General features: G+C 40.3%; 3 protein-coding genes across 9 annotated transcripts; 2 read left to right on the top strand and 1 right to left on the bottom strand.

The window, feature by feature from the left end:
* The first annotated feature begins 48,638 nt into the window (after positions 1 to 48,638).
* On the top strand, positions 48,639 to 63,129 carry COX5A (Cytochrome c oxidase subunit 5A). The gene is made up of 4 exons (XM_080276877.1): positions 48,639 to 48,790; positions 54,016 to 54,128; positions 56,559 to 56,729; positions 62,571 to 63,129. Exons 1-4 carry the CDS (start codon positions 48,712 to 48,714, stop codon positions 62,664 to 62,666), a joined length of 459 nt encoding a protein of 152 aa, XP_080133003.1. The 5' UTR covers positions 48,639 to 48,711; the 3' UTR covers positions 62,667 to 63,129.
* A 7,160-nt stretch (positions 63,130 to 70,289) lies between these two features.
* Positions 70,290 to 96,682, bottom strand: cN-IIIB (cytosolic 5'-nucleotidase IIIB). Its single transcript, XM_080276957.1, has 8 exons — positions 96,605 to 96,682; positions 91,271 to 91,608; positions 90,365 to 90,463; positions 83,628 to 83,697; positions 74,509 to 74,731; positions 72,156 to 72,318; positions 71,376 to 71,576; positions 70,290 to 70,879 (listed from the first exon to the last, which is right to left on the bottom strand). Exons 2-8 carry the CDS (start codon positions 91,538 to 91,540, stop codon positions 70,778 to 70,780), a joined length of 1,128 nt encoding a protein of 375 aa, XP_080133083.1. The 5' UTR covers positions 91,541 to 91,608; positions 96,605 to 96,682; the 3' UTR covers positions 70,290 to 70,777.
* Positions 96,683 to 99,271: 2,589 nt separating this feature from the next.
* LOC145405464 (uncharacterized) lies at positions 99,272 to 113,583 on the top strand. 7 transcript variants are annotated; one of them, XM_080276810.1, is made up of 7 exons: positions 99,272 to 99,404; positions 101,221 to 101,355; positions 103,945 to 103,995; positions 104,519 to 104,782; positions 107,242 to 107,316; positions 109,879 to 109,988; positions 111,667 to 113,583. In XM_080276810.1, the coding sequence occupies exons 2-7, from the start codon at positions 101,225 to 101,227 to the stop codon at positions 111,768 to 111,770; spliced, it is 735 nt and encodes a 244-aa protein (XP_080132936.1). In that variant the 5' UTR covers positions 99,272 to 99,404; positions 101,221 to 101,224; the 3' UTR covers positions 111,771 to 113,583. The 7 variants fall into 7 exon arrangements, with proteins under 7 accessions (XP_080132936.1, XP_080132939.1, XP_080132935.1 ...); XM_080276809.1 differs by having other exon boundaries at positions 99,370 to 99,501; XM_080276815.1 differs by having other exon boundaries at positions 99,370 to 99,501; positions 109,879 to 110,001; positions 111,667 to 111,800.
* Positions 113,584 to 116,080: the final 2,497 nt, after the last annotated feature.

Below are 116,080 nucleotides of genomic sequence, written 5' to 3'. Positions count from 1 at the left end.
ATGGTCATTTATGGAGTCCTAATGGTTTCTGAATTTAATTAGCATGCATCCCACATTACAGCATACAGGGAGGTATGATTTAGAGAAACTAGTCAGTTTTATCTTTGTCAGGAAATCCGTTGATGTTTTGGTTAGCACATCCACCTCACTGTTGGAAGAACCATTTTTTTTTTAAATAATAATAATAATAATTATTATTATTATCTTTGTTTTTATACACCTAGCAGCATAATTAGGGACTTGCATGATCATTAACTATGTAATGTTGTCTTCTAGGGGATGATTGGGGCTTAGGAAATATGGATAGCCAGCCAACGTGACTGTCATGAAGTTTATAGACATCAATCTAAGCCTTCTAAATCATGTACTGTACTTCAGGTAGTGTCATAAAAAATTGGGAGCATGCATTCACTTGCATGATGTCAGTTTTGAAAATATGGCCATATTGATCTTATGATGGGGCTCCTGTATAGGTTCAGAGACAGAAATTTTAGCCTGTTGGTAAAAGTTAAGCTGCCATGTATAACTTAAGGATATGCCTATTATTGTATTTGCTTTTCTTCATTATCTTGCCTCAGTAATAGCACTGGATGTTTATATTATGTCTTCATGAGATTATTTTGTATCTTGTTTTTTTAACCACCATGTTTAAGTGATATTTTCTGTATTTTTATTGCAACTGTATTTTATTCAGTCCAGGTGAGATTTTTCACACTGGGGTAGATGTAGCCTTAATTAACCCTTTCACAAGAAGAAATCTGCCAGTGCAATAAAAGGGGGATGGTGGGTTGCATACCTCAGCCTGCAGTCCACAGAGATCATGTCCAGATGAGACTGGGATTTGACTACAACTAGCACTGCTGCTAACACAGTCTGATAATGTGAATGAAATAATCTGATTGCAATAGGAGTAAAAGAAAAATAGTGTCTGTGAACTGAGGGGGTTGATGTATATATGATGGTATTGTGATTTAGAAAATTAAAACCAGTGCAGACATGAAGGATCAAAATACAGTACTCATCATCATCATCATCATCATCATCCAGACCTCCTTTCCCACCCAAGGGCGGTAATATAACAGTATTTGCTTCCGTGACCTTACCTAAAGTAAGAGAAAGACATCCCAAGATTATATGTATTCAATGATGTAATTTACTAAGTTTCCATTCTCTTTGATGGTAAATAACAGAAAGACATTTCTAGATAATGTACGTATATTCATTGATATAATACAGTAAGGGTTCTTTCTCTTTTTGCAATTGTTACCTGTGAAATACATTAATGGATCCCACTGAAGTGATTAATGTGAGATTTATTCATTTTATTTATTTTATGTTGCTTCAAAATGCTGTGGATAATGTTATTGTAATTACAGATACATAATGTTTACCTCAGTGAAGTTAATAGCACATTTCATAACTAAATGTTTAGGATTATTTATCACCCAAATGCTGTACTGTGTTAAGAAGCTAAGGTTGAGATGAAGAAAGTTTGTTGTAATATCTTTTTGGCACAAGCCTGTGTAATTTAGCTTTTACAAGACATTTTATTACTTTCCCAGGGACAAATCCAGCATGTGCTGCCCCTTCATTCTGGATGACATCCTCTTTAGCTTAATTTTGATGCTACCAGACACTTCTGTTCATCATAGGAAATACCTTTTGTATTGAAGGGATTTGTTAGTGCTACTGTATACTTCAACCCTCCAGTTCAGTTATCAGGAGATGGCAAGAAAACACTAAAAAAAAGATGTCCCCAGGCTCAGCCAGTTGAAAAAAAAAAAAAGGGCCCCCCCCTCCCTCTCTCTCTCTCTCCCTTTGATATATATATATATATATATATATATATATATATATATATATATATATATATATATATATATATTTACCATTGCAGACTTAAAATAATAGGGCTAACCTTTTATTAGTGAAAGGGTTAATGAAGGCCACACCTAACCCCTCCAGTTTGAAAAATCTCTCCTAAACAGACTAAACAGAATGGAATAATCCAGTAGCAACAGAAGTAAACTAAAAGGGACATAACTGTACTTGGATTTCATGGTTTATGGTAATGTTACTCTGATTTTTGAGTCTCATTGCTGTCTCATTTGTACTTCTTTTCTTATTACTGGGTATTTTTGGTCATTCTTCACACAGCAGAATTTCTTTTAACATTCCTCCAACTTGTTGTCAGGATGCTGTAGACCCTGGTAAGGTTGTGATTGTAGAAGCATTTAGCCTACCCCGTATATACCCTAGACTGTCCGATTAACAACTTATCCCACCCAACTGATTACCAGACTTCAACTACCGGGTAATCTGTTCTACCCAACACTTGTTTTGCTTAATTAGTCCTGAGTAGTATGATGTAACCTGCTTCAGACTACCCATTTATCACATATTCATAGCATACTTTTAGTCTGCAGTAGAGCATACAATGGTATTACAAAATGTAGTTGAGTAACTTGTCTAAGTCAGTTTTTTACCAACAAGCACAACCTTCACTTAGGTCTCTTGAGTTGGTAACAACAATCACTGTGCACTTCTCATGTGCTTGGGAGATCAGCCTTCTCTTCTTTACATTTTATGCAGTATCATACAGGCTGGATGTTAATTTGAGCTCAGGTCACTGACTATCTCAGTCCCCCATCTTGGTTGTGAATTGTTTGAATATTGATAAGTAATTGTAACAGGAGGGAAGGTACATCTATACAGAGTGTAACTGCTGCCAAGAGTAATGCAGTACACTATTTAAATATGTTGTACTTTGTATATGCTCTTGAATATAGTAATACTGATGATACTTTATAAATTCTGTAAAATGTATTGTAGTTAAATATGTAAAGATGTGATTTTGGACATTTCATCAAAGTACTTATCTATACAGGGACTGAGATTCACCCTGATAAATGGATTAGGGGTTAGTTAAAATGTGTCTAGTTATACTTTGTGGACAAAATAATATATATGAAAAAGTAAGTTTCATTATCATTGTCATATCTCTCTTAAGATTGGCATCTAACTTTAAGCTTTCTTAGTAGCTACACTGCTGTTTTAATTTACGAACATATTATTAATTGCAGTTGTGTATTTTGTGACCTCACCTCATCCATAGTTGGGAAAATAGGTCTACAAGATGATGATGGTGTGCTTCATGATCAAAAATAATAATGCCTGTATAATAATACCTTGGCAGAACTTGATCTCATAGAAGTGTATTATGGAGCTGGCCACTGTAAATAAAGTAACTATGAATCACTCAGGAGCTTATGGTGTGAGAGGATGTTGTACCGGCATCTGTCCACTTGTTTCTTTACCTATGTTTTCAGTTTACCTAACCTATGGAGTTCGGGGATGTTGTTCATTTTATTTTAGTCTTGCTGTTTAATGATATTATTCAGCTTGGGAGAGATGTTTTGAACCTGGAGGATCGAATAAAGCCTAAGTAAACCCATTAAAGTGCAACTTATCATTAATTGAATTGTCTAGAAGTGCCATATGAATAGCTAAATAATATCACTAGATTAAAGAGGCTAATGTTTTGAGCAGGAGACATCCTTTTCATTTTTTTCTTATCCTAATGATTTTATTCAGTTTATGATATACATTTTGAACTGGAGAGGTTAGATATTGCATTAATAAACCCCATCACTACGAGAGCCCTTTCCTGAGTTGAATTTTATTGAGAAAAGACTTTTTGAACAAGAGGGGTTAGATATAGCATTAATAAAACCTGTCAATAGGAGCAGTCTTTCCTAAATATAATAAGATGTCTGGTTAGTAGCAAAAATGAACTAAAAAAGAACTTTACCCAGATTCATAGGTTTAATATACAGTACATTATAGCCTGTTTTAATGCCATAAATGACATTCTTTGCCATAATGTGTTCGATGTCACATTTTAGGTTTTTCATTACTATGTTTGTGTACAGAAGACAATGACTTAATTCCTCAATGCACAAACAGTAGACAGTCTTTTTGTCAGAGCTAAAATAAGCTTGTCAACACTACTGGTCTTCAATGTTTTGCATACTGTGTTGCTCATAAGACAAAGCTTCAGTATATGTTGTCTGTGAATAGGAAATAAAATGAGAAAAACTACTGTAATTATTAGTTTCATTGAATTGTCATAACCTAAAATTAAATTTCCCTAGAATCTTCCTTTTGTCTGTGGGTGATTATAGACTGAGTATGAGCCAAATGGTTTCCTGTACACCAGGGAAACATTTACAATGCTGGGTGGTAACCATATAACCAAATTATGGCACCTGGTGGTTTAATGGGTAATTAAGGGGCTCTAGTCAGATTGAGCCTGTGCAGGTTTATATCCAAGGGATGGTTGAGGCTTATTGGTCACATAATGCCACTCAAGGATGTGTGAGGCTGGTCACTTTCATCTTAAATGCCAGGACCAATTTGCCTAGCCCAGGGCTTGTACACTTCTTATGGGGCAGGACAGGATTAGATGATGATGATAATGGAATGAGTGCTCAGTAAAAAGTATCAAAGGAGACTTCAGTATATATAAAACCTTGCAAGGGACATTCAGCAAAGGAGTTCACAGGAAACCTTCATTTGTTATAATGCCTTCCAAGTGAAATGGTGATCTTCATTTGCGTCACAGTGACTTCATCCAAAGTGAAATGGGGACCTCTTAGCCACAGAATGCCTCTTCTTGGATATGAGACCTTTATTTGACAGAATGTCTCCCATTGGACATGATGGTATTCATTTGTCAGACCATTTCCTGCATGATATGAGGCCTTCACTTGTCTCAGTAGAGTGTCTGGTAACTCTTAGAGGAAAGAAGGTAACTTCAGTACACCTTTTGGATCACTTTAGATACAGTATACAGTTTCTCTAAGTAGATGAGTACTAGGAGAATAAGACATGCAAGACAATGGTGTAGAGAGTGCTTTAGTTAATTGGGCATATTAATTTGTGATAAAAAGCCTCATAAAATAAATGAGAGTGGGTGGAATGTTCCAGTTCTGCCATAGAGTGCCCTTTTACATGATGGGAGGCATTAATTTGTGTTCCAATTCCTCTCAAGTGAAATGGAAGGCGTTCATTTGTGTTAGGAGTGGTTCATACCAAAAGGGGGTGGGCATGGTGGCTCAGTAGTAGAGCACCTGACTCAAGACCAAAAGGTCAAGAGTTCACGCCCCGCCAGGGTAGCTGCCCTGCTGGGAGAGGCAGTGCTCTCCCATCACCTTGCGGGGCTATATGATCTATCAAGGTCTAGCTCGGGGAATTCATTTCCCCTCAAAAAAAAAAAAAAAAAAAAGTCAAAGCATAAGGTTGCTACAGAGTATCTCCCAGCTGTTACAGCAGATCTTAGGTTTCTGGTAAAGGGTGAAATCATTGAGGAGGAAGTTAGGGATAGAGTAGGATATGTAGTAGGTAGAGACAGTGAAATAGAAGGAAGTGGTGGGGGACAGTGGTATGGTACAATGGTGTAAGGGGAATAGAGCCAAAGAAGTGGCAGGGGGAGGGTAGGCTAATAGGTGCCCTTCCACCCCTCCATTTATTTGTCATAATGAACCCCGCAGATATAATCACAGATCTCAAAGCCTTCAGGGGGAAGTTCCCCCTGTAGTGTCAAACCCTCTCTCTTTAGCCCATTACAGAATTATTATTATTATTTTTCCTTACTCACATCCTACCTCACCCAATCCTTGGATGAAGAAAGTGGTAGGGATGACGATTATGACGATGATGATTCTAATTGTTATTATGTACTGAAAGAGTCTATTAGGTAATGGGAACGCATCTCTCGCTTCCTCTGGCTAATTTCGCGCGCTTTCTCTACTGTTTGTTTACATCAGGGCTGATGCTGGGCGGGAGGACAGAATGATAAGGGAGCCATGGATTTAGTAACCTCATAATTTGTCCACTCCTTGTAAGTATTAAATTATAATGCCCTAGCATTAGAGGATTTATACTGCAGTATCTGTTAGGCTTAATAATACGGATAGTATAGCTTTGAAACTTTAAAAATGGAACGTAGCACCTGCATGAGTGAACTTCAAAGAAAGATATATAGTTCTGGCATATTTAAGGATTGAGAACAAAGAACACTCTAAGAATGATGGCATAAATCTTGAGAGTAATAATTGTTGTATGTTTCTTCCGGCATCTTTATCGATGGCATTTGTTGCCTGGCCAACAATTGCCACTGACAACTGTAGCAAGTTATACATGAGTTACCCCTTCCCAAGCAATTTAAAGGTAAAATGATTCCCACACGCCACACCCTAAATAAAACCGTTTGGTGGCATCCAGAATCGTTTTTTATTTAAATTAATTGAATTTTACAGTAGCCTGTATAGGGATACCCCCATGTACTGGAAGGTTAGATTGTCTTGATTAACCCTGTGTGTGTGGTTCAAAATTTCAGTACTGTAAATTTATTCTGGCTAATGACAACTTTGTTCAACTAATGGAAGTCACCAGCATGTACCAGGAGAGAGCCACAGGTAAGATGGGTATGGTTCCTTAAGCCATTTAAATTTGTTTTGTAGTTACTGAAACTTATTCTTCATTGTTCTAGCTGTCATCTCATATGAAGATATAAAGACAGTAGTGATCCTTTCAGTTCAAAAATGTAACTTTATTTTTTTATTGTCATTTTCAAATGATTTTATTCAGCTTGAGAGCAGTGGTGTAGCGATAGGGGAGCTTGGGGGGCCACGGCCCCCCTCAGTCGGACATCTGCTCCCTTTCTTTCCCCCTCCAGTGGCCCATCACATTATAAATGTCAGATTATTAAATGTGTCCACACACTTTAGTAGTGGGCCCCTCTTAGAATATGGCATGGCCTCACCTTGTTCCCCCCATTTATGGAGGCCTGGTTGCAATTCTGCTTGGGAGAGACTTTCAACTGGATTGATTAGCTGGAGGCTTCATTAATCCATTTAGTATAAGCAATTCTTTGTTAGTTGAATATAATTATATATCTGGGAATAATGGGAATGGTAACAAATAGATCCAGCCCTCAAACCCATACTGGTATGCCCGCAGGCTGTTCTGGTTAGGGTACAGTACATTTAATTAATCCATTAGTTCTCAAGGTTCCTGTTCTCCTTTTATTTTGTATTTATTTATTTATTTTTTTAGAAGGGAATGTAGCATACTTTTATCATAGTGAATGGGTCATTTTATAGATTCATAGGGTTAAAGTAGCAAAGTTATGAGTCGCCAGATACATAACCCTTTTATATTCAGTATTTGCAGGCTTCTCTTTAAGTGATATTTTCATCATCTTATTTTATTCTCCTTCATGGGTTCTTTTGATGTAGGTAGGTAGAGATGTGTTTTTGAAGATTAAATTGACCCACTCAAAAGAGATTATAATGAACCATTTATGGTACAGATTGCATGACTTCACCTTATATGAAAATTTTGCCAACATACATCCCTGATTGAAGCACTTTATCCCCTTCACAGTGGTGGTATACTCCAACCCCATCATCCCACCATACGATCTCCCATTATGCAGCCATTTGCTTATGAGTTCTCAACATTTTAGTTCCCTCTTTTAATACATGTCACCATCTTCACTTATATGGTCATTGCCATCCCCTACAAAACACCCTTTTTTTTATATACGATCCCCATTTTCTCCTATATGTTTGCTGTGATCACCAGAATTGTTATATGATTTTCCATGAACATAGCCCGATTGTATAGTGGAGGTTGACTGCATCGTAAGTGAGGATAGACAAGGTTAATTTGATTTCTAAAACATAGGTTCCCAACCACCTACTGTACAATATGATTACACCAGAAGTGCTTGTAGAGTTAATGTTGTCCAGTGGGTCTCTCCTAAGGAGACTAACATTCAACTAAATAATGCTTCACTTAACTGAAGGGGTTTATCACTTTAATACAGAGACTTGCATTTTATTTTCCACCTGCTACCATATTCAGATTCTGAGAACCCAGATAATGAAGGAGTTAATGGAGACTGTAGGCTGTAGCTATGCTTGTTGACTTTCTTACCCCACTTCCCTAGTAATTTAATGGTATTTACTGTACATCTTACTGCAGTATTTTCATGTAAATTATATCTTTTTAATACCGACAAAGTTTGCATTAGTAACATGTAATACTGTATAATGCTAACATGACTTAGGAAGAGATAAACTGATAAGAAAATGGTGTTAGGGAGCCTTTTTAACCAACAAGAATCAGTAGGGTAGCCATATCTTTCCAAATGGGGGGGCCGAGGTGTCCCCGTGCCCTGTTGTGGTATGGCCCACTTCTAAACTGTATGCACACGTTAATATAGGTAATTCAAACTTTTGAATTGGGGACCAGGAGTCTGACTGAGCATTAGCCATGCCACTGTTGAAAATACAATCCTATGTGACTGGAAAGTCTCTCATTAGGTGTCTATCTCCATATAACTCCACTAGCTGCTTTTCAGTACAGTAATTCATTTCCTTTCTTTCACTCCAGTTAACAAAAAAATAAATAAATAAAATAAATAATGAGATACAGACTCAGGAAATATGACCATGGATGATCTGGAGAATCTGGGCTGCAACTCTGCGTCTGACCATGACTCAGACGACAGCGACCTCTATGCAAACCTGGGTCTATTGTCTGAGAACCCTGAAGACCACAGTACCATAACGGTGAACTCAGATGTTGACGATGCTGACATTTTCTTGGAGCTGGGCATGTCACTGAATAATGATCAGGCTGGGTTCGGTGCTGACTTGAAACTGACAGGAGGGAATGGGCCTGAAATAAGTCAGAATAATGGTGATGTAGGTGGTAATGATGATAATAGAGATGACAGTGATACTAATTGTGATGTAGATGACAGTGATAAGAAAGTTGGCAGTAAAGAAATTCATAATGAGACAGAGAAGTTCACGGAAGGTATAGAGAGTGACAGAAATACAGATATTCCCAGAGAACATACAGGTAGTCATAATCTTCCCATTAAAGACCTTAAAACTAATGGTTCAAAGGCAGTAAGCAAGGTCAGTAAGAAAAATACATCAGAGGACACTGGAAAGAAAACAGAGCACACAGAAAATGGGGGGGAAAAGGCAGAGATAACAGAAAATGTGGAGATAGTGATGGGCACAAGTGAAAGTTTGGCAGACATTAGGAGATGTGTAAGTAATCTTTCATGCTCCAATAATGTCGATGTGCAGTTTGTCCTGTCATATCTCACAAAACACCTTGAAAAAGGTTATGTAAAAGATAATATTAAAGATACTGAGAAATGTGAGGAGCTGATAGTACAAAGAACTTCACCAAGAAAGAAAAAGTTGAATCCCACCAGACTGGATGTTTCTGTAATTGATAGCGAGTTGGTCAGGAAAGTTAAGTGTCCTGTTCAGTGTGATGGGGAAGTGAGTGATTCCAGCTTGGTAATGGGAAGTGTAAAAAGCAGTAAAATAGACAAGTCCAAAGAAAAGGTAGAGAGTAATAAAAAAGGCTCTCCATCCAAGGAAGAAGTCAAGATAAATAAAGACTCTCCATCTAGAGAAAAGTCCAAAGCAGCTGAATGTGATGATGATGATAGTAAACTTGGTGATGATACAGATAGTGATTCGGTGGGAAAACAAAAGAAAAATGATGAGAAAAAGAAAAAAGTTGAGAAAAAGCTCCTCTGTAAAAATGTAAAGAATGATGGACCGCCCAAAAAAGCTGCTGTATTATCTAGAGATAATGATGACCAACCAGAAAATAATAACAGCGATATGGATGGAGATTCAAAAGTAACAGATGGGGATTCAAACGTAAAGCTGAAATCGGTCAAAAACAGTGACTTGAGAACTCAGTGTAAGAGTAGTGAAAGAAAACTTTCAAAAGAAAAGGCTAAATCAGCAATAAAGAAAGATGTTGAACAGTGCAAGAGCAGTGAAAAAGATGATAGTTCAAAGGAAAAATCCAGGCCAGTAAACATTAGAGGTACCAGCCAATTAAACTGCAGTGAAAAAGATGAAAATACAAGTGAAAATTTTGAACTGATAAAAAACAGACACACAGAACAGTCTAACAGCAGTGAAAAAGATGATGATATGAAAGAAAAGACTCACTCAGTTAGCAATAAAGTGACAGACTACTGTAAGAGTAGTGAAATAAATGAACATTTGAAGAAAAAATCACAGTTGGAAAAAAATGATAAAGGTCATTGGAAGAGCAGTGGAAAAGATGATCATTCAAAAGAAGAATTCAAAATAAGTGAAAAGAAAGATACTATAGCCCAAGATAAGAGCAGTGAAAGAGATGGGCATACAACAGAAGAACGTAAATCATTGAGAAAGAAAGAAAGTAGAACTATGTCTGTGAACAGTGAAAGAAGGGAAAATGCAGTCAAAACACTGATATCCAGTTTAAGCAAACAGGACGATACACCCAGACGTAAAAGGATTAGTATTAGTTCAAGAGATATATTAAAATCAGCGAAAAAGAGTGAAGACAGCACCAAAAGTAAGAAAAGTGAAGTGAATGGGTACTCAGATGAAATCTCTGAAACATTGAAGCATAGTAGCAAAACAGTCCTGTGTGGGAATGGTGAAACAAACGAGATCTCCGAAGAAACACTGGACTTACCCCTTAAAACACTGAAATTACCTGAAACTAGTCAGGTATCCAGTCAGATTGTCAGTGAACCTGCCATACCAGTTCATCAGTCAGCTGTACCAATCTGCCAGGAAACTATACCAGTCAGCCAGGAAGCCATACCAGTTAGGAAGTCAACCTCACTAGCCAGACAGCCAACTGTGCCAGTTGGCCAGCAAGGTGTATCAGTCAGCCAGCAAGCCATACCATTGAGCAAGGCAGCCATGTCTAGTAATCAGTCAGTAACACCAGTCCCCCAGCCAGCCATATCCAGTAACCAGTCAACTATTCCCATCAGCCAGCAAACCATACCTGTCACCCAGCCAGCCATACCTGATAACCAGTTAACTACACCAGTCATCCAACATGTTGTACCAGTCAGTCAGCCAAATATATGTAAGTCAGCTGCATCGGTCAACCAGTCAGCTTTAACTCAAACCCCTAAACCAAGTAGTGCAGTTGAAAGAATAATGGAGCTCATTGCCCTGCCGAAACGTCCATCGGCTATGGACTTCATGAGTGTCAGTGTTGGAGAAGAGCCGAGGTCGAGTGCAAAGGAGGAGAAGAGGCAGCAGAAGGGGAAGAGCAGCCACGAGAACAATGATTCTGAACTGGATCTCTTTGAAGAATTCTTGGTTGGCCAAGATAGAGATGAGGTATGTTGCTTATTAGTATGTGTTATGCGTAATGAGTGTGTGAAAAGTGAGGTATGGAGGTTGATGAGACACGAGAACTGACAGGCGATTAAGCTGGTCAGAAGTTTGTACAGAGGAGTGTATGACAGGGGTTTTACTTTCCTGTTTTTACCTAATGACATGATAGTTGCCCAAGGTACTGTAGTTGATAAGTAGTGTGATGTGTTAGTGTGGATGGTTATGCTTTTGGAATGGGGGCCAGGATTCTGCAGACTTGAATGGTGATTGAATTAGTGTGTGGCTCATTTGGCATTCTGTAATTAGTTGTCCCACTGTCTTGTTTTCTTTCTGTGCTTTCCGGAGCCAACCTCATATCCTTAGGTGAGCAAAAGAGGTCAAGATGATGATGATGAATGTGGCGTAATTGAATTACAGTAGCTACAGGCAGTCCTTGTCATGTTTCATTTGGTAATCTCATATTTGCTGTTAAATTTTCCATCAGTTGCAGAAAAATTGTCTATTAAATTTCCATACTGTTTATGAATCTGAATTACCAGTTAGCTCAGTGAACAGCAGCAAATGGGTAGGGAAAGTTATGATATTTTGGTTCATATCCCTGACAATGAGGACTCACCATACCTTGAGATGCTGTACTCTGTTTAATGAAATTCTTATTAATTGTGAACAATGTATGTTGTGGTAATTTATAAAGTGCAGTTTGTTAATTCACAATGTACTGAATAATATTTTGGATTATTTAAACCATCATCTATTGCAACAGTCTTTTCCAGTGTTTATTGTAGTTATACCTCACCCTGTCCTTAGAAGGGGAAAAGGATCAGGGTGAAAATGATGATGATGATGATGGTATTTTGCCTATACTATATTTATAACCTCAACACAAAATTCCAGCAGACCCAAGAGATCACCAAACTGAAATCCAAACTCAGTCAGATGTCACAGGAACTGAAAGAGTCAAGGGAGCGTTGTGTAGGGCTGGAAGCTGACAATGTAACTCTTCTCCGCAACATGTCATCGTTGTGGATCACTGCCATGGCTCAACTGCGGCAGAAAATGAGCGAAATTGCTGACTTGAGGAGGGAGTGAGTATCATGGCGGAATAACAAACTTTTATGTACCTTAATTGCCATATTCAATTGTGAGTTCAGAATTTGGCCAGAGTTTACTGTATGGTTATTGTTGTTTTGGCCCCAGTATCATCTAAATGTGAACCCATTGGATTGTAAGCTGAAGTTTTCCCACCATTCTCCTTTCATGGGATAGAGATGGAGTTGAGGGATGTTTGTATAACTACTGTAGACAGCAGAGCTGCCAAGTTATATCAGTTCCACACAGTAAGGCATCCAGCAATAGAACACAATGTTGATATAGCATAACTCAGTAACTGATGATGGATGTTTTTTCAGGAAGGAGGCCATCATTTTCCGGCGTGGACTGCGACAGATCTCCAAGGATGATTTGGATGCAACCGTGTCTCGCATTGCAGCATACAGTAAGGAGGAGTTTGCTGCTTTTGTCAATGTAAGTAACCTTTTTTTATGTTATAATACAGTAGATTTGCTATATGTTACTTGTTTTCATTTATCTTTTTATTTTTATTTTTTTAATCTGTGTCAATACTTTATGCCTCTGGGGAAATAATTTCTGAAGCTGAAAGAAAAAAAAAAATATGAAACTGCTTATTCATAATGAAGAGTAACAGAAAGGAAAGCACAAGTTTCACAAATTAAAAAAAATAAAGGTAAAGCTGAGTAGTTCTATGAGTGTATGTCAAGGCAGGAGTTGAAGTTCTTGTGGAAGTCTCCCAGCGTTCTTGGTTCAGCTATACATTTTGAATTAAGGGATGTTTAGGCAGATGAGTTGGAGATAGTTATGTGGTGTTTCTATGTTGTTTGGTTGTACTGGAGCCACATCAACATACAGGAAATATGTATAGCCAAGGTAAAGTGGGTCAGATGCCATGAAGTGCATAGCTATGGTGCTCATCTCTAATGCGTAGGCCCTGGAGTCGATGGTGTGTTATTCATCTACTGATCTCGGATACAAAGCCACTGCATCATCTAGGCCAGTTACCTCCCCTAGGGGCTGCTCTTGGTACATGTGAGTCACAGGACATCACCTGCCTGCACCAGGATTCAAACCTGGTGCTGATGGGCCAGCAGCTTCATAACTAGTAGCACTAACCATGCAGCCACCAGGCGGCAGTGTGTGAATAGTGATATGGTATTCATCAGTTATGGCTTTGTTGAATAGCTTGTTTTTATTCTGAAGGTCAGATTCTACACCAATTATTTAATTAACTTCAAATTATTGTGTATTATAATGTCCTTGCATTTTATTATCTGAATTATTTTATTCTCTGCAATAAGATATACACATTGTCCCAGGTGATGCTCATCAGTAGTGATGAGACTGTTAATTTGACAGTTTTGGCCAATATAATGTTCTTCCTTTGTAACCATATCCAGTTATGTTTTATCAGATTCTCTGCTTTGTTTTTCTTCATATTTGTAAGATATTTAGCTACCCATTCTGTGCCTTTAACTGTTTACTTGAGTGCAACTTGTACCTTGTGATTTGCGTCCCAGAGATTAACGCCTTCAGCCTTACTACCTCAGTGTTGTTTTTTTATTGCGCTCTTCTCTTGCTTTTATTCATATGAGGAGAGAGATTTCACACTGGAGAGTTGACATAAAGTTTCATCAACCCATCTACCATGGGACTACCCTAAGCTTGTCTGGTAGTGCAAAAATACAGTAGAAAATATATCATCAGACTGAAGGTGGTAACACTAAATTTGAGTCTCAGAAGTACAGTACCAGAAATCCAGAATGCCTATCCGTCCTGTTTTTAGTATTCCCAATTACAGTTAATAATTTTTTGTCACTTTAAACATATCTGTGTATGTAAGTAATAGCTACAAGGTTTTTAGTGCTGTGTGCTTGAGGCTTAAGGATTTTATTTATAAGCTGTGGCAGTTATGACACAGTAACCTCGATGTTACAGACGTTAAAGGAGGACGAGTCGAAATGTTACTGTGGGGGAATTGGTACCACATCCCCCGCACACAAACCCCCACTAGGGAGAAGGATCCAGCAGAGTGTGAGAGGGACACGTGTTGAATCCAGTGATGGTGAGGTTCAGGCACTTCAGGCGATGCTGGGAAAGAGAGGTGAAAGCATTACATTTGCCAAAGAGAAGCCACAGACAAAGAAAACAGTAAAAGGAAAAGCCAGTTTGGATATCAAGACCCCAGAGAACGGTTGGAGCATGAGGGAGCGCTTACGTAATCGTAACACTAAGGATGATTTTCCTTCAGTAATCCCTTCCACTTCTGATAGAGGTGAGAGAGGGAGCGTGTTTTCAAGACTGGGCATAAGGAGGTCTCAGAGGAAATTAGTGATGGACAGTGGACGAGAACAGCAGCTGTCTGGAAAGGAAAATGATTCACCATTGAAAACACTAAGAAAGGAACAAAGTTCTATTTCCAGTCATCCCGCTGATGACTATGGTGAAAAATTAGCTATGGAGAGTGAACCAGAACCAGGAGAGGTGCTGCCCGGTAGGGAAGATGATTCACCATGCAAAACATCAAGGAAGAAAAATTCACTACCTAAAACACAAAGGAAGAAGGCTAGTTATAGTCCTATTTCATGGGATTCAGTAGGCACAGAGAATACTGATAAAGCAAAAGATATTGTTAAGCATTCTGTGAAAATTGGGGATGACAGTATTCATAAATTAAAAGTTACAACCAAGCATTCCATAAGAGTTGGGGATAATGCTAAACTCAGTGATATTACAGACTTTGGACAGGGATCCTGTGTGGAAAAAAAGACAAAAGACTCTGCTAGTACCTCATCAGATACTGCAACCAAACACACAGCCATACTTGAAGATCCCAGTGAAAAAGGTGCAGTTCAACAAAGAGGTTCTGTCGAAAACCCTCAGTTGATGATGAAGCATGAGGAAGAAATGCTAAGCAAATCCTTGTATGGGCAGAGGATGCTGGCAAAGGCAAAGAAACAGAAGTTAGGACCAGTGGCTCGTCAATCACTTACTACCTCTGACTCAAGCCAGATTTCTCCTCAGACCAGTGTTTTAGCAAAGACTGGGGCTGTAGAGGAGTCATTACAGGTACCAGATATTGGAGGTGATAATGCAGCCCAAGGTAAAAAGAAAGTCAGTGAGAAATCTAGGCTGGTTAACGATATCAGTGATACACAGGTAAATGAACTGCAGTATACTGATTCTTATGCACGGGCAGAAGATACCGAAGTTCTGAAAAAGGGAAGAAACCAAAGAAAAGGTCATCAGGCTGGCAGTGAGAGGATTAAAATACAAATGGACAGTGACAGTACTCCAAAAATTGAGACAAGGAACCAAAAAGAGGCAGCTGCAAGGACATTATCTTTGTCTAAGATTGCATTAATTCCTAGGCAGAACACACAGACAGAAGATGAGTCACAGAAGGAATCCAACCAGTGTATTGGGGGAACAGTGGATAAGAGTAGTAGGGATGCATTACAAATAGAGAGCAAAGTGATGGAGGGAGGAGAAAAGACTGATGGTAGTGAGTCTGTTGATTATGAAGGGGACAGTGAGAGTGATGATTATGTAAGGTCAGTACAGAGAAGGAAGAAAACTGGAGTTGCAAAAGAAGTTGGTAGTTCAGAAGCTGAGAAGAACAGAGAGCAAAAGAAGAGATTTAAATGGGCCAACAGACCAACAGTTATTTGTTCTGACGATGACCTTGAAGAATGTAGTGTTAGTCAAATAGAAAAGTCACAGAACAGAAGCACAAGAAGAAAACAGTTGGCAAGAAAAACACAGAAGCGTATGATAAAAGATCAAGATGACAGCACAGCTGATGAAGAAGCTGAAGAGAAAAGAGAAAGGTTGAGAAGAAACGTTCGGGAGGGTAACAAGGAGAAGACAATGGAAGGAAAAAGGTTTGGAGTTGCAAGATCACCCTGTAAGAGAAAGGAAGATAAATCAGAAGGAAAAGAAGATGATTTATCAGATGATGGTTGTAAAACAATAAAAGGGACTGAATTAACGAAGAAAAGGGCATCTCGTATAGTGCAAGAAGATGGTGATTCAGAGGATATTGATAGTGTACAAGAAATGGCATGTAAAGAAATTGATAAAGAGGTAACACAAATATTGACAGTAGAAGAAACTAAAGAAAGCAAAGAGAAAGTACCATTAACAGCTAAAGGAGAAATGGATGCACTGACAGACTCCAGCATGCAAAATTCAGAGGAGAGTGGAGGTGAAAAAGAAGGTGAGAGAGTTGCCGACATGAAAGAAAGCGAGAGGGTTGTGGACAAAAAAGAGCTCAAAAGAGCAGGAGAGAAAGAAAGAGAGAGAGTTGCAAAGGAGAGAGTAGCAGGCGAGAAAGAAAGCAAGAGAGTAGGAGGCAAGAAAGAAACCAAGGGAGTAACAGTCGAGACAGAGAACGAGAGAAATACAGGTGAGAAAGAAAGTGAGAGAGTTGTGGGTGAGAAAGAAAGTGAGAGAGTTGTGGGTGAGAAAGAAAGTGAGAGAGTTGCAGGTGAGAAAGAAATAGAGAGAGCTGTTGTATCCGAACCTGATGATGATGTTACCTACAGAGAAAGTCCCCTCCTCTTTGAATATGATAGCTCGTCAACGGATTATTCCTTAGTTGATGTTGAGAGCCGACCAACAAAAAGTATTGACACTCATTGGGAGAGGAGTTGGAAAGGTGGTACAAAAAGTGATACAAACTCGGACAGCGAACAAGAAGATAGGAAGGAGAAGGATGATGCTAGTGAGGAAGATGATAATTGTAGGAAAGAGAAAGGTGTTGATAATGAGGAAGAAGATTACTGTAGGACTGAGAAAGCTATTGATATTGATGAAGATAATGGTTGTGATGCTGACACTCCCCAAAAGAAAAGACAAAATGTGAAAGATGGTCATATTGTTGTTGTGGCAAAAGACAGTGGAAGGCTTGATGATCCCGATGATAATGCATGCAACTTGGCAGAAGGTGATGATGACGAGGAAACTGATGTACTTAAATGCATTCTTGGTGATGGTGAAATATCAGGCCTAACTACTGCAAGCTATGAGATGGATTCCCATGAGAATGAGATGCAGGAGAAAGTCATAAGAAAGCCAGATAAGATGGACAGTAAATCTATCCCAGCTTCTAATATTAAGGACACAGATAAAGATTCACAAGACAGACAGTTAGATAAAGCTTCTAATAGTACGACAAAGGAAGGGAAAATGGATGATGAAGAGAGTGGAAACATACTTGATGCTCTGCTTGGGGATCATTATGGTGAGGACAGCTTTTTCACCCAAGAGGAGGAGCTTCTGTACGATGAAGGGAGCGAGGGTAGTGATGCTGAATCTCAGTATTCTGATGAGAGAGAGCCCTTTGGTGATGACAGGAAGCAAGAAGAAAAGTACCTGACACCTAAGAAAAAGGCGGAAGAACCTGGTGACACATTCAAAGAAAATACTAAGTTGAGTAAAAAATATGAAGAAAGTGGAAAAGATTCTGTTATAAGTATTGGCAGAGATTCTAATGTATGTAGTGGCAAAGATTCTGATATAAGTAGTGGCAGAGACACTAAGAAATGTAATGCCAGTGATAAAATGAATTCTCTAACTGACAATAATCAGCCCACAAAGTTAGTCACAGATACCACTAAGGAACCATCAAGTCAGCAGCCAGCAATGGAGACAAGATCTAAGGTTCTGAGTCAGATGAGGAGGATCCCTAAGCTGAAGGACAGTGCTGACGTAAGGAAAGAGGATGAGACTGTAAGCCCACTCATGTACTCGGTCCTAAATCAGAGGAATTCATCATCCCATAACAGAGAAGACAGTTCAGATAGATCTAGAGTTAGCAAACATCAGTCAAAGAAAAATGAGAATAAGAGGAAAGAGAATGAGTCAAAAAAAAGTAGGACTAAAGGAAAGAAGGATGAGTCTGCACTTAAGGGAAAATCAGATGTGCATTCTCGGAAACAGGACAAAGAAAGAGAGACTTCAAAAACAAAATTGAGAAGGGATGATTTGAGAGAGAAACTAAATAGGAGAGAAGCAGATGTTGAGAGAAAAGAATCAGTGAGGAAAAGGAGGGAGGGAGATGATGATAAGGATGTAAGCAAGAGAAGGGAAATTGAGGATAACCACAGTGAGAAGAGCAAGAGGAGAGAAAGGGAAGATGACCACAAAGAACGGTCAGGCAAGAGAAAAGAGAGAGACGATGATTTTGAAGAGCATCCGAGCAAGAGAAGGAGAGCATCAGTTAAAAGCAGATTAAGTAGGTCACCATTAGGCATCAAGGATCCAGATTCACCAGGAAGACACTACTCTAGCTCCCCAGATCACTTAGAACGTCAGCGGGTAAGTACGAGGTTGTGGAGCCAGCAAGGGTTCGAGAGAGAAACAAAGGCTGATCTTGTTGGTAGAAGAGAGGCCCAAGGGCGGAAGATCTCATGTCGGAGCAGTGAGGGAGAAGATGCAAGAAGAGATAAAGAGACGCCTAGCAAGATCCCCGTCGACAGTAACCTGTTGAAGACGCTTTTGAGTCAGTCCCCCTCGAAGTGTGTGGTTGAGGAGGATGAACTGGAAGAAGGGGAGGTGGATGATGATGAGGAGGAGGAAGAACACGAGAAGGTGAGAACATTGAAGAACAAAGAAACTAGTAAGGGTAAAGAGCAAGAGAGAAATAGAACAGTTAAGAATAAAGAAGGTTGTAAAAATATGGAGAATGAACAGCAAGAGAGGGGTAGAACAATCAAGAGCACAGAGACTAGAAAGGCTGAAGAGAATGAACAGCAGGAGAAGGGAAGAACAGTTAGAAGCAAAGATGCTAGTAAGAATAAGAAAGGTGAATGGCAAGAGGGAGAAAGAATAGTCAAGATCAAAAAACTGGTTGAGGAGGAGGAAGAGCAAGAGAGGATTAGAACAATCAAGAAGGATGAAGCTAGTGAGGTGCCAAAGAATGATGATACAAGGGGCACCAGCAAGATAAAAGGAAAAAGAAGTAGAGAGGATGAATATGAAGAGAGGGGAAGGGCAGTCAGTAACAAAGAAACTAGTAAAACAGCAAAGAATGGTGGTATAAAGAGTAGCAGCAATGTTATGAGAAAAGAAGATAAACAAGAGGAATTGAATGATGTGGAGGATGAAGAGCAGGGGATGGAAAGAATAGCCAAGAGCAAAGAAGCCTGTAAGACACCAAAGAATGAACCAGCAAAGAGAAGCAGCAAGGTAAAAGGAAAAGGAAATATCAATAACCAAACTGAAAATATGGCCTCCAGCCATGAAAGACCAGGAATCCACGAAAAGCCACAACCAACAAAAGAAGAAATCAGAGAACTTAAGTCATCCCTAACTGATGAAGAAAAGCAGAAAGACTCAGCCCCAAGTGAGTCTAAGTCAACCCTAACTGTCAAAGAAAAGCAAAAAAACACTACACCTGTAAAGCGAGAAGTAAAAAAATATATATTGGCAGATGAAGAATGTAGCAAGGAAAAATCAGCAATAATAGAGATGGATGATAACGGTGAGACAGAAATACAAGAGACAAAAACATCAAAAACACTTAGAAGAAGTAGCAGGAGGAACAGCAGATCTAGAACCATGTATAATCTCTTTGGAAGCCCCATCAAGAACAGTCTGGATTCTGAGGAGAGTCGGGAATCCATAATTGAAAGTAAGAAATTGAAATCAACCAGGAATTCTACCCAAAAAGAAGTTAAATCAAGCCAAGTTACTATTCAGAAGGACCTTAATGTTGGTAGGCATGACTCTGAGGCAGATAAGTTGGACAAAGCAATAAATGAAGATGTGCTTAAATCACCAAAGAAACAGAAAGACAGACATAGTAAAGCGGAGAAGGGAAATCTGTTGAATAAGCTGGAAAAAACAGATGATGAGGATGTTATTAAATCACCACAGAATAATCAGAAAGAAGGTCAGAGTACAATTGATAAGGGAAAGCTGTTAAATTCACATGTAGAAGAAAGTGTGGAAGTTGAAACAGCAAAAGTGACCCGATCCAGACAGGAAAAGTTGAGATTATCTTGCCAAATCTCCCCCAGACAGACGAGAAAACAAGCCCAACAACTACAGATGATAAATAAGGAAGATAACAGCAAAACTATACTAGATATCTTATTACCCTCTCCTAGTAAAGATAGCAGCAGATTGACAAGAAGTGCAGCAAGGCAGGCAGCGAGTGAATCATCAAGACAGGCAAGGCATGAACTCAGAAGACGATTGAATAAAGATCAAAACCTTGACGAAACCACAACTGCCTTCCCAGCTGATCTATTCCGTGTCGTTCCTCGGGCAAGCCAGCTAGTAGTGCCTGAGGAAAAGGAGAATTCCGTCACATCGGGAAGTGATGACACAATTGATCTCATGGTCAAGCAGCACAATGAAAACTTCTCCGACTCGGGGGAAGGGGAGGACTCGGAGACATCACTCCTCCAGTTTATTATAGAGGATGAGAGTGAAGTGGAGAGGGAGATAAGTGATGAAGAGAGGAGGGAGAGTGATAATGAGAGTGGAGTGGAGAGGGAGATAAATGATGAAGAGAGGAGGGAGAGTGATAATGAGAGTCGAATGGAGAGGGAGATAAGTGATGAAGAGAGGAGGGAGAGTGATAATGAGAGTCGAATGGAGAGGGAGATAAGTGATGAAGAGAGGAGGGAGAGTGGTAGTGAGAGTGATGGAGATGCAAATGTTAGTGCTAAGGACAAGAGTAAAAAAGATGGAGAGGCGAGAGATGGTAAGGGGAATGAACAAAAAAGTCAGGGTGTTGATGCTGCTGCTGATGATAATGGATTAGATGTGGTGAATCAAGATCTTAGTGAAAAAAGTGACCAAGGATTATTATTAGAAACTTCAGACCACATTGAGGAAGAGGATAAGGGTAGAAGTGACACTGATGGGGAAAGAAGTAGGAGAGAGGATGTTGAAAGTGAAGAGGAAGGAGAAGAGAAAGGTAAAAGAGAATATGTAATGGAAAAATGTGGAAAGAGGCTGGAAGAGAGTGAGGAAAGTGTCATGACTGATGAAGAAATAAGTGTGGTAGGCAGTGATCAAAGTGAGGAGGAGAATGAGGAAGGAAAAAGGAATGTTGAGGACAGAGAGGAAATGGAAGATGACAAGAGAGAGAAGGAAGATGAAAGAACAGTAACTCCATATAGTGTGGAAGGAAGTGTTGAAAGTGAAGAGGAAGAAAATGATGTTGAAAATGAAGAAAGGAGTGAAAGAAGTGAAGATGAAGAAAAAGAAATTGTAAGAAGTGAAGATGAAGAAGAAAATGATAAATATGTGGAAAGGAATGAAGATGAAAATAATGCCAAAAATGTGGAAAGGAGTAAGGGAAATGAAGATGAAGAAAAAAGTGAGGGAAGTGAAGATGAAGAAAATATAGTAAGAAATGATGGAAGTGAAGACAAAGAAGAAAATATTGAAAGAAGTGAGAGAAGTGAATGTGAAGAAGAAATGATTATTGAAAAAGAGATCCACACCCCTACTATAAATGAGACCGAACTAAACAGAAGAATAAATGAAGTAACAGGGTCCATAAAGCCAAAAGTATCTCCCATTCATTCTTCTGAAAAAGGCAGAAATCGTAGAACCACATCCAACTTGACAAATATGCAAACATCTCCCATTAGTTCTCATGCAAAAGGCAGGAATTATAGAACCAGATCTAGCTCGACGGTTATACAAACACCTTATGGAAGTAGAGTAAAGGAAGTAACTGAGTCTTTACTGCCAAAAATATCACCCTTAAGTTCTACTGAAAAAGAAAAAATCTATAAGACACGATCTAACTCAACAGATAGACAGAATCATAGAAGCAGATTAAACTCAGCAGAAATGCAGACACCTTGTGGAAGTAGACTAAATTCTGATTTAAACTTGGCCAGTGGTAATAGAGCAGTTCCTCAGACTAAACGTCGGTTCTCTATCCTTGACACTCCGGAATCTCCCTCAGACAGCGAAAAAGAAGTTGGTGATGGTCATTGTGGCAGTGCAGTAGATGATGATAGTGAGAGTGAAAGTGGAGGTGAAATTGATGTTGAAAGTGAAGGTGGAGAAAAAATTGATGTAGAATATGAAAGTGAAGGTGATAATATTGATGTAGAGGATGGGAACAAGAGTGAAAATGAAGATAGGAATGACAGTGTGAGAAATAGAGAGGAGAAAGATAATTATGTAGAAGCTGAAAGTGAGGATGATGAAGACAAGAATGATGGTGGGAGAAATAAAAAGGATGCTTTAGTTAGCCTTGGACTCGAATGTACTAGTAGTGAGGACGAGGATAACATGAGCAATCGGGGGAGTTATAGTGACTCGAAGATGAAGATGACTTGCTATAGACCTGATAACCCTTTGAGTCCAAGTGAAGGGGAGGAGGAAAATAGAGAAGAGAGAGAAGGGGAGGAGGAAAAGAGAGGGGAAAGTGAAGGGAAGGAGAGAAATAAAGCACTATCTATTCATTCAGAAGTGGAGAGTGAAAGAGAAGAGGACAATATGGCTACATCATTTCAGTCTGAAATAGGAAGTGAAAGAGAGGGAAGTAATGTACCTAAACCAAGCCAGTCTACTAACGAACCAACAGAAGAAATTAACGAGTCACAGGATGGCAGTGAAAGTGAATCTTCAAGCAGCTCCAGTGATTCTGACTCCGAAAGTGAGTGTGATTGTGGGCATAGCAGCTGTTGTAGCAGTAGCAGCAGCAGTACTGACAGTAGCAGCGATCACTCGGTCACTCTGGGCTCGGATACAGAACCAGACGAGGTCCCTATCAAGTCCCCTCCACAGGTTGACAAAGTACGGGGAATGACCCTCAGCCAGTTGTTGGATTCCCCGCAGACCACATCCTCTTGTGGAACCTTAACCGTGTGGCAGGAATCTGAGCTGAGGAGGAAGCCTGGTCACAAAACTCCAAGAAAATCACCATGCAAGTATGATAATGAAACACCCAGGAAGTCAAGGAAAAGTCCAGAGAAGACCTCATGTAAAAGAAGCCCTTGTAACACACCATGTAAGAAGTCACCCAATAAAACACCATGTAAAAAGACGCCCCATAAAACACCATGTAAAAAGACGCCCCATAAAGCACCATGTAAAAAGACATCCCATAAAACACCATGTAAAAAGACGCCCCATAAAACACCATGCAAAAAGACACCACATAAAACACCGTGTAAAAAATCACCTCGTAAAACACCTTGTATAAAGTCACCACATAAAACACCCAGTAACAAGGAGCCACGTAAAGCATCAAGTAAACAGACACCTCGTAAGACTCCCTGTAAAAAAACACCCAGGAAAACTGATGGAATGGCCCCATGTATGCCAAATATAACCAGTTTAATGGAGACTGATGTTGGGGAGGTTCAGAAAGATTGTAAAAGTGCAGAAAATTATCTAGTCTATGAAAAGAAAGTGTCAGATCTCAGAAATAAAACTAAGACAGACAGTTTGAATGAAGTTTTACTGATTGGAAAAGTAGTAGGAAATTGTAAGATGAATGACACTTTAGGTACCAATGAGGAGGGCTTGAAAAGAATGCCAATTGATGTAAGTAGCACAAGATTGGAGGAAAGAGATGAAAGTGGAAGAGTGGAGGAGAAAGGTGATGGTAGGAGAGTGGAGGTAAAAGGTGAAGTGAGGAGACTGGAGGAAAAAGAAGGTAGAAGAGTAGAGGTAAAAGGTGAAGGGAGGAGACTGGAGGGAAAGGATAAAGGTAAGAGATTGGAGGAACAAGGAGACAGACTAGTCGAGGAAAAAGGCAGTGGAGAAAATGAGATAGTCAGGGTCATAGAGGCCAAAGACAAAGTAATATACATGAAGCATAAGGTGTCACCCATCTCATCAGCATCCAGTCCAATAATAGAGACCATAATTAAGCGCAGCAAGAGACCCACACGTTTTGGCTTAGGTTCTGCATCTTCCAGTCAGTTCTCATGTTCCAGTGCCTCTACCGTCATATCAGTCGTACACGAGCCCAAGAGAAGGACCAAGTATGTAATGTCAGGAAAAGCACAGCAGAGAACAATGCCAAAATCTCCCAGTAAACAGCAGGATATATCTGTAGTCTCAGAAAAAGCAAGTCGGAAAATACCATCAGAATCTCATAATGAACAGCAGGGTAGTCATGTACTGGCTGTATCTCAAAGGACAAAGTCTGTAAACTCAGGAAAAGCACGGCAGAGAAACACGTCAAAATCCCCAGCTAAGCGGAAAATTACATCAGAATCACTTGATAAACAGCAGGGTAATGTTGCGTCAGGTGTACCTAGAAGAACCCCCTCAAAGATAAAACCCACAGGGGGCCAGAAGCGTCAGTTATCACCAAACAGCTACATTTCTGACACGGAGAATGCCGCCGGGAAGAAAATGAGGATGCTGTCCCCAAACATGTTTGATAAAGTGTCTCACAGGATCCTCTTCCCCATATGTGAGCAAGGGAATAGGAACTTGGAAACTGGCAAAGCTGAAAGTCAGAGGATTCGCTCCCCTGTAAATGAGCAAAGAAATAAAAATACTGAAGAAAACATCAGGGCAGAAACTCACAGGATCCCCTCCCATATAAGTGAGCAAGGAAATAAAAGCTTCAAAGATATGGCGAAGACTGAAACTTCAAAGCCCAAAGTCAAGACATCTGATAGCAGTAGTATGGTTACCCCTGTGAAAATCCGCCGGGCAAGGAGGCAGCTTAATCTGGAGTGCTCAGATACAGCCTCACAATTCTCAACACACATAATAAGCAAGCAGGACTCAGCTGGCAGTGCTCGGTGTTCACAAGTCAACGTGAATGAGAAACTCGGCATGAGTAGAGATACGAGTGTGGTGTCACAGAATCCAGGTCTTCGGAGAAGTCCAAGAAAGAAATTAAAGGAGACCCCCTAACTATTCCAGTCTGGGTGATGTCTTTTTAGTTTTATCTTTGCTGGTAACAGGTGATTTTGTTCAGCAAAGGAAAGGCCTGTTATATTGAAGGGATTTCTTTTGAATAGCCTGATGTTGTTGTGCCTGCAAGCTCATCTGCTAACTGAAAGAACCATCTTCTTGTAGTCAACCATCTGTCTGGGGGGACAGGGAGAGTGTTTAGGACCATTTATGTAACTGTCAAGTGGAGCCACCCAGCTATATCAGTTATACCACATGAAGGCCTACCTCCAGCACCCCTCTCAAATTGAAGGAGTTCAATAAGGCTATCTGACTCCTTTGGTTCAAAAGATCTATCTTAAGCTCAGTAAAATGATCTGGCCATGACATGAATAAACTGAAAAAAGGCATTCCAGGGTTGGACAGGGTAAGGGAAATCACAGGTGTGCCTTATTGTTATGCAGCTTTATGTGTAGTGTTTAATGTGCTACCCCATCCTTGGGTGGACGATGGTGATAATGGTGATAAACATACTGGGGAGAGATTCACAGGCATGTTTATGATCAGTTCCTGTCATAACTCAGATTTGCTTTACAGGAAGAAGTTGAAATGTGGGAAGATTTAGTTCAATTTTTCCCAGTTCTTCCTCCAGAAAATAGATATAACTGATAATAATTTCCCTGTCATTAAGTAATATTTCTTTTCGTAGGAGAAACAGGAGTCATAAAGACCCTGCACTCCTCTGTACTTATCCTTCCTGCAAAAACAGATCATAGTTATGACTGGGAATTCAATGTTAGTGTCTTGATAAATACTGTACTACCCCTGATTACTCAAGTGTGAGTTTATAATAATACCTGATTAATTAGCATTATAGTATTGAGCACTTTTATCCTTCAACCACTTCATTATGGTGATGCACTTTTCCCTTAAGTCCAGAGACATTTTGCATCTTATTCCCGTACTCCCCACACAGTTTTATTTACCCAGTAGTAGGCTTAGAGTAGGAGGGATTAGGTGTGACATTTATTAACCCATTTGCAATTTGCAGCCATTTCAGAATTATTTAAAATCATTTGAAGACAACAGGAATAAACTTCTTAAAATAATCACCAGGTTGAAGGAGTCGGTTTTATTTTTGCTACTAAGACTCCCCCCCCCCCCATTAGAAGCAACATTTTGAAGTGAAAGGATTAACAGGGGCCACATCTAACTCCTGCAGTCCCAGAAGTCTTACTAAAAGCTGAAACAAAATATGTGGTAGCAAAATAAATGGTAAAATACACTGCCAAATTCATGGAGGTTATTTTCTTACTGCTTAATCACAGCTGCCATGTACTGGATATATAGTTTTATACCACTATTGTATATTTAATTTGAATAAGTAGCAGATATAATTTGTTGTGATTTTTTGTTTCAAGTTTTAATTAATGCTCATCATTATTATCAGTGACCAGAAGAGTTTGGGTTTATCAGTAATTTCAGTTTTTGCATCAGTTGATTAACAACCTTTTCAAGTGTACCCTTGAGGAAAGTTCTGCATTATTTACTCATTTGTTTGTCCGAGCCTCTCTTTGTGAGACTAGTCCTATACTTTTTTTTTTTTTTTTCTTGTAAGTCAATACGGTACTGTGTAGAAAAAAGACAGTACTGTGGCTCTGCTCAATAGCACTTCCGCATGACTAGCATCATATTCTGTAAGTCAGTATTCAGGATGGAGATACTGCAGTTTTAGGCCAAGTTAGAGTAAGAAGAGTACTGTATTTCAGATCTATGAGTGCCTGGTTACTGCTTTGCTAACACCCCTCTGTCATTCAGTGGTGCAGTGTTGTGGTGGCGTATAATGTGAAACTTTCCTCAAGTGTGCGTGATATAGACAGTGCCCATTTACACTTGCCATACTGTAAGTACAGATCTTTTGCTGAACCGTACAAGTAATGATAGTGTTTTAAGCACAAATTATTTTTAATATGATGCTGTCTTGTATATATTGTATATATCATTGTCTTACAAGTTTGAACATTTATTTATTAAATCCTGTATTTGGTGGATTTTATAATTAGTGTACTTTACCTCTTGGAATGACTGTAACTGCCAGTCTAGGCTACAGTAGTCCATTACATCTAAGGGTAGGTGTCCAGCCTGCTAGCAAAAGTCATTTAATCGGGCGGACTTTTGCTAGTTTACAATACCACATAGTGGTTGAACCTTTTCACATGGCTAGAAGATCAATCCAGCTGGGGCACTCAAACCACACAACTGCCAGGAAGATGTAGAGTATGACTCCAGTTGACTGTAGCATTACACAGGGTATATAGTCCATAAATAGAACTAGAATGAAAGCCCACCTGGTGGTATCTTATCTGTTGTAGGGACAGATGAACCTGCTGCTGTGGACATGGGTGTGGCAGTGGGAGTAAGAAATTGATTAATGATGCAGGATAGACATTGATAATGTTAACTGAGCCATCCCCCCCGACACACAAGAAATCATTACAATTCATAACTGTATAGCTTATACAGGTGTGTGTATATATATATATATATATATATATATATATATATATATATATATATATATATATATCTACAGTAAAACCTCAATATAACTGACTTCAATAGACTGGAATTCGCTTTTATCGGAATTTAGGAGCTACCGAACTTAATTCCTATATATCAGAAGAAGTCCAATAAAGCCAGAAGCAGTCTGGATTGCCTGACCACTTCAGCTATGTTCACCACAATAAGGTAAATAAAAGACATGTTTATCAGTGCATGGTACAGTATTATTTTTGATATTATACCATTCGATTATTGTAGTGAAGGTATAGGACAGTAGAGTACTGCAGTGGTAGTGAGAACAGTTTAAAAACTGTTGGTGTGATCCGGGCTAATGTCTGATAAATTGGAAAAAGTTTGGGATAGCAGTGGGAAGTCTGGATGTCGCTTTTATTGGAATTTTGCTTTTTTCAAAATGGTTTGGGCCCCAATTAGTCTGTTATAGTGAGGTCTTACTGTACAGTATATATATGTATTTATATAAGGAGATGTAAGTCAGAAGTTGCTCAAAAACTTTATTATGCATTAAATAAGTCTGCCATATTAGGTAACAAGCTTAATGCCCGAGTAATATAATGTACTCAGTAAATAATAACAATATAACCACTTCAGTTCAGTGATGTATTATATCAGCTTATTCTCACTCTCTCCAATTTATTCAGCTTTGGGGAGTCTTTTTGAAGTGGAGGGGTTAGACAAAACCTTCCCTAACCCTGGCATTACAAGAGATCTTCCTAGTGTTGACAAAAATGATCTGGAGATACCAAAAAGTGAATGAATATAACACATCACCAGACTGAAGCAGTTAATAACAAGTAAAATCTTATCTCCTAAATATAAATAATTTTGAAGAAGAGAAAGGAATAAATTATATAAATTAGACAAATTAAAATGTATAAGGCTGAAATATAAATAGGTATAATGAATAAGTTATTGAAGTTAAAATGTAAATAGATAAATAACTAGCTTTGATAAATATGAACAGGAAGCGAACTCATTTAGCCCATCATTTTTATAATATTCTTGCTGCCCCCAGATGTTTTACTTCAGTTTTGGAGAGACTTTTCAGACTGGAAGGGTTAGATTCAGCCTTCTTTAATGCCTTCACTGCTATGGTGCTGTCCTGAGCTGAATAAAATTGTCTGATAGGAGCAAAAATGAAATAAAAGGAATATGACAACCATTGAACTTAATCCAGTCTCCCTAAACTCCTTCAGTCGTTTATTTTAAGCTGGCCATCATCAGTCAATGATATTCAGCTCAGAGGGAAATTTTGTGGTTGATGAAGGCTGTATCTAAGCTTGTCAGTTCCCATAATGTCTCTCTTAACCTTAACATTGGTGGTATCAAAAATGAAATTCAGTGTGAAAGATGGCAGCTATTGAAGAAGCCAACCAAAATGCATCCTTGGCTGTGTAAATGTTTAGTTACATAGTCTTGGAGAGGATCAGCATGCCTGTGGTCAAATAGGTTAGTCAGGACATTGGTTTGGGAGTGTGGACTGGTATGGTTTCTTGATTAAAGGGAGACAATTGAGTTGTTGGGCCATACTTTCATAAGCTTAGAGGCATACTATACTTCATGTCAGCCAGTGTATACTTGGATTCTTATCCCCCAAATCACCTCTAATTGGCGAATGTAATTTTCTTTGTACTGATAAAATGGTGATCAGGGTCAGATATTTATTTGTGAATTTCACAGTGACCATCTGTGAGTCTCAAATGGTGGCTGATAGGCTGTGGGTCTGCAGATAAGCTAGCTAGTGTGGCATATGCAGTAGCACCTCTTCCCCAGTAGTCTTTTTTGCATACTATGTCTTAATACTCTTTTGTATGTTGTTCCTTTTCATATTGACCTGTATTATATAGATAACTTGAAAGTGAATGTTAGCATGGCATGGGCAGAAACAATCAGGTATGGAAGTAATAATAGGGAGCCTCCTTTAAGTTAGAAGAGAACGGCCCTTGGCAGCGGGGGGTACATAGGGACAGTTCCATGGGAGGACACAGAAGGGATGGGAGCGGATGGGATTGAATAGGAGAGGGAAGGGGCAGGAACGGGTGGTAAGTTGACCCTGGGCAGAACAATGGAAATAGTGAGAACAGCAACCAGGGCAGGCTGGGTAGTGACCCTCCTCTTCACACCGACCATTGAGTGACTGCCCCATTGGACAGTCTTGTTGTCGCACACACACTGGAAATTCTGGATCCAAACTGAATACCAAACCTCCAGGACAGCGTGCTGGCTTGGGAACATACTTTCCCTTTGGCCCTTCCTCACACTGTATGAAGTCAGGACAGCAGATGTGGCAGCGTGAGAAGCTGCCAGGGTGACGGCATGATGTGTCATTAACTGTGGGACCCTGAATGGCAGGATCATAGGGACAGTCCTCTGGGGGTACACAGTAGGGATAGGTGGGTACAGTGTTGAAAACAAGCCCTGGTGGACAATGCTTGCTGATCCTAACCAGACGTTCACCTTCTTTATAACAATGGGTGTACAGACTGTGACATTCACTGTTCTTTGGGAAAAACCCTTGGTGTGTACATCCCTGGCTGGTTGGAGGATGATGGGTGGTGGTGGTGGTGGGAGTCCCTGCAGGATAAGGACAAGTCACAATACATGGGGCATTGGAGGTACAGGTGCCAGAGGGAGCGTCGAAAATAGGACGAGATGGAGGGCAACGGACACGAAGGGGACTAAGTGCCCCATGTAGCCGGGAGCAGGAATAGTAGTAGTGGCAGTCAGTAGGGTCTGCTGCCACTTGCTTCCCTACATCACATCGCAGTTGGCAGTCAGGGGTAGATGATGTTTGTGCTGGTGATGTTGGTGTCTGTGCTGGAGAAGGTGTATAGTTTGGTACAGGAGGTGTTTCTCCTGGAGGTGCAGGTGTGGGAGATACTGGAGGTGTTTGTCCTGGGGCTGCAGATGTGTGAGATGTTGGAGGTGTCTCTCCTGTGGGTGCAGGTGTGTGGTAAATTGGGGGTGTTGGTGTAGTAGTTGATGTAGTATTGTCATCCCCTGGAGCAGCACAAGGTTGGTAACAGTCTGCCTGCCCTTCCTCCACACATCGCTTCTTGGTGTAGCTAAAGATGGGAATGTGGCGAGGGCAAACAGCACGAACGGGTCGAGGTGCAAGGCGATCAACGTACACACACACATAATACCGCCTACAGTTACTCAGATCAGCCAAGAGTACACCAGCACGTGGGCACGTGGGATCACAAGACACGTCACTGGGAGTGGTAATGCTGCTGGAAGTTGTGGTAGATTGTGTGGTTGGTGAGGTAGGTGGTGTGCTTGGTGATGTGGTTAGTGTGGCAGTGGCAGTAATTGCTGCAGTGGGAGGTCTTGTGGCATCTGGAGTTAGAACAATGGTGTCCGCACATGTCCTTATGCAGGCCACACCCCTCTGGCAGGTATAGGTCTCTAGGTGGAAGACAGGACGATCTGCTGGACATTTGACCTTTGTGACTGTCATCTTGCCTTGCACTACAACACACAGATAGTAACTGTGGCAGTCGTTTGGATCATGGGTAATGCTGTTGTGTTTGGGACATCTTGGTTGGCAAATTCCTGGGGCTATGGTGCCAAGAGTGGTAGTTTGGGTAGTGACTTCACTGGTAGCTGCTGTGGGAGGTCTGGTAGCATTTGGAGGCAGGATGATTGTGTCTTCACAGGTTCTGATACAGACTGCTTCTTTCATACAAGTGCGTGATTCAAGATTGAATATGGGGCGATCTGCAGGACATTTGATCCGTGTGGGAATAACCTTGCCGTGCACAAAGTCGCATACATAATAGAAGTGGCAGTCATGGGGGTCGTGGGTGATGCTGTTGGGAGAGAGGCAACGTGGATGGCATACTCCTGGTGCTGTGGTGGTGATTTGTGTAGTTGCAGGGGTTGTAGTCAGTGGTGAGATGGTAGTTGGATTTTCAGTTGTGTTAGGGACAGTTGTACCTGTAGAGTCTTCATTGCATGTCACCTTGCAGGAGCCATCTTCAGTACAGCTGTTGGTAGTAGGATCAAAGACAGGACGGTGTAGGGGACAGGCCATCCTTGTGGTATGGAAAGTAGTGGTATCGTTTTCACCAGCAGAACAGACATAGTAGTGATGACAGTCCTTTGGATCTGGCACCAAAGTCTCCTTCCTTCTACAGTTAGGAAGGCATGGATCAACTGGCATGACATTTTCCTCAGAGTCTTCAGTTGGATCACCCTGAGGACAAGGTGTAATGCATTTTGTCTCAGCTACACAAACCTTCTTCCTGCTGTCAAAGAATGGTCGGTTTTCAGGGCACTTGGAGCGAACTGGCAGGGGTGTTAGACTGTTCATAATAATGCAGATGTAATAATACCTACAGTCAGTGGGATCTGAAACTCGAGAATTCGGAATTGAACACTTGGGCAAGCACTTGGAGTAATAGGAGTCCCCGTCAAGTAATCCTATGTTTGGAGGATCTGAAGGACGGCAGGTCATCAGACAGGGGCCTTCTGAAATGCATCTCCCGAGGTCCTGGCTGAATATTGGGCGATCCTGAGGGCACCTGATGCGTCTGGGTCTTGCTATGACATCGTTCAGGAAGTGACACACATAGAAGTAATGACAGTCACTTGAGTCCGCTAGCCATGAATCTGGAACAAGGCAAGTTGGTCCACAATCGGTGAAGGTAGTGGTGGTGGCTGGTATCTTAGTTGTAATGGGTGTTGCTGTTACGGGTGCTTCTGGAGTGCTGGTAGATGAGGCAGTGGTAGTTGTGCCAGCAGCAGCAGTAGTAATACTGGTGATGGGTGCATCTGTAGTAGTAGTAGTAGCAGCTGTAGTAGTAGTTGCACTAGTGGTAGTAGTAGGAGCAGAAGTGGTAGTTGCAGCAGTAGTAGTGATTGCAGAAGTAGTAGTAGTACCAGCAGAAGAACTAGCAATAGTCCCACCTGTAGAAACTATCTCAGGCTTATCAGAATCAAAACTCGTGTCTCCATATGTAGCTTCTTGTGGTGGTGGTGCTGTGGGGGAAGTGTGGTTAAGGGGGACAGTCATGGTAGCAGAAGGTGGACACTTTGTGACACATTCTGCTTCTTTCACACACTCTCCCGACTCTTCACTAAACCATGGTCTCTCTCTGGGGCATTTCACTCTGATGGGTTGTGGCTGGTGGTCCTCGGTGAAACGACAGATGTAGAAATAGTGACAGTCCCTCGGATCGCGTACTTTCATGTCTGGCACGGTACACAAGAGATCACATGTTGTTGTAGTGGTGATAGTAGGGAGCACAGTCGTGGATGAGGCTGGAATATTACTAGGAACTTCTAAATAATCATCTGGCTCTGATCCTGGACCAGGGATATCGATAGGAATCTCTAAATAATCAGATCCTGTTGGTCCGTCAGTTAAGTAGTCTCCAAGTGGTCCTTCCTCTACCTCAACTTCAGGGAGATCTTGAATGTCTTCCCAGTTCTCTCCACCCACATCCTCACCACTACAAGGCACGTTACATTTAATCCCACTCACGCACATTTGCAGGTCAGGGCTAAATATCGGCATATATTCGGGGCATCTAAAACTCCAGGCTTCCATCAAACCATGTCTCCCTACCACACATTTGTAATACCTGCTGCAGTTGTAAGGGTTCTGTAGTCGTTCGTTTACCCCATGGCAATTTACCAAGACTGTGCAGTTCGATGGAGCCTCCCCCTCACCAGGCAGTGCAACTGGATAGATGATGGTGATGGTGGTGGAAGGGGTTGGCAGGGTTGGTGTTGTGGTAAAAATCGGTGGATCAGGAAAAATGGATGGTGTGGAGGTTATGTCTGGTAAGGCAGATGGTAGTGGTTTGGTCCCGGTGTCTGCTGGTAAAGTTGATGGCTGGACAGAAGTACTTGGAATGCTGGTTGAATTAATTTCAATACCTGGTAGGGTGAATGGCTTGTCAGCGATGGCGGGAACTGTGTTTGGTTTATCGGTAGTAGGTAATTCGGGTGGTTCAGTAAGAGTAGCAGTTTGTGTGGATGGTTTAGTATCAGTAGAAGGAAGTATGGATGGTTTAGCATTAATAGGGAGTGTGGATGGTTTAATATCAATTGCAGGGAGTGTGGATGGTTTAATATCAATTGCAGGGAGTGTGGATGGTTTAATATCAACAGCAGGCAGTGTGGATGGTTTAATGTCATTAGCAGGCAGTGTGGATGTTTTTTCAAAAGGCTTAGGTCCTGTTGTGGTAAGCAGAGTGGATGGTTTTATATCAATAGCAGGAAGGGTGGATGGTTTTTCATAGGGTTCAGTTCCTGTTGTGGCAGGTAAGGTGGAAGGTTGTGTTGCAATAGCTGGAAGAGTGGATGGTTGCTGAAAGGGCTTAGTTCCAATCGTAGCTGGTAGAGTGGATGGTTTAATGTCAATAGCAGGTAATGTGGATGGTTTAATATCAATAGCAGGGAGTATGGATGGTTTTTCAAAAGGCTTTGTTCCTACTGTGGCAGGCAGGGTTGATGGTTTTTCAAATGGTTTATTTCCTATTGTGGCAGGTAAGGTGGAAGGTTTTATAAAGGGTTTTGTTGCAACGGCTGGAAGAGTGGATGGTTTCTGAAAGGGCTTAGTTTCTATTGTAGCTGGTAGAGAGGATGGTTTACTTTCAATAGTAGGCAGGGTTGATGGTTTTTCAAATGGTTTATTTCCTATTGTGGCAGGTAAGGTGGAAGGTTTTATAAAGGGTTTTGTTGCAACGGCTGGAAGAGTGGATGGTTTCTGAAAGGGCTTAGTTTCTATTGTAGCTGGTAGAGAGGATGGTTTACTTTCAATAGTAGGCAGGGTGGATGGTTTTTCGAATGGTTTAATCCAAATATTTGCAGGTAGAGTGGTTGGTTTTTCAAAGGCGGATGGTTTTTCAAAAGGCCTAGTTCCATTTTGTGCAATATTCGACGGTTTTTCAAAGGGTTTCGTTGCAGTGCTTGGAAGAGTGGATGGTTTTTCTAAAGGTTTTGTAGCAATTGCAGGTAAAGTGGATGGTTTTTGAAAGGGCTTAGTTCCTACTGTATCTGGTAGGGTGGATGGTTCTTGAAAGGGTTTAGTAATAATGACTGGAAGGGTAGATGGATCTTCAAAGGGCTTAGTTCCTATTGTGGCTGGTAGTGTTGATGGTTTTTCAAAGGTGGATGGTTTTTGAAAAGGTTTAGTTCCTATTGTGGCAGGTAAGGTGGATGGTTTTTCAAAAGTGGACGGTTTCTGAAAGGGTTTGGTTCCTATTGTGGCCGGTAGGGTGGATGGTTTTTCAAAAGGCTTAGTTCCTATTGTATTTGGTAGGATGGATGGTTCTTGAAAGGGTTTAGTAGTACTGGCTGGAAGAGTGGATGGTTCTTGAAAAGGCTTAGTTCCTATCGTGGCAGGTAGGGTGGATGGTTTTTCAAAAGGTTTAGTTCCTATTATGGCGGGCAGGGTGGATGGTTTTTCAAAAGTAGATGGTTTTTGAAAGGGTCTGGTTCCATTTTGTGCGATATTCGATTGAGCATCACTAAAATCAATCTCTGTGGCAGATGGAGACAATGTTGTGTCTGGTAGTATGGTAGTGGGGTATGGTAGTGTAGTGTCGTCCAGAATTTCACTCGTAATTTCGTCCGGCGGTATGGTAGTGAGTGGTGGGAAGGTGGTTGGGTATGGTAATATTTCCTCCGAGTCTATGGTACCATGGATTTCTGTGGTAGTTGTGGTTACGATGGCGGTGGGATGGTAGACTGTGGTAGGTTGAAATATGGTAGCTGGGAGAGTGGTGGGAGTCTGAAATGTCGAGGAGTCTACGGCTGTGGTTGTAGTAAATGAAGTGGTAGTGGTAGATGGAGTGGTAGTTGTGGTGGATGGTGAGTAAGTTGTAGTGGTAGGTGGTGCGGTGTTTGCTGTAGAAGATAGTGAGGTTGTGGTAGATAGTGAGCTTGTAGTTGTGGTAGTAGTGGTAGATGAAGTGGTAGTTGTGGTAGTTGGTGAAATGGTAGAAATGGTAGTTGTGGTAGCAATGGTAGATGGTGAAGTGGTAGTTGTGGTAGGCTGTGTGGTAGTGGTAGACAGGGAAGGTGTGGTAGCGGAATCATCAGTGGCAGATTCTGTTGTTTGGTCCGAAATAGATGAGGTGGTAGGTGTAGTTTCCGTTGCGGTAGACGATTCTGTGGATGAGTCAGTTGTGGATTCTGTGGCTAATGTGGTAGATTCTGTGGTGAATGATTCGGTACTTGTAGATTCTGTGGTAGATGGTTCGGTACTTGAAGATTCTGCGGTAAATGGCTTGGTACTTGATGATTCTGTAGTAGCTTCTGTGGTAGAGGGCTGGGTACCTGAAGATTCTGTGGTAGATGGTTGGGCACTTGATTCTGTGGTAGATAGCTCAGCAACTGTAGATTCTGCGGTAGATGGTTTGGCATTTGATGATTCTATGGTAGATGGCTGGGCCCCTGATAATTCTGTGGTAGATGACTGGATGCTTGATTCTGTGGTAGATGGCTGGGCACTTGAAGATTCTGTGGTAGATGGCTGGGCACATGATTCTGTAGTAGATGGCTGGGCACTTGATGATTCTGTGGTAGATGGCTGGGCACTTGATTCTGTGGTAGAAGGCTGGGCACTTGTAGATTCTGCGGTAGAAGGCTTGGCACTTGAAGATTCGGTGGTATAAGGTTGGGTACTTGAAGACTCTGTGGTAGATGGCTTGGCACTGATGGATTCTGTGGTAGTTGGTTGGACACTTGATGCTGTGGCAAATGGCTGGGTGCTTGTAGTTTCTGAAGACGGCTCGGTACTAGTAGATTCTGTGGCAGTCGTGGCTTCGGTAGTAGATGTCTTGATGGTAGATTCTGTAGTAGACGACAAAGTAGTTCCGGGTGTGGCGGGGGGCGGGGTGGTGGTGGGCGGAGGCGGAGGAATATCAACCAAACAATGATGCCCTCCGTGCTCAGCCTCAGTCCAGTTGACAAAGACGTTGAAGGAAGGCCGGCAGGATTTACGACAGCGCGCCCTTTTGGAACACCTCAACCTATAACGACTAAAAACTGGTAAATCCTTCGGGCAAATACATCGATGTAGGTGTAACTCTTCATCAACCTCCTTGCAGACAAAGTAGTGCCGGCAGGATGTTCGGTCCGGTCTAATGGCGCCGTCTCGTAAACAGCGGGGAAGACACAATCCATTTCTGGTCTGCAAATAAAAGGTGGGTGGGGTGAGTGACGGTACAGTTAACCTGGGTAAATGTTGACACGGGGGCCACAGCGGGGAAGTGTAGGTCATCTGCCTGCCCGGGTTAATAGGATAGACATTGACCGCTGGAAGGTGAGGTTGCAGTTTGGATTAATTACGAAAATATATTGATCATTGCGATGGTTTCATGAGAATGCATACTGTTTTAATATTAGAGCGCCTTAGTTTCATTAGTGTATTATATTGTGAGATGGATATTCATAGCAGCATAGACACATCTTCCTCAATATAGTAGCAAAATTGGTGCTATGCAGTGTATTAAGAGGTTACGAGGAAGTGTGGGGGAGAGAGAGGGGAGGGGAGAAGTGCACAGGCACGTTTAGAGCGATTATAGTGCAAAGTATCACCAAACTGAATGTAGAAACTGATGATAGATGGTCAGAAAGGGACTTCTTAGTCGTGAGGAGTGAGTGTAGGGACCTAACCCCAGAAGCCCCTTCTCCTGCCCGCTTCCTATGCACGTGTTTGCCTCGGTACCTCTGATTGTTTATGCAAAATTACCTAAGTGTATGATTCATTTAATTCTGTGGTTATGTAGTAATTCATGCAAGGAATCTGATGGAGGTAAAACTTAATATTCGGTACTGTATATTTTAACTATATTTTGCCAGTAAGACCACAACAAGAGCAAGGAAGGAAAACCAGACAGAAAGGGTACAAGCAACAGGAAATAGTAACGAGGGAAAAATTATATATGTAGGCCTGCCGTAGGATATGCCCCCCCATTCCGCTGTTTTGTATAAATTCGAGTCAGTTTCTCCTGCCAGAAAAAAAAGAAAAATGAAAGTACAGGAGGGAAGGCGTAGATGTGAAGATGAATGGTGACAGAATACTGTGAAACGTATTGCATATTTGTCCTGGATGAAGCATGGAATTTATCGCTGGAAACTACACTTCGATTATAATTCTTGCCTAATACGGTGATCATCCTTTCAGTTTGAGAAGTCAGCGGATCTTAGATAATTACTAGCATACAATATCACTCCATCTTAATTTCAATGCCGTATTCTTGCTGTCCGGTCACCGTCGCGTACATCAACCTCCCCAAGCGCGCGGAGCTTCAACAGGTAAGCATCACCTTACCTTCACTATGGTAATTTGACAGCCAGTGCTACCAGGTAAGCCTAATTCTGACTGTTTGGCTCCTTATAGTGTCTTTTAATTGTTACTTTTACAGGAGCGTCCATCTCAAACTACTTGATATACTGCAGGCCTACAAGCGGTTCATTTTGGCCCTCTCGTCTGCTTTACAAAGCCGCGGTTCGTTGGGAATTAGATTGAGCGGTAAGCCTAATAATGGGCGCAAGATTGTTGTTTTGATCTGAAATGTATCCTCTGAGTCTACAACGAAATCAGAAACATGATTAGACATCACCGCACGCCATACACACCATAACGCAGGCTGATGCTAAACAAAGTACGAAGGAGAGGACGAAGTAGAAGGCGAAGAGTTAGAATCGATGAAATATGACACGGAAATTAAATGAAGAAAAGATATAAAGAAATACTAAACAAAAGATGCCTTTACCTCAATCTCCGCTGAAGGATTTTAAAAGATTTGTCAGAGGAGATTCGTGAGTACAGTTTAGTCCTGATCCGTGGTCAAAGGTCGTCTCAGATTTATGCGTTAACACTTTGATTAATTTACTTTGTCTGTCTGTCTGTGTATCTTTATATATTTGTCTGCTTATGTATGTCTTTTTTTTTTTTTTTTTTTTTTTTTTTTTAATAGCCAGACGAATTCGTCCGGACAGGGTGGCCACAGACGAATCTCCTCCCCATCATTTTGTCCTCCGTCATCAGGTTGCTCTTTCTTCAACCCACACCCCCTTCTCCCTTTTGGTAAATCACATTCCTCATATTTGCCCACTTATGATTATTTATAGTAAGGGAAATTCTCGTGTTCAAGGTCCCAATACACTGGCGCATATAACAAACTCGAGATAGGAACTTTTTACGTGTGCGTTGTTGTAGTTGTCAGTATATCTTAATTCTTACAGGGAGAAACTCAACTGATCTTTTAACTAAGCAGAATGTTACGCTTTTATTCCCTCTCAGAGAGAGAAGAGGGGACAAATGTCATTCTTGAGTTCCCGGACCTTTCCTTCGTGGGTCCTTCAGTTTGGAAGTGACGTGGGTTCTCGTCTTCCGAGGGAGAGAGAGAGAATGTGCGTGTGTGTGTGTGTGTGTGTGTGTGTGTGTGTGTGTGTGTGTGTGTGTGTCACAAGCACTCACCATGGCTGCCATTTCCTCCTCGTAGTCGTAGTCCTCCATAACGGCGAACTCCTCGTCCATCTCCTCCAACTGCATGGCCTCCGTCAGCGTCAGTGTCTGCGTCAGGAGCACCACCAGAGTGCTGAAGATGGCCGCCCTCAGCATGACTCTGGAACACGCGGTTTTCATCTTGGCGGAGAGATTGCACTGCTGGAAGTCACAATGTATGTTTATTACTGCTGGAACCTGCTCACGGCGCTTTTACATGGTCCATATTTTTATATTTATTATGTTAGTTGTTCAAATCTGGGTGATTTTTGTCCCTCTTTAGTTTCCGCACGGTGATAAATTTCCTTTGGTCGAGTTTCCTTGATATCAGATAAAATAGTTTTCTGGTTAAGTGTCCTTGGTATCAAATAATTTTTTTCTGACTAAACTTCTGATTGATATAATTTAAAATACGATACAAAGGTCACAATTAAGAGGCAGTTTTAGAATAGTCAATTTTTAACACAGTCACGTCGCTCTTGCTGCAACACCAAAGCCAATTCAGTTCCCGTGGCTACAATAATGTCACCGTAAGAACTATGGAATTTGGCGTCAAAATATGTGGGTGGATTCTGACGCCAAAGTGTGCGGTAGAATCACAGCTTTTTAAGAACTCGATACAGTTTCGTGCCAATTTTGAGGGTATAGTTGCAACTAAACAATCGGCAAAATTTGGCGGCAAAATAAGAAGTCTGAACGGAAGGAGGAGTTGCCCGTGTGCCTGCTGTGGGAGGTATCAGGGAGGGGCATGTTGGTTCCTGCCTTATGTATACGTGGGGGGCTCGGACACTGACCCCTTCACCCCCTACCCCTGCCTGTCCATTCATCCCTATCCCCCCTCACCCTCTTCCTCCCTGCCCATGAGTCCTATTTATAAATTTTCTCTACCCTAGTTTATGTGAGGTTGGTTTATAATTTTATGATCACTAACACAACAGTCTAACACTTAAACATACAATATCGTGAAAAATGACAAAATAAAATGATGCAAGACATTGCTTTGCTAATAAGGATATATAATTACCTTTAAAAAATTACTAAGATTTTAAAAGAAAGATCTTTCCTCAGTTAGCCACAGAACATTGGCATAATAAAGACTGCCAATTTTGTTAACATTACAGATTGCAGCGATATTTGTGACTTGCAAAGTTAAACTTCAAATCATTTATTTAGTTTAACGATAATGTTAATAATTGGCTGTATAGGATTGAAATGTTTTGGTATATTGGCTGACATGCTATTTGTAGAGCCTCCATCCCCCACGGAGGGAAGAATGACTAGGCTCTTTTCGTCTGAGCCTCCTCATACCCTCCCCTCCCTTCCCTGGCTTAATTATCGTGCACACCATCTCTCACCCCGGCTTTATTTGCAGTTTAATAAGGAAACGTTAATGACACGGGAAATTAGCGAAGTAATTAGGAAGTGTTTGTGGAGCCTGATTGAGCAGAACTTGAGGCGGAGACTTTTGCCTGGGTGCAGACACTCGAGGGGCCGCTCACCCCCGCGGCCGTGGAGCAGAACCACCACTTGTTTGTGTGTGTGCGTGAACGTGAGTTAATCTTGCATGGAAGGACGTCTGCCTTGTCCCCTCCTTCACTCTCACACCAATGCCCGACAGGTCAACACCATCATCCCCTGAATCATAGTCCATAATCTACCTGCCTACCCATCGTCTGTCTGTCTATCTACAGTATATGTTTATTCTATCATTCATTTATTTTCGGAGTGTGTAGGGTCAGTAATATTAATCTGTCTGAATTGCCTGTCGCCGTGTTTTGTAAGTATTGTCCAAGACCAAAGGACCTCCAGGTCCTGATAACATTCCCTCCCTTATCAACGCACACCTCCCTCTTTTTTTATTTTTATTTTTTTACCCATCCATCTGCCTCCATACTTTCTTCCGGAAGTCTGCAGTTCCCACACTGACTTGATACCAGGCGTATTATTTAATCATCAGCATCATCTTTAATCTAATCCAGCTATTTGTGATAGAGGAGAAGGTCCTGTGCTATCACTGGAAACACCTGTCAGATGAGAATTTAAGCTCATTTGTAATACCCCCTCCCCCCCCCGTGTAGTCGGAGTTACTGTGCTGCTTGTCTTGTAAATCTCTGAGAATGTTGTAGTCAGGATACCAGTTCCCAACGGATTGAAATCAGGAAACCCAGCCAGTGTGAAGTGAGTGATATGTTGGATTGTTAACAATCAGAGAGCGTATGGTGCTTATAAACTGCAAATATATATAACTTTGATGGAGGGATGGAGAGGTATATGAGAAAGGTTGGGGGGGTGAGTTGAGGGAAGGGCAGCGTAATGGCAGGGGACAGGGCGACATGGAGGCGATTTGTTTGTGGCCACCCCTTATGGGATTAAGGCGTCTGGCTATAAACAGATAGATAGTTTGATCCAAGGCCTTTATTAGCCTGCGGGAATCCTAGTTATCCATGGCTGGGAGTGCTGTTCTGTAATGTTCGAAATAGTGATCCATCTCAGTTGCTGACAAAAGAAATGCCAAGTACGACGCGCCTCCGTTACTATCCCTTCCTGGGCTGGAAAAATGGGCCTCGACAAGTAAACCCTTCCGCCACTCTCCCACAACACCTCACGACGCTCTGTGTAACTAACTGTGGCCCCAGACACACGCGGCGGGGAGAGAGAGAGAAGGGGGGGTGACGGAGAGGAAGAGATTGAGGGAAGAAAGAGTGGTGATGGAAAAAGGGGAGAAGAGAGAGGGGCGGCGTGACGAGATGGAAAGAAGAGGATGTAGGAGAGAAAGAGGGGAGAGGGGGGGGCAGACTTGTGATGGAAAAAAGGAAGGGAAGAGAGAGGGAAGACGTGACTAGAAACGGCAGTACAAAAAGGAAAAAACGGAGAAACTGAGGAGAAAAATGGAAAAAGAAAACCTGTGGCTGGAAATAGAAGGGAGGGAGAGATAGGGAGGAGGTAAGAGAGGAAATTGAGGGAAGGAAATGGAGAAGAAAGAGGGAGTAGAAAAGAAAAAAATTGTTGAAAGAAAAATGGAGGGCGTGAGTGGGGGGAGAAGAGAGAGGAGAGGGGCGGACGGGGAAGAAAATGGAGGGGGGAAGAAGAAGGGAGGGAAAAAATCGAGGAAGAAAAGTGGGTGAGGGGAGAAAAGGACTTTATGTTGAAGGAAGAGGAAAGAAAGAAGAAAAGGGAGAGAGCTGGGGAGGAAAGGAAAATGAAAGAGGAAGGAAGAAGGGAGAGATGTGGAGGAGGGGAGGGACAGGGAGAGAGAATGTAGACCGAGGGGGAGGGAGGGGAAAGTGGTGCTGAAAAATGGGAGGTAAGAGGGGTAAAACGAAGAAGAAGAAAGGAAGGAAAAGAAGAGGGGGAAGGAGAAAGATAGGTTGAGGAGGCGAGAAGAAAAAGAAGGGTGAGAAATGAAGGGAAGAAGAAAAGAGAGGAAAAAAGAGGGAAGGAAAATGAGAAAATAGGGAAGGGAAAAGACGAAAAGTTTGGAGGTGCCCAGAAAGAGGCAGGAGAGGAAAACTGTGAAAGAGAAGAAAGAAACAGGGATGCAAGAAGAAAAACAAGACGGAGGGAAAAGAAAGAGGCAGCGTGTGTGTGATGCTAGTGCTTGCTCAGGACACCGGGTAAAGAATGAACCGTTTCGGCTATTTTCTCCCGCCAAAACCTTCCCCCGTACCACCTGATGTCTGGCTCATTCGGGTTACGTATACACTGCTCTGTTGGTCAGGTGTCTGCATGGATTTCTCGTATTTTTATAGCGGAGTCGCAGTGTTGCTTATTGGTCGTTTTGTCCATTGAACTGTTTTTTGCACTATTGTCTAAATGACTACTTCCACCGCGGGGGCATAGCTGGTATTTTCAAATGGAGTGTGGTCAAGCTTAATTATGGGGTGACCGGAAGGAAAGTTCCTTTGTGAGATTCGTAGGTCTTCCCCTGAAGTTTAGGATGGTCGCTGGGATGGCAAGGCATATTTGAGGGGTGATCAATGCCGCCCCTCTGGCCACGACACTGTTCCTCTGAGGTTAAGGCGTCTGCAGCTGTTTGCAAACGAAGAAAGTATGCACAGTCAGCTCCTATAATCCTGAGATCGTAGGACGCAGGTAAACAGCTGGTGTTACCAGTATCATAAAAACAGTACTAATACAAATTTGCAATTACAGCATTATCTGCACGAGTTCATGATTGCTTGACTGACTGTATGTCGTGAGGTCCTCTACTTGCTGGCAAACAACTGAGGCCATGATGGGTCAAGTTAGTGCGTCCGTTAGGTGTGTGTTCATGGGTGGATGATGCATGATGGTGCCTGATAACCCACTGTTACAGGGTCACACACAAGAGCCTTGATGTAACTGGCCTTTGTCAGGGCATATGGGCTTCACAACCATTATGGTCACACCAACCTCCCTTTAAAAAGAGCCTCGCGAAATAAACTGAACAGCTTGTGTATGTTAATATGATGCAGTTATGAGAGTTCGATATATATGTTTTCCTCTTCCTTCTGTTTATGGGTGACTGTACACTGAGTGACAAGCTAATTGGTTTCATGTACACCTGGAAATCATTTACTACGCTGGGTGCTAACCATAAAACCAAATCATGGCACCCGGTGGTTTAGTAGGTAATGAGGGCGCTCCAGTCGGATTGAGCCTGTGGAGGTTTATACCCAAAGGATGGTAGTATTTATTGCTCACGTAATGCCACTCAGGGATGTGAGGCTGGTCACTCATCTTAAATGTCAGGACCAACTTGCCTAGCCCCGGGCTTCCACTCTCCTCACGAGACAACACAGGATTAGATGATGATGATGATTTGTTTTTATTGAAAGATGGTCATTGGTACAAAGATGATTGATTTCTGTGTCCAACCTGTATTATTCTGCGATATGCTTTTTTACATGGCATACACTGAGAAAAAAAAAATATATATGAATGAAATAAATGCATCACGTACATTAGGCCTCCACTCATAATTCGTCCATTGAATCCGTGAGCCTTTTCTTCTTACTCAGCAGACCATTCAAGAGGGCAAGGAAATATTTAAAGAGCAGAAAAAACATGGGTAGGTCACAAAGCAGATGGACAGGTATAACACGTTTGAATTCTGTTGTAACAAAGATCCCTAACCCCTTGCACATCAGTTGATAAGAATGTTGATTCAACTAGTAACCAAGGAGACTGATGCCTGTCTCATATCTAAGACTTATTGAATTTCATGTACCCATAGTGTTGAAATTGCTTGCGCGGCCCAGCTCTGTCGAGTAAAGAGAAACAAAACTACAATACGTTAACAGAGTGGCAACCCAGAGGAGAAGTGAGAAGATAAAAACAAGAAGGCTGAGGACTCTTCATGTGAGTTTGCCAGACTTTGGTGGAACAGTTAACAGTCAATATGTCGAAGAGGAGAAAGCTGGGAAAAACTGATCCTGCACTGAGCAAAGATGACCACCTGCCATCGCTCGAAGATGAGACTAAGGTAAAGTATATTTACTGCACGCACACACACACACACACACACACACACACACACACACACATGTATTATATATATATATATATATATATATATATATATATATATATATATATATATATAAAGGGAGACAAAGACGGAGAGAAAAAGAGAGACAGACAGACAGACGAGAGGGGGATGGGGGATACGAGGCAGTGCAGGGATGGAAGTGTTTGTTCAAGGATTTTTTTTTTTTTTTTTTTTTTGAGCACTGATTAAACATTAGCAGGTTCACCCCCATCTCTCTCTCTCTCTCTCTCTCTCTCTCTCTCTCTCTCTCTCTCTCTCTCTCTCTCTCTCTCTCTCACACACACACACACACACACACCTCTCGCTGGTGCAGTGGTAACGTTCCCGCTTGCCAACTGGTGGACGGGAGTTCGCGCCTCGCTCAGGTTGCGAAAAGTTTCACTGACGAAGTGGGTGGTTACTGTCCCCCTTGAGCAAGGGGACGGGTGTGTGCGTGTGTGAAGGTCACAGCCTTTCCCTTAGATCGGACTATATGAGCTTTCAGCTCCCTTCCGGGAGGGTAAAAGCTGACGATCACGACCATCAAGTGATCCTGACCGACCCGGTGAATTACATACATACACACGATACACAAGATAATAACATCATACATTAGACTAACCCTGGAATATGCATCAGTGGTCTGGAATCTCATCTCAAGAAACACATAGATAAGATTGAAAAGTACAAAGGACTACTACAAGATAGGTAGGCTTACCAAGCTGAAAGGATCTATGAAGAAAGGTAGAAAAACAACCTACCAACATTACATGAGAGAAGGAAAAGAGGAGACATGATTACGCTATATAAATGCATTACAGGGAAAGAGCAAATAGACATCAAAGAGTATATAACCTATGGGGAGGCATCAGCAAGCCGACACAGCAAAAAACTGCATAAAAAGGAAGGTGACAAAGACATAAGGAAACTCAGTTTCTCAAATAAAGCACTTGATCAATGGAATGCACTACCGATTGAAATAATGCGTGCCAAAACTATTCATAAATTTAATATGTATGATAAATTGTTTAATACACGGGACATTACGAGCTTGACATTCTTGTAAAGATACAATTAGGTAAGAACACACACATACACACACACACACACACACACCTGTCTCATCTCTCAACTCTTCCCTGTCTTGTTTCTCACCTGTGTCACACCATCTTATGCATCCCTTTCCACCGTTGGATAATAATAATAATAATAACGGTTGTTATTATTATTATTATTATTATTATTATTATAATTATTATTGTGATAGGTTGGGGCGCTCACCATCCACTCACTCGATATAGTGCTGCTCTCGGGCGACTGTCCTTTCCTATTTTCCTTCGTCTTCTGTCTTTCTTTCCTCTTCCTTCTGTCCACGTGTGACTCTACAATGAGTGACAAGCCAAATGGTTTCCTGTACACCAAGAATCCATTTACTACGCTGGGTGGTAAACACATAACCAAACTATGGCGCCTGGTGTTTTAGTGGGTAATTAGGGCGCCTCAGCCGGATACAGTTTGTGTATGTACTGTAGGTTTATGTCGAAGGGGTGGTTAGGGTTTATTGCTTACTTAATGCCACTGAGGGATGAGTGAGGCTGGTCACTCATCTTAAATATCGGGACCAACTTGCCTAGCCCTGGGCTTCTACGCTCCTCATGCGGCAACACAGAATTAGATGATGACGATGATGATGATTATTATCATCATCATCATCATCATCATCCGGACTTCCTTTTCCACCCTAGGGCAGGTGAGGAGTAGCAATGTCGAGAGCCCAAATTTGCCCAGTTCAATGAGCCACGCTTTCATTCGCTCACCATTCAAGCCCTCGGAATCCAGGCTGAATCTGATACGCCAAAAACATTCACCACGTTTTGTAGCGTCACATAAACGTATCCGATAGAGTCAGTCCGGACACAGTCACGTTAAAAATGGGTGCCAAATTCCTGATCATGCGCTTCTCCTCACAATATTCGTCCAGCCAGCTCACCGACTTCCATACCTTTCTTCCTCACACATTCATCCACCATATCCCTCCACCTTCTCCTTGGCCTACCTCGCCTCCTCCCTCCTTCAGATGCGCTCAGATATACCTTTTTCACCACTCTATTGTTATCCAGTCTCTCCACATGACCATACCATCTCAATACACTCACTTCGATTTTCGTGTCCACTGACTTCCTCACTCTATATCTTTCGCGAATCAATTTATTTCGTATCTTATCCACCTTCTGTACTCCACATACATTCCTCAGCAGTCCGATCTCCACTGCTGTCACACCTGACTCAGTTTTTATGTCACACCATAGTCTAGCTCACATCCATATGTTAAAGTTGGCACTAACAGTCCTTCATGTAAGCCTCGTGCAGCTGCAACACTCAAGCCTCTGTTTCTTATCAAGGCCTTCATTGCACCATTATTGCATTATTATTATTATTATTATTATTATTATTATTATTAATGGCAGTTCCAGAGTTGTCAATAGCTTATTCACTTAAACTTGGCTGAGATTTTCGTCCTTTTGCAGTTTATTTCCCGTATCTCAGTGACAAAAATATATACTACTGCTCAACGTCATCGTTTGCATAGAACTTTTTCGTGATTAGCATTATATTCTAGTGGTAATCTATTTTACAGAAACATCGAAGAGAGAGCAGTTTTACTCCTTTTTAAAGTGAACAGAGTATAGCTGTATACTCCTGTATGAAAGGATACGCGTTCACTTTTGCATTAGAAAATTAAGAAAAAAAGTGAGTGTGTTGTTATACGGGTGCTGCGTGGCCCCCTCTCCTGATGGGAGAGAAAATTTCAGAACGAGAGAATGTGGAATAAGATTAGGTTTGGGTCAGATAATCGGGGAATCGGTAATATAACTTGCCTTCCTTACTTATTTTAAGTATACCCTCTTGTCAACAGTATGACGTATATAAAGTGCTGAATCTCTGAAGGATTATTATAATCACTTCGAGTTAGCTAGAGAGAGCGTGTGGTGACGAGTGGGTGAGTGTTTTGGCCATCATTCACCGACCCCATTCATCTCATTGGCATTGCTAATTGGCTAGGGCGGTGCGATGTCACCATCTTTGGCTGCGGCCACTGCCGTCATGCTGTTCTATGCTGTCCTAGTGCTCGCTCCTGTGTGCAATATACCTTATATATATATATATATATATATATATATATATATATATATATATATATATATATATATATATATATATATATATATATATCCATTTACATCTTTCAACGCATACGATAGCTAATAATTACTAAGGAACGTGATTTTATAACCACTGAGTGTATAAAATGGTATTTGACGAAGGACGTGTATGGCAAAATCCACCACCCCGTTTTGTTAATGTTATTGAAATATGTATTGTTGTAAAAGGTACATGTTATAACCAATGACTATCATTGTACTTGCCGAAGGAGGCGTGTCGCAAGATCCACCACCTTCTTTTGTTGTATAAGTACACTGTGCTTTGTACAACAATAAATATTATCAAATCAACGTGACCACTTGTTTACATTTGATATACCCGGTCTTGCCGCACCCCCTTCCCCCCTCGTAAGTAATTCTTCAAAGTCATCAACCAACCTATTCCCGAGAACCCGATGCTCCTATGATGCAATATAAGTACTAACAAGTTATCATGTTTCTGGTGAGTGTTTGCTTGACCCCAGATTTTTAAACAAACCTATTCTCATAAGAATTATTAAAACATTTGTGTGATGTACAGTATTTAGTGAAAACTGAGATGAGATGTAGCTTGATATGCTACTAAATAGTTTATTGTTTTCTTTGGAAGTTGTATGAATTACATACAGTAATTTTACATTGTGGTTGTCTGTCGAAAATGCCCTTACAGGAAGATAATCTGAAATTGCGTAAAATTATTGTGGTTCTGAAGGTGGTATCTGTTGGTAAGCGAGGCAGCAGCTGATCCACCATTGCACCGCCGGTTCCAGATCGTCTGCTCACAGATAATACAAGATGCTGCGTTCAGCGTTCGCCAGGGTCAGTCATGTCACCAGGGCCTCCATCCTCCAGACCTCCTACAGGGTACCAGCAGGTAAGGCAGTAGGTGATGCGTGGGTGAAGATGAAATAAATCTCTCCGGGGATTTTAGGATGGAAGGGTTGGGATAAGGTTATCGTATTTTGGAGGGAGTGCATTGCAAGTTATCATTGCAGCCTGGCGGGGAGAAGCATGGCGTGTTTTTCAGTAAAGTAAGTTGTAATTTGATTATATTTACTCTGCGATAGAAAGAAGCTCGGTACCAAAATTTTGGAGTACAGCAGTAGTAGCTACAACCCTAGGCTCTCCAGATCTTGAACCCAGTGGATTGCAGGCCAGAGCAACCTTTCAGCTACGGTACACTTCACCATCCACCTGTTGAGGGATAGAATGGACACCAGAATTGCACGGCATAGTAACTGGTCAATTTTCAGTAATTCCCATCACTCGATCCAGGAAAACTGACAGCCGCTTTGTAGACATGTTATTTTTAATGTGTTCCACTATAAATTTGTTTTTGGAAATGTGTATTTAACGTGAAAATCCTATATTATCTCCGTCAACATCTTCCAGTAGCCGGCCATATTTAACATTCTTAATGTGCATTTTTTACATTTGAAAGCTGTCTGTCAAATGCAAGTTAAGTTAGGATGGATTAGGTTAGGTGTTTAAATCATTGTTTCTTATTGTTTTGACACAAGATACACTGACGCCTCGAGTCGGAGCGATGGTTGGTAAACATTGAGGCCAATCGGTGAGATTGTCAGTAAACATTGCCGCAGGCAGCCTGGCTGCTTCCATAGCAACCCAAAAATAGGTGTATTTTGCCTTGAGTAGGTGTAATCACTAAAATGAGTGATTTCCAGTAAAAATGAAGCTCAGATTCATTCAAATCACACTAAAATTGACCAGGAAATGTATTTCTTGTTTAGAAATTGAGTGAGGTGAATTACCAAAAATTGAGCATCAGTGTTGTAGGATATCGTGAATTTTTTCATTTTCTGGTTTTAATAATGCGATGAACAGTAAGTTATTATTTTTTTTTTTCAATGCAAGGAATTTTCTGTCTATCTATCTATTGCCATTCGCCTCAGTCCCGTTTGGGGTGGCCACAAACAAATCGCCTCCACGACGCCCTGTGCCCCGCCATTTCACTGCCCTGCTCCCAACTCACACCCCCCTCTCTCATATACCTCTCCACCCCATCCCTCCATCTCATCCTCGGCCTTCCCCTCCCTCTTCCCCCCTCCAACTCACTCACATACACTCTCTTCGTCAGTCATTTCCTTGTGCAAAAACTAATCATACATAGAATATCTGGATATTTTTTTTACTCTGTTATTACAGTACAGTTGTGAATCTGGGCGGTTTATTATGTAGTAGTTATTTATTCATGAACTTGGGCAGTGTGTATCACTATGTAATTATTTCTGAATGTGGGTGTTGTTTAGCATTTGAGACATGAGCTATGCCAATGCCAAGGTGTGTATAAAGAAAGGTGTGTACATGTGTGGGTCAAGGAAATTGACCAGTTGGCGTCTTTTACTCAGGTCCACCCTGGCCACACTCCCTTACCACAGCCTGTCCGTGCATGCACAGACAGATTTAAAAAGCCAGTAGCTTCGTGGGGAAAAAACTTGGCATAAAATTGATACTGCTCTTATATTTGCAAAGGCAGTACCCAGCTGATGAACCAGCAGTAATTTGGTAAACTTGGAAACAAAACCTACCGAAACAAAAGGGGGGAAAAAAAACATCCTAACTAATATTCACTCCGTCATTCCTCCCTGTAATTTTGAAGCATAATCTGAAAGACTTTGTCTTGTCAAACTTAGCAATAAGGGAGCCACTACTGATAACAATTTAAACGACAAAACCAAGTGCAATTAATTACACAGTTGCAAATCCATGTTACTATTCAGGGTGTCCCGCGAGTTTTTTTTCTAGTGATGATTATTCAAGACAATTAGGAAAAAAAAAAAAGTTCCATTTGCATGTTTCTTGCAGTAGTTATACTCAAGTATTCAGTATTATTATTAATAAAAAATTATCTTTACCACAGTAAAGAAAACTTAAATTGATTGGAAAAACTAATGCATTACTCTGTACATACATAACTTATTTCATATAGAACATTAATGACAAAACTCACGAGACAACCTGTGTATTCAGTAGCCCCATTCTGGGCACTGAAAACAATAGTCTAGTCTGATGAAAATACTGCACATCCACAGCTTTGACAATAAAATCAAGACAACTATCAAGTAATGCTGAAATTGACAAGTATTATCATAGTGTCACTTAATGGATAATTGAAAAGGTACTGAAAGCTTAAGTCTTTAATTTCCACTAAAAATCTTATGTTCTGAAAGCAGAAAGTCGGCATTGGTAAAATACTTTCTCCATAAGTGTGATCTTCATATGAAACAGGATTGTGAAATTTTGTCTCCTAGTCTTGGCTGAATTAAAGTAGGGCACGAACTTTTGCTTTAAGGAGAGCTCGACATTGTCATAGGACAGGTGAAAGTTAACACTTGGGTGAAAATGCATAGAGCAAATAAAGTGCTATGGTTTTACTTGCTTGACGTACGATAGATCATTTCTTTTGCAGGTATCTAGCCACATTTGTAATACCTTGTGTTGATTTTGCGGAAATATGTGAAAATATACAAACTTCCTTCTGTTTCTCAAATTAACTTTGCATGTAGTGACAGCACAACACACCATTGCTACAAATATAGAATGTAAACACAAACACACTGCCTGCCCACCGTGACGTGATGTGTGGTAAGGGGGTGGAGCTAGTGATGTCACAAAAGCTAGCCAATCAGGACACATAGGATTGCCATATATTGCTATTTAGAGAATTATTGTTATTATTTATTTGGTGTTAATAAAAGTATCAGGATTAAATCCGAAATTCCTCTTCTTTATATATTTTAACAAAGTGTTTAGTCTACTAATAAATCTTAAAAAGTCCTTAGGAAAAAAGTCATTTTCAAAATGTGTTACCGGTACTGCAAAGCTCAGTAGAGGTGAAGACACCTTTTTTTATACACACCTTGGCCAGTGCAAATACAAGTCAGTTTACAGTGATCAGTCACGGGGAGAGGCCACAACTTTTGCTTCTCGATACACTTTTGTATAATATACAGGTTCTTTTTTTACATATACTGTAAACTTTATATTAGGTAAGCTAGGTTCTTTTTTACATATACTGTAAACTTTATATTAGGTAAGCTGTGTTACTCAGTTAAAAACAGTCAAAATGGGTGACAAAACCTCATTTAAGAATGTTGAAGAAAGGCTTAAACTGGTTAAAAGACTGGGGGAGGGTGTGAATGGTAAGGTCTATAAAGTGATATGCAATGGCCAAGTGGCCTACCCGAAAATTGGGAAGGATGGCCGCCATTATTTAGATGAATTCCGACACGAAGCCAAGGTTGTGAAAACACTAAAGGGTTTCTGGGGAGCACTGTTGCTTTTTGTAATGGCTACTGAGTACTGATGGACTGGTTATCTTATTGACATATTACCCCTTCCCATCCGTGTTAGATCTTCAAGAGGCTGAGTTACTGACTGGCAGGGTACAAGTTCTCCAGATGTTTTAATTGGCTGCCAAACAGCTTGGAGTGGTAAATCAAGCTGGTATTGTTCACAGAGATATTAAAGAAGATAACATATTGGTAGGTATGGAAACGTGTAAAGTCTATACAGTATTATTGACTATGGACTTGCATCAGTTGTAGGTAATTTGTCCCCATATTATGGGGGACCCATGGCTTGCCATAAAAAATTTGCTCATTATGATCCTGTAATGTGGCTGTGGGAGATGGCTTGACCCTTATCAGATGTATGCCAAGTAGATTATACATTTCTGGAGGCTCTCAATGTTTTGGTCGCATGGAGTGTGCTAAACCCTTTCATATGTTTTGACACCCTAAGAAGCCAGATCCTGGTTGTCGTGGAAAATGTGCAGCACAGAAAGAAAGACAGCTAAAACAAGATAAGCAAGAAAAGACTAAGTGGGAGAGGCAGGAAAAAAGCAGGTCTGAAGTAGAGAAAAAGGAAGCAAAAAAACAAACAAAGGTGATGAAGGAAAAGATGCCCAAGAGGATGGAGGGAAAAGGCATATCCATCCATCCATCCATCATCCAATCCTGGATGGAGGGAAAAGGAATATCCATCTATCCATCATCCAATCCTATGTCACCCCATGGGGAGCATAGGAGCCCAGGGCTAGGCAAGTTGGTCCTGACTTTTAGGACGAGTGACCAGCCTCACTCATCCTTGAGTGGCATTACATGAGCAATAAACCTCAACCACCCCTTGGATATAAACAAAGTTATAAAAAAAAAGCAAGGCATGAAATGAAAGGCAGGTGAAGAAGAAAATGGAAAACATGATGAGAAAAAAAGAAAAATTGTTTATGTGAAGTAAGGGGAGGGGGCAAAAAAGGCTGTATAGAAGAAAAGTGCCTCCATGAAGAAGAGAGTGAAGGTGAAAAAGAAAAACCTGAAAAGAAAAAAAGAAATATAGTTAATGTCAAGGAAGGGGAGGGGGGCAAAAAAAAAAAAAGCTGTACAAAAGAAAAAGTATCTTCATGAAGAGGAGGGTGGATGGGAAACAGAAAGGCTAGTGCTAAAAAAGAGAAAGATTGAGTGACAACACATGATGGATATAGAAAGGAGAGGGGAGAAGTTGAGACAAGAAACAAAGGAATGGAGGATGATTTAACTGCTGGGAAAACAGTCATTTTGATTAAAAATACAAATGACTACATCGCAAAGCAGGCTGGAGCATTGAGGAATAGCAGCCGTGAGATTTGACTAGGTCATTTATCCCCCTCCTCCTGCTCAGGCAAGTCAAACTGTAGCTGCATAAAAATCTTTTATGTTTATGATAAACACAAATGTACAGCATTTTATAAGGGTTTTGTATGAGAAAATCAGGTTGGAGAAGGTGTGACTATTAATTTAACCTAACGTATCGTCTTTAGCGACCTCCATGTTACACAGATTCTGTTGTGAAGAAATCCTGATGTTTCAAGGAAAAATTATTATTAGTTTCCAATGGCTGTTTATAGAAGAAAAATTGCTTAGAATAATAGGCACTGTAGTGTAGGCCTGTTGGTTTTTCCCAGGGTGTTTGGTGTAAAGATAAAGAAATATTGTATTGGCCTGTTGGTTTTTCCCAGGATGTTTGGTGTAAAGATAAAGAAATATTGTACTGGCTCGTGGTTTATGTGGTGCAATATAATGGGTATGGTTCCCTTTGCAGCCACAGTGAGCCGAGGAATGTCCAAACATTCTACAGAGACAGACGCTGAGCTGGATGCACGATATGAAGCATACTTCTCCAGGGCAGACATTGACAGCTGGGAGATACGTAAGGTGTGCTGAGAGATTTGGTATTTTAACCTTCGAGTTTTTGTCAAAATTCTTTTTTTATTTATCCATGGTGTTGATGAGCTCCATTCTCCAAGCTTCCTCCTTATCCCTGACAGGGATAGTGGAGGGCAACTTCAGCCTTCGTTCCACTGGGCTCAGGTTCATACCTGGAGCTACAGTTATTACTATTACTGTACTCTTACTCTCATGGGATATTTCAGTTTATTTGTGCTACCTCCAGACAGTTTATGCTGCTTTAGGAAGGTTTCATGTTTTAGGGGGTAAGTAATGGCTAGAGTTGACCTTGCCAGTGCAGAAACTTTCCAAAACCGAATAAAAGTGTCACAGGAACGAGAATAAAATTAAGATGTGCCATCACATAGGAGTTAACCTTGTGATGAATGACAACCTCATTATTGTTGTGCTTGATGCTGCTGCTACACAGTTTTGTTTAGCTCAGTAAAGGCTTCTTTTGAGAGGTTTATTAAGGCTGTACAAAATACCAGCCTCTCCAGTGTAAAATGTCTGTCCAACCATTATCCAGTCTAGTAGTTCCCCATTACCAGTTCCCTGAGTAGCATTATATGAACTAAAAACCCCAGCCACCCTTTGGGAGTGGACTCTTGGGCTGACTAAAACCAGATATGCCAAGCAAAAATGAAGGACCTGCCAAAGCTAAGTGGGCTTTACTGTAATTATTATATGGCACTTGGCCTGTTTTAACCTGGTGAAGATCTAACCTCTTTCAGCTCAGTATACAAGCATAGTGAGATATGAGGACCATTTCTGCTGCAGAACAAGGAGACTCATTCCTGCTTCAGAATTAGAGTTCATGATATTGCATGCAATCACAATTCAGTATTAAAGTTGTGGATGTGTCCTAGTGCCATTAATTAAAAACAAATTAACTTGTTGCTGTTTGGGTATTCATTACTTCTGTTAAGTTCACATTGCAGCACAGAAAAATTACCTAATTCCATTCTGCCTTGAAAATCGCATGGCCAGACTCCACTAGTTTATATTATTGTTTGCAGGGGAAAATAGATTATATTTTGAAACATCTCAGACTTTGTGATATATTTTTCATTGAAATTCGCTTAGATAAAATGGAAGTTGTACACAATAGCAGACAGCAGTAGCATGTTTTCATACCTGATAAAACTATCAGGTTAATAATACCACACTTTCCTGTAAACTGAAAGTACTGTACATACAGTAATATATCATGACTATTATTCTTTAACAATGAGTTAGAGCCAATACCTTTACTTCTGACTTTGGGCACCTATTGGAATCTATGGATTCTCCAGGTAAGTAATGATGTAATGATGCAGTATTTTACTTTTTTTTTTTTTTTTTTTTTTCCATTCTTGTAACTGTGTATTAAGTTCCCATATATTTATTTATCCTCCAAACAGTTGTTTGAGACTTGTTTAGTGGTTTGAATAATATATATATATATATATATATATATATATATATTTAGTGGTTTGAATAAATATATACATATATATATATATATATATATATATATATATATATATATATTTAGTGGTTTGAATAAATATATATATATATATATATATATATATATATATATATATATATATATATCAAAACAAGGTATAGTAGGTCCTCCAAATTTGCAGGGGATATGTTAGAGATAACTCTGAATTAGGAATTTAAGTGAATATTGGTCATGCCTCCCAAAGTGTTAATACTGTTGCAATACAGTATGCATTAAATGGTGCCTGATGGATGTGGGTACATTCTGAAGGGCCACTTTTTATTGTAGCATTTTTTTTTTTTTTTTTAAAGGTTGTGTGCCCATTTTTTCCCTCTTGAATATGACGAAATATTTACTGCTCATCATTGCATAGTGTTTTTGACTGGGGATTTTGATGCTAGTGCCACTATATGCAGCAGTGGCTGTTGCAGGACTTAGGTAGGGAGCAGTTCATGTGGGACTAGGGGACAGAGGTAGGGGGAGTGGGAGTGCACACCACATGCAGAAAGGAACAGAGCATCACAGGGAATCCCATCAACAGTTCCCATCACTTTTAGATGCTCCTCAAATGTCATTGAAGCTTCTCAGATGTTCTCAAAGAATGACCATCTGGTCTTCTCAAATAACTGAACCTGGCAATTTGGAATCATGCAGATATGGAGGGCCTACAATATTAACTGAAGAGTGTACAGTATTGGATTATAAGTCCCCCACACCTCCCCCAAATATCCCAGTTTTGTTTAAGCGATGGGAAGATTGAAGTAAAAAATAGGCAGGTAAGGGTAATTGTCAGTCAAGTATCCAGTGGAGTAAAGCACGTATGTGGTAGCAGAGATGGGGGAGGGGAGGGCATTAAAAAGGTCGAGTTCAGAATGATGGTGAATTTGTCAGAATTTATTTTTAATCTGTTGTACCTCTACCACCAGGCAATGAATGATCTGTGTGGTATGGACCTCGTACCAGAGCCGAAGATCATTATTGCCGCCCTCAAGGCTTGCCGTCGCCTCAACGATTTTGCCCTCGCTGTCCGCTTCCTGGAAGCTGTCAAGGAGAAGTGCGGTGCCAAGCAGAAGGAGATCTACCCATACATTCTACAGGTAAATAGTTGTAACGGATACCATACTTTGATTTCCCTTTGTCTGCTTTTTCAATTTATTTCTCTGAACCACAACCACGTTATGGTGGTGGTGGTGGTGAGTATCCCTGATCTATCTTGCTGGGCAGACCCATGAACAGCAGGCAAGCACCCACCCTACAGGGTCATTCTGTGCTGTGAACCAACATTCCCATGTGTGAGGGTCAGGGAAGAGTTTGGAAATGTTGTTCCTGGAAGGATGCCATATTACATCTCCACCCAGTTACTGGATGCTATAGTTCAGTTATTTGGTTATGTGGTTACCACCCCTCATTGTAAATGGTTTCTTGGGTTACAGGAAACCATTAGGCCTGAGACATAGTGTGTGATAATTTTTTGTGTTGCAGTAATTTTCTTTATTTGAAATGAATATGTTAGATGTATTATCTGAAATACTTGGTCAAACAGGTGTTGGGTAAGTAGAAGCTGGCCAATACTCTATCCTCCCAGTGTTATGCTGTATTGGAGGCATGCAGTTGTGTACTGGGGTCAATAAAAGCCCACATTGTTTTGAGGCAAAGCGGTGATCCTCTCTTTGGCCCAGTGGTAATGTGGGCCCTTATCTTGTGCAAGGGCCTGAGGTTGAATCTTGGCCAGATCTGTGTGATTAATTTGTTAAGTTTCAGCCTTGTTATTACAGTTGTAGTAGCTAGTAATTTCTGTACTTGTGCTTTGTTGCCATCTCTGCTTTGAAATGGAATTACTTTGGTATTACTACTGGTATTTGATTGTACTGTATTATGACATGGATAATGTGTATTGGGTTTGGATGATGAATACTACTACACCATATTAGGATGTAAAGTAGGAAGGTAATGCAGTGATCCCTCGATTATCTGACTATTAACTGACCTCTGGTTGAACTGACTTCCCAGTTGACCCACTACAGTCCCTTATCAGTCCCTTTCGGTTGTTAACTGCCTGAGAAGTTAGAAAAGAGAATGGAGGAGGCTATGCATGGATCATAATGTTACGTTGCCATCCATCCATCATCCAATCTTATGTTGCCCCACGAGGAGCTTAGGAGCCCAGGGCTAGGTAAATTGGTCCTGACATTTAAGATGAGTGACCAGCCTCACTTATTCATGAGTGGCAATATGTGACCAGTAAACCTCAACCACCCCTTGGATATAAACCTGCACTGGCTCAGTCTGATTGGAGCACCTTAACCCCTACATACCAGGGGTTTTCTAATGTCACATGCTTCTCCCTACGGGGGATTTCGTGATTTTGGAAAAAAATACCCTTACTTCAAACCCTAATATCTGCCAAACTAGAACAGCTGGAGAAGAGATTAAAGATACATAAGACTCATCAACTGTTCCTCTTTCAAATGAAAGTATCCTCATGTCTCCAGGTGGTCCCGTTGATGAGTAAGGATAGTTAAAAGTTCACAGGGTGGTGGGAGGACACTCGCGGCTATACACGTCAACCGGCGTTGCTCCACGCCCAAAATCATGACGGCTATACACATCCGGCGTGTAGGGGTTAATTACCCACTGAACCACCAGGCTCCATAATTTGGTCATACGGTTACCACCCAGCGTAGTAAATGGTTTCCTGATGTACAGGAGACCGTTTGCCTTGTCACCCAGTTTAGAGTCACCCTTAGGTAATAGGAAGAGGAAAAGAATGAAGGAAAGAAAGAAAATGACAGAAGAGGGAATGTAAAGTCACCTGTAAGCAGAAGGAAGAGGAAAGAATGAAGGAAAGCAAGACAGACAAGGAAAGAAGGAAGAGAGGACACCCAAAGCAGCACATCGAGTGAGTGGATGGTGAGCACCCACACCTAGCACAATCATACGTTGCCCTCTTGATAAAGGAATGGTTTTTTTAGTTGATTTGATTTTTTGTTTTTCATTGTGAAAGCCAGCTAATTAAATTATCTACAGAGGATAAAGTAAAAAGAGCTTGCAGTTCTTTCATTTGGCTGAAATTGTTAATATAGCATCTCAGTTTGGTGTTGGTCTGACAGTGGAAAGTCGTAAGAATAATAGGTATCTTTGTTTTTATTATATTGATGATCCCACTTGGGATGCTAAGAAACACTCTTGGTGATTGTAACTTTTTTTCATCATAGCTACTACCTAAGTCAGGTAAATAAAGGAGACAGACAAACCACAGGCCCCATCAAAGTGCATAATCCGAAGTCCAGGCATGAGACCTGGGACCCACAGCCCACCAACTGTGGCAGTGGCTGTGGCAGTGGCCTCAGGACACCCAGTCAGGACAGTTACAGGGACACCCTCCACGCACGCATTGGCACTATAACTGCCCTGCCATTGTATGCCAACTAATGGGGCAGCCTCCTGGGATGCAGCTACCTGGTTCAGACCCTTCTTTATTGGGTGGAAATGGCAACCTGGGATACCATGTAGCCTCTGGTGTTGATCTAAGCTGCATCCCATCCCAGTCCTAAAATTTGCATTGGTAGAGCCCTTGCCACACCTCCCCTCAGGTTTGCCATTAGGTAGCAGGGGCAAAGATTTGTGGTCACATCCCCTTGCTGGTGCTGTTCCCTGTCCATAGTGGGGTATGTTGTGTGGTATGTAAACCACTTGTAGAGTAGTGCATGATAAAGTGTTTGGGAGAGTATGGTAGCCTATAGTAATCTCATGATTATGTGAACGGCCATTACCTGGATGCGGTTTGGCTGTTCCAAACCATTATTTGTACATTTTTTCCCACCATTTGGACAAAATGCTTGCATCGGTTTCAAAATGGTCGTACGAAAAAGTTCTGCCTAGACAGGTGAGAATAGCCCGGTGGTGCCGCCATGTCAGGCAGGTTTGTTTACCCTACGTCCGCCAGAGACCCCTGTTGCTCGTTCTCAGTTCCCACGCGCTGCTTGTGTAGTGAGCAGCTCTTCCAGGACCGTTGTTATGGCAGTGTGTGTGGTAGCTTTCGTGGTGGTTCCCTACCTGCTTCAGGCCTTGCTGTTCTTTGCATGCCTCTTCCTAGGGCATGTGACAGTGGCCCCTCCACCAGGGAAAAGGAAGAGGGTAGTGTTGACTCAGAAGAAGCGGGAGATCCTAAGTAAGATTGATGTGGGGATGGTCCACAACCCGAATCCCGAAGAAGTACAACCTGGCCCGCTCAACCCTACACATCAGGAAAGCCTGTGACAAACTCACCTAGTACATGGCAGGCATTGTCCGGAAGAAAAGTCGCAGTACGGAATGGAAGACTTTGAGTTTGCCTTGGCATGCCGAAGTTGACCATTAGACATTGATCTGTTACCGGCAACAACGGGTTGCAGGCATGCTAGTGAGAGGTACCAAGTTGAAGGCTGCTGCTGAGAAGTTTGCCCACCTTCACAACATCCCAGACTTCACGGCACCCAGAGGTTGCTTGTTGAGGTTCAAGCCTCAACATGACTTTACCAATCAAAAGACCAATGGGGAAGCTTTGAACGCTAGTGAGGAGTGGGTGAATTTCGGCAGAATTTGTCAGGCTTGGTTGAGGAGGGGGGCCTCACTCTCGGTCAAGTCTACAATGCTGACGAAACTGGCCTCTTCTACCGCTCAGTACCTGCGAACAATCTGGTAGATGAGAAGGAGAAGCGTTTGCCTGGCCACAAGTAGTCTAAGCAATGGGTATCCGTTTTGTGTTGTTCCAATCCTAATGGGTCGCACTGGCTGAAACCCGTTATTGTTGGGCGTGCAAAACAGCCCTGTTGCCTTCATGGACTAAAGGATGTTCTTCCTGTTGTGTGATGCCATTCTGTGAAGGCCTGGTTTACCTGCAAGGTCTTCACAGATTGGTTCCACAGGCATTTCGTCAAGGTCATCCGTTATCAAACGGAGGAACTTGGAATCCTTCATGACCAGGTCAAGACTCTTTTACTCTTGGACAGTGCCCTCACACATCCCTCCAAGAAAGAATTGGTTGCAGAGGACAGTCGCATTATGTGCATGTTTTTACCATCTAATACCACTGCTCTGATTCAACCAATGGATCAGGGTGTGATTGTGGCCATGAAGAGGCTGTACCGACGGAGGTTCCTCAATGAGATGATGGTTGTTCTTGAGGACGAGAATGAGCAGAGTTGGGGGCTGGACATGCGACAGCTAAGGACACTGGAAAACCTGCAGCACTACAACCTTAATTCTCCAGTGTACAACTGGACAAGTGCATGGCAGGGAGTCTCTGTGAAAACCCTTGAAAGTGGCTGCTCTCGCCTCTTCAAGGACACGAGAGCAGGCTCAACTTTCTGGGCTTTGACGCGGATAACTTCCTCACTTGTCTTTGTAACGCAGGTGAGGCTGTGGATGTTGATGATATGTGGGAGTGGTTAGATGATGATGGGGGGCGATCCTAGCTATCAGGTTATCTCAGACTTTGAGATCGCCACTTCAGTTGCTGCTGCCCAGCCAGAAAAGTGATGAGGACGATGCAGATGACCTGGAGAAGTGCTGTACTCCAGCCATCCCCCGCCTGAGCGCATTTCGGGGACATCTCGAGCAGGTACTTGAGTATGTTGAGCACCCAGAATATGACAGAGAGATGGTGCCTCTTTGTCTTGTGGACGATCTGCATTGTGTGTGGGACAGAGTCATCCAACGCCTGGATCGTCACTTTCATCGCCAGTCCGAGATTGACTCCTATTTCAGGCCTTTGACCCCCGCCTAGTCCACCTCTGCTCTGCCACCACCACAGCGTCAAACCACACCTTCAACAACAGAGTCTCAACCTAGCATGATGTCGTCAGCCATTGTGTCTCCCCTGGACTTGAGTTTGCAGCTGTCCTCAGAGTCAGCTGAAGTAGGCTGTCCATCACCACGTCCCACAGCCGCTCCTCTAGACTGACTGCCAGAGATCCTTCTTGTCTCTGACTCAGACTATGCCACTAGACCACATGGGATGTACTGTGCAGTGCAAGAGCTTTGCCAGCTGCAGAACAAGTCAGTCAAGGAGGTAGTGGGTTATTTAGCATGACGCGCAGCGAGGAATTGAGTGTTTATGTTGATTTTATTATAGCTTATTGTACTCTACCATGATTTTATTCTATTTTACTATTATGGTTTGTGTGCCCACTGCATTTTTCTTGTGTAGATGGTTTTGTCATTTTTTTTATGTCATTGCAGCTTATGGCCCAGCAGTGGTAATTGCATGTCTGTGGTTTGTAGGTCTGTTTTACCATGGTAATTGCTTGGTTGTGGTTTATATGTCTGGTTGACTACATTTTGTTAAACAAGACAAAGTGATGAAGTGTACTGTAGTGGCCTTTTACACTGTCTTTCAAAGTTAGGTTATGTACGAATGGGAGCCAGGGGAGAAGTCCACTATCCAGACGGAGCCAATACCCGGACATGCCTTTGCCATTGTTATGTCGGATAATGGAGAGATCACAGTACGTACTGTACTCTCTGTGTTAGTGTCTCATCGAAAAAGTCTGCACAGGGGGATGGTCAGGATAACGTAGGGTTGCAAGAGGCAGATTGAAAAAGGCCTGGGACATGGTCATAGAGTGTGACCACAGAGGTAAAGGATTGAACAGGGAGGCTGCCAGAGATTGAGCAGTGCAGGGAGCCGCCATTAAGTGACCAAGGCTGATGCAGGCAAGCTAAAAGATGGAGAGTGAGTGTGGACATGCATACTTTGGTTCACTATACCTGAGACAGCAGGAGTAACGTGTATTTTTGTTAGCCTTAAGTTATCTTAACTTCTTGGGTTATCAGACCCACCCTTCCCCCTGTATGTCAGATAATAAGAGGATCATTATACTGCACTGTATTTCTTAGTGATATGCACAGGTATAGCATAATTTATTACTAATAATGTACTGGTGTTGTCTGGCCAGGAGATTGGATCAGCTGTAAAGGAACTTGGCATCAGCACCCCAGAGGAATTAGGTTACGACAAGCCTGAATTGGCCCTCGCTGGTGTGTTCGACTAACCAACTGCTACGTCATCCCTGTCTTAATTTATGGTGTAAAGTTTTATGAATGATATATATATAATTTTTTTCACTAAAGTAATTTCTTGACCAGGTAGGGACAATTACCCTTTCATTGTCATGGATGCATTTAAGTATTTTATGCATGCTAAATTCAAAACAATCAGCTGGTGAAATTTCTACCTGTTCAAAGATTAACCGAAAAGGTTATCAGGTGATGGCTAGACATCTCAGCTGAACTAACTGTTTGTGGCAGCCTAAATAAACAATGCATCTATATAAGCAAGAAAGTTAATTGTCCTTTCCCAGTGCCATCCAGTGCAGGGAAAGCATTTACAGTTGTAAATTAATGACACTGCAGTTCCCATTCTAGTAAGGAAGTTTTCTGTTGTGAATGAAGGCTATTTCTTTGTACAGAGGGAAACTTAATTACCTTAACAATATATAATGTACAGGTGGTGAATGTAGTTTGTTATTAATCCTGCCATTATAATTTTGCATTTGTGTGATATGTTGGAAGGAATGTAGCTGGTGCAATGAAGGCCTTGATAAGAAACAGAGGCTTGAATGTTGCAGCTGCACAAGGCATACATGAAGGAGTGTCAGTGCCAACCTTAACATATGGATCCAAGACTATGGTGTGGCATGAAAATGAAAAGTCAAGAGTGACAGCAGTGAAGATGGGCTCACTGAGGAATGTCTGTGGAGTATAAAGAGTAGACAGGATATAAAATAATGTGATTCATGAAAGACGTGAAGTAAGGAAGTCTGTGGAGCACAGAATCAGAGTGTACTGAGATAGTATGATTATGTGGAGAGAATGGATAACAATAGAATGGTGAAAAATGTATACCTAAGTGAATTTGAAAGAGAGAGGAGGCAAGGTAGGCCAAGAAGAAGGTGGAGGGATATGGTGGATGAGTATGGGAGAAAGAGAGGTATGGAAGTCGGTGAGGCTTGGGGACTGACGAGTTCGAGCTGGCTGGATGAATGTTGTAAGACGAAGTGCATGATCAGGATTTGGAACCCCTTTTTAACGTGATAGCATTCGGACTGACTCTATCAGATACATTTATGTGAGGCAACAGAATGTGGTGAAAGTTTGTGGCGTATAAGATAGAGCCAGGATTCCGGGGGCTTGAATGATGAATGAATGGAAGCATGGCCCATTGGACTGGGCAAACTTGGGCTGTCTGGATGCTGCTACTCCTTGTCCTGCCCTAGGGTGGGAAAGGAGTCTGGATGATGATGATGTGGTATGTTGGAGATTGTCATTATGCTAAACGTACAATAAATCATCTTAGGTTAAGAGTGTTCACCTACTCCATTTCCTGCATTATCATCCAAGAACTAAAATTATACACAGGGATGTACCATACTAACACCATGACTGATACAGGTGGTTTGTTTTCATCTGATGGAACAACTATTCTCTCAACCTAAATATGCATGAAACCTGGCATCTTGGCTATGATGTAAGAATGAATCTCCTTTGTTATTGGTCAGTCAGCTCCTGATCTGACTACACTTGGCTAACAAACTGAGCTGAAAAGAGTTAAAGATACTTGTCAGATGAAAATAAACCTACTACAGTAGTTATTTAATTAACAACTTCAATCTGGTGGTCTACACATTATGGTGTTAATAAGCTTGGGAAATACCACTCTTAAAATGGTGGGGTTATATAAACACTGACCTCTCCAGAACTATAAGTCTCTTCCCTTAAGGTAAGCAAATTACTTGGTTGATATTATGATTAAAAGAAAAGTGTGTTGTGTTGAACTTAAGAAGTCTGTAATGTCGGAATGCATGATGAAAAATAGGATAGTACATTTGCAAGATGAAAAATAGGATAGTACATACAGTGGAGTAGACTCTATTTACTAACCAGTATGCTGGTCAAACTATACATTTCTCTTGAGGTAACATATTCCACTTATAATTTAAGAATCCTAAAATATATTTAACCTTATTGGGGAAAAAAAAAAAAAAAAAATGAGATACAGTACTGTAACTTATCAGATAACTTGTCACAATGTGTTAGTAACCCAATGTCCCAAATATAAGAAGTGGGGAGAATCTAGGGCATGGTTGGTCTCGGGTATTAATCATAAGAGTGGAAGCCCCAAGTTCCTCCTCCTCTCCCATGAAGGAGAAAATACGCTGCTTGCAACAAAAATGCTAGGTGATTGCTTGGTTGCATCCCTGTGTCAATATAAGGGGAGGGCTGTTAGTCCCTGCCCCCACCCACCCTGTTTCATAACTAATGAAACTTGCAGAATACACAGCTCGTATGTTTTTTCACCCATCCCCAAGCATATAATCTCAAGATATCGTACTGGACAGTATATGAAGTTGTTCACTGTTATTGGTACATTTATACTTGGCCTATTTGTCACCATGTACATATTTAATTTACATGACAGTTCTTTCACTGACTCATGTTCTCACTATTTCTTCTTTATAATCTCCTTCCTAGTATCCAGTAATGAGCTTATTGGGGAGGGGGGGGGGGATTCTAAGAATTTCTGGAAGCCCTAAGGTTAAATTACAGCTCTAGTTATGTATATACAGCCAATATATAAAGTGGCTGCACATCTGAAATTCATTTTTATATACAGTAAGTATAAAAGCTCTTACCATTTAAAAACATGCACTTCCTAACAGCAAGCCAAAACTTTACAAACTGTTCTATAAAACTTTGGCATGATTGGTGTCAGGGTCAGAGGCTATATGGCAAGACATGGCATATACTGTATTGTGTTGCACTGTATGCAAGCATGAAACTGGCTGGACCATACACTTGCAAACATTCACTACTGACAACTACTACACGGGCACTGACGTCTGTTAAGTGAGTTACATCTGTATACAGCTTGTAGTAGCAGTGGTAATAACTGTAACCCCAACTTTCTCTGAAAGCAAACCCAGTGGCTTGCAGGCTGAAGCTGCCCTTTTCCAGTCAACCTCCCTTCTGTTAAAAAAGACTGGGAGGGTGCTGAGTGACATTTGTATATCCATGCAACGTTATTACCAGTGCCATTGTATGAACGTGTCCCTCTCCATCATTCACTTTTATGTTCACAAGTACATATAGCATACACTATATCACAATTAGGTGTCTCCTAATATGGAAGTGACTACTGGGACTGGGACTTTGTTTTGGGGGCTGCTGCAATGCCATATTGTGTCATAATAACCTCCTTGGATAAGGTAAGATTGTTCACAATGCCACTGTATTGGCCAACAATGTATTCAAAAACTCAGATACCTGTAACTGCATTTCAACAAGAAAATTACAGATTTCTTCATAACCAACCTAGTACTCTCCAGTATGGGTGTGCAAGTGTTTATATTCAGTATATTGTCTTGTTTCTTTGTTAAGAGGTAGAGCACCAAGAAGACCTGGGATAAGGTCCTACAAACTGACCTCGGGGTTCAGGGACTGAATAGAGATGTTGCCAGAGATCATCCAGCAACAGTGGTTTGTCATCAGGTGAACAAGGATGATGATAAAGAAGAATGTACAAGACCTTTCAAGAACAGTAGTATAATTTTTTTACTCTGTTGGCAGTGTCTGTACATTATATGACCCACTGCACACCAACACAGACACATTGCATGCCAAAGTCATACTTGTGCATTACACCGATGGTCAAAAACAATGAAGTATCCCCCTCCCCCCTATCATATTCATAGACATAGTATAGGTACCAGAGATTACTGTACATGAGTAGAGCTTATTGTCCTCTTGGAGGTTTTTTGCTAAGGGATCTTTTATATCATTCTGGCAACTGCAAACTACAGTACAATATTTTAATCGTTTTGTATGCTGGATAAACCTGTCTAGCAACAACAGAATAAGGTATTCTTATGGGTCCTGGGTAGTGCAGGCACAAAATCTTTCTCCAAAAGAATTACATATGAAAGGACACACCAAAAATTTTACACATTAAGAAAGCAGTCACCAAATTACATCTAAATACATACAAAAGCATTCTATCCAGTGTCTTGCAGACAAACAAAACTACTGACTACAACATAATGTCTTCTCAAATTCGACTGAAAAGGTTGTAACTGTTACACTGTAATGTATATTAACAATCTTAACTCCAGCCTGACAGTTTTTCATAAGCTTATCAAAAACCATGTGTTAACCATAACAAAATACAAAAGATACCCTCATGCTAAAACTGTTGCTGATCACTGGCACTAACTTAGTATGTTGGCTCTACAGTATGTGACTGGGCCATCAGTTATACATTCTTGGTGCCTGGTGATCTAGCGATGACGAGTGACAGCCCTGCCTTGATCTGAGGAGCTCAGTCCCTAAGAAATGACTAAAATGTACACTAACTTCAAAAATTATGCAGGCAGGAAACGGCGATATCCTCAATGGTCAGCACAGCTAATGATGTCAAAAGATTAATCTATTATCGTTTCACTATTTATACAGGGTGACCCAGAAAAAACTCCCACATTTCAAAGGTAAATGAAAAAATAATGATTAAAGGTAATCAAAATATTATTTGCACACATGAAACTTTGTTCAGTACAGTTTTTATTCATCATGTTTTAAAGATGACATCCTCCAAATGGTGGCCGTCATTGTCTATACTCGCTTGGAGGCGATTTCTGAAGGCTGCCATGGCTCGACAGGTCATGTTGGGTGGAACAGTGGCTATTCCTGCTGAATAGCAACCTTAAGGGCTTCAAGAATTTGGGGTCAATGAGTATACACTTGTGATTTAAGGTAGCCCCATCGCTGTTGCCGATGTTGGCATCGTGGGTCCTTATTTCTTTGAAGAGGGTGGTGTAACTGTTACCGTAACCTCTGACTGTTACATTGATATGCTTGAAAACTTTCTAAGGCCACAACTCGAACACCTTGACCTTGAAGAACTTGATGTGTGGTTTCATCAAGATGGAGTTACGGCACACACAGCTCGAAGATCACTGCAAGTGCTGAGAGAAATGTTTCCGGATCGGGTGATCTCATTGCGTGACGATGTTGGGTGGCTGGCCCGTTCCCCTGACCTCGCCCCTTGTTATTTTTTTCTGTGGGGCTGCCTTAAATCACAAGTGTATACTCATCGACCCCAAATTCTTGAAGCCCTTAAGGTTGCTATTCAGCAGGAATAGCCACTGTTCCACCCAACATGACCTGTTGAGCCATAGCAGCCTTCAGAAATCGCCTCCAAGCGTGTATAGACAATGACGGCCACCATTTGGAGGATGTCATACTTTAAAACATGATGAATAAAGACTGTACTGAATGAAGTTTCATGTGTGCAAATAATATTTTGATTTATCTTTAACCATTAATTTTTCATTTACCTTTGAAATGTAGGAGGTTTTTCTGGGTCACCCTGTATAAGAACAGTACTGGTTAGGCAACACCACAAACAAGCAATATGATTAATCCTCATGAAAGCAAATTTATCAATGTGGGGTTAAATCATTGGGTGTTTTGCAACAGCTATCACCTCCGTGTCAGACTGTTTCATGAAGTGCGCTCTGAAACTTTTTGGAGAAAGTGTACATACCAGTCAGTAATGTGAAAAATTTTTTCACCTTACCTTCCAGTCCAAAGCCAGCATATTATGTGTATTTGACATTTTCTTGTGATAAAGCACTAACCTTAACGAATACACTTTATATCACATCTTAAGCAGAACCATAATTTTCCATCACAACTACTATTTTTGAATCTGTCTAGTTATACTGTGTGAGATAAATTGATCCAATGTGTATAAATATTCTGCTCACACAATACCAAAACTGTTCTCTAAATTTCCATACAATGCTTTATCAAACTTTAGATTTTGAGAAATCCCAAAACACATACCTCCTGCCCTTCTTACACACACACGCACGCACGCACACTGCACTAGAATGCTATCAGTATAATATCAGATGTCCAGTTTGGCAGTGCAATATTAAACTCGTTAAGAAAAAGTATGCCTCCAACATTTTCACTACAAGATTTACATACCAGCCTTACCTGCAGGAAAATGAGAACAAACTGAGCATATCAGTTAAAACTTATGACTGAACACACCTCAATTCAGAATTATCGTGGTAAAATGCATAAGTAAACACATGACAAACCAAATTCCAAGACACACAGGAAGTGTCATAGTATCATTCCTTATTAACCCTCTGTACATGGTGTGAGTTATTAAGTGTTCATTCCATGACGACATGCTTTGGCAGCCGCAGAAGCTGCTGCACCCGCAGCCTCAGAACCTGCTCTTCTTAGGCAATCTTCTTCCCTTATAATCTCCTTAGCAGGCATTAAGTATATACCACTGGTTTCACAAAAGAATGGTCTATTATGTGATTATAAAAAACATGTATTATATGAACTATGTCATATTTTTCATGATGCAGGAAGCAACCTGAATAAAAACAAAAAATATTCCCAATGCCCTAACTCAAAACTTTTCCTGCAAGATTTTTACGCACTCCACATACACTACTGTACTTAGAATGCCCTTTTTATGGGCTTTCCACTGGTTGTATTCCCATTTTGATACGTGGAATAGTTTTAGAGAAAATATATAAAAACCAAAGGCAACAGCTTATCTCTGTGTTTATAGTCCTCCCTCGCAATGCATTTTCTTGTAAACACTCATTAACAGATTATCATACATTATCACCCTGTCTTAGCACACACTGTCCATGTCTCAAACAGTTTACCATAAACACAAAAAATGTATTTATTTTTGTATGTGAAATGAAATAGCACATTACAATACACTCCCAGTAATCTACTTCATAAAAACAATGTTACCTTGCTAGTAAAAAATATAATTGGTCAGCGTAAGTTCTAGTCTGCCTGCTGGGATGACACTGGAGACAAAATGCTAACGTCTAGCCTGCTGTGACAAGCTACAGTGGTGCCAATTCATTTATTCTTGAAAACTTATGTCTGTCAATGACGCATTAAAATTCAGCACATACAGCTTGTAAACTTTTTTCTTCTATGAGGCCATAAAATTTTTTTGACACATTTGAGTCAAGTGGACTTTAGCAAGAAAACATTTTGAAGCACTAATATGTTCCATGCACAAGAGGGTTAATGGAAAGATTAAACTTTTCTTGGACTAAACACACCTCCATCCATAAATCCTGTGCTACAATAAAGGTAAGTAAACACATGATGGGCCAACTCTAAGTGACGTAGGTTCCATAGTACTGTGCCTCTTCTTTAGCAATTAATTAAACAAAAATCCAAACACTCTCTTGCACGTTATTTGGTCCATCAAAATTTAACATAAACATTCTCTTGCATGTTACCACATTAATAGTATCCCAAAATTTAACAAAAATATTCTCTTGCTTGTTACCATATTAACAGTATACCAAAATTTAAAATAAACATCCTCTTGCATACTATCGTATTAACAGTATCCCAAAATTTAACAAAATTTCTTGCATGTCATCGTATTAACAGTATACCAAAATTTAACATAAACATCCTCTTGCATTTATCAAAATTTAACATAAACATTCTCTTACAGTACATGTTTTTATAGTATGTAAAAATTTCAATATTCTCTGGCATATTTATTGTATGCAAAAATTTTATGTGAACATTTTCTTGCATATTACTTATGGTATCAAAATTTAACTTAAACAATTTCTTGCATGTTATTCAAGGTTTATTATCCCCAAATGTAACGAAAGCATTCTCCTTTTTTTTTTTTTTTTTTTTTTTTTTTTTTTTTTTTATCTCAAAATTACCATAACATTTCAGTGGCCCATTTTTCACAAAGCTTCCCTCACATTTCACAATTTTTTTGTGATCTGAATGGTGCAATATGTGTTTTGTAGGTATTAAAGTAGAGAGAGAAAGAGAGAGAAAGAGAGAGAGAGAATCTACCTCCACCCATCCCACCTACACTACACAACATCTATCTTCATCCATCTCACCTACACAACAGGACATCTACCTTCATCCATCCCACCTACACTACACATCTACCTCCATCCATCCTACCTACATGACATCTACCTTCACCCAACCCACCTACACTACCTGGCACCTACCTCCACCCCTGCCCTGGCACTCACTACCCGTCTGACCGAATGTGCAGTTACGGATGTTACTTCAACAGGTCCACTATTCCCCTTGCCACGTCCATTGTTTGGTCGTCAATGAGCACAATGTCAAATGCATTCATGTAAGAATCTAGTCGCTCATCAATCTGAAAAAGAAGTAACATTAAGTAAGGCCATTCATATCATTTATAAATACTGCGATCACCTAATGGCAGTTCTCCAAACTGCTTGATCTCTGGCAGCCTCCCTGTTCATTCCCCACCCCCACACATAATATCATATGTATGATTTTACACTGCTTTTACTTTAACCTGGCCTAAAACTGCAATCTCCCCTTCTTGAATTCTAAGCTGTGGTAACAGATTAACACTAAAATATGTTTAGAATCAAATATATATACAGGTATATATATATATATATATATATATATATATATGGTCGTTCATCAATCTGAAACAGGAGCAATACTCAGCAGGGCTAGAAATAAACTTGACAGAATGAGATACTAACCAGTCTGTCCAGCTAAACGAGCCACACTCCAATTCAATAACCATTGAAACCCACAGAATCCTGACTCCACATGATAGGTAGAAAAAATATATATATATATATAAATCCTCATTAACCACAAGTATGCACAACCTTGTCATTTAGGAATCCAATCTTGAGAACATTGCTGGGCTGAGGCACTCCTATGGCCATCTTGATATCCCCAAGTGAGTCCCCCATGAGGATGACGTTGTTGCGTCCCTCCAACTGGTGGAAGTAGTCAGACGAGTGGATGGCGTCCTCATTTTTGTTGAACATGTGGATCGTCTTACCCTTGAAGCCGACCATCACACCCTGGCAACAGAATACAGGGTATAAACCTGATGACTAAACTCTCTTAGCTTTAACTTGGCCTATCTCTGCCATCACCATCAGGAATGCTGAACTGTAATAAGAGATTAACACTAGAGTATGCAATCAGTCAAGAAGAGCTATGCAAAGGATGTAGAGCCATACTGTTTTCATATTCTCTCACTAAGTCATGGGAAATTAGCTACAAAAGGATATCTCCACCAAGATAGGGTGAACAATTTATACATTACAAATTAAACGGTTCCTTGTCCCCAGTCTCACTTTTTCCAACTTATACTTTCCACAATAAAATGTTCCCTTACCCTGATCTCTCTCTTTGAACTTATCCTTCCCGAAATAGTAGTTCCTCAACCCTCATTTCACTCCTCCACACTCACTCGGTCACTCCCACACATTTTCTTTCGTTTCTATGTTGAATAAAAGGTCTGAATAAAAATAAACTAAACAATGCACTTAAGGGTGGCACACCATCATCATCATCGTCATCATCACTGCCAAGTTACAACATAACCATCTGTTATATTTTCCCACTGAGTTTACGAAACCAAATATTCTGTTTACCTCATCGTTGTACTTGAAGAAATTTGAGACAACCTTGACATTGTCGGTATAAACATTAAAGTGACGCAGGACCTCCTCAAGAATGTCCCCCATGCCAGCAGACAGGACCAACACAGGCACCCCATGCTTATGCAGCGTCCCAAACAGCTCTTCCGAACCTTCCCTGAGAAAACAAAAAAACATGGCTTACTAATCTAATCTGATCTAAAAATGATGCCATGTTTCCTCTTTAGGAATCCCGGTATTGGGGTTGGTCATGGTACAGCTGGTGTTTTCTATGAGCTGGAAGCTAATCCAAGTGCCAAAACCAGCTAATTACTTCCCAACAGTTGCTGGAAGCTGTAGGGGAAAAAAAAAATGTACAATAAAACTTGTAACAACGTGAGTCTCAGCGGGCACTGACTCCATGTACAGTCACTTAGAAGAAGCATTACTGAGTGACTGTACTTGTGACTCAATATTCCCTACCAAAGAGTGATGACTGGTTTATTACCAAGCTTGTAACCACACTTCCCTCTCTTGGTACCAAAGATACAATGGTAGTACATCTCCCAGGGTCATTGGTAGTCACCCACCTACTTACAGAACAATGTCAATGGCAGACTACACTGTAACTTCATAAACAAGATAGTAATTCATATCATATAAAATCAATAAATGAAAGATGTTCTTCACTTAACTAATACCTTGTGGGGTGATGTATGTGTTTTACTCTAGCTAGCACCAAATGATGTTACTTCCACTTGGACACCTCTCGGAGTGTGAGGGTTGCGACTGTGCATGGTCAAAGCATAGCACTGTACCACTCCATTCTTATACATAACATTGCTGCAGAAACATTACCAGCACTGTTACACAATGAACAACTGCCTGTCATAACCGTAATTTGTTTTCCCTGGAAGGACAAAGCATGGACAGTACAGAATCTTCTAGTAGTTTTAGTTCCTCCCGCAAAAACCAAATCGCTAGATCGTTCGTTCGCTTTTGAGGGCTCCAACATGCTTGCATGTGTCGGTCTTGGTCACCTAATGGCAGTCCTCCATGCTCCTCAATCTCTGGCAGCTTCCCTATTTAGTCCCTTATCCCTGAGGCCACACTCAGTGACCTCATCCCAGGTCTTTTTCACTCTACAGTACCTCTCACAACCCTAACCCTGACTAACACTTCTCACTTTCTGCACCCAATTATCATCCCCCCATCCTCTCCACATGCCCAAACCATCTCAATCTACCTTTCCTCATCACAATACCAATACAATCCAGTCCCATCCTACCTCTCAAACTTCCATCGTAAACCTAGCCCCCCCAAGCCTTGCATGCAAGGACAACCTGTACATCCACCTATTCACTGTCATTTCTGTACGTTTGAGCCTGCAAATATCCTCCTCCTTTACTGCCCAGGTCTCACTACCATACAGCATCACACTCCTAACACATGCTGCATACAAAGAACCCTTAGCATGGAGGGAAAGCCCTCTCAATGTCAGGAGAGGCAACACCCCAGCATTTTGCCCAAACATCATAATAAGGTGTCAAAGTGGATTTCTGGTCCCTTGCTTTAGCTACTTCTATCCAAATATTACAACATGCTGGAAGTACAATGGAAGTATATTTCTTCCTTATTCCCTAGGATACCATAATAGGAATTGGATGTCCACAATGAAGATGTGGAACGTGTCCAAGCTTGCCTGGTGCGAATTTTGACACATACTAGTAATATTTCACACCTTAATGCTATCAGAGGTCTCCCCAAATGGAGACAGTAGCCCACAGAGATCTTCCCAAACAGTGAGGGATACTCTTTTACACCCTAACCTGTACTATAGTGGCATATAACATATGGTGAGGGATGCTTTTACACTCCAACCTGTACTACAGTAGCCTACAGAGATCTCCCCAAATGATGAGGGATACTTTTTTACAGCCCAAGCGGAACATTTCTTAAGTGAATTTCGGCTGAAGTTAGTTGTCCTCGGTCTCACTTGGACAATTATCAATTGCCATCCTCCTATAATATACAACTTCTCTCTTTCACTTGGTGCTGCCTGATGTACCCAAGCTCTTGTTTAATGAATGTGTAAACTGGCACTTGACTTACGATGAGGATTGCCTGTGCACTGTTGTTGTTGCCCCAGGCTCATCTGAAATGTGAACCTGATGGACTGCAGGCTGAAACTGCCTCTTTCCTGCAGCCAACACCTCCTCCTTTAGGGGGACAGGGAGAAGGTGAGGAACATCTGCATAACCTGGCAGCTCCACCATCAATTTTGTACCAGTGCTACCTTGTGAAGTCACCCCTTTCAAGCACCTGTCTGTACACTAGAATACATTATCAGTTACAGAATATGGCTCACCTTAACCTAGTGCTACTGGCGGCAACCATGCCTTTGATTGATGACTTTGTAAACTGGCACTTGACAAGCAGGTCATGGATGCTTGCATACCACTCCACCATATGAGGGATCTTCTCCTCCTCTGTCATGGTAGGGTGAACTTCAATGGGGTAATACTTGGCCAGCAGCTGGTTGGCTTCGTCTCGGTAGAATGACGGCATGCTTGGACTGTTATCCATGACACCTGTAAGTTTGTAATAACATTGTACAGTACAGCCTCTCTGAATGTCTGTTTAAAAAACTAAATATCTTTACAAAATATTTTCTCGTGCAACAGGGAGGTGCTAACATCATTTGTTCTCACACACTCATTTCATATTTGAGGAGAAAGTAAATTTAACCAGTACTGCGCTAGCGACACAGATATACGTCCCTCACTAAAATGCCAGTGACGTAGATATAGGTCCTGCAGCATTGGGAAGTCACTGCAAACAACTGAAGTAAAATGGAAGGTAATAACGTATCTCGTAAACTTCAGACACGTCTCCACTATGCTTACAACACTGAACTAGGTATGGATAAGTGTGTGGGATTTGTGACTAACCAATAGTTTTTATTTTACAGAACTGGCACCATATACACATAACTGCTGACTGCCCTCTGAAAAGTAAAACAAATGCTGATCATACTTATACCATTTTTACTCCAACATGGTGCAGATTTTCATCCTTTCTGAGCTTGTTTTTAGTAGCTCAGTGACAAACAAAGACAATACTATAGCTCTACCTGCTTCTTCAGCACCATCATACCCTACTATTAATCTGCTGTTACAACTCAGCATTGAAGATGGAGATGGCAATTTTAGGTCAAGTTATTCACTCTCATCTTAAATTACTCTCATCTTAAATGTCGGGACCAACTGCCTAGCCCCGGGCTCCTACGCTCCTCATGGGGCAGTGATGGATTGGATGATGGATGGAGGGATAGAGTAAAAATGGTATAATGAGCAAAGGCACACCATAAATGAGTGTTAATAATTAGAAATCTACACCACACTTTGCAATTTATGGGAAACATGCAGCCCTTGATTTTAAAGTGTCATAGAACCTTTTGTGTGGTAGAATTTGGCCTGACTTGGACACTCTTTGGTACTGTAGATATGTTTCTTCCAGTTTTTATTATTATTATTGTTAGGTATTCTTTCTCTGTGTAGTATATTTCTTACAATCAACCTCACTATATACTCATCACTCATTAATCTCCATCTCATTGCGGTTTGGCCTATGTAACACCTAGAATAAGGTATAATTCCCAAAAATTCCCAAGACACATACTGTAAAGTAAGCCAAGCACTGCATATTCTGCCACATTACAGGGTTACCCCATGTACAACACTCCACTTCCACTTTGCCAGGCAGTTTCACGCATGTTGTAGGGACAGTTCAGTGTTATCAGTATCTACACTGCATCATTTATTCTTTTCATACTCCAAATGCCATAACCACACCTACATTAGCCAACTGAGCCATCTCCACAACATAAAAGATACTGCCGAAGGAGATTCAAGAGGACTGTTGTTTACGGGCCACCCTGTATTTGACTGTAAGAGGCTGGTGCTAGTCTGCAATGGCAAATATCTGTCTGTTCAGTCCTGACACAGCTTTGTGGAGGCATGTGCATATGAGGCCTACAGGTATTGTTTAATACAGCTGAAAAAGAAATAATGTAGCACTGTGGAGAAAAAGTCAGGGCATGTAAATGTAAGACTTTAGTACTGGATGATGAGAGGTGAATAATGCAGTACGGTATATAAATAATATAGAGTGCTGGTTGGATGAATTTTATACAGAGGAGCTTATGACAAGGGTCTGGCATCCCTTTTTAACTTGACAGTCATCAGACAGAGTCTGCTGGATCAGTAAATATGATGCTATGTGTGGGCATGTGTACCTATCAGGTGAAACCAGGATTCAAGGGCCTTGTTTGGTGTGTGTGTGTGTGTGTGTGTGTGGGGGGGGCATTTAACTGGGTATGCCGTTAACTAGTTCTCTCATAATCATATTCTTTTGTTTTCCTGACTTTCAGTAACCATTTCACCCAGCCCGCAGGTAGGAAAACGAGACTGGATGAGGATAAGGATGACAATGATGATGATGATGATGATGACAACAAAGACAGTGGACACAGCACCCAAAACTGATGATGGTTCAACAATATAGCTCTCTAATTCAATCACAACAGATCATGAGGAAGTCCAACAACACTAACAACAGCCAGTCATCATTTAGTCAGAAGCTATCTAAACTTTCTCTACAACATTGATGTGATATATTATGCACTGTACTGACCACATCAAGTTCTTGCTTCATGCATTTCTCAAGGTAAGTTTGTTTTGCTTCATGCATTTCTCATGGCAAGTTCATTTCCCTTCATTTCAATTATAAAGTCTCCAATATGCTTGCATGTTTTGGTCTTGGTCAGCTAATAACAGTTCTCCATGCTGTCCGATCTCTAGCAGATGACTATTAAATCCCTTATTCCAAAGGTCACACTCCATGACCTCATTCCAAGTCTTTTTCAGTATACCTCTCACAACTCTACCCTCAATGTTCACACTTCTTGCCCTCCAAACCCAGTTGTCATCCACCATCCTCTCCACATGCTCAAACCATCTCAGTCTACTCCTTCTTATCACAACATTAATACATTCAAGCCCCATCCTTTCTCTAATCTCTTCATAAGAATCCAAATTTTATGAAATGCAGATATATTAGTGAAATATCATGGAAGAAGACACTTCATTAAACTTGAGCAAACTCCTGAATGATTATGCTCATTGTGAATGCTATGATTTAGGTATGCAAGATTCTTTTTTATGTATACATGGCTATAATAGTACTTGGTTCACAAAATATTTGCTATAACAGAATGGAGTTTGTATCATTCTGAAATTTCAGGTTTAAGTTTAATAGTTGCAACAACAGCATGCTCACTCCTAAATGCTACAAAATATGCTCAAATATAAGAACATTGTTTGGTAGGTAAATACGATACATACAGGGTGCAACAACAATATAACTCTTGTACATATACAACTTAAATACTAAACAGCAGTGTACGCAAACAGAAAAAGTCAATCTGCAACAATTAGCAACTCACTAAGCTGGTTCTTTGTGCTTTTCTGATGTTCCATCAAGTACTATATTGGAAATCTAAATGGCATGAATCCCAATCAAACTTCCTTTTGTAGTCTACATAGCATTGCGTCTCAGAGAAGATTGCACTTTGACTTCAATATCAGAAATTACGGAATCATGTTATCTCCAGTTATGGCCCAGAAGAACATAGCAGATGGAAGGATTTGAATTCTAGACTCTAGATAAAACTATTTTAAAGCTATACTGTGACACAGGAGAGTGTTCTGCATCTTTAAGGTCACTGAATCTAAACAAAATAATTACACTGTACACCTCATGCATGATGAGTGAAACACTCTACACTGAAGTGTCTCATCATTAACCAAAGAAAGAACAAGGAGAAGCAAGAAATGTGGTTCTCTCAAATAAGGAAAAAATGAAAACTGTACAATATATGAAATAAGCACAGCATTATGCTTAAGCAAGCTCTGTTGTCTTGTGGTCTCACTAAACAACAGTGTACGCAAACAGAAAAAGTCAACCTGCAACAATTAGCAACTCACTATACTGGTTCTTTGTGCTTACAGGTCTCACACAGTTTCCCATTGTACCAGACCCGAGTCAATGTGCGGTCAAAGTCAGCAATGACCTGAAACATCAGTAAGGAGGAGTCCAACCTACCTAAATTTAAACTATCCAAACTACACTACCATCTCTAATTCTGTACAATACTCCCTGCAGCTCCAAACTCCAGGAAACTAAACTTCCTGAGAAGCAGGTAAGATTGGTTTTAGTCAAATTTAATCATTTATACCATGATGTAGTCCCTACTTCATCTACAAGTGAACCAATTGGGTTGCTAACTGAAGCTACCCTCTCCTGCAGTCCACCTTCCCCATTTCAGGCAATACAGAAAGAGCTGTGGGACATTTATATACCATGGCAGCCCCTCTAACAAGATATATCGGTGTCAGTAGGACATGTATATACCAAGGAAGCCCCTCTAACAAGATATACCGGTGTCAGTAGGACATGTATATACCAAGGCAGCCCCTCTAACAAGACATACCGGTGTCAGTAGGACATGTATATACCAAGGCAGCCCCTCTAACAAGACATACCGGTGTCAGTAGGACATGTATATACCAAGGCAGCCCCTCTAACAAGATATACCGGTGTCAGTAGGACATGTATATACCAAGGCAGCCCCTCTAACAAGACATACCAGTGTCAGTAGGACATGTATATACCAAGGCAGCCCCTCTAACAAGATATACCGGTGTCAGTAGGACATGTATATACCAAGGCAGCCCCTCTAACAAGATGTACTGGTGCCAGTGGGACATGTATATACAGTACCAAGGTAGCCCCTCTAACAAGATGTACTGGTGCCGCCGCATGAAAATATCCCTTTCCATCATCTCTTTAATCATGCACTGATTTAATGCCTTCAGGAAAAAGAATGATTTTTTAAAAGTGTATTCCATGAGGATGAAACACCATAAATTGTATTAGACAGATAAAGGGTTTTGACCCCTTCTCCCCTAACAAACACCATAGTTCATTTGCCTCTACTCGGCCCAGATTGTCATCCTTCAGCGGCCAGTGTTAATCTCTTGTTACACCTCAACATTCAAGATGGAGAAATGGCAATATTATAGTCTGACAGATCGAAACGTAGGGTTTTGGTGGAGTCACCCCCTCCCTGCACTGTTGCCACGTTTCCGAGCTGACCTCTCCATCAGCGATGACCTTGACACTGTTTCCCTCTTGTGATCTCCGTTTTTCTAATACCCCCTATACCCCTGCCACCAACACCCCATATACCCCTACCCCCAACAACACCCCCATCAACAACACCCGCTATACCTCCACCACCAACACCTCCTATAAATATAGACCCCCACCATCAACACCTGTATAATAATTAGCCGTTGATAATTGCTATACTTTTATTGAGAGCATACATTCTACCCTATTGCTCAAACTCCCTAATCTTACAATCCCATCTGTCTTAATCCTTCCCACTGCCTTCGTTCCTAAATCCCTTAATTGATCTATTTTTAACCTAAGTGTCCCCACACCTTTTAAACCATTTACCTCTCTGTCACTATTCTCCACCATATGTATCAACTTGTATTATATTGTGTATAGAACTTTCATACTGTATGCTGTACTACTGTATAATGTATAAGAATACCCACAATATAGTGGAAATAAAGTTTTATTATTATTATTATTATTATTATTATTTCTCTCTCTCTCTCTCTCTCTCTCTCTCTCTCTCTCTCGCTAGATTTTGTTAAGTGTCATCCATGGTTTTTTACTTCCATTTTTATGTATGGATTATAATTTTGACTTTATTTCCGCACCACCCTTGAGGTAAAAGTCACGGCGCGTTTTTTTTATAGAGGTTTCCCCAATAGGCCTAAATCCTGTAGGGGGTTGGTGACCTCCCACAGCGTACACACAAACACGTGTCGCGTGAGTGCTGCCACCCCAGAGCTGTTTGATATATTTATTTTAATTATGAAAGGATCGCCTCTTCCCACTTTTATCCCTTCAAATTTTCTTGCAATTATACTTGCTAAATTAATTAGCAATGTTAGAAGTGTTGGGGAAGTAAATAATAATTAGAATATTTTTAGAGCAACACTGCCAAATTTTTATGCCACGTTTCTCTATTATCGTATAATATAGTATGCAGAATAGTTTTATTCTTCCTTGATACATGTCAGCACTTTCATTACAGTTATATTAGTATGAGTTATGTTTATGTATCATTCCTACTACACAAACCACAGGCGTTATACATCGTAGGGTTAGGAAACATGGCAATAGTGTAGGGAGGGGGTGACTCCACCCAAACCCTATGTTACGAGGAGGAACACTATAGGCAGTGTTACAGTGAACAGAGTATACCAGGTTTGATCTTACTTGGTTCGCAGTGCTTTCACTCCAGACACAGCTTGCAACTGCTTGAAGTTTGTAACTAAATGACTGTATGCACTGCAAATATCATCCTCACTGCTGCATTAATGATTTGATGTCAAGTGTCCAATGGCTGAGGGGTCTAAGTAAATCAATAATACACTGGAATGCTATGAATGAAATGTTACTTGAGAATATGCAAATGAACTGCACTGAACTGGAATAAAACCAACTATTGAATATGTACAACTGATTATCCTAGTACAGTATATGCTTGATTTAATGAACTCCACTGTAGTGGAAGCCTGGGATAACAGAATTATTTTTTTCTGGTATTTCTGCCCTATTTAACGGAAAATTTCTGTTAAGTCGAGCATAATTCCATTAAGAAAGTTCTATAAACAATAATGCATTTCTGGAAGCATTACTTATGGGTTCAGAATGCTGTGTGTAGCACTAAGAGTTAACATAATTTACTAGGCTTAGGATGTCTTCAAGGATTTTGTGGAAAATAACTCAAAATGCCGGAAAATTTTCCTTGTATTGAGCCTTAGTTACAGAACTCAATTTAGTGGAAAATTTGAGATAAGGAAATGGAAGTTGGCTGAATCAGTGTTTTAAATCGAGCATCTACTATAAATGGTACCTCATGAGTCTTTTATAATGCTGTACCTACATTCTTGACTTAAGAGCATAATTCGAGTTAAATTTAAATGGCCTGATAACTGGAAACTATAATCAATAACTCAGACATTACTTTTTCAGACGAAAAAAGGCTGCACAATCCCTTGATGACAGTGTATGAAAGAGAAGAGCCTGGAAAGATCCCATGCTATAACTCTGCTAGGGGTGAGGTTAGTAAATGGGCATCACAAACTGTGGTTACTGATTCAGTAAGTTCCACTATGAATTCTGGTGTAATTACACTGTTTACAGAGACTAACTGATGTTACCTTCCAACCTCTTGTTACCTGTAATCATTACTCATACCTGTGCTTCTGAGGGCACCTGTCAAACAATATTTCACAGCATCCTAATCTGGTGACAACATGCCTTGCTTTCTACGACAATAAGTAATTATTATATCTTGCCTTATTTTATGAACTTTTTTTTATAGTAACTTCACACTAAATTACAAAGACTACTTATTAAAGTTCCACTGCAACCTGTCAAGATTATTTACCAGCTAGTTCACTGCTTGTTAATCATATCATTACCTCCCCATACTGTCTACTTATTTTTCTATATACTTCAACCTACAACTATTCAGAATTAATTTATGGCAGACCTTCATTATCTGATGAACCAATATGTGATGACTTGCATTTATGATGACAGAAACATTAGGACCTTTTTTCAATATACTGTGCAGTATGATAAAATTTTAACTTATACAATAATTATGATCCCAAACAAAGCCTCACTGGTTAACAAACAATCGCTGTTTTTGTTCATATAACCAGCATGAAGCTTACAGTCATCTGTTCGTTCCAAGATGGCTTTTGAGCTCAGTTGCCATCAGGTGTGTTAGCATCAGTGATGGAACAATAGTGTGGTGCTGGAGTTCGAGCCAAGTAAAGTGCAGTGATGTGAAGTGAAGTGAAATAAGTACAGTACCAGTCTGAGTGAGTTGGAAGCTTGTTTTAAGAATTTGTTGGGTGTGCAACCCTCGGCCATAAATATATCCTCACTGAACCCATGTTAAAATTCATTAAATATACAATAAACTGTTATGCACTGGATTTTTCAAACGCATCATCATCATAAAACAAGAGTGTGCTATACTAGTACAGTATTACTACTACTACCACTATTCCTACTACTACTGCTACTATTATTACTACAACTAATGTAAGGGTAGGATGTAATCAATAAAACTATACTACACTAATCATTATGCTGTATACAGTGTGTACTATTATAATAAAAATTTCACAAACAAATCCCTGCCAGCTGTGGCAATGAAGCATGTTACATGAAGCATTTTTATGTGGTAGCAGTGTCAAGAAAATAACCAAAGAGTATGAGAAGAATGAATACACTAATGTTTTAGAAAGAATGAGAAACATGGAAGGCAGGGCACAATGCTGGCAGAGGATACAATACTCAAAGAGAAAATAAATCATACAATTTTACACATAGCCAAAGAGTCACAATGCCATCAAAATGTAACAAGTTAGAAATTTGGTTATTACAATAATATTCTCATGATGATGATGGACAACTTCACACCATCATTAAGTGCAGAGATTTTGACATCCATATTCAGGTACACAGATACCAAAGACATCGCCATACACATGCACAGAGAAAATCATCCCACCTCCTTCAGCAAAAGAGCCAGTGCAGTTTCTACAGTACAGACCAGTAACATTTAATCATAAGGCAGTGGTTCCCAAACTACGAGGTGTACAACCCTTGGAGGGCATGAGATAAGTATGGGGGAGAAGGGAGTCAAGCAAAAGATATACAGTATATATTTTTTTCTTTTGCAAGAAACAAGTCTACATTATGTCATCCAAGAAATCTCTCTCCAATTAAGTTTGCCACTTATCCTTGCAAAAACCAGTAAACTGTACAGCATCCAGCCTTACTCATTTTCTATCCGACTCCTCTCCTGACTCAGTTTATCTCTCACCACATCAACATCCATCAATCTTCCTTCACCCTCAGGCACGATGTCAAGATTATCTCATGGTTTACATTATGATTGTGTCTGCTTCTATCTTTTCAACTACCACATTTGTTATGGATTCTGTTTGTAGCCAACTATGTAATGTGCTATTATCAGGTCGTGGCTTCATGAAAAAACTTATGGATGTTTATTTAATATATAATGTACAGTATATACAAGGATGAATTAAATAGCAACTAAGGGAACCTCAGGAACTCCTAAATTTATTTTAAAATAAGATTTATCCAAGGAAGACTACAGTGAGAGGGTGGCATGTGACTTTTGTGGAAACTAAATGGGTGAAAATCATGACAAAATGTTTGGGAACCATTGCCATAAAAGCTGTAACTGTAGTTATGTGAAGCGTGATAAATTTCAATACTGTACAGGTAACTCACCAAAGCTGGACTCGGCCCTTTTTCCATGAAGGTGGGATCGGGTCAAGGTCATGTCATAGTCGGCAATGACCTGCAAGTGTGGATCAATGTTGGCTCTTTATCCATCTTGGTCCATAGACATCTGATGTTTTTGTATCATCATCATCATCATCATCATCATTCCTACATAATGGTCAGATGAAGTTGCTGTTGTTGTATCCCCGGGCCCATCTGAACAAGAAACCAGTGCACTGCAGGCTGAATCCTCCAGTACTCCATCCTCCTCCTTTTGAGGGATATTTGTATAACCAGAACGGCCCAGTTTTTTTACAGCCACCATGTGAAGTTCTCTCCCTCCAGTAGCAGAGGTAAGATAATGTCCAGAAACAAAGAAGGTAAAAGCATAAAAGTGGGTGAACTACTCACAGCCTGCCATGTGAAATGGCCCACACAAACCCCCAAATATAATGGCCAAGGCAGAAACATCTAGTCTTTCACTCACTTCTCTTCCCCCACCGAAATACTGTTCTACACTTTTTCCATACACCAAACATCCTGAACTCCCTGCCTATTCCCTAAAAGATTGTTAACAAATTGGTCAACTTCCATACGAGCCTGGAACCCAGAACATCTCATACAGTCCTATTCTTTCAGCACCATACTCTTCCTATCTGACATTTTTTGGAATACTGTTTTTATGTGTCTACTTTGAACAGGTCCATTCCACCTCTGTGCATTCTTGTCCTCTATTCCACTGAACCACATTTTACTCCTACAACCATTTTTCTTCATGATGGAAATACAATACAAAACTTTACAAACTTTTTACATCAGTAACCTCTTTAAACCTGAAGCTGTTCTGAAATAAGGTATCATGTACAGTCTGCAACAAAGAAAAATCTCCATTAGTCAGTGTTAAGGTCTCACTTCCAAATGAGACTATCAAACGTACAGTTAGTCTCTTCGATTTATGGGAAAAAAAAAAAAAAAAAAAAAAAAAAAAAAGAGGCCAAATTACTAGGCAATTAACACCGTTTTCATAATGATGTCCTATATATTTTATTCTTACTTTAATCAGATGATTCAATTCAGTGGTAAATTCTCTTGTAACTAACCTTTTTCAGTGGTAAATTCTCTTGTAATTGACCTCTTTCAGTGGTAAATTCTCTTGTAATTAACCTCTTTCAGTGGTAAATTCTCTTGTAATTAACCTCTTTCAGTGGTAAATTCTCTTGTAATTAACCTCTTTCAGTGGTAAATTCTCTTGTAATTAACCTCTTTCAGTGGTAAATTCTCTTGTAATTAACCTCTTTGTGGTAAATTCTCTTGTCATTAACCTCTTTCAGTGGTAAATTCTCTTGTAATTAACCTCTTTCAGTGGTAAATTCTCTTGTAATTAACCTCTTTAATTCTGTGGGACATCTTTTATTTAATTCTCACTATCTCCAAAGAATTCCACTTTGCTTCAAAGAGACTTTTTGAACTGGAAAGGGTGGATGCAGACTTCATTTACCCCTTCACTACAAGGAGTCACCTAAAGGCTTAATATACATGCATGATGGTAGGATGGAAATTTTAAAGGTCACTGGACTGAAGGGGTTACAAGTATGCTAGAAATTAAGCTATTGTTTATCACCCTATTAAAACTCAAGATGCCTTAATCAGAGTGCCACCAGTCCTGATATCACTCAGCCTGACACTTCAATCAAGAAGAAACACTCATCAAATTTTACCAAGCTGCAGTACATGAAATCTTTGGGTCATGTTAATCAGAAGCAGATACAGTATTAGAGTGGATAAAACACAACAAACCATTAAACAGCAATATAAAACAACAAAGAAATAGTGCCATAACCCATGCATGGTGAATATGCAATATCCATTCCAGGATAGGTGACCATGATAAGGATGAGCATCACAACTGTGACCAGTAAACTTTATTTTTCTAATTCAAAAAATAAAATAAAATAAATAAAGAAAAATATATATGAGTGAAATTACACAGATCCAGTCCAGACCATCAAAATCAATAATCATCTACTAACCATTCCCTTCATTAACTTACAGATATTATTCTCACAAGAACTGCCCTTCCCAGGGAGATCTGAGTTCACTTTGCCTAGCTATAATCTGGACACCACCCAACTCTACCTCAGTAAAAACTAAAGAAATAATAATAAGAAGAAATAAATAAATAATACAAAGGACCAACTTTAATTACCCCTTTGAAAGCACAGGCCCAAGACTAAGATACTACAGACCAGATAATTTCAGTTAGAGGAGACCCCTGCATGTCTCTGGCAGCAATTAAATGGCAGAAAAAACTCCAGCTACATCTTAGATTTGTATCATGGCAAGTTAGCACACACTCCAATCTGAAACCTCAATCAACTATGACTAACATAATATAACTTACAATCTACTCTACACTTACTGTACTATTAATCTGTCTCTCACACTACAACACACTGTCATCACACACTTGCTATCACAACACACTGTCATCATGCACTTGCTATCACAACACAGACAAGCCCTTGAACTCACACACAATCTACTCTACCCTTGGGTACTCTAATGCTGTCCTTCACATCACAGGAAACTTACACTTACCTAATGTACTTCACTCTCACAACACAAACTAGTCCTTACCACCTCAACAAATAATTTCTGGGAGTACTTGGAAGACATGGTCCAACAACAACAACAGTGACAACAAAAATATACCACAAGATGTGTTAAGAACACGGTACGTATGTTTGTGTAGCCAGATGGATGAGTGGATGGACCAATGCATGATATGTGATGATGTGTACTAGGTGTAGTTCACCTCTACACAACTTTCCAAGGCAACATCATCTACCTCACCAATCACAGACAATATAAGACAGTAATATGTCTTAATGTACTACAAATATTCAAATGATAACTCTGGAATGCACATGTACAATTAAGCACAATCAGCACTGTGCAATTTACCCCAGATATATTCCACTTTTAAACTAAATAGCTGCTTGAGATACTGAGTGAAATTCTGACTTGTTCAAGTCTTCATTATTAAGCAATTATTGCAATGTATAGTCATCAGTAATATTCTGATTTCCAGATCAACACCAGTTCAGATTACAGAAACATGATGTAAAGAAAATTACTTGATTATGTATATCTTTTAAAATACTGTACATATTCATATGCACAGCAATCTGGTCTTACTTCCATCTTCAACTAAGATGTCCTCCAGACATAATATTATCACTGCAGTGTGTCACAGTGCAGATATGATAAACTTATGTCATGGTCTCACTTCATAACCTTACTACTGGATCTGTCGTACTATGAAACAGAATAACTAGGTCTCACATGGAGCTTTATTCTTGCAAACTCAGAAGACTCCCTAGCATCTTCTCCTAGAGTATATTTCTGAATGTTCCTTGTTACTACTTGCTTACATTTTATATCTGCACCTACCTCAACAGTGATAAGATACATACGACTAACAAAGATGATCCATCATCACCATAATACTGAGATATAATATGCAAAATAAATGACTAGAGATGAGGTGCCAGGGAGTCTTCTTAGCTGATAAAAATTTAGTCCTACAGTGGAAGGGTCACCTATCAAGGATTCTTTCCCCAGTGTGAAGCCTGACTGGACTTACCCCATGAGCAATGGCAGCGCTGACCTCCAATATGTACCCTGGTCAAAGTGAAGTCAAAATCCACCACAAGCTGAAGCAAGGCAAATGAGGGTACAGAGATTTAGTTTTGATATGATACTGCATTTAGTACAGGCTTTTATTTTTACTTCAGCATGGCAGTTAGCAGGGAAAGGAGGAATTTAAGGAAGAAATAGTTAATTCCTTGATATTTTGATATGATACAGCATTAAGTTCAGTTCTTAATTTTTACTTGAGCAGGACTGAAATTACATGCAGAGGGAACTGATGGAAGATATGGTAACTTCTTTGATACAGAATTTTTGTCAAGGGAGGCACAAGATAAAGTGACAATCATATACCTTTCCATCACAATTCTGGATGAGTTAAGCATAGTTTAGTGGGCAGACTTCGCTACAATTTATATATATACATCAGAGGCTTTAACATAACTTTGAGGTATATAATAAGGCATAATACAGTATTTTCCTCAATGAACAAATCCTCTAACAGTAAAAGGAGCTTGAAAAATAAAGGAGGAAATACTTCAAAGCTGGAGCAGAGATGGTAACACTACATAATTTTTTACAATGAAGTCATGCCATACAACTATTTTTTAAATGGATAAATTTGATTACATTCTGTCCTCCCAGTCACCTTACATGACACTGGAATACACCACCACACTGCCATTTCCAAAAAACTATCAAGAATATCTGTAAAAAAAAAATAATAATAATAAATAATAATAATAAGCTGGTTACATTGAAAATTAGGAAGTCTTGTCTTTGCATCAGCACTACCATTTTTATAACAGTGATGTTTAGTCACGCCCTGCTCATTCTCTGTTTGAACAATAGTTATGTCATTGTGCTTTGCCTTCATTCCCATCTAAACTCAAACCTCTTATACTGTGTCTCCTATACTTTCTATTTCTCTCTGTCTCTTAGAAACATTAACATTTTCCTATACTTCTTAACATCTTGGATACAAGATTTTCTTCAACTGAGGATCTTAACATCTTGGATACAAGATTTTCTTCAACTGAGGACTGTATAAAGGCTCTGTATCTTATCAGTAATAGAATTACTTCAGTTTACCCAAAAATATGCAAATTAAACACAAGTAAGCAATAGTAATTTTGCTATCTGGTATTGCAGTGCTTCATGCAACTCAGATGTTGGCACAATGATCCAATCAGTCATTCACTGGGAATACTCTTTTATATCATGCTTTAACAATATTTTCATATTCATGTACTGTAAGGTATGTAATTCCATTTTCTAAGGGTGATGCTTCACTGCTTCTTATCATCTATTCATTCACCCTTCAAACTGATTAAATTATTATTTCCAGTAGTAAACCCTGAAGCTAGTTTTACACAGAATTAGTGTACACAAGACACTATATTAACCATATATCATCTGAATTTATACTAATTTCTTAAAACTGGACTCCACTGTGTGGTATAATAAAGTGGTTCACATTATGCTTCATGATCAAGTCCAGGCTTCACTCTGGTGAGTGAATGAAGCTCTACTGGATTCACTGTGAGGTAGCCATGTTGCTTTGTACTGTGCATGGTTGAGTATCACTCCTGCATTCCAGTGAGGTGGAGCCATATTTCTGGTTAGAAATCTAATATACTGTCAAGAACACCAAACTCCCAACTTGCACCTGATGCATACAAATGTTCTGAAGCTGTTGCATTACTACATTTACAGCACTAAGCTCAGCAGAAGTCAGAGGTAAGTTCTATGGGTTTACAGTACAGCCATACTTAACCTAAGCTAGTTGAACTTAAAGAAATTATGTAACCTAATGATGTGTACTGTAACCTAATGTAATGTACATCAACAATCAACCCAACCAGAATGGAAAAGCAAAATAATTTCAGTAGATTTAAGCACCTTTACGTGTTCGCTACTACGCCCAAGAAAAAACTTTTGTCGGGAAAGCACAACACCGCTAAAAACAGGGAAACAAAATCTCCATGAAGTAGTTATGCACCAGTTCATACTGGGAATTAATCATCAAGAATTCCCTCCTCATTAAACTTTATCACTATTACTGGTCCACATTCACCTTATCTCCTTGTCCCCTAATACTGAGTGTACTGTTGAACCAAATACCCTAGTTCAACATATCTGGGGGTTCCAAACTAACGATGCAATATTTTGAACATTCCAACCCATACAAAAATTAGTAGTTAGTTTTAGCAAGACTGCAAAAGGTTCTGAACTAATGACATGAAATTCCAGGCCTTCTAACCTGCTTAAATATTACTGACTAGCTACACAAGATGTTATAAGGCTCTTGATAATTTTCAAATGTGTAAAGGGTTCTAAAGCAACAAACATAGATCTTAACCCATCCAATCAGCTCAAACATTACTGGTTAGTTTAATAAGACCTCAACAACATTACTGGTTAGTTTAATAAGACCTCAACAAGGTTCCAAATTAATGAGCATCTCAACTGTTTCTACATGCTTGAATATTACTGATTAGTTTTAAGAAGCTCTAACTGGGCTCTGACAAATTTTCAAATGTGTAAAATGTCCAAAAGTTTTGAAGGGAGATTTGAACCTTCCTAAACCACTTGAATACACCAGTAACTGATTAGTTTAGCAAGATCAAATTTCACTCTGACACATTTCTGAGACTGAGTACAGTAATAGATTCCAAACTAATGACAGATTTTAACTCTTCCATCCACTTGAATATTACCGGCTATTTTAGAAAGATCATAATACTGTAGGCTCTGCCATACTTTCTACACTGAAGTAAAAGAACTACTGGCTGGAAAATTATCTTTCAAGAGGTGATCAAAGGTTTCTTCTTCTTCTTTTTTATTTAAGGTAAATATTTCTGAAAAAATAATGTATTTAATGTTTAGTATAAAGGTCCTTTTTTTTTTTTTTTTTTTTTAAGATGGCATAGCCTACATTTTCACGAAAAATTACTGGAGATTATTTTTACTGCTCTGCCTGCTGCTTCAAAATGTAAAGATGGAAAAATTTCAGTTACTTTTTTGACTGATTGTATATTCCATCCTATGTCACCAACCCCTATCACTCCAATCCAATCCCACCACCTCACCTGTAGCTTTGATTTGCCCCCCTCAACCAGTGCATTCAGCATCTGTTCCACTCGCGCCTGGTCCTTGATGCAGATGTGGTTGTGCCCCAGGAGACCCAACTGATCAAAGGGAAAAAGTATCATAAAAATTAAGATATGCTTACTCTGGCTTAGCAAATTTCATAACATCTTTTCCTTAGCAGTTTTTTCACTGTACAGCATTACATTCTATAGTCCTTGGATGACTCCGTCGCTGACACCTGTCCAGGATGCAACACAGTACCCCATATTATTAAGGACGTTATGGAACTCTGCATTGCACACAATCACTACGCCAACAACACAACATACACTCCTTGAGAGCTCTGTGGGAAAGCCCAGTCTCGGCCGTGGCCTTCCTTAGGGACTCGGGGCTGTTCGGCTAGACCACCTAGGGAACTACTACTACTACTACAGTCCTTGAGAGGGATGCCTTCATGGGGTGGCACTGCCAACTTATTCAAACATCTGTCCCTGATACAGGTAGTCCCTTGAATAAGGGTTAGGTTTGTTAAGACAAAATGTTTGTGAAACAGAACTGAGTAAAAAATGTAATAAATGCTAATATACCTAAGATACTACAAATCCCTCCCATAAGAAAACAATTCAGATGTTAGTCTAGAAAACTCAAGTAAAGCTCAGAGAAACATAAAAAGGTATTTCTGTGATTTTTGGATTAAATAAGGTTGAGCTTTCTGTAAAAATAAACCTTTGCCCTGTAGGCTATTAAATAAAAAAATAAAAAAAAAATAAAAAAATAATAACAGAGAGAAACACAGTCTACACTATTTCAATAGGTATGGTAATAAACTGTACAGTAATGCAGTTTTCCATAACATTATTCTGTCAAAACGTGGTTACCTGTTGCTCAATACACATGTTACACACCTTCTCAAGTGTGGGGTACATCTTGGCATCTGTCATGGCTGGTCCTATTGCAAAGACCTGTGTAGAGTCTAAAGTCTCAGATGTTTTCTCTCTTGTTGCTCCTACTGCGAAAACCTTCGTGGAATCTGAAGTATCGGATGATTTTTCACGTGTTGCCTTGGCTATCACTCCACCTCCCTCTTGCTCACTCTCAAGGTTCTTCCCAGTACCCAGAACTCGTGTTAGCTGTCGCCCTCCTGCCCTCAACACAGATCCGCGTGACCCAATCATACAGACTCAGGTCCACTACTCACGGCACACAATGTACAGCACTACCGGTATGTGATTCTGCAGCTCTTCTGCAAAGGGAAGGTTATGACAACAAGCTAAATAATGAAACACGTTTCACCAGATAGTAGATTCTCATTATCCAGAGACAATCATATCCCAAAGTACAGTACATGCTCAAAATAACAAACTCATTGGTACCAGACCCTTCACATTAATGCCAATACTGTACAGGCATACCCCAATATCCGGCACCCCAATAACCGAACACTTGCTACATTGAACAAAAGAAATTGGGGAATGTTCTCACAATCTGAATGACCTTCGATTCGCTAGTTCGAACACTATGCTGCTCCCTAGGTTTGAAATGCGCATGTCTGAACGCGGATGTGGTGGTGTGTGCAGCTCTCCCCGTCCTTCCTCCATCCCCTCGCTTCTCTCCCTATCCCCAACCCCCCCATCCTTCCTCTATCCTCCATCACACTCAGTGCTGCCAGGCATGTCTCGCTCCCTATCTCCCCGCCCTCCCCCACCCCTGCTTAGCACACTGCCTGCCTGACCTCCGCTCGTACACTCTCACAGTCACTGTGTCTATTGCCCTGAAAGCACCTCAGCACCGCACCTCCCACCACTTTACCTTCCTGCATTGCCACATGCTGCACCACCATCATCGCTGCCATTCCAAAATATCCAGCTTCAAGTTCTACCCAGCCTGCTGCCAAGAGGCTCCACAAGACCACCACCTTGGCACTTAAGCTGGATGTTATTCGGCACCAAGAGACAGGAGATGGCCCTACCAAGATCAGTCAAGCCCTTTATCATTTGTCAGTAAATTGCCATAACATGCTTGTATGTGATGTCTGATGTCCCATTTTTTATCAATAATATTGTTTATTATGATAACATTACCAATGGTGTTTCTGTGCCAGTCTCTACTGATTGAGGTATACATATGAGAGTTTGGGTTTGGGCCTAGAACGCAGCTCTGGTTTTCGTCAGTATCTTATGGGGAAAATTGCTTCAATCTCTGGCAATTAGCTGTCCAAACACTCCCACTGGAACACAACACCACTGGACATCGAGGTATGCCTGTAGTTTGTTAAAGCCGAAGAACATGCTGTTCAGTAATATCCCAGGAGTCATGGCTTTTACCGAACAAATATCGTTACACACAGAGCATCGTTCAGCCATACACTCATACACAGTGACAAACAGCTAGGTCTAAATGGCTCTTTTTCTCAATATATAAATGTTCTACAGTATATACTAACGTGTGTTTATTCTTACCTTGAACAACATAACTGCAGTGCAAATATCGACTGCAAGTAGGCCTTTGATAAATCTATGTTCATTTGTCACGCCACTCTGACTGCTGTTTTCCGTGCATCCATTCTTTTATTGAACAAAAATCATTAAATGAACATAATGTTCAGCCAGCTCAAGGTGGTCATTAAAACTGAAATTTGTTAAAAGAGAGTCCGGTATATTGAGGAAGTACTGTCCTGTGAATTAAACACTGTACATACCGTATAAAGGTAATAACGACTTCTATTATCTTCCTTCAAAGTGCAAGGGCACAAGGCTATACTGGCACAGTACAGTACAGTACATTTAAGGGTAGATGACCAGCCTTTCTTAGATGGCATCAGATGATCAAAAAAGCTCCAGTTGCTTCTTGGAACTGAACCTATGCAAGGCCATCAAAGCAACTCAGGTGTTCTGAACACGTATTTTTCTGCTGGGTCATCAGCCTGCTGAGCATGCTGAGAACAGCCTTGCCATTCATGATGAATGATTTCCCCTGTATGATAACTGTCAGTGCCAATCACTTGTTTCTTTATAGAAAAGTTGAATTTCAGACTAAAAACTGAAACATTTATGAAGTGTTGTAATTGCTGCTGTTTGTAATAGTTTTAAGTTAATGTTTGCTGGTGTTATTGATCACCTCCCTTCAATCCAATGATCTATTTATTATTTTATTCTTTATCTCCAGTCACCGCAATTAACAAGGAAAATATGATTACACATGGGACAGGTTAGGTTAGGTTAAGGATAAGTTTGGTTAGGTTAGCACAAAATGGGTTAGGATAATTATGGATGGATTAAATTTTAAAAAAATTTAGGTTACGTTTGGATAAACTGGCATTGATAAGGGTAATTTTGTTAAAAAATGCTATTGTCTTCATGCATCACAAGATGGTGTCCATCTGTCTTTGGTGCCATTCAGGATTGTAGACACACACTGCTTTTCTAAACACTTTTCACCTTTAAAAGTAGAAAAAATACCGTAACTTGAAAACACAAACAGAAAATACTCAGAATCCCATGAAGAGCTAAGGTAAAGAAAAATACAAACTGCAAAACATGATGGTCCTATGTTTCCTTAAGGATTGCCTGTAAATACACTAAGTGGAAATATGACTAAGACAGATTAGTGACTGCTACTATAACAGACCTGACTGGGAAAAGAAATAGCAGAAACACTCAGAGATTACTGTATAAAGAAATATTGTATTCTATATGTCTATCTATCTATTGCCAGATGCCTTAATCCCTTCAAGGGTGGCCACAAACAAATCTCCTCCATGTCACCCTGTTGTCTATCTATCTATCTATTGCCAGACGCCACAATCCCGTAAGGGGTGGCCATTGACTTTATTTGCTTTACAGGGAGGGGCACCAACCCTCCACCAACCCACTTGCTGACAAGTAGGGAGCACGTATGGTTTGGTTATATGGTTACCACCCAGCATTATAAATGGTTTCTTGGCTTACAGGAAACCATTTGGCTTGTCACTCAATGTAATGCCACCTGTTAAGGAAAGAAAAGCAATAAGAAGTGACAGGAAAGATGGGAGAAATAGGAAGAGAGAAGGGCAGGCACAGGAAAAAAAAGAAAAAGATAAAGGCTAAAGAAGTAGGCAGCACCACATCAAGTGAGTGGATGATTGTCGCCACCACCTACCACTATGTATTGATGCATAATACTAAGTGTACAAAACCTGTACCCAAAATAACAGAGGGTGCAAGTTTCTTGTACAAGGAAAAAATAGTACAATATCCAGCATACTTTATGGATGCAAAATACTGGTGTAGCAAAACCCAAAAGTGCGAGCAGTGGAAACTGATGTGGTGGATATTATTTCACTTTAGCATAACATCCAATTCTTTGGTTTGAAAGATTAGTTTGAGGTGAGTGGGGGTGGATTAATTTGAAAAAATAATAATAATAATAATAAAAATAATAATTCATTCATTCATTCATTGCCAGATGCCATGTATCCCAAACAGGGTGGCCAAGGGCTTAGAGTTAATTGTTTTACAGGGAGGTAATAATAATAATAATAATTTGTAATAAACTTCAAGGTTAGGTTATTTTAAAAGAATTACATGCATACCCCAGTTAAACGATGTAACTGGTTAGGTAAAACCCTATCGTTAGGTGGGGTATCATATATTGGGGTACTTTTAACATGTAAAGCAATGTAAAGAATTTACCAGCCTTGGGTTTCTCCCCAAACCAAGCCCAAAACCCACCCAAATGAGCCCCAAAACAAGTTTAAAGCCAATCTAAATGGTCTACCAGCTGTCAAGGAAGCTAACCTAAGCTTAACACCTGTAAATAACCCACTGAAACCAACAAATAAAATCTGAAAATCATCAAATTTAAGTCTGGAAAAAATCAAGCTTTGTAAACTGTACCCCAAAATGACAATGTTCACCCCACCTATTGTTAAAACACATTAATCTTAAAAATTTAAAAATCAACCTAAACACACAATTTTAAATTAAAGTATCAAAATCGATTTAAAAAAATAAATAAATAAATAAAAACCCATCATTAAACCGGGGTTCAGCCATCGTTAGGCGGGGTATGGTGGTATTTCTACCCCCATCGTTAAGACAAGGTATCGCATCTAGGGGTATCACATATCAAGGTATTACTGTGCACGTGAAAAACAAATGAAATGGGAAATGTGAGTGCATTTAAGTACTTGGGTAGTGTGATGAGTAAAGATGGAAGTTTAGAGAGTGATGTGCTTGAAAGTGTACAACAAGGAAGAAAAGTTGCTAGTTTTTTTAAAGCAGTGATAAACAGGGAAGTGAGCATGGAAATGATAAAGTTACTGCATGACAGTATTGTGATATCAACTCTTAACGAATGGATGTGAAGCTTGAACTTTGTTGGAAGGACACAAGAGTGAGAGTAGTGGAAATGAGCTATTTGAGAGGAGCATGTGGAGTCACACGGAGAGAGACAGACTGACAAATGAAGTAAAGGAGCATTGTGGCATGAATGTGGGTGTGATGGGAAGTGTTAGGAGAAACACACTGAAGTGGTTTGGCCACGTGGAGAGGATGGAGTACGAGAGACTGACAAGAGTGTAAGTGAGTGAAGTGGAGGTGGGGGGGAGGGGAGGCCAAGGATGAGGTGGAGGTGGGGGGGAGGGGAGGCCAAGGATGAGGTGGAGGTGGGGGGGAGGGGAGGCCAAGGATGAGGCGGAGGGATGGAGTGGAGAAGTACGGTAAATGAGAGAGGGGGTGTGAGCTGGGAGCAGGGCAGTGAAATGGCAGGGGACAGGGTGACATGGAGATTTGCAACCACCCCTTAAGGGATTAAGGCATCTGGCAATAGATAGATGGATGTGAAAGTACCATAAAATTTTACCTTATGCTGAACATAGTAGACTATAAATAGATATACATAAGTATGGCTGAATATAAGTGAGAGAGTGAACTTGATATTTGAATATTTTCAGCTCAGAAGTGGTCCATTACCCTGTAGGGATAAATAATTATGAAATTTGGAAAGCTTTATGCTACAGCACCTACTGTCAGTGGTCTTCCATATTTTCATGCTGTGAAATATCCGACTAAATCCAACCGTTTTTAACTCCTTGAAAGACTTATGTGAACTAGTGTATCAAGAGTACATGCTGAACAATAAATCACATCAACAAATTCTAATGAGCGATGGTTCACGTCAGTGTGTGTAAACTACTCAATTAATAACTGATTACCGGTACACAAGAAGAAACTTTTGTGTAATTACCATACAGTTCTTACCATTTCCAAATTTCAGGCACAAGTTCAGGACGCCTGTGCAACGGGCATTAATTCGCTGTTGAGATTCGCCAAAAACACCGTGACGCCGCTTGTCAAACAGCTGACCTATCTTCTCCACTTCCATGCTTCTTTAGGAATTAAACACGAGACCACTAATTTCTAAATTACCAATTCAAATATTACACCTATTATACCGTACTAAACAAGCTTTTTCTTATGTATTAGCAAGTTCCTCAAGATAGTGTTGAACGGTTTGGGCGGGAATTATGAAAAAATATTATTTTTAAAGTGATTTTAGAGCTGAAGCATATTCTGGCTACAATGGCGTTTAAACAGAAAACATTTATTCCATGAAACCTATTCCCATTTATTGTGGTGATGCCCCAATAAAAGTTGAGTCATCCACGTGGAAGGGGAAATGATGGCTTACAGCTGATTGTATAACCCTCCACCACATTCTTATGGTAGCACCCTGCCCTTAGAATCATGCTTAATTCTGTTGTTGAAAGAAACAGGTACGCGGAATGGTTCTGCACTTTTGTTCTTGTTAAAAGCAATGGGTACTTAAAGTTCTTCAACCACCACAACGACAGTTACAAGGAATATTAACATTTCAGTCTCTTCAGAGTCGTCGCTTAAAATCGACCCTTTGGTTATCACGGTGATGCTGATGCTTTCATTTCACAGCATTTACATGAAATTGATCGCTACGTCATTTGAGACCGAAACGAGTTAACTGTAATGGCAAGAGAGAGAGAGAGAGAGAGCAGGAAAATGTTGGGAATGAGTAGAGTTCCAGCGAACGTGTGGCAGTGTCAAGTTGTCAACAGTGAGTGAGATGAAATCGGCATGAAACCAGCTTCATCACGGCCTTCCGCCTTAGCTTTTTTGTCCAAAATTGACTCGTGATGCATTCCAGTGCTCGAAATGTAGGAAGGAGATTGGCCCTCTCATACAAGGATGACACATGGACAGATAATGTAGGACCCACACTGGGTTATAAAAAGACCCCCTCAAATCAGATGTGCTCATTACGAGTATACTCATTTACATAAAAATATTCAGTGAATAAAGGCGTAACCTTTATCTTCAATTAGGATTTCATTCAAGACCGTACTTAAAGTGGCTCTAGAGATTACAGAGCCTCCACAGATTCCTCTTTATCTGTGATTCGGCTACTTTTTTGGGTTTGCTGCCCCAGACATTTGGTGGGGACAAAAATGTTCAGGGTAGGACAAGCTGGAACAGTGGGGCACAGCAAGATCGATTAACTGAAGTATTTATTGATGTAAAGGTATACAGAGTACCGTACATAATATACAGGTGGGTCTTGCCCATTGAGCTCTATCATATGAAGGAGCTTTCATGGATAGTGCCGCGTAGTTATAGTGTGCCCCCAGCCAGGGGTCCCAGGGTGGCGCCGATCATTGCGCTGATGATGATTATGCACTTCACTCGACGCCGATGAATTCGGAAATATAGTGCTATGGAGGCAACGAGTGGAGTGTCTCAATAAAGCGGTCAAAATCACGCTCGCTGCGGAGTTAGCCCCTCCATGTTAATAGACCTTTCGGTGACGGCTGCATGTGGGCATGGCAGCAAGCGGTACGGAGGCGCTTTGTCATGGATAGCGCCGCATAGGTTGTGTGCCCGCCGCCAGGGGCCCAGGACGGCGCTGATGATGTTTATGCACTACACCCGACTCCCGCACCTTTTGAAATCAGCCGATGAATGCGGAATATACTGTATAATGCCATAGTCCACGGCGGAGCTAAAATATGGTGCCATGGCCCATTGCTCAGCTTATGTATGCAACAGCGAACCAGAAACAGCATGCTAAGAACAGTGCTTCATTTGCATTACCATGGTGAAGGCGACGAGCAGTGTGTGTGTGTGTGTGTGTGTGTGTGTGTGTGTGTAGGTGTTTCAATATGGCGGCCAAAGCCACACTCTTTCTGCGAAGATAGCCCCTCCATGCTCAGTGAAGCGTACACACCCAACGACCGACGGGGAGCACTGGCAATGCACGCAACGCACGGCAAAATTATGAAAATTTGGAAGGTTCCAGTAAGTTCGGAATGGAGAAAAAAAAAAAAAAAAAGTGGGTAGAAAGGGCGTGGCGTCGGTGTGATAAGGCGGGTACACTGATTATGGGTGGCACTAAAATACTTTTATCCCGCATTTTGTATATGTGTGTGGTTTAGATTAGTATCTCTCACGTAATCAAGTACAATTCAGTGAAACACGATAAAATGGTATGTTGGGACATAATAAAGGACACTTGTAACACACATTACTTTGTTTCAATTTCTTTCGGTTTGCTCGAGGTCTAATTACTACTCATGTTCGATAATGTAACATGTATATAGCACGTATATTCTCACATACGAACATTAAAGACTCGGTCTAAGAGCATCAGTTATACATCGCTATATCAAATAATGAAACCCATGGGAAAATTCGATAAACGAACACAACAATTGAACGAAATAATATGGTAATGAACGATTGCGAAGCCGTGTATGGAGCCGGTCCGCCCCGTACGCCGTGTCGGTAGACCATCTCAAGAGGCGTATATTTTGATGTTTAGGATTTTTATCATATTTTTCATAGTTTATCTTTATCATTAGAAAACAATTATCATGAAAATATTTTCTGGCAATAATTGTGTCATTAAACATCTCTAAAATGGGAATATGTAGTAGCTTATTTTGATACCGAGCGTAAGGTTGGCCCACAATCATAGACCTTTATCCTGGACTCCATTTTGAAAGAGTAGTGGCACTTCTAGCAGTTTTGGGTGAGTGGACTTATACAAGCGTCAGCTCGTCGTGAAAGCAGTCTCTTCCTCATACACGTTGATATATGGGTGCGACAGACAAGGAGGATAAGGAGAGGTAATGTTGTGAAAACTGCTTTCTGAGGAATAAAAGTGACGCGGAGCCGCGTGGTTGAAATTCATCCCTTATTTTAATCATAATGGTGATATATTTGGGGGTTTGTGGCGTGCATGCAAATAGGGCTGTGATAATGCCCATACCTGTAGTGGCAGTTTAACGTATAATTCATGACACTGAACGGTGATCGATCGTGCATTGGCGTCTGTGGTAAATCAACAATCTTGTCCTGGTGGCGTCATTGGCGGGCTGGTAGGGCAGTTACACATTTTGTTTCCCCCATAATCTTGTTCACCCAGTAGTATAATTTGAACCTGTATGTATTGCGGGTCGTGTTCTGAGGGAAGGGTGGAACAGCAAAAATTGACGGTAAAATTGACTTTTCCTACGTGAATGTAATTAGTAGTGCCTGATGTAATTTCCATTTTTTTTTTTTTTTTTTTTTTTTTTCAATGACTGACCTCATAGTGCCTGATGTAATTTCCATTTTTTTTTTTTTTTTTTTTTTTTTCAATGACTGACCTCATAGTGCCTGATGTAATTTCCATTTTTTTTTTTTTTTCAACGACTTTTGACCATTTTTACAGAAAATTACTGTTATGCAGCTTCACTTCCATCTCCACACTTATGTATAGTATGGTACTGGGCTGTCATAGCCATTGGCTCATTAGAACAATAAGCAATAAATGCTTTCTTTCAATGGATAAGGACAGTCCAAGCAGAAGACTTCAGTAATAAAGAACCCAAGCTCTTCAACTGCCTCCCAAGAGATATTAGAGGCCTATCAGAGTGCAGCACAGAAGCTTTGAAGAGGGGGCAGGACAGATTCCTGGTAACCAAATTACTACCAGATGAGCCTCCAGTCCCACATGGTCCCACCTGCAGAGGAACTACATCAAATTCAATCATTGACCAGCTGCAATACTTGAGGATTGGGCAGAGGTGTGGAAGTGGTGACTGGCTGTGGTGTTGACACCTAGATCTGCGACAAGTACGACAAGCAAGCCTGGAAGAACATGAACCTGAAGAACTAAGTTACAGGCTTAACTGAAGATTTTCTTTTCTTGCTGCCCACTCCTCATTTTGGGGAATAGAAAAGAAAAATATAACAAAATACATCATTGGACTAAAGGAGTTAATACTTTTGAATTTGTAGTGTACAGTACTGTATATTGTTTGAGTTGAGGGACATTTGTGTCACTAGGTAGCAGCACCTCTTTTGCAGTCAGAGAGGTTAACAAAGTGTGTTTGTTGTCATTTGCAGTTAGAGTGATTAATGAACATAACATGCCCTCCTTGACAGCGATGATGCATTTTTTAAAGGTCAATGCATAACGATTTATCATACATTGAATCAGTAATAACATAGGTTCAGTGGATGTATGTTTTTTTGGTAGTCACTCCAACAATGTTCCATATTTGACACTAACAAACCAGATAGTGACAGTTCAAAGGCCATCTTGAAATAAACAATGAAGCCTGGTCGTCGGTGATCATGTAGGTGAAAATAGTGATTGTATGTTGACCATTGAGGTGTCATATGCAGTCCTGATTATTGTACAGTGTAAGTGAACATTCAATTATACATTGAAAAAAGATCTCAACTTTATCATCACATAAGCAATTCAGTGTGTACTGGTTCATCATAAAACAAGGGTGTTGTATGTTTTCAGTCAGTAGCAGTCAGGGATTAACATTTTTTTTTTTTTCCCCCCCCAGGATAATGGACATGGGTAATCCAGGACCAGGTGATGCGCCACACTCAGGGCCACAGAACGGCTTTAGGGGTCGGGGTGGATTTAGAGGTGGCCCACGTGGAGGATTCAGAGGTCGGGGTGGGCCTGGATACTCAGGGTAGGTGTTTCTCTCTCTCTCTCTCCAAATAACAAAAATAATAATAATAATCCATACACCAAATTACTGGTGTCCTCTGTTCATAAAAAATCTGTAACAGTTGGACTTGAACAGCTGTGGGTTGAAGTTAAGGGGGAAACAACTCTGGGGAAGCGGGTTCCAGAGAGATTCAGTTTGGGGAATAAAAGATTTATGATAGGCAGAAGTCCTGCAATATGGCAGTGTGACAATTTCATGAGCACTACCAGTTGCCTGTGTAGCACAGGGGAAGGGATGGAGAGGTGGCACAGTGGATGCACCTCTGTCTGAGCATTTGCCTTAAAAGTACCGGTATCTGTAAAATAATGAAAGGGAAGTAACATTTCTTCTTACCTGTAGGGGAGGTAGTTCATTTGTATTAGTAAGTTTATTAATAATTGTAACAGCCTTGTTCTGAATTTTGTCTAGTTGCTTTAGCACAACCTCCTCACATCCACTCCGCAAGGGTGAGCAATATTCCTGCTGAGAGTGCACGTGACTCACCTAAACTAGCTATAGTCAACTGGTCGTCAGTGAAGAAGCTACAAACTCCGAATAATAATCCAAGTTTTATTTTGTCTTGCATATATGGGTCGGGGTTCAAGTTTGAGTAGTATCTTTGAATTCAGAAGCATTCTTCATTAGGGTAATATCCTGTATCTTAGTGGGAGTATCTATAATTTCAGAAACATTCTTCACTAATTCGTAGGTCCCTAAATCATTCATTCATTCAGTCCTCATCTACTGTGTTGCCCCATGAGGAATGTAGGAGCTCGGGACTAGGCAAGTTGGTCCTGACATGTATGATGAGAGTGACCAGGGTCACTCATCCCTGAATGCCATTACGCGAACAATAAACCCCAACCACCTCTTGTATATAAACCTTAATCCCAAACTGCCTGGTAACCTCTATACACGTCACAATCAGGTGCAGCATGGCTGCCGGGTACTGGCTATACACAGAAGTGTCTTCCTGCCACCATTTCATCTTGGCACCAAAGGGTAGGGAGGGAGTTCCTCCATAGCACACAGGCGAGAGTCAACCTGTCTCATGCTTTTGCTAGGTGTACAATGATGTCTTCAGGTTCCTATGTGTCTGCTTCCGTTTGCGTCGCTTGTAGCTAATTGCATCATCCACCCTTGCAAAGCATAATTCCAAGAATACTGTATTAGAAAAGGGCTCAGTGATAGTGCCATAAGGCATGCCTTGGATACAACAGTGTCTAGCTTATGTGGTAGTGAAGTTATCGTTGAGAGCAAAGCCATAGTTGGCACCACGGGCAGATGCATGAACATGTCCTGCTCTCATGCTGAAAATTAGTTCTCTTCTTCACATCATTAATCATCAGCGCAACAACATACAGACTGGGAATACTTTTATTCGCAAGAGGAAGAGTTGGTGAGTAATATGGTCTTGATTTTTTTTTTTTTTTTTTTTTTTTTTTTTTTTTTTTTTAATATAAAATGTGTCTGACTCTGGGCATAGGCTTCACAGCCTGCTATCAAGGCCCAGCAGTCCTCCTACATACCATACACCTCACATGTCACCACTTCGGCGCTAACACCCACCGTCCATATTGAATACATGCTAGGGCTGTCTCATACAGGACTGGTGTATTGGTATTAGCGGGGGTATTTTTACGACATGCCGGCGAGTCTTCTGGTAGATCAGTAAAGCCTGATTTAATGAAATTCAAATCCTTAAACTGTTCCCTGCCCCAGCCGGGATTCGAACCTGGGTCCATTAGGACTGCAAGCCACCTCTCTACCGATTGAGCCACCGCCTCCCTAAGTGCTATATCTTCCGAGATATTAAGGTTTGAAAACAAGCAATTACCAGGAAATTGCCCATAGTGAGGTGACGACTGCGTTAAAGATAACCCGGCGTTTGGGGGTTTATTACCCACTAAACCACTGGGCGCCATAATTTGGTTATATGGTAACCACCCAGCATAGTAAACGGTTTCCTGGAACCGGAAACTGTTTGTCTTTTCATTCAATGTAGAGACCGTAAGGCAGCATTACAATGAGGGAGTGGATGATTGGTGCCCCCACCTACCAGAAAGGTACCTGGATTACATAGAATATTTCTAAGGAGTCCATTCAGTCAGATATAAAGAAACAACAGTCCCATATTGCTCTGGCACTATTACCTTAACTTGGCCCAGATTTTCGCCTTTTGCAGCTAATTTCACGTAGCAGAAGGACAACATTATGGCTCGGTATAATTTTCATTGGACTTTGTGACTAGTATCATATTTTAGTGTTAATCTCTTCTTATAACTCTGCATTCAAGATGAGGGATGCCAGAGCTAATTAGGCCAAGTTAGTCAGAATGGCTTAGTAACTTAACAATATGCCTGTTTGTGGAGTTGGGGAGGTGTGCACTTTGCACTTGCAGGCCATACTTTTTTGTTAATAGATTAGCAGTTACTTAAGGTACCTACATCTGCAGGATTTATAGATTATTTCCCATAACAGGAGCAGGGGATGTTGATGATTAAAAATAAATTGTGTGTACAAAAGTAAATTAACATAGGCTTAATGTTACTGTACACTGTGCCATTGCAGGGGACCCATGAGAGGAGGATTCAGAGGCAGAGGAGGTTTCCGTGGGGGCAGGTATGTTGAGAGTGTCGTGCCTTGCCATGGTACATGGTGTAATTACTTTTTTAAAGCTGTCCTCATTTTTATGTTGACTTCACACTAAGCTAACGTTAGTGTATACTGTAGGTATATTTATTTGTATATTGCTTTGTTGGATCTCTTTTTCCTTCTTCTGCTTTACACTCTACTGCTTTTTGAAATATTTTCTTTTTTAATTCAGCTGCCCGTGAACACCCAGTCTTTTAATTTTTACTTGATGATCAGCAGAATGACTGGCAGTTGTATATGAAGTGTAACCCTGAAGAAATATATAACAATTATGTGTAAGTGGAGAGGCTTGAGGTAGAGAGAGAGATTTCTTGGGACTTGAATAATTGTTTGGTTCATTTTACTGGCCATTAGCCTACACTGTTGTTCCCTCTCTGTTTCTGGCTTCTGCCTTCCCCCTCTTTAGGCTGGATTAGAGTTCATGATAGTAATGAAGTTAATAATGTAAAGGTAATAAAATGTAACCAAAATGTACTTAAATTTTCCACAGAGGTGGCCCTGAGGGTGGGTATCGGGGTGGCTTCCGTGGTAACTTCCGAGGTGGCTTTAGGGGCAACTCATACGGACAACCTCGTGGGGGATTCCGAGGTAGAGGCACTGGGGCTCCTCCTCGCGGTGGCTATGGGGGTGGTGGCTACAGTGGTGGTGGGGGTTATGGCGAGGGTGGCGGCTATCGAGGAGGCTACAGAGGGGCTCCTAGGGGTCGTGGTGGTGGCGGTGGTGGTGGATATGATGGCGGCTACCAAAAAAGGGGGTGAGTACGCCACTTTGAAGGTATCTCTTATTTGTAGTTAATTGATAAAGCTGATCAGGCATTTTCCAGCTTTGTATTTTGGAATATCCCTGACTGCCTGTACTGTTCCTTATAATAGTCTCATTATTGTGGAGCCAACCATGGTGCCCCTGTAAACTCGGTGGAAATGCAAATGTTACATCGATCCTGAACCAAACCTTCACACTTTTCCCTGCTTCTCGTTGTGTTGAGGCACTGTCTACTGCAAGGGACAGCCCTGCAAGGATGGTTACTTGTCTGTAGTTGATGGATCTGCCCAGCCAGACAGATGGGTTACTGAAGAACACCAACAAAATGAGCACAGAAATCATGCTGTGTAAGAATTGTCTGGCGTACTGTGCTGGACCTTTCTAGGCAATCCCAGAGTTAAGCCACCATCTGAAATTAAGGGGTTGGGCATAAGTGGGTTGTAAATGACTGAATTGCACTAGTTTTTGTAAGTATATTGCTGTTACTCATTAATAGACATAGTTAGGAAAATTCAGGAGATAAAGTTTTTGCTGTAAGGCAGTTACTTTATTGTCTCTTGGCATGGAACTTTTTTATATTAAAGGTAAGTGTGAGATGCTCAGTTGGTGTTTTGTGGTTATATACGTGCTCATTGCATATCGTGTTATGTCCCCTGTTAGTGGGTGTCATGATTCAGATTTCCAGTAACATGCTGTTTGACTGCTGTAATGAAGCCAGGCCCAGGTTTGTCAACAATGTATTGTTTGCCATACAACAACTCTGCCTGCAAATTTTCAGTTAAGAAAACAGAGTTTGTTTTGCCACTCAGACTAATATGCTTCATACACCTGAACGGGTCAACAGTGGAAAGTTACTTGCAGACCAACAGGTGAAAGTGAAAAGTATTCCGTTGTCCAGAATCTACAGCACTTAAAAAAATTATCATCATCATCTAATCCTGTGTTGCCGCATTAGGAGTGTAGGAGCCTGGGGCTAGGCAAGTTGGTCCTGGCATTTAAGATGAGAGTGACCAACCTCACTCAACCCTGAATGGCATTACTTGAGCAATAAATCCCAACCACCCCTTGGATATAAACCTGCACTGGCTCAATCAGATTGGAGTGCTGTAATTACTTACTAAACCACCAGACGTCATCACTCTCGGGGGGGGGGGGATAACAACCAGGCTTTTGAGAGTACAGTACAATAATATGTATGGGAGACTTTGAAAATAATGAGTCAAATTTTATATTCCTGTAAGCATCTGTGAACAGTCTGTTGCTAATACTGTATAGTCATGCTATACTGTATTGACTAGTCTGTGGTGCTTAACAGTATCTTTAAAAAGTTAAATCACTTATACTGTAAAAGAACACCATTTTTGTATACACAACAACTGTTTATGTATTTAGTGTTGTGGGCTAATGCAATAGTTTATTTACAATACCAAGAACTACAGTGTTCTGTATTTGCTCCCTGTGCATCTTGTTTGGCTCTGCCTTTATATGGATGAACTGTTCTTGAAAATTTAGCAAATATGGTACCTGCCTTAGGTTATTAAATGGTATCGTTTTTATCTGTGTGTGTGTATATGTGACAGGCCATTAATTTGACTTAATTGCAGGTAACAACATTCATATTCATACAGATAAAAGATATGAATAGGATCAGCTCTGCTGATAACTGTTGTACCCCAGTAGAGGATTATCTGCATGCTGCCTGTATACTAAATAATGTTCCTGTAACTAGTTGTACCAAACTGTGGTGGCAGTTGATAAGGGTTTGAATAGTACGATATATACTAATCTTACCAAATGGGCAGAACCACATTACCTACAAGCTAAATCTTATAACTAAATGGAGCTTGAAGCAGTTAAATCCTCATGGTATGTTAGTGGGCAAGCAACCTAAACATGCTTTGGAAGAGAGCATTTTAAGTACATGATATTTTAAGAAGATCGAGGAGCGTTTGTTAATTAAAAATTGACGTGGTCAAGGAACTTATTAACAAACTGTTTGTGGAGTTGATGTCTTGGGAAGAAAGCTTGCCTCCCTTGCCCCATATATCCCCTCAGTAGATAAAGCCCTGCATGTTTATTTAATCAGCGCAACATTGCTTGTGTTGAACTGACAGTTTCTTGCCATGACTTGTAATATGAAGTGCGTATTTTTTATTTATATATTTTCTGTTAACTGAAAAACTGATTATATTGCACACAGGTGATCTTATGTTTTTGGTTTAATTGGACCTTTTATAAGCTTAACTGTTATTGTTGGGATATAAGCAGATTAAAATTGCTCAAAATGAGCCAAATAAATTGTTGTACAAAGTAAAAAGTGTCATTTCCAGCTGTATTAATTAGCCATTTTTATATGAATTTATTATTACGGTATTTTGTGGGTAACTAAAGGAATCAGTATATGGTTGGGGGTGTTGTTACATTGGTGACTTAGGTGAGATCTCTTTGTAGGGCCCCTCGCGGGTCCCACGGCGGCCCACCCGTGAAGCGGCCCAGGATGGATGGGGAGAGTGGCTACGGCAACAGGTAGGCCACAATCCACCTTGTTACGTACTTCTCTCCTCACTGATGCGTAGCTACTCTCATTGGTTATTAACTTAAGTGAAAAAACAAAATCCATCTTGCTTAAGACAATTCTGAATATATTTCTTTATCATTTGAAGGTTCAAAAGCTTACTGCATTGCCAGTTTTAGAGCTGGAAATTTTTATTAAATTATTTCCTATTGATGGCCCATTAGTCAAGACTGATGAGTTTATGAAAATTATTGCATACCGGTATTGCAGAAATACATTTACTTTCTTGGTCATGTAATACAGTATATACACCTTCAGTTGCTTGTCTTGTTTAAAAAAAAAAAAAAAAAAAAAAGCACCCCTTAACTTTGTCCTTTTTCCTTGCGCACCTCAGATCACTGTGTAATACTGGAGGTCCACCAGTCAGGATCATTTAGTATCAGAAAGTGTCAGTTCCTTGGATGTCCATAGATTCTGTGCACTATCATGAGCAAAAGTTTGCCTGTAATCCTCTACTGGGATTGTTTTCTGTCTTCCTTATTTCATAATCCTTCCAAAACCAGATTATCTGTCCCATGTACTGTTTACAGTTTGGTCGAATGCTTTAGAGTATCATGCTTTACCGGTAATTATTTTGTACAATGTCTTTCGCTCTGAAATCCAGAAAGGAAGAGTTGGCAAGCTTTTATTTGTGATATTACTGTACTGTATTAGAGTTTGAAGGATTCTGCCAATATCTTAGTCATGCAGTGTATGTTACTAACCCCTGAATTGTGATAGACCTTTCTTCAGCTGGACTAGATAGTTTGGTGAAAACCAAATGACCGAGATTCACTGTTACAGTAGACTTACAATTAACTTCCTCGTGTAACTCATTCCATTTTTGCAGGAAAGACAAGAAGAGTGTAGAGTCTCTCCATGTTTCATGTTCTGCAAAAACAGATTTTTTTTTTTTTTTTTTTTTTTTTATCTCATGTTCTTCCTAAAAGAAGAACCCTAAGTTATGAGAGGGAGTTAAATTTGATTATGTGAATCTAATCCATGGCTCGTGGATGCGATGCACTTTATGCTGTCTTAGATGTTCGAGGCCGGATTCAGAAGCTAATGTTTGACTTATTCTCTGTTGTAATTGTGCTTGGTTTGTGAATTGAGATCCAGATATGTAGCACAGATCAAAGAAGTTGAGGGTTATTTAGTCATCCCACATTTTCCACTGTTTGGGCATGGCCCATCTTTACTTTGGTTATTTGTAGACAAGTAATCCAGCACAAAATACATCTGTCTTAGGTTTACTTTGGGATATTTTAGCAAGATTTGTTGTTGAATGTGAAAATACACCCTTAAACAAGTAGACTGTAATGTGTGGTGATGATTTGGGGCACTGCAGAGGATTTTAGGCAACAACAGATGAATTGTCGCCGTAGGAACCCCGTTACATGGATTTTTGTTAGGCGCAGTGTCCTAATGAATGCAAAAAAGGAGAGGATGGCTGTCATGGTGAAATTGTTGTGCTGTACTTGGTGTGCTTGTTGCTTATAGAGACAGGGCAGACTTTTTGTTATTTAGGGTTAGACTTGGCTTTTTCCATGTTGCATTTTAGAAAAGTTAATATGAGTGGTGTGCATGGCATGGATGTTTCCTGTGTAAGACCGTTTTTACTCAGTTTTGACTTCCACTTCAGTTATAGGAAAATAGCTGAGTATTTAATAGTCCAAGTGTAAAGGATGTTTAACTTTTAAAGCCAAATGTCTTCAAAAGTCAATAATTTGGTGGAAGGGCAGACAAATGACAGAGGACAGGACGATGTGGAGGCTATTTGTTTGTGGTCACCTTGTATGGGATTACAGTGTCTGGCAACAGATATATACATAATCAGTCCATAAGTCTAGTAAAATATCTAACTAGTAGGAAAGGAGTGACTTCATTGAAATTGGAGCAGAGGGGTCTTGTTCAGTTGTGGTCAAAGCTTTCTCACGTTTTGCTTGTTTTTGCAGAAGATCGTATTGAAATTAATTTGATAAGCTTGTTGGTGGTGGTCAGAGTAATTAGTATTCAGAGAGAGTACTGGTACTTTAGCAAAAGTAAATGATAAACATATTTGTGTTGTTTAGAGTGATTAGTATTTCTAGTGTACTTGAACAGTTCAGAACACTAGTACACAGAATGGCCCTGCTGGGTCGGTTGGCCGCTTTCACTTAATGGGTCTACTCAGCCAGACAGACTGAAGTTTGATCAACAGTGGCAGCAAGAAATTGGGTTAAATTATTTTATAAGCTGAAATGAAGTTCATTACAATAATGCAGCCATGTTGAGAGGACTGAGAAACTGACAAAAAGAGTATGAATGAGGAGGAGACTGAGGATGTTAAGAGATTGGATGGAGAGGTATATGAGGGGGTTTGAACTGGTGAGAGGGCAGCTAGATGACAGAGTACAAGGTGACATGGTAAGTGATTCACTTTTGGTCACCCCATACAGGCAGTGCCTACTGGCGATGGAATAATGCCATTGTTAGACAGTGGGCTTCAGTATAGAGGAGCATATACTGTGACTAATAATGCATCATCATTACAGTGGCTATGGCAGTTACAGCTCGTCAAACTATGATAACTATGGTGGTGGTGGTGGTGGGTACAACAGTGGCCCCAACTACAGCAGTGGCGGCTATGACAACTACAAGTCAAGTAGGTCTTAGAGGTATTCTTTATTTATTACCTGGGTTGTGAGTTGCCAGGTATTCTAGTGATTCGTGCTTGCTTTGTTGTAGTTCTTGTTATTGGAGGAAACCTTAAACCTTCACTGCACCCATGCCATCCTACCTTCAATACCCATCTTTCCCTTATTCTTACTTTGTTGTAGTTCATGGTGTTGGATCTTCACTGCACCTGTACCACCCAGCCTACAGTACCGGTATCTATTTTTTCCCTGTGTAGCCTATTATCCCTGCTGTCACACTAAGCTTATCACACTGTAATCACCTCTGTTGTTATTTTCGTGGCCCCAGGCTCATCTAGACATAAAACTTGGTGGACTACAGGCTGAAGTTTCTTTTCTGTACTCCTTACCTCTTTGCATATATCAAGAGAGTTTAAGGGCATTGGTATAACTGGATAGTGAAGTTGCCTTGTTATATCAGTGCCACAGCATGAAGGCTTCCCTCTCCAGTGCCTCTTTAAAACCCTCCTTATAAAATTTTGAAATTCTTAACTTCCTCACTCCACTGGATATACTCGTCCTGCCCCACCTTGGCCCGGCACCCACCATCTTGTAGCTTATCCCATTTTGTAAACCCCTCCTATTTTTTTTGCATGCCTGCCTTAGACTTGCACCTTACGAGCCTACAGTACCTAGAATACCCCATTCCCTTGGTGTACTTCTGGCATGTCGCACCATTCCAGCCCCTTCTGCCCACTCCTCTCCACACACCGAACCCAATTGTTATGACTCCTTTCACAATGATGATGCAATTTTAATTTTTACCTGGACTGCCACTACACAGTTTTATTCAGTGATTTTAATTAGCTCTTGTAGTGAAGGATTCTGTTAAGGCTTTATCAAACTACTCCAGTTTGAAAAGTCTCTCCAGAGTTGAATTTAAATCATCTAGTGGTGGCTTGAAAAGGAGAAATGCATCATCAGGTTGAGGGAGTTTAAGTGTTAAATATCTTATGATATAGCTATCGTAGGGAAGAAAGAGGCAGTGATAAAAGTAACAAGAAGGTTGAGAAATTATCAGAATAGGGAGGGAAGAGGATTATTTGAAAATAGGAAGGAAAGTGTGTGTGGTAGGGATGCTGTTGATAGTTCTTCCTCTTTTGTGCCTTCTCTTACTCGTTTTCTATGTCCTACCTCTCATTATCCTTAGAGAGAGAGTGAAGATCAAGGTGATGATTCATACAGCAGCTTTGATAGACTGAAGTACTGTATTGAGATAGTTTGGTGCTCCAGATGGTCAGTTACAATGAACACCCCAGTTTGTTAAAGTAAGGTATAGGGTTACATAATGATCAGCTGTTGGAAAGGCATATGTTTTTTTTTTTTTTTTAATCCTAATGGAATTAGCAAGGCCGTTAAAACAAAATAGAAATGGCAGTTAGGGTATTGTATGTGAGTGAAGTAGAGGGGGAGAGAGGAAGGAGAAATGCAGGGATGGAGAGATACCAGATATGAAGGTGATGTATGTTGGAAGAAGAGTCATCCTGAAAGCAGAAGTCAGGGCAACATGGAGGTGGTGTGTTTGTGGCCACCCTGACTATGGTATCAGGTTGAAAACAGATTGATAAACATGCCTAGTAGGCAGATAAATATATTAATAAACTAAACAAGACATGGTGTAAAGCCGCTTGTAATTTCTCCGTGCAGGTTCTGGGTATGACCAGACCTACGGCGGGGAGGGCACCTACGAGAGCTACAGCAGCCGTGGGGGTTACAGCACGTCCCAGAGTTACAACAATGGTACGTACTGAGCCCCTTACACAAACAACAACACTGCCAGGTCGCTCCCTCGTACGGCAACCATGGGCGGGGAAGGGGTATTGTTTAGAGTTCAGATTCACAAACAGACATAATATCTTTTCCCTCTTGTAATTAGGATATGTTTCTGCAGTAAGGACAAGGAAAGGAAAGTGTGCAACGCTTCCATATATCTATTCCCCCCAATAGAAACATATCTTTCCTCCCTCCAATAGAAGCAAATCTTTAGTTATAAGCGGAAAATTATCGTAGGTTATACCAGTTTGTTATAGGATGGACAACAAAAGGAGAGTGCAAAATGTTTCCTTGTTCATAGTTCTTCCTGCAAATACATACCTAAATTACAACAGAGAATTGATTGCAAATATTCATGAATTCCTCCCTAGGATGTTTGTGGTGGGGGTAATGGACCATGTGGTAAATATTAGCTGGAAAGATCTAGACTGGTGCCATGCTACCTCAGCGAAGATGTAAGCAGAGCAAATAAAAAGACAGTGGAGTCATGAAATTAATGATGAAAATATATTTGAAATTACAGTATAGAGTGGAGTCATGAAATTAATGATAAAAATATATTGGAAATACAGTATAGAGTGGAGTCATGAAATTAATGTTGAAGATATACAGTAATGGAAATGGAATTTTAGGGTGGAGTCATGAAAGTCACGTTGAAAATAAAATACTGTAGTAATTGAAAGGATGCCCCTCAAACGATGTACAGTATTTTGATGATTTTAGGATGCATTATGAGTAGAACAGAACATATAAGTATGGCAATGAAACTGAATTATAAGGAATAAAGCAAAAGTGACACTGTATAATTGAATTAGTGACAATGTTGAGAAGACTTATAATTTACTTGGAAGAAAATGAGACTACATAACCAAGCTGGAAAGGAAAAATAAATAAAAAGTAATTTGGGGAAAAAACTGCAATGTTGTGTATATTAGTCTGCTGAAAGATTGATAACAGAATATATGAGGTTAGTAGAGAATGGAAAATACTGGTATCAAATGCTTAATGTATGGCTATTTGAAAGGGGAAGTAATGAAATGTCAAGAAGTAGAAAGTATGTAATTATGTGGCTCTGAAGGGGAAGTAATCTGATATCAAACTATATGGCTGCAAGAATATACAATACCAAATGTGCAGAACTCTGGATGCCCACAATATACCGTATACAGAATGGAGGTATGATAGACTTTTGAGTCGAGAGAATTGACTCTTCACAGTGTAACATGTATTGAATATAAGGACTAGTTTAGTATCATACTGATAATTGTCTTGAATGACCACAGGCCACCATGTTTTGTTCTTTAATGATAGGAATTAGTTTTAATAATAGTACTGTAGGACTTTAGACTGCAACATTTATTTTTTGAATGAAAAATTTGTATAATGAAGTAATTTTGAAACTTTGATGCATATATGGCATTGACAGAAATTTGTATGTGAATACTTTAAACTTGTTCAGCCAAGGATGTCTCATTAAATTCTAGCCATTTCCTGATGAGTTTAATCAGCTTAGGTTGGGCTGTTCATACTGTAGGAGGTAAATGTTGCCATGGTGTACCCTTTCAATACGAGACCTTTTCTAAGCAGAATAAATAATCTGGTGGCGGCAGGAACAAAATTAAATGGTGTCGCTTGTTTAATAAATTTCTTTACCTGTCTGACAGTTAGCAGTTTGAATCATAATTTGTGCGGTCATGGTCATTTCTTCAATGTTTGTCCTTTGTATCACGTGAAGTCTGCCAGCAGGTAGGCTGGTGGATGCTAAAAGTACAATAAACACTGTATGTCATAGTAGTTCTATAAATCCATCCATCCAACCTCCCAGTAAGAGAAGAGATTTATTTCTTAACCTACCAAGTATTCCAGTGAGAGAAGATGTATTACTGTGCTGACCTTCCAAGCCTTGCAATGAGAAAATACCAGTATCAATATATTATTTCTTTACCCATCAAGCCTCGCAGTGAGGAAAGATGTGTTTACCTACCAGGCTTCCCAGTAAAAGAAGAGATGCACCATATGTATACCTACCAAGCCTCCCAATTAAGATGTTTTTTTGCTTACCTACAAAGTCTTCCAGCGAGAGATGATGTATATTTACCTGCTCAAGAAAATGACAGCTATGTAGATATTCAAAGTCACTAAATTTGTAGAGAGTAAAATGTATTGGCATAAATACAGGAGTATGTTGTTTTTTCAGTATTGAACATGCCCAGAGACAAAGGTGATGTTGTGGAAGACAATTGTAGTTGGTGTAGGTACTCCTTTTGGTTGAGCAATATAGCAGAATGAGTTCAAAATAAATATTCTAAAGCATCATCTGCTTTGTACCTGAAATACAACTGGAGTACAGAGTAAGGTGCAAGTCCTGTAGACGAGAAGAACAAAGAATCTAAAGGTACTGTATACACATATAGCAGAGAGGTAAGATAATGAGTTTTTGGAAGTGTTGCATTGTACGGTGTAAGTGTATTTTGATAAACGTGTGCACAGAATGGACATTAGCGCACCTATTTTATCTCTTAACCCCTTCAGAGTATGTCATTTGTGTTATTCTTCATATTATCAGATGAGTATATTTAGGTCAGCTGGACAAGTTTGACATAGCTGTCAGTAGTTCCCCTTCAGTACGAGGGGCCCCCTTCTGAGCCGGCTAAGTGTCTTTTTGGTAGCTGTATTTTATTTAGCTTTGGAAAATCTTTTTCAGCTGGAGAGATAAGATACAGCAATCACCAGGTTGGTCAATATGAGAAACAACCTCTTAAGCTGAATAAAATAGACTGATTAAAATAGACAGACATGATCATAGTAAAGAAGTTGAATGCAGTTAGTTTAAGTTGTTAATGCAACTGGCTTAGTCTTATTCCTTACAGGACTGCACAATGGGAGGAAAGATAGAAAGGATGGATGGAATATGGCCGGGAGTTCAACTATTTGGAATAACAGAATTATGCCTTTAACCTTGCTCATACATAACACCCATATGGCTTTTGTTTCCACAGGATGGATGAAGCAGAATTACAGAGCTGATAGTACTGCGGCATAATGAAATAGTGTAGATACATTGCAGAACCCTTTAATTCAGTTATCTTATTGACAGGAATAAATATTTAAAAAACTAGAAGCCTAAGCTCTTTCATGGACTTTATAGTTCGTGAGAACCAATCTTAGCACATACTGGTAGTTTAACATTTATTTACAGAAATATCTGCACATGTGACCTTTTAATGTTTTCATTTTTACTTCCTCTCTTTAGGCGTGACTTAACCAGAGCATGCTAAAACCAGTATATGGAAGTTTTGTTGTATTGTTGGCTTAAACCACAACTTTGATGGATACTGTGTGATATAAAGACTCCACTTCTTGGCATGATGATATTATGAATTAATGTTTGAAGTATAAAATGTAGCTCCATTAAGAGAACAATGATATAATGAGCTAATGTTATGAAATATAACTTGTAAATTTATAAAGAGAATGAATATTGAACTCATTCCTTGTTATAACAAGTATTTCTTTGAGAATATACAGTGTTGGGCATCCTGAAAGATATTGATAAGCACATGGCTTAGTAAAACCATAATGGAGCTTTAATGTAGTGCATTATACATTTCAGAATGTGGTTGCCACATGTAAACATGTAAAGTAAAACTGTAAATACAATACACTGCCTCTGCAAATAAACAAGAATTAAAATAAAATAAATAGCAAACTACAGTATCAAGAATTAAAAGTACATGTACAAAATAACCATGTAATGACAAAAAAAAAAAAAAAAAAGTCTTAATGACTGAAAAAAAGAAAATGGAAATAAAATGGAGACTAGATATTGCCATGAAGTAGAAGCCTCTGTGTAGCTTGATTGCATGACCAGCTGTCACTGTCCAGCTTTGCACTGTCATCTCATTCTATATAAACCAGGGCAAACTTGGGGCTCCCTTAAACTTTTTGTCAGATTTTTATTAATTTGTAGTCAGGTTACTAAACATTAATAAGTTTTTATAGTTTAGTTTATACAGTATTAATGAATGATAAATCTTCCACACAGGTATGAAAATGAGGTCTTCAGCACAGGTTTAATGCGAGTATTTAGTACTGACAGCTGGTGTGTGAAGATGCACATGCACATCTGTTGCCCAGTCTCCAAGAATTATGTAATGGATACGAATGAATGTTTTTATTTCAAATGGGAGAGTATTGAGCATGTGTTTAATGAGAAGATATGCTGTCTGTTTTTTGCCAGACGCCTTACTCCCGTAATGAACACACTTTTGTTTAAGAAGATACTGAT

Source organism: Coenobita brevimanus, chromosome 67 (genome assembly GCF_032717465.1).
Source record: "Coenobita brevimanus isolate Jiangsu-jjx chromosome 67, ASM3271746v2, whole genome shotgun sequence".
Taxonomy (NCBI): domain Eukaryota; kingdom Metazoa; phylum Arthropoda; class Malacostraca; order Decapoda; family Coenobitidae; genus Coenobita; species Coenobita brevimanus.
This window is presented reverse-complemented; position numbering and strand designations above follow the sequence as displayed.

Excerpts from the sequence above, each read along its gene's own strand:
- LOC145405464 (XM_080276809.1), top strand. The coding sequence starts at position 99,470 with ATGGGTGCGACAGACAAGGAGGATAAGGAGAG. Across the intron at positions 99,502-101,220 it reads GACAAGGAGGATAAGGAGAG|GATAATGGACATGGGTAATC; the intron begins GTAATGTTGTGA and ends TTCCCCCCCCAG. Across the intron at positions 104,783-107,241 it reads GGCGGCTACCAAAAAAGGGG|GGCCCCTCGCGGGTCCCACG; the intron begins GTGAGTACGCCA and ends ATCTCTTTGTAG.
- COX5A (XM_080276877.1), top strand. The coding sequence starts at position 48,712 with ATGCTGCGTTCAGCGTTCGCCAGGGTCAGTCATGTCACCAGGGCCTCC. Across the intron at positions 48,791-54,015 it reads CTCCTACAGGGTACCAGCAG|CCACAGTGAGCCGAGGAATG; the intron begins GTAAGGCAGTAG and ends TTCCCTTTGCAG. Across the intron at positions 54,129-56,558 it reads ACAGCTGGGAGATACGTAAG|GCAATGAATGATCTGTGTGG; the intron begins GTGTGCTGAGAG and ends CTCTACCACCAG.
- cN-IIIB (XM_080276957.1), bottom strand. The coding sequence starts at position 91,540 with ATGATTGGGTCACGCGGATCTGTGTTGAGGGCAGGAGGGCGACAGCTA. Across the intron at positions 90,464-91,270 it reads TGTACCCCACACTTGAGAAG|TTGGGTCTCCTGGGGCACAA; the intron begins GTGTGTAACATG and ends CCCTTTGATCAG. Across the intron at positions 83,698-90,364 it reads GGGGCAAATCAAAGCTACAG|GTCATTGCCGACTATGACAT; the intron begins GTGAGGTGGTGG and ends CCACACTTGCAG.